This window comes from Ursus americanus, chromosome 13 (genome assembly GCF_024610735.1).
Source record: "Ursus americanus isolate L20-20 chromosome 13, mUrsAme1.1.p, whole genome shotgun sequence".
NCBI lineage: Eukaryota > Metazoa > Chordata > Mammalia > Carnivora > Ursidae > Ursus > Ursus americanus.
Genome location: NC_142139.1, coordinates 20,359,791 through 20,481,686, shown reverse-complemented (window position 1 = coordinate 20,481,686; position 121,896 = coordinate 20,359,791). Strand labels below are relative to the sequence as shown.

Sequence of the window (121,896 nt, the reverse complement as noted above, 5' to 3'; positions counted from 1 at the left end):
ATTCACATTAGCCAGATTTTATTTATTTTAAAAATAAAAGCAGACACACCATTCTACATCTTTTCCATCTACATGTTTATAGTGTTATAAAGTCATCAATTTTTTATGATCAGATCTAGAATCTGTGCTTATAACAGGTATATGATAACATAAACTATACATAGTAATATCTGAGCTGTCTTCATAGAGATGTTGTAGAAGAAAGTTTACTTCTGCCCATAAATATGATGACATCTCCTGATAAGCTTTTAAGAAATTATTTGTCATATCATATGATTTTAAAAGATGAGAAGGCAGTTATATTAAAAGAATAGCATTTAAAAAGAATATACTTTCATTTCTTAGATTTAGTATTATACATTTTAATTTTCCATCACAAAAGAAAAGGATTTTAAACTAATAGAAATAACACATACTACTTCTAAGTCAAATGTCTCATTAAAGTAAGTTTGAGTCCAAATGGGAAAGAAACCCACATTTATCTGATTTTTAGCATTTAAAATCCTTGAAAAAGCATATGCTTTATTACAGAATTAGGATTCCAAAAAATACTGACAGTAATAACACTCTATCAAATTGTATACAAATGGCAGCTATATAATTCGTATGTTTAACAAGTTAAATACATTTCTTAATTTAATCTCCTGATGAACTACCTCCAATATCAATATTAAGGAATTCTTTAATTTTATCATATAGTACCAACACCAAAGCACCCCCTGTACCACGAAGGATATTGGAGAAGGCACCACGAAAAAAGGCATTGATTCCCTCATGTTGGTATATCTTCACAAAGCAGTCTAAAGTTCCTTTATATTGCCGTTCAGCCTCACCACTCTATACAAAGGAAGACAAATAGTTTGTCATTATTTTAATATCTTTCATTCTAAGATAGATTTTTTTCAGCACTAAGGACAGATAAAATTAATACTGTGTTGAATAAGTATGTTGCATTAATAGGCATATATTGAATATTGTACCTCGTGGTTGAAGAATACTCATACTTCTCTGGCCCACTTGAAAACTGATCATATATTAGGTTTAACAAATTTCAAAAGATGGTCATCACATACTATGATTTACCCTCTCACTACATTGCAATTAAGTGAGAAACTGACAGCAAAAAAGATAACTAGAAAACTATCAACTGTTTGGATATTAAGAAAAACACGTCTTAGAAGATATTTAAAACCTAATAATAACCATGAAACTCCTTAACTAAATTTGTAAGATGCAACTTGAGTGGTAACTTATAAGGAAATTAATGACTTTGAAATATTAGAAAGGAAAAGCTGAAAATTAATGAGCAACCTAAACATTTTTAGAAAAGGAATAAACCTAAAAAAAGTAGAAATAAGAAAGTAGCCAGAAGAAATTATGGAATTAAGAAGTAGAAAATAAATACAACAGAAAGCATACAAAGTCAAAGTTAGTTATTTGAAATACTTTACTGACAAATTCCTAGAAACACTGTTTGAGGAAAAACAAGAAAAGGCCCCCAAATTATTAGAAACATCAAAGGTATTAATCATCACTGCAGATGATTCAGAGATTAAGAAAAAGCAAGGGGATATTACAAACAACTTCATGATACCTATTTTGAAAACTTAGAAGAAATGGAAAAATTCCTAAAAAAGTATAATTTACCAACAGAATAAAAAATAAAACATTAGAATAATATATGAAATTCACTAAAGCAATCTAATCAGTTGTTGAAAAATCTTTTATAGAAAACCATGTGTCCAGATGGCTTTATATGTGAGTCCTACTAAATATTCAATGAACATTTAATTCCAATCTTACAGAAGTTTTTCTAAAGAAGAGAAAAAGCAGAAGATTCCCCCATATATTTTACAAGGCTTACATAACCTTGATACCTAAATTAGACTAAGACAATTCAGGAAGGAAAAATTACAAACCAAAAGTCACTGAAACAATGCAAAACCCCTGAACAAAAACTAGCAAATCAAACTCAGCTAAAAACATAAAATACAATACATAATGACTAAGCTGCGTTCATACTAGACATACACGGTTGGTTTAGCTCTGGAAGACAGCTTAATGTAATATGTTAACATATGAAAAAAGAAAAATGAAATCATCTCAACAGATAGAGAAAAAACATGACCACCATTCATGATTAAAAACTGTTGTAACCCAAAACAGAAAGGAACAGCCATAATATGATAAAGGATTAACTATAAAAACCCCACGGCTAACATTAATTTATGTAACTTTGAAGTCATTCCTATAAGATTAGCAAAAAAGGTTGCCAGTTTTTACTTCTTTAATACAACACTGAATCAGAGGTCTCAGCCAGTGCTGAGGCAAGAAAAGGAAATAAAAGGTATAAGAACTGATAGGAAAGGGAAAGAAACCTAGTATTATTCACAGATTATATACCTTTCTGTGTAAAAAAAAAAAAAAAACCCACACAACTTCAGAGTGTACATATAGATTAGCGTTTGTAATAGGGTTTAACAAAGTTGTTGGATATAAAATGAAAATACAAAAATTAAAGTACTATTATGGGTTTGCACTGTGTCCCCCCAGAATTCATATATTGAAGTCCCAATCCCCAGTACCTCAGAATGTTACTATATTTGGAGACAGGGTGTGTATGTACGTATGTATGTATTTATGATGTTTTATTTGTTTCAGGGGTACAGGTCTGTGATTCATCAGTCTTACATAATACCCAGTATTCATTACAACACATACCCTCCCCAACGTCCATCACCCAGTTACCCTATCCCTGCACCCCCCTCCCCTCCAGCAACCCTCAGTTTGTTTCCTGTGATTAAGTGTCTCTTATGGTTTGTCTCCCTCTCTGGTTTCATCTAGTTTCATTTTTCCCTCTCTTCCATTATGATCCTCTGCCTTGTTTCTTAAATTCTCATAAATATCAGTGAGATCATATGATCATTGTCTTTCTCTGATTGACTTCTTTCACTTAGCAAAATACCCTCTAGTTCCATCCACATCGTTGCAAATGGCAAGATTTCATTTTTTTGATGATTGCATTATATTCCATTGTGTGTGTGTGTGTGTGTATATATATATATATATATATATATATACACACACACACATCTTCTTTATCCATTCATCAGACAGGGTCTTTATAAAGGTAATTAAGATTAAATGAGCTTGTTAGGGTAGGCCCTAATCCAATTTGGCTATCTTTATAAGAAGAGAAACAGAAAAAGGACCGTGGGAGAAGGACAAGGAAAAAGACAGCTATCTACAAGCCAAGGAGAAAAGCCATCAGAAGAAATCAACCCTGCTGGACACCCTGACTCAGATTTCTAGCCTCCAGAACTGTGAGAAAAAAATTTCTGTTGCTGAAGCCACCCAGTCTCTGATGCTTTGTTATGGCAGTCCTAGCAATACACACATATATCTAAAACCCCATACACTCCCAATTTTTTTTCTGAATTATTTTGATTGTAAGTTGCAGATTATCATGTTCCTTATCTTTAAACACTTCCATGTGCATTTTCTAAAAATAAGAAAATTTTCTTGCAAACCCAAAGTAGTTAGCAAAATCAGAAAATGTATATCAATACAGTACCATTTACCTAAATCCACAGTCTGTATGCAAATTAATTTTCCATTTAAAAATGTTTTTCAATGTATTAGACTAGAGCTAGATATAGATCAAGAGGAAACACACATGTAAAAGGAGTAACTTTAAAAATAGTCTACGAGTGAAATAATAATAGGTATGCTTTACCTTTTCAGGTGGCCTACAGGGCTCTCCCAGGACCAATTTGTAGACATAAAATGAGGTTGAGGATAATGATAGTAACTATACCTCACAGCTTTGTTTTGAGAATTAAATGAGTTAAAGTGCAAAATGCTTAGGACAATATCTGGAACACAATAAGCATTATATTACTATTCTAGCTTTCTGGCCTCATTATTTTCAATTGCCCTCATGAAACCTATCATCTAGGTATACTGAACTACCACTCAAGCCATACCTCTATGTATGTTTTTTCCCCTCTGCTTAGAACGTTCTCTCACTGTCCAGAGAAAAAAATCTATTTACAGAGATTTAGCTCTCCAAGGGGCCACATTTGATCACTTTAAGCATTTAGGTATCCTTCTTCTATTGCATTTCTGGAACCTATGCACATTTCCATTTAAACCATTAACTGTATGCATTCAATGCTATGCTATGAATTTGGAAGCAGATTCTACCTTATTTTGTGTTGCCATAACTTAGCATAGATTAAGCACTCAAATATTTGCTGAATAAATGAATATAACAAGTAACATCAATGAAGACTGAATGTACCAAAATTTTGATTTGGAGATTTATGTTTGTTTATTTTGAAAGATTTTATTTATTTATTTGCCAGAGAGAGAGAGAGCAGGGAGGAGGGGCAGAGGGAGAAAGGAGAGACGTAAGCCCAACACAGAGCTCAAGCTCACAACCCTGAGATCATGACCTGAGCAGAAACAAAGAGTCAGACACTTAACCAACTGTGCCACCCAGGTGCCATGGAGATTTATATAATTTTAAACAAGTTTTCATCCTTGGAGTTAAAAATTACTTACTTTTATTAAAATATACTACAACAAATAATGACATATGTCAGTGGCTTGTAACACAGTTTATTCTACTTAGCCTAATATTCATTTAGGATAGACATACTCACCCAATCCCTGCCACCCCCCTTCAGTTTTCAAACAATATGTTACAGGAGTGGAAGGCATTTCTATTCTGATAACAGAAGAGGAAGAAACTTTTGCTGGATGATGGCTGTTTTGGGATGGGAAAGGATATAAGACAGAGCACATCATGTATTTATTATTGTAAGTAAAACAGATGACTTGCCTTTCAGCCAAAATTTCTCTAAAATTTGAATAAATTATACTTAAATATCAAAGATATTGGAAAATTCAATTAAACTCACAAATAATAATATAAGATACCTGCATCATCATGCGTCTTCTAACTGTGTCAAAGGGATAAGAAAGAATTCCAGAGCATGTGGTCACAACTTGAGCAATGAAAAAGGAGACAAGAAATGGGGTTTCCTTTGGTTTGGGTAATAAGCCCTAGAAAAGAAAAACATGTCAAGAAACGACCTAAATTTCCAAAATATCTTAAATTTTTAAGTCAAATGATAACTCCTATAATGAAAAGTGTTCAATTATACTTAAAATGCAATAAAACACAGTTGGTTTTAATGTGGAAAGATATAAAATAATATCAGATCAATAAGAAAGAAATATGCCACACATAGCTTTACTTTAAAAGCATATCTGAAAAAAGAAAGCATACTTGCTATTACCAGAGATTTTTTATTAATGGCAAACACTAGGGGAGATAGCTGTCAGTGACCAAAAAAGTTCTTAGCTCTTCTTCACAGAGTTAAAAAAATTAATGCCTGATCTTATTATCAACAGTTATTTGATAAGCATCTTTAAAGCTCTAAGCTAGTGAAGAAACACTCTTAAATTTCATAACTACTATGGAGGATAATAGAGGAAAACAGAGGGAGAGCATACATAAAATTTTCCATGACTAAATAAACATACATTAAAACTTCTTAATTTGCATTAACTTAAATCTGTCTAAAAAAACACAAAAGGAACTAAAAGTAACATGTCCAGACCACAATAAAAATGACCTTCAATTACATTTATACTAATGAGGGAAGGTAGAGACAATATATAAAACATATAATATTTCCCTCAAGTTTTTATCTTATTTAGTAAGTAACACTGATATTAATTTCACTGCTTCCTTTTGGAAGTAACTGAGAGCATGAGATTTTTGTTTACCACTTAACACAAATTACTTAACTATTCCTAGGTTGCTTTAATATGGGGATATTAAAAGCTATCCTATCCTAACTGAGAGCATGAGATTTTTGTTTACCACTTAACACAAATTACTTAACTATTCCTAGGTTGCTTTAATATGGGGATATTAAAAGCTATCCTAGGATACTGCAAGGAAGTACTTAACAAAGGTCCTAGAACTAAGTAATAACTCAAAATATGGCAGCCATTATAACAATCTTCCTCTTTCTTACTTTATGGAAATGCTGTTAAAATCTGAAATTAAAAGGCAAATTGCAGAACAACCTGGAGAATACAATATAGAATCTAAGAGTACCCAAAAGATAACTGAGCTGTAGTATCATTTATTACATTTTACTAATTAGTCATGCTTTGCCTACTTTCTAAAATGATGAGATAGTAAGCTGATTATCTGCATGTAAGAAAGTGATAATAAAGTGAATGTAATACCAGAAAAACTGTTAGAAGATGCCTTTCTATATGCTAAAGATTTGATTTGATGATGTAAGCCTAATTAGCATGTTTTCTATTTGCAACATGATGTATAGTGAGTCTTTCAGTTGCAAACAGCACAAAAACTTAATGTTTGGGTTTATGCTTTATATCTAAAGTCAGATCCATAATACAGTTATAATTCAATAAGGTTATGGCAAAGTCATGATTAAACAGGATTCTATAATGTCTCTTATTTCATCATTTATTTTGAGTTCTATAATTAAAGGCAAAAGTTCATATCTGCTGAACAAACTACTAATTAAAACAATAAAAAGAAACAAGCTATGTATTTAATATATACCAGTTAAAGCCCCAAATTACCTTAACTGTGTCATATGCTCCAAAATAGGAGGCTCGGTACACAATGATACCCTGAACTGAAACACCAAACCCTTGGTACAAACCAACAATTCCGTCTGATTTTGCTATTTTTATAATACAGTCACCTAAACCCTTGAATTGTCGCTCTTCAGGACCTAAAATAAAGCCATTTAAAATGTATTAGCAACATTATATATCAGATAAACACTTTAATCAAAGTAAATTAATCTTACAGATTTAAATATCTGAAACTGCCATTTAGAAATTTTTCTAATAAAAAAGGACACAAATCAAAATCCTCCCATTTCTTTAAAGAGAATTAAAGTTTCACAATAGATTTTAACTGAAAATATCAATCTCTTATAAAAACAATCTAATTCAAGCAATGTGACTGGCTTAAAACATTTCAATAAAATTACCAGAAGCTACTAATTGGGGTTCAGAAAATATTTGGGAATGAAAAATTCTATGACTTGCTTCAGTTGAAAGGCAGAAAGACAGATACAGTAAAAGGACCAAGTTAAAAACTAGCAACTTTAAGAATCATTAACACTTTAGATGAGTTATCATATTTTTCTAGTGTTTGCTGGTTTCGATTTTATTTCCCTTCACCTAGAACTCCTTGACAATATTTTTAAAATATTGTATATAGAATATAATCTTCAAAATGAACTAAATTCTTCCAATTCTGAGAGAAAAGAAAACTATAGAATGAAACTAAAAACAAGATACAGGAGTTTTTGTCACTTTCTTAACAATAACGAGAAAATTTGAACTGCCAGTTAAACATGTTAGATGGAATTCATTATTTTCGTCTTTGCTCAAACCGCTATCCCTTCTGATGCATTTTCTCTAATCACTTATCTAAAATTGATGTCACTCCCTGCTCCTAAATATTTTTTCATGTCATTTATTGCTAAATGGCAGTGTATTTTGGTCATTCATTTCTTTATTACTTGTGTCTTCCCCTAGACTATAAGGTACATGAGCCATGAGCTCCACGTTTTATATGGGGTGTCTATGTGTATGTCTCTCATCTTATATCTGAGGCAGAGCCTGGGTCCCAGCAGGCAATTAATAAGTATTTGTTGAATAAATCTCTGTTTTCTTAAGAAATTCTACTAAAATGATAATAAAAGAACAAAACAGGTTTAAAGCCATATAGGTAAGAACAGTACAAGGCAGAGAATGAAATCCAAAATTTTTAGCAAGATGGAAAGGAGTTGGAGGAGTGGTAACTCACTCAGAGCAGAAAAAGCTGAAACCTACATTCTTGCAGAGAGAAAAGCAAGCCGTTTTACCCCAATAACCTCAGAAAGACTTATAAATTAGAGGAACTAAGTATTGCTCTTATGGTGAAAGCAAAGTAGCATCTGGATGCTCAAAGCCTCATCCTTGAGCGGCCAAGTGACTTACTCCTCGGCCATACTCAGAACCGAACACAAGGCTCTAGACTGAAAGGGGCCAACTGAGTTACTTCCACAATTGATGAAAAAAGCCTCACACAAAGATACATTTTTTTGGTTTTATAAACTAGGTAAAATGTCAAGATCATCAGGGACATAAGGTAATTAAAAGAAAAAAAAAGTCACATACAAAAGGATTAGCAGTTAGGAGATCAGTTTCTTAAGAGCAATATTAGAAACAAGAATCCAGAGAAGTGCTTTCAAAATCGTGAAACAAAGTAACTTTAAAGTAGAAATTTACAACTGGCCAAATATTAGGTAAAAGGGTAAGACAGAGATATTTTTAGACAGATCTCAATATGTCTCCTATCCACTCTTCTCAAAAAGTTCAGAAAGCTATTAAAGAACATAATCTACCAAAACAAGAATAGAACAAAAACACAGGAAGATGTGATAAATAAAGTAAGTAAAGAGAGAGGCAAAGGGAATCTCTGGGATGAGAGCGGTGTACGTAACCTAGAGAGCAGCCATAGTTGAAACAGGAATAAATTCATGGAGGGATAGAAGAGGTAGCTCTCTAGGAAAAAACTGCAAGTAAGTTACAAGAAGTCTTTGTATTTGCTCTTTTGTTACTGCAGTGTTGGCCTTCCTCTTTCTTCTTTTGAGGGAAAAGAAAAAAGTAGTAATCTTTAGGCCCAATGCCTCTACCATTTGGTTGAGGGTAAGGTTTTTAGAATATTCCATGCTGTCTTTATAGCATAACTCTACAATAAATAATACTTCATTCAAAACACAAGGAAGGGAGAGTTAGTATTTTTGAAAATCCTCTACCTTTTCCAATATCAGCACCTAATCGGGTTCGGGCAAAGTCTAGCGGATAAACTACACATAAGGATGTTGCTCCAGCAGCTCCACCAGAAGCCAGGTTTGCCAAAAACCACCTCCAGAACTGAAACATATTAATTACAAAGTGGTTATTAAACTATAGAATCTGTTTAAAATTCTTATTTTTATAAAGGTTAAAAAGCCAGGTTTACAAACTGCTTTTATAAAGTAAGCTATACTTTACTATAAAAATGTGTATCATATTATCCAAAATATTTCCCTTATGTCCATGAAGCCTTTGTTTCTTTCCAGGCAGTCTGGGAGATACAGTTTAAATGCTATATACAGAAATTCCAAGATATTTTAATTGCCTCCAGCAAAAGTAGCCCAAATTAGCAAATGAGGCCACATATGATAATCATCTCTTTAGACTATACAATTTTTTTGTTTATACTCGTGTTAGTTATGGTTAAAATGTCAGGCATCTATAGAGGCTCTAGTTGTACCCTTTTTTTGGTATAGGGGGCAATAATACTTCATAATGCCATAAGTTCACTTTGCAATTTTAGTAGATATTTAAACAGCTCAAAATTTAACAGCTCAAAAATATATTATTTTCAACTGCTGACATGAAAATTGGCAGAAATAAATTATAATATAGTTGAGCAGCATGTAAGTTAGGCCTTACTCACGAACCTCACATGGACTGTTGAGGTTCTTTCTGATAAATATTTAAAATGTGCCCTGCTTAGGTCCAATAAACTGCTTTTCAACATCTAGAGCTTACTGGAGAAGAAAGGAATATTTGAATTGGAGTGGTTATAGAAAATCTAGGGTATGAGGCCACTGTAACCATTTAAAACACATTAAAATGAATAATATTCTAGTCAAGTTTAGTTTCTTGCTTTATTCTCTGGCTTTTATTTCTAACAATAGTTTTAAGTCTCAGATAGCTTTGGAACTCTCAATTTTCTCTTGGCCTAAAAGGACTTTCCTATTTTTTTTAAACAAAAAGTTACTGATTTATACTCTAATTCAAATTCTACTTCTTCTATGAAACCTCTGATCTCTAAACCTACCCAAAACTGTATATAATGATCTCTGTCCATAAATACTTCAGCTCCCAGAGAATTAAAGGTGAATCCTGTGACCAATATGTAAAATATGTCAACATGTTCCAGATTCTCATTTAAATAAAGTATTTATAATCACTTTCTACTTTCAATTTGTAACTATTTGTATAGTTTGATCTCTAGGTTAGGGGGCAGTGGCTGGAGTCTGAGTAGCTAAGGACAGTCACATTCCATGCCTACGTAACTAACTCCCAAAAGAATCCTGGACACCAATGTTCAAGTGAGCAACTCTGTTTGGTAACACATCATATGTATTCTCACACATCACTGCTGGGAGAATTAAGTGCTATCCATGTGACTCTACTAGGAGAACATAACTAGAAGCGTGCATCTAGTTTCTCCGGGACTCTGTCCCTATGTGCTTTTTCCCTTTGCTGATTTTAATATATAGCTTTTTTGCTGTAAAAACCGTGAGTGTAGTAGTTTTTCTGACTTCTTTGAGTCCTAGTGAATCACTCAACATGAAGGTGATCTTGGGGACCTCTGATGAAGGTTCTGAGTCAAGAAAAGTTGCAATTATTACAGTTGTCAGCTAAAAAATACAGGAATATTTTTCCCAGTGCCTACCATAAAGCATAGTACTGTGATAAACACTTTACAAGTAATCTCATCTAAACGTCAAAAGCTTTTTTCAGATAAGAAAACTAAGGATCACTGAGGTGACTTTTAAAAAACTCACACAGCTAAATAACAGAGCACTAGGATCTGTTGCTAAAAAAATCCAGATCTTCTAAGTCTAAAGAATTTTCCTCATTACCTTTATATCTCCCACTACATAAGAGACAGTGCAAATTACTCATTAAACATTTGTTAATGAAATATAAATTGTGAAAAAATGGGAATAAAGGATATGAAAAGAAATTTAAACAGGCAGCAACAAAGAAATGTTCCAAAGACAGCTGCTTTTATAAAGAACCTCCTAGGACACCTCAGTTGGTTGGTTGGCTGGTGGGGGGGGGGGGGAAGAGACAGAGAAAAGATAAAGGGGAAGAAAGACTTTGTAAGGGCAAAGGGAAGACTTTAAGAGTAACAGAGGTGGTATAATGTATATGGAAGCAACAAAACAAATAGAAACCAAAACAAATGACATATAGTTCATACAAACAGGAAATTTTGAAATCGAAATTCTGTAATCAAGGGAGTAATTACCTTGAAAAGAGAAAGTACTTTTTCAATAAAAAAAGAATCCTCCAACTTCAATTTACTGCTTTTCTGTTTTGTTTGATTTGATCTTCCTATGCACTTTCATCTCAGCTAAATGGAGCCTTAGTCATAAAAATGAAACCATGTACTTCTTTAGGAAATTAATTACCTCAGATATGTATGAATATAGATCCGTTAATTGCTTTTTTTGAACTTTCCTAGTGTAGTAGAATAGTGATTATAACATGTATTTGTTTAAATTATTATTTCTTCTACCACTTGGCACCTCCTCCCCAAATAAAATATCATAGGTGAAGGCAAATCCAACTATTTCTTAGAAAATAGTAGATATTAAAATGTACTTACCTGTTTTTCTTTATTAACTCCAGACATGAAAAGTTGTTTGTATTTGTCCTTAAAAGCAAAATTTAGAGCTTGTGTTGGAAAATATCGGATAACATTTGCCAAATTGCCACGCCAATAACTGAAAAAACCTACAGAAGAAAACATTAAATATAAACTTGTATTATTAAAAAATTCCTATAGTTTTAACAAACTTAGTTATTTGAGTTATCTAAAACTTACACCCTTTCTCATGAGAAAAAATTAAGTCTACATGTAAATCCACTGAAGAAAAAAGGCAGTGTTAACTTCATGTACCCCATTCCAATTTTGTTAATTTCCAGTAAAAAGCCTCAAATACCTTAAAATCTATGGAAAGTATCGTCATTTGAATATAAGGCTTTTTACTAGTAGAAAAACAGAGCTCCCTAATATTTGTCAGAGAAGCTAGTAACCCTTAGCCTCATTTACAAATCAGGATATGCAATTCCTATGGTTAGAACAAAACTGGTTTGTATATATACATATGCGAATGAGAAAGCGTTTAGTCTACAGTGGGGGCTCCTGGGTGGCTCAGTCGGTTCAGTGTCTGACTCTTGATTTTGGCTCAAGTCATGATCTCAGGGTTGTAAGATCGAGCTGTGTAGGGGGTTCTGTGCTTAAGAGCCTGCTTAAGATTCTCTCTCTCCCTCTGCCCCTTCCCTCAGCTCCCTCTCTTTAAAAAAAAAAAAAAAAAAAAAAAAAAAAAAAAAAAGAGTCTAAAGTATATTTAACTTCTGGGACCTAGCCAGAAAGGGATCAATTTACAATTCAAGGCATTCTACAGAGGCCTGATGGAGACACTGGAGAAAACTTTCAAGTCAATAATCTTTCCATTTCAAATCTCCATGGATTGACCAATCCTTAAAATTCAGTCATTGTGTTACCCCTATAATTCAGCTACCTTTATAATCGAGCTGCTCTAGAATACAATAAGCTCTCTCTTCAGCAGCCACAGTTGTTTCTACTAGATTGCAAATTGTCCAATGGTTTGATCTGGCTACTCTGAATAGGATACGTCTAGTCCCAGCTTGGAAAATACCCAGAATCAGTCTTCTAAAGATAAAGATTCAAATGAAAATAATCTCAGTTGACTGGGCTGATGCTCAGAAACTGAAAGTTATATTTATTTGTTAAATAAAGTCTGCTTTGTGGAAAAAAAAAACCACAGAATTTCGGTGAATCCCAAACTGGATGTAAAGCAATTGCACAAAGATAATTAAGAAGCATATTTAATAGCCAAGAAATAATCTCTGTACTCAAGTCTTTACTAGGACATGGAACATGGATGGAAATGCTACCATTTCCTGAGTGTTTAATATGTTCCAGGCACTGGCCGAAGACTATATTTCATTTAATCACCACATTATACTTATGATGTAGGTTCTTCTATAGTACCTATATTATCCATGCACAAACTGAAACTTTAAAAGTTTAAAAATTGTCTACAGACATGGTTAATAAATAGCCAACCAGGATTTAGTCAGGTCTTGTTGTGTTGGACTCCAAAACTCTATTCCAGGTTTGGGTTTCTGGAGAAATAAATCTTAAAAGTCCTAAAATTATTAAAGTGTGGTAAATAAAGCTCTTTTTTAAAAAGGAAACTGATTATTATAAAAAAAACTTTTGAGGCAATATTAACAAAAACAACAATACTAAATTCTAGGAACTTCTTATTCATTCAATCCTCATAATCACCCATGAGGAAGGTATTATTAGTCTCTCCATTTTAAAGATGAGGGAATGAGGTAAAAAAGAACTTCTAAGGCAGAGGGAAGTTAAGTAACTTGCCCAAGTTCACTTAGAAAATTGTAGTTGTGGAATTCAAACCCAAGCAATCTGGTTCAATAATTAAGTTCCTTATCTACAATACTTTTCCATATATACTTTAATCAAGTGAATATTTTCTATACTAAGAAAGGTCAATTGTTTTGCTTCAATGGAAGCAAAATAAAAATCTTAAAAACATAAGAAACATAAGCAAATTATACAGGGATATTTCTTGCTAGTTATGGCCACATTGAATTATTATGGGAGATTGGTAAATCTAATTTTTGGAGGTATTTTTAGGGATTTTTAAGTTCTTCATTGTAAATGAAAACATTTAAGAAAGCATTTGTATTTCCTTTTTTTTTCCTTTTTTTTTTTTTTAAAGATTTTATTTATTTACTTGACAGAGAAAGAGACAGCCAGCGAGAGAGGGAACACAAGCAGGGGGAGTGGGAGAGGAAGAAGCAGGCTCCTAGCAGAGGAGCCTGATGTGGGGCTCGATCCCAGAATGCTGGGATCACGCCCTGAGCCGAAGGCAGACGCTTAACGACTGAGCCACCCAGGCGCCCCGCATTTGTATTTTCTTAGAGGTTAGACCTCCGGAAGAGAAATATAGAGAATGAAATATGATTGCATCAATGATATTGAAGAATATGATTTGATTTTCTAGACTATGTTTTATAGTAACACAATGATGGGTTACTGGCAGAGGACAAAGTCAATTTTAAAAGGATGAAAAAGAACAAATTGGCTGGAAAATTGCCAATATGATCAAATGGGATTTAAGTTGCAAAAAATAATTTGTTTTAAAAAAATAAAGGGAGTAATTACCTTAAAAAATAAAGGAGGTCTAGAAAAAGTGCCATATATCAAAAGATATTAGAGGGGTGCCTAGGTGGGTCAGTCGTTAAGTGTTGGCCTTTGGCTCAGGTCATGATCCCATCGTCCTGGGATCGAGCTGGCACTGGGCTCCCTGCTCAGCGGGAAGCCTGCTTCTCCCTCTCCCCCTCCCCCTGCTTGTGTTCCCTCTCTTACTGCCAAATACATAAAATCTTAAAAAAAAATGATATTAGAATTTCCATTTTATACATAGCTCTTAAATATTAATAGTAGTTTTGGAAATGGCTTACTCAGCTGAATTGTACTGAGATATTATGGACTTAGATTATGAGTTATTAGTAATAATTCTGTAATTATGATTATAGTCCGAATCAATATTTATTTCGCAAAAGAGTGTCATAGAGGGGTGTGGGGATGGCTCCATCGGTTAAGCATCTGACTCTTGATTTCAGCTTAGGTCATATTCTTAGGGTTGTGAGATGCTCCATGCTCTGCAGGGAGTCTGCTTGAGATTTTCTCTCTCCCTCGCCACCCCCCCCAAGGAAGCTTGCTTTCTCTCTCTCTCTCTAATAAATATATAAATCTTAAAAAAAAAAAAAGAGTGTCATATATAAGAGCAGTATAAAGGTTTGTAATTTTGGCTAATTAATTAAGTATAAGGGAAGATTTTGATGACAAAAACATCTGGAAATTAACCTGAGACCGTGACAGAGTGCTGGATTTATGAGTCAAAGGGTTTGTGAGAGTTGGCTGAAGAATATATTCTTTTTAGCAAAAATACATTTGAATGATAAAAACCTAAAAAATTCACCAAAACAAATGTCAATGTCTCAATGAAAATCTAGAAATAAATAAATCCCTAGAAATATAACAGGAAAACTGACAGCTTTTAATGGGTTATGTCTGAAAAAATATAATCTCACATACACAAAATACTTTTGCATATATTTCACAGAATTCATGGATTTCCTGAAGCTACAGAGTCAGGTTAAGAACTCCTCTTTTGAGGGGTCTGGGTGGCTCAGTTGGTTAAGCCTCTGCCTTCTGCTCAGTTTGTGATCCCGGGGTCTTGGGATAAAGCCCAGTGATGGGCTTTCTGCTCAGTGGGTAGCCTGCATCTCCCTCTCTCTTTGCCCTTCCCACCGCCTCCCCCCACCCCACTGCCGCTTGTGCTCTCCCTCTCTCTCTCTCAAATAAATCTTTTAAAAAACCCATTTTAATCTTTTTCCATAGATCACCCTTAATAAATTTATTCTTATTCCTTTCTTTGCATCTCACTGCTATACCATGCTTTTAGGGGCTTCGAGGTCCCTGCTAAGAGTGCAAAGAGAAAGGAACCTCCAGGTGAAATTCTGAATGTATTTTCTACAGGAATATTATTTCTGGGGGCCAGGTTTCAGGGTTTTATTCAACTATACTTTAGGTACACTATGTATCTATGTAGGTTGCCTCAGACAGACTACAAAAACCTATTCTATGTGTAATGCAAGTTTATCCCAAATATATTCATTTACAAATGCATATCAGGAATATATGTCTGTAAATTTAGGAAAGCATACATACAGATTAAAGAGTTAAAATTTATTGAGCACTAATTGCAACAGACACATGGTTGAATATTTTACAGGTATGACTTTGTTTAACCCTCACAACTACCATATTGGGTAGGTACTATTACTATACCCAGTATACAACTGAGGTGATTGAGGCTGACAGAGGTTAAATAAAATTGCTGAAGGTCAGAAGGTGAGGAAAAGGCTGGGACTTGATTCCAGAATCTGACTCCAGACCTAGAACTATCGAATCTCTACTGCCTCTCTATAAAAATCCACTCTGGGTAAAAACAATAGTATTCTTTGGTCAGTATAATCCATTCTGGAGGTGTCTAGGAGCCTATTTAAAAAAAGCAAGTAAAATCCATTCTGGATAAAAACAGTAGTATTTTTGGTCAGAATAAAACAAGGGAAAAGAGTGATGCATATGTAGGAGTATTTTGACTCTCTCTAGTCCATATAGAATAAAGGACAGTTTCCTAAGATATACTCACAAAATTGGTAGAGAAAACCATAGTGATTGTGGTGTCTTTCTCTGTTAATAACAAAATATCTAAGTTTTTTACTTAATTGCTATGAAAAAAAATAATCTCTTCAAAATCTAAGGCTGAGAAAAACTATTATGAACTTAATTCTGAGAAAATAATTAAGAATGAAAATAGAACAAACAAATGAATATGGGGGGGGAAGAGAGAACGAGGTAAACCATAAAACAGACTCTTAAATATAGAGGAGGAGGAGAGGTGGGTGGGGGCATAGTTTAAATGGGTGATGGGTATTAAGGAGGGCACTTGTAGTGATGAGCACTGGGTGTTGTATGTAATTCTACACCTGAAACTAACATCACACTGTATGTTAACTAACTGGAATTTAAATAAAAAGTTGAAACTAAAAAAAAAAAAAAATTAAAATAGATCTAATGGGAAAATGAGAAAAAGTTACGGGGCCATTTACTGGTGAACTTATTTGCCAAGAATGAGAATGCTAAGCATTTCTGGGTATAAATATTCTAGACTGGTGGGGTACAACATGTTTTGACAATATGCCTATCTGTGAAAAATATGTAAGCATGACGTTCAAATACATATATATATATATTTATATATATGTGTACACATTAAAAAACTATATACTTTTTCACTATACTACTCTCTTATGCACATTTGTAAAATATACCCAAAATAGAAATTAAAGGATGAAATAAAGAGTTTTCATTTAAAAACCTCTTATTTGGTACCTAGTACATAGCAGACTTGCTGGGGATAGCATTAGGAACAAATTTCTTGGTCTTATAGAGCTTATATTTTGAGGGAGAGGTACCAGGGAGACAGACAATGAACTAATAAATATTTCAAGTGGCTATAAAAACAAAAATAGAGATGGAATGAGGAAGGGCTATTTAGATTGGGTGGTTGGGAAAAACTTCCGGCTAGAAATTAGAGTAAACTTAGCATTCATTTGAACAATTAAACAATATTTTTAGATATCTTGCTAATCATGATGTTCTCATACCATCATCTGCTATTATCTCAAGGCACCATTAGGGTAATGTTCATTCTTAAGAACAGTATACATGAATCTATATTTCAAATAGTCTTCTTCATAATTTCGAATATTCAAATAGTCTTCTTGCCTCTATAAATCCAACTGAACAAACATAAACTATGTTTATTCTATAATAATTGAGGAAGGGTGCCTGTCATCCCCTCTCCACTGTGTAATTCATACTTTTTTCAGAATACCTTAGTGTCCCGTGATATATAATTCACATTTGGCCCAAGCATAGGTGCCAGTGCCAACTCATATACCAAATATCATAAAGCTTATTTTCCCATTTTATTTAAAGTGAATGCCTAATATTTTCTTTCCATACCCCAAAACACTGTTTTTAAGATATAAAAAAACCTCATGGCCAGAAACTCCTAAAAGAAAAGAGTTCTGGTAGGTGCTTAAAAATGAGCTGCATAGATCAGATCTTTAAAAGATTAGGTTTCCAATATATTAAATAAAACAATTATTTTAATTTAAAATAGTCTTACATATATGCATACTGTGTCCAGTGAAAAATTACTGCATAGACACCAAAATGTTAACTGTGGTGATTTTAGCAGTGATTTGTTTTACTTTCTGCTTCTTTATATTTTCTAACTTTCTATAATAAACATGCATTATTTGTGTAATAAAAGTTTAAAGAGCATTAAATTAAATGCACACAAAGTTGGAAGGTCCTACAACCAACTAAAGAATAGAATAAGTCTTTAAGAATAGCATCAGCCAAGATAAATCTAGAAGTTTTTATAAGCCAAGGAAGGCTTACAGAAAGTATGAAAGGTACCCAAAGAGATGTTTAAAGCCAAGTTCAGAGCTTTAAAATGAAGAGATTTATCTTTGGGGTAGAAAGAAAGCAGAGATAAGGTAAGAAGATAGTGAGAGAGCATCTGCTTGTGCCTAATGAGTTCATGTCTCTCAGGTTCATTTCATGTTGCCTAAAGAAAAGTTATCAGAAAATTAGAACAAACATGAAACACAAAAGAAACTTCAGAACACTTGAGATGGGAATGTGTCTTGATTTTCAAAAAAGCAACAGAAGGTAAATTCCAGAAAATAACAATTTCAGAACTTGATTGCCTAGTAAAGTTCCAGAATGATCTACCACAGTGATTCTCAAACTTACCGGGCTCAAGTCTTCTATACAGAATAAATATTTTACACTACCTCCTTTACTATCTAGAAATAGAATTCAAAGACTGTGACCTCTTCAACAATTTTTTATAAATCCATACTATTCCCTCTCTACTATACAGGAAGAGAAAATAAAGACATTTTGAATAAAATAGGTATTTTAATTAGTAAATTGGTGAGTCATAAACACACCATAGACAAAATAGTCAGATGTTTGCTTCTACTTAATAATGAATGTTATACTTAAGCTACCACTAACATTTCTTTTAAAAGGGCCTAATAAATATATTTGTGTATATGTATGTCCAATCATCATGAATGCAATAGTTAAGTGGTGACCATATATCACAAGAAGAATTGGTGAGTTTTCCCAATGGTGAACAACTCTCAGTACAATTTTTTTTTGGGGGTGGGGGCAGAGGAAGTGGGAGAGAGAGCATCTTAAGCAGGCTCCACGCCCACCCAGTGCAGAGCCCAGACACAGAGCCTGAGGCGGGGCTCCATCTCACTGCCCTGAAATCATGACCTGAGCAAAAATCAAGAGTCTGACACTCAATAGACTGAGCCACCCAGGTGCCCCTTAGTACAATTCTTAACAAAACAAAGTACAATATTCCCTCTACTTACATGGTAGCTACATTTCTAGAATCAGCGTGAATGGAAACTATGTCCCAGATAGTTTGTGTTTATAACTAAATCAGAGTTAGGTTCTAGGCTTAGAAAATCATAATCAGGTTTTACTGCTAAAAGAGTGTCCAGTGGGAGAACTAAGTCATTCAGGTTGCAAGTAAGTATTTGTCATGTAGGACTGGCCATGTGCAGCAGCAGGATGTTTATCATCCCTGGCTCTTGCCTTTTACATCATTGCAATTCAGGATTATACCCTTCTATCTTTGTGCTAAACAAAAATTCCCTACAAGTTTGTAAGAAATGCCCCTAGATGGCAATATTATCCCTGTTGTGAATTCTAATCTCTTAGCACAGGATATGCCATGATGTGTGTATTCATAACAAAGCCCTGTATGTAAGAATAGAAAACATCTTAAAGTTCTGTTTATGATCATCTCATTGGAAGGTAAAGAAAACAGGGACTGGGATACTATTCAGAATGATCTCAATTTACAAGAGCCATATTGAATATGTTTAGGTTTAAATATCATTTAAAACACATAAAATATAAAATAAATTAGTGCTGATCAGCATAATCAGACCAGGATATTTAACTTTACCTAAGTATTTAAAGCAGATTAGCTAAGAGTCCTTTACTTCTCTGAAGAGGTCCTAGAATATCAGCCAAGAAGAGGTAGTTCCCACTTTTCCTTTAAAAACTCTGGGGGAAATGGGAAGCTTACTCTGATAAAACAAATGCGAATGGAGAAATGTGAAGCACTATGAAAGATCTGAGCTCAGCTCCCAGATGGGCATTCTAAATTTACAGCTTAGGTGATGCTTTAAGAGTTAACACTCAGGGGAGCCTGGGTGGCTCAGTAGGTTAAGCATCTGCCTTCAGCTCTGAGGCATAATCTTATAACCTCATAATCTGAGGGTCCTGGAATTGAGCCCCACATCGGGCTCCTGGCTCAGCAGGAAGTCTGTTTCTCCCTCTGCCTGCTGGTCCCTCTGCTTGTGCTCTCTCTCTCAAATTAATCTTAAAAAAAAAAAATGAGTTACACTCCACCCTAAATACTACACTCAACAGCTCAAGAGGAGTTGTAACTACATATCTAGGGAGAGAATACTTTTTTCATTAAATAGTAACCACAGCCATAGGAGTGGAAGAAAGGATGGCACTGGAGTTGAAGCCACTTCACGTCTTGTTCAGAATACACAATAAATAGGCCTATTTCCTTTTTTAAGTTCATATAGAGTTTTCAATTGAATACAACTACACGGGTGAATCATAGAAAATTATTGACAAATTTATCCTCTCATCCACTTAGCTAACTTAGGAGCAATTCTGCAACAGGAGGGTATTTAATGGTTAACAAAGCACTTTCATTATTTATTCCTTGAAATCATTTCAGTAATACTGGGAAAAAACCCTCCACGATGAAAAAAACCTCAAAATTTTAATTAAGGCAGGGCTGAAGCAAAATACTACTGTCTTTATTTAAAATTTTGATATTTTGCTCATCTTGGATTTTTCACATTTTCACTTGTATCATTTGCCTTTCCGAGTTTTGGGAGGCCCTCTACAAATTTGTATAGCGGTGAATGCCTCTTTAGTTTCAGCCCTGGTCTTCAGTAGTTCTCAAGAATAAACAGAACCTCTTTTCACCGAATAGAACTAGAGTACTGGGAGGCTCCGATGCTTTCATATTTGGAGTACTTCTCTTAAAAGTACTATTTCAACAAATATTTAAGCACCTTAAAGCACCTGTTAACATACAGCAAAGTACCTAACAGCAGTTCTCTCAATCCTGGGAAGTCAACCACTTTCCTTCTGAGCCAGGCACAAGTGCACCAAGGTGTAAATCCTGACGTTGAGGAGAAACTTAAGAGAAAGAGGATGTGGTGGTCTCTCCTACCCAGGACTGGTCACATAACAGGCCTTCTCGCCTCTAGGAAGCCTAGCCTCTTAAGACTGGTTAAGAAACTTGATTTCTCAACGGTGAAGAAACTCATCACCGACAGATGCGGCTGTGGTGCAGTCCATCCCCTCTCGCTCCACCCCCTTCTCTGGAAAGCTGACCTAGAACAGGAACGACTGGCACGGTGGCCTCCGGTACGCACCTTGCTCTCGGGGAATCCGCACCAGGCAGTCCACCATGCCTTTGTACTGCGCCTCGGCACTGATCTGCTTGGATGACGCCTGCACCTGCAGCAGCAGCTTCACCCGCTCAATGGGGGCCACCGCGGTCTTGGACACAGCCGCTGCGACCCCGCCTGCCAGCAGGTCCTTCCCGAAGGATGAGGGGTCAAAGAGCCGCTTTTCCGACTTCTTCTCTTGCTTCTTCTTCGGAGGTTCACGCTGCATCGTAGGACGATGGAGGTAAAAACAGGCAGTAGCCTGGGAAACACGCCTGAGAAGGACGACGAAGGGAAGTGGAAAACCGCTTCAGCGTCGTCCTGGCGGGGAAAGCGGCGCTCAGGATGCCGGGATATCAGCGTGCAGGGCCCGGGTTCCCCGGAGCTGCGCAGGCGCCTCCAACCGCCTCCCGCCTTCTGGCACCAGCCACGTGACTCCCGACACGTGGCTCCTACACGCTGAGTGCTGTCTTGATAAATCTCGTTGTAATTTTTCCTTGCTGCCTGCTGGGTCTGCAGCCGTGGGTAACTGGATCGCAGAGGTGCAGGAAGGGAGTCGGGAGGGCTAGTCCAGTATAAGGATATTTAGGAGCTAAAACGAACGGAATAGTAAGCCAACCACGTGGGTTAGCCAAGTTTAGTTTTAGTTACGAAGCCTATCTTTCCATTTTCTCTTTACAAATCGCCGCAACCTGTGCTCCTTTAATTTGTCAGAGATTGTTTATCTAGTCACGTTTTCAGTCTGCCTTTGTGGAGAGCACCCCAGTAGCTTAATTTAACATGTTCCTCTTTCTAATGTATTTTATTTAAATTGGTAGTTTTATCTGGAGCAGTGGTTCTCAATCCAGACTGACCGAAGAAGACAGGGCTATGCGGTTTTAACTAATGCTTGGGCTTAGAGATTCTAATGTGCAAGGCTGAGAACCAATGACCTGTTCTAGAACAGTACTTCATAACCTTTTTATTTTATGACCCCTTTTCACTCTTAAAAAATTAGGACCACAAGGAAGCTTCTGTTTTTGTGTTAAACATATTGATACTGTTTCAGAAACTGAAACCGAAAATTTAAAAATATTAATTCACTTAAAATAACCCCGGATATAAATAACATTTTAAATAAAAAGTAACTTTTTCAAAACAACAACAACAAAAAAAGAGAATAGCCTTGTTTTGTGTTTTTGAAAATCTCTTTAATGCCTGACAATAGAAGACAGCTGGATTAACACGACTGCTTTTGTCCCCACTCTACTGCGATACCACACACCGTGTAGCTGCTGGAAAACTCCACTGCACACTGAGAGAATGAGAGCAAAACAAAGAGGTCTCAGTATTATTAAGAAAAGTTTTTCTCATGGTGTCTTAGAAGAGGTCTTGGTGACATCTGTACTTGACATCTACACCCATACCACACTTTGACAATTTATCTGGAAGCTTATCAGATTCAGGTCTGACTCTGGGCAAAAATACACACACAGATGTACATCTATCCTGCACATAATGTCTTGCTCTGTTTTCTTTCACCTTGCAATTTTTCACTTTGTACATCCTGGAGATCCTTCTGTAGTAGCATATAATATATTCCTGATTTCTTTTTATAGCTTCTTTGATGGTTTCTAATAAACAGAGATTCAGTTTTATCATCTCTTACTCTGTAGGACATGCAGTGTTGAAACACATCTACAAAACATGAGATGAGTTCTGTTTTTGAACTTGAGGTTCTAGTTTTTTATTATCTTAAGTGTGTTTTTACACTTTTAATACTACCTGTCACTAGGACAAAACCACATATTTAGGCCAGGATTCCAGAACGGGAATTTTGTTTAAATTTTGATGACCTCCTATAAAACCAGTTAGCAAGTCCTACTGGTACCATGTTTAGTGCTATCTTCCTTTCCATAGCAGCTTATTTGACTCTTAACTGGTTTTTCAGCTAAATCTCTCTCCATTTTACATGCTGTTGCCAGATTAATCTTTCTGAAGCAATTGCATTAATCATTATTTTAGACTTAAAAGATTTAAAGTCTTCTCATTGCACGGACTTCAAAATCCTTTGTGAAATCCACTGCAAATTCAAGAAGTGATTGATGTTTTATCTGCAAAAATATGAATAATGAAAGGCTGCAGTCTCCTTTAAGGGAATTTGAAGTATTAACAAGCATACAGGGAGAAATTTAAGGGGACTGGGGGAATACTTGAGTCACGCTCCAGGCAAGACTCTTTTTAAGGTGCCAAAAGAGGTCAAAGGAACATCTCTGGTCACAGGGATCATGGACATCTCAGACAGAAAAAGCAAGTGTTCTGTTGCTCTCCAGGGAGATTTTCTCTTCCTTTCTTGCCTCCCTTTCCCCCCCAACCCCTTCTGACTATATAGTTGACAATGTTTATAGCATATTGCTTTATGATATCCTCAAGCTTATTTCTGACATATATTCATTCATAGAAGACAGCAAAAGTACTTAGAAATGTAGCTTTTTTTTTTTTTTTTTTTACCTTAAGAGCTATGAATCAGCTCTTTTCAATACACTGAGCTGAAAATGTTTAGCCACATTGCATTTTATTTACTGATTTAGGGAACAAAAAGAGTTCTGGTGATTTACATGTTGATATTAGAAGTACAGAGTCTCAGGGCCTTTGGGTTGTTCACTCTGCTTTCCTTAGAAATCAGCATGGTTAGTTTTCTTAGTTCAGGTCTAGAGTCATTTCAGCAACCCTTTTCCTGGCCACCTTATTTCTCACACTTCATATCCCATTTTCTGCCTTCACTTTTTTTTCCCTCTTAGCTTTTATCAATATATTTTACTTGTCTTATTTGTGGCCTGCCTCTCCCACGGGAACATCAGGTCCATGAAGGCAGGAATTTTTAGCTGTTTTGTTCACTGCTCTATCCCCGGCTTCCAGAACAGTGCTTGGCACAGAGTAGAAAGTCAATTATTTGTTGGATGAAAGCATGAAAAGACAACACAACTACAAATTAACCTCCAAACCGTCTTTATTAAAGACTATCAATATAAAAATAGCTTCAATTATATAGAATATAGAAACACAACTCTACAAAATTAAATTATTTTCACACAGTTTAGTGTATAAAGTTTTAGTAACATTTAATAATATATTTTAAAATATCCAAAGTATACATCCTTGTTCTCAAAAGTGTTTAGTGCTGAATATTTTTTCTCAGCTTCTTTCCAACATTTTGTACAGTAGCAGGTACGATTTAGCTGACACCTTGGTTTTTAGCCAATGGACATTTAATAATAATAAATGGTAGTAGTAGGAGTAGCTAACACTTTCAGAACACATAATATGTGCCAGGCACTATTTAGAGGGAACTTATAGGGACAACAATTATTCACAATATTATTTTCAAGAATGTTCAAAGCAGACAAACCTAGTAAACTGGTTTCACGACTTTTCCCATTTGTGTCAGAAATATTAAAAAAGCAGCCACTGCAAATTTACTATCTCGACAGTACGCATCATCATCAACAGTTCCTTGGCACAAATAAGAAACTCTCCCTTGCTAAGTACAGTTCTCAAACCTGACAAAAAGAAACAAGAGAACACTAAAGAAAGGGGAGGGAGGGAAAAGGGAGGAAGGTGTAGAATCTATAATGTAATTTTGGGGGACTAAAAGATATATGATGGTGATAAAACAGTACTTGGTATTTCCAAAAATGATAGTTCTATAATCTTTTGCATTAATAGTCCGGTAAAAGGGAATATGTGTAGAATGCTAATAAAATTCAACTTAAGAATGTTATCAGCCAAAGCACACCTCTGGGGTATCTGCACTGTCATGTTGTCCCCTTTTGTTTAATAAAGTGACAGGTAGGCACTCATTGGCCAATAATTAAATTGATCTTTCAGATGTGAATCTGAACATATTTGGAAAAATGGGCAGCGAGGTTTAATTACAATGCTTACTTCAATATCCATTTAGAGATGACAACCATGATGTTTGGTTTTATTTCTTAAAAATGCAATGTCTCAAAAAAATGCCATTTCTCTGCAACATGGACATTATAGTATACATCTACAATACAGCAAATGATTTTCCTCTAAGATAAGTAGTCTATTTTGTCTTTTTATTTTTGTTATTGAATGGTGGTCTGAAGATGCTTTGACACCAGGAAAGTAGTTCAAAAGACCAAAATTTCAGTAAATGAAACAAAAAAGTCCCCTATAATAAAACCCCAGGTTTCAGTTCAGTCTGTTTGAAAATCTGAGGTGACTAATAGCTACATTTATTAATAAATCTCAGTACGGAAATAGCTCATGGTGTTTTGGGGGACATATTAAGAAATTTAAGACATTTAATAAATACTTTTAAACAAAGTACCTTATTACCCATATAGGTACACAAGCAGAGCTAAGGCAGTGGTTAAAAGTCTACCATTCTGACCAATATTAAGGGGAGGAGGATATTTCAAGACATTTTGTACATTTCAAGAACCAAAGTTTCTTGCTCTGATTTAAATGTTAAATTTAAGGCCCACAAATTACTAACAGGACAAATACAGTGGTTCGCATTTTAAATACCTGGGTGAAAATCTCTTGAACTGATTATATAGAGGTAACACTGCTTCTTCTAAGACCAAATGTTTCAAACGGTGCACCCACTGTGTTTTACAGTTAGTTCTAACCTGGAGGGCTCATGTTGCAGGTGCTGGGGGGGGGGGGCGGGCAATAGAGACTGACTTTAGATGTGCTGGCATAATTCGCCTTCCAAAGCTTAAGTCCTGAAGGAGAAAAAACCCAGTATTGTAGTCTCGGGGGCATCTGAGACTTCAGGAGGATCCACTCGGCAAATGTTAATTAAAAATGCAGTATTTGTTACGTTTTTCCTTCCTTCTCAATCCACCAAATTCTCACAGCCAGAGAAAATTCTAACCCCATTAGTTCACTCTCTACTAAAGGTCAAGTAAACTATTGTTCATTAAGATACCTTCCTTTGGGAAAACCCAATACATAATAAACCATATTTATAAGGCAAAAGTTAGTATTTTAACAGAAGAAGTCACCACAGGATTTCTTTAACCCAACTTTTTCAGTGTTTTTAACACGATTAGGTTTTTAGAAAAGATTTACGTATAGTTGTCCTTAAATTCATGAACTATATAAAATATGTGTGCAGACCTGAATATATTTCACTAGAAGAAAAATAATAAAAGTTTATGCATAAATAGTTTAAAAACTATATCCTAGTCAAAATAGAGCTGACCTGAAAGAGTAAAGAAAATCAAATAAATAGAAAAATAAGTTTAATCTTCATTCCTCAGTTCTTCTACCCCATGGTGAGGTATTTATTAAAACAGTTAAACTAAAGAAAAGTATTTGATCTAATAAGGAATCAGTACTTGGACATTATAAATTTAGGTACCGAGCAGTAGGCAAGAAGAAAAAAAACCTGTACGTACATTTTACTTAAGAGGGACTTTAGAAGTCTCAATACAGTCATCTCACTTGTAATGAAAATTCTGAACTCAGAGAGGTACAAAAACTTGCTCATGGTCCCAGCACTAATTAGTTACAGGACCTGGTCACACCCTCCTGATTTTGTGATTCTTTTACCGGATATCATCTTGAGAACAATACACAGTTTATGAATTATGAATTTCAAGATAAATATGTCCTCTATTAATTTTATATAAAACATTTCACATTATTTCAAACTAGTCAATAAATTAACATTATATACCAAAATGGAAATAAATTAAAAATCCCTTCTTCATATTTTGATTATCTTTTCAAAAGTCTCACTGCATAAGATTTAGTGCATCAAATCCAAGAGCGTATCATCTCAATATTTAACAATATTATGTTCAAAATTGAACAGTTAAAAGAAGCTAACCCTTATCTTCTTGTGTGTGGGTTTCAGCAGTTCCAACACCGCGCAATGTTCCGTGCACAGCTGCTGTGCATCAAGAAAGCACAGCTACAAGGTTAATCCAAAGAACAATTTAAAAGCCATTTCTATGGCAATTTCTGTGACTGAATCATGAAAACAGACATAAAGTTCTTGAAGTTTGGGATGAAGAAAGAGTCTCCTGTAGAGGAAAAGAACACACTCATTTCAGAAATTCAAAAAACAAAAATCAAAGGGAAAAAACTCCAACCTTTCAATTCATTTTATTTTAGTTTCTGACAGGATTCACAGTGAATTAAAAACCACCAATCTAAATCTATAGTAGAGGGAAATACAGCTAGATTTATTTTTAAGTAAATAATATATGCCTTAGGTAAATTATTTTTATTTTTCCAGAGTCTAAAAAGCCTATTTTATCAATATATATTACCATATACCTCAGTTTCAAAATAATAAATTTAGTCATTATTATTTCAATAAAGCTAACTGTGTTACCATCATTAAGTACAATAGCTATTAAACATTACCATTTACTTTCTAAATGTCAATTATTATTAAAACATTATATGTGAGGGTGCCTGGGTGGCTCAGTTGGGTAAGTGTCTGCTTTCTGCTCAGGTCATGATCCTAGGGTCCCGGGATTGAGTCCTGCATTGGGCTCCCTGCTTATGGGGGAGCCTGCTTCTCCCTCTCCTCCCTGCTCATGCTCTCTGTCGCTATCTCTATCTCTCTCAAACAAATAAGTAAAATCTTAAAAAAAAAAAAAAACCAACAACAACAATACAACATTTTATGATTGCTCTTTTTGCAGACAGTATTGAATTGGAAATACCACTGAAACTTTGATTTTTTAAAGAGTTAAAATTTTTATATATTTAGTCAACACTAGTATACATAAATCAGACAATTTAAATCAGGGATATTTTGTCTGACTTCCTTAAATTTCTCTATCTGATATAGATCTGCATCATCATAATTCAATACCTCGATTCTTTCTAGTCCAATTGTCATGAATGCGGTTCAGGCTCCACTATACACCTGCATGTATCCCTAACTGTTTTTATCTTTATTTCCTCTGTGTCCACACCACAGACCCTTCGCTGCTCCTAGCTTAATCTTGTAATAGCACATCTCTGATCACACTACACTGAGTTGAGCTTATGCTGATGACCCTCCCAAGCTTGGTTGGTTACACATCACAATCACAAGGCGCTTACTAAAAACACAGAGTCCCACTACCCTAGATTCTGTTAGTAGGTCTGGGGTGGGCCATAGGCATTTCTGATTTTAACAAGTGACTCAGGTGATTCTAAATCTATTGGACTAACACACAAGATTACTGCTTTGGATAATGCTTGTCCTATAGTTCAGTACTGCATGGTAGGCGTCTAGCAACACTGGTCTCACTTAACTCTGTGTCCCTTCCTCCACCAATTCTTTACCCCAATTCAAAGAACCTTCTGTGCCTCAACATTTCACTCAAAATTAAATTCCTCAGTCAGAAATTGAAGGCTCTCTGCAGTGGTCCTAACTTAGCTTTCCAGCCTGATCTTTCATTTTATCTTCACATATATCACTCCCTTATCATCCTGGCAAATCAGTCTACTCAACTGCTATGCCTTATGATTTCCTTTTTTTCAGTTTTGTTCATCCCATTCTTTTCCTAGAATGTTCTATCCAAATCGAATTCATTTTCGAACTAGATCGAAGGGAATCTATACGCTTTTTTTTTGTAATCCCAATGTAGATTTCTGCCCCTTCCTCAGAAGTCCCGTGGCATTTGGTTGTATCAACTAATTTATTCTCTCTAAAAAAAACTCTCTATCATATATATTTGAGCATATTTCATATTTCTTCGGGGGGGTTTAAGACTGTTGATGCAATGACTATGACTTCATCTTTGTGTTTGCCATACTACCCTCCCACCACAACTCCATTTACTAAATTGTTACATATTTATCAAGTGACTATGTGCCAGCTGCTGTTGCAGTTGCCAGTGGTGGATAAGCCAGATACATTCCTGACCTCATACAGCTAACTTTCAAGTGAAGGGGAGAAAGACCATAAACAAACAAGAAAATAAATAACAACTGAGATCCTGGATTCTCTTTTTGAGGGTAGCACTGATCTGAATATCAAGGAGCCAGACATACAAAGGTTAAGAGGCAGAACATTTCACACAGAAGGAATTGCAGGAAGAAGATTCAATGGATGCCAATGTGGCTGTGCACAGTGGATGGAGAAGGAATGATAAAAGATGGAAAGAAGTGGGCAAGGGCTAGGTCAGGCAGGATCTTGTAGTTGGTGGGTGGGAGTGGAGGGAAGAAGGAAGGGGTAAAGAGAAAGGGAAGAAAAGAAGGAAGGAGAGATGGAAGGAAGGCAATAGCAGTAAATTTGTGTAATCGTTGTCTTTTAGTGTATTACTACCATAATTTTATAAGGTAACTGAATCAGCTTTGTATTTTAATAGAAAAAGCCTTGCCAGTCAGAGAAAGCCAAATACCATATGATTTCACTCACATGTAGACATTAAGAAGCAAAACAAACAAAGAAAAAGAGACAAACCAAAAACTAGACTCTTAAATACAGAGAACAAACTGGTGGTTACCAGAGGGGAAGTGGGTGGGGGGATGGGCGAAATATGTGATGGGGATTAAGGCGTGCACTTATCATGATGAGCACTGAGTAATATATAGAATTGCGGAATCATTATATTGTATAACTGACACTATTATAACACTGTATGTTAATTATACGTGACTTTAAAAATAAATAAAAAAAAGAAAAAGTAAGAAGAGAAAGACTTGAGAAGAATTTAAAGGAGATACTTAGTAAATAAGACAAAATTCTAAAATGTATTAAAATATTGTAGTAGTTAGAGGGGCTCCTGGCTGGCTCAGTTGGACGAGCATGCAACTCTTGATCTCGGGGTCATAAGTTCAAGCTCCACATTGTGGGTAGAGATTACTTAAATAAATAAATAAAAGCCTTAAAATATACATTGTAGTTAGATTAATAATTCCATGCCTAATTAAAATGCTTATCTCGTTTACTTTTCTTTCACTTTTCTAACATTTTACTTCACTTTCAAATACTTTTTTTTCCCACTTACCCCACTACCCAGTAAGCCATAACTGGTGGTGCTTTTCTCTGATCCGTCCACTTTTCAGGTGAGCATTCAAACAGCACACCATGTTCTTTCACAGGGTTAAGAGAAGATACACAATTTGTAGAACCTGAATGATCCCCACGATTTAGTGCTTTCTTTTTCTGTAAATTAATATGTATTATTAGTTTTAATTGGTATTAATACTGTTACTTTAAAGTGTTTTCACATACAGATTTGAATTGGCTGATCCTAATACTTAAGTGCCTGGAATGACACTCTTCTTAACTGGGAAAATTTCTATTCTTCCCATACTTAGTTTAAATATCACCTCCTAAAAGAGACTTCATGGATAAAGCGTCCTTGAAATCTCCCGGAAAACATTTTGTTCATAGCCCTATATTATTAGTATTTACGTTAATTATATTAGCAGTTTTATAGGTCTGTCTTCTCCAATAGATTATATTCATCTTTGTATGTTTTGAAGCAGCAAGGCCTGGTACATAGGAGGTGCTTAACAAATAATTACTAATGAGTAGGTTACTAAATTCATAGATGATTTTGTAATAAAATTAAAACACATATACTTAAAACAGTATTGACTCTTCCTTTCATGCATACTCTCTAAATTACCCATTGATTAAACTACTAGCAAAACAATGACTCATTTGGAATAAAAAGACTTTTTGTAGGCTCAGGCTAAAACTTGGTGGAGTGATCCTTGATTCTTTTCTCTCTCTCAAAATCCTTATCTAATCCATCAACAAATCCTTTTTGCTCACCCTCCAAAATATATCTAGAACCCAGAAGCCACTATCATTTTTTGCTCTGAGAATTTCCACAGCCTCCTAACTGGTCCCTGCCTCCACCCTCGCTACCCTACAGAGGTTGTTCTTCACACAGTCGTAGCCTGAGTGATCCTTTCAAAAATGTAGGATCCTGTCCTTCCTCTGCTCAGAACCGTCCCAAGAGCTTCCCATCTACTTCAGAACAAACCCCCAATCTTTAAATCTATCAGGCCACGTGGTATCTGGCCCTGCCAACTTTCGCCACCTCAACTCCTAGCACTCTCCTCCCGCTGGCTGCGGCATTCTCAGTCACACTTCTGTGCTTTGCAGTTGAATTTGCTTTCCTGTCTGGAAGCCCTGCCTCCAGACTGCCACTTAATGTGCTTCCTTGCTTCATTCAGGTCCCTGTTCCAATATTATCCTATCTTATTATTCCTCTTGAAACTTACCTACCAGACATATTATAGTACTAGCCAGTTCATTAGTCTTCCCCGATAGAACATAGGCTTGATAGAGTACCCAGGTAGTTAGACATTGGCTGGAGGCAAAGGTGGTGATAAATAGGTGATACATTAGAAGCCTGAGGGCACAACATCCCGACTTGGTGACTTTTAACATCCTGGCCTACATTAAGGCTTCCAACAGCTCCGGGCTGACAGACCACGAGCCACAGGTGGAGAAGTGTGCTTTCCTCTTCAACCACTGCCCCAGGGTAACCAATAGCTTCATTATAATATATTTACATTGTGGTTTCAACCCTCTCCCCTCCATGGGGGAAAATGACCATGACAGTTCTGTCAAGAACCATGTAGGGCCAGTAGTTGGGAGTAGGACCTACTCCTAACTAGGAGTTCCTTAGATGACTGGAAACCACGGCAGTGGGAGACTGTCCCAGCTGTGACCCATAACCTATGCAAATATAAAAAGAAAAGATACCCTTAACCCTGGTGCAGTTGCCATCTCTGGGCCTGCCCGCTCTCTTACTTTGAGAGTGTACCGTCCTTAAAAAACTGCTTTATGCCTGCTACCTTCCTTCTGGCTTTTTTATTTAAGCACGGATCCTCACGTAAGTCTTTCATGGGGGAATCCAAGAACCCAGACCTCCATTCACACAATGCAGACTCTCCCACTGGTAGTAGCTTCATGAAGAAAGGGACTCTGTTCACTGCTATATTCCCAGCATCACAGTAGTGTCTGGTCCTTAGTGGATACCTCAATAGTTCAATAATATGGGAAAGGCTAATTTACGTTACTATTACTGAATAATTACATTACTACTACTAAACTATTAATGAAAGATTCCCTTATAGAATCTATCAGTTATTTTAAAAGGAAAGGAGGAGCATAAGACCACAAAGCACATAGAGATATATGGTTAGACATAACATTTTGCTGAATACCAATTTCTGAGGGCTCAAAGAAGAAATCCTGTAAGGGGAGCCTGGGTGGCTCTGTCAGTTAAGTGCCTGATTCTTGATTTTGGCTCAGGTCATGATCTAAGGGTGGTGAGATCTACCCCTGCGTCAGGTTCCACACTGAGCATGGAGCCTGCTTGGGATCCTCTCTCCCTCTCCCAATGCCCCTCCACCTGCTTGCGAGCACACTCTCTCAAAAAATAAAAAGAAAAGAAAAAAAAATAATCCTACAAGACACAGATTTTTATTGCTGAATGAGTTCTAAGATATTATTCAGCCCACTTACTTTATAGCTGAGGAAATAGGAAGAGTCGAGGTTCAGTCCAGGATTCCTTATTCCCAGCCCAATGTTCTTCTACCTTTAAACCCAAGTTCTTCACAATTTTAGCATTCTTAACACACATATTGCTATAAACATTACAGTCATCTTCAGAGAGGGGTTTTGTTTTTTTTGGTTTTGGCTGTCTGATGTTTGACCACTGACAAGTAAACGTCTGCATGTTTATGCTTTTCAAGAAATCAACACATACTTTTCCCTGCCATTAAGATAATCTAATTGATTTTTAAATTATATACAACATTACTACTAACCAGAGGTACAATATTAAATGCAACTTCATCCTGGATTAAAAAGCAAGCAAGCAAGAAATGAACTAAGTGGCTAAAAACATTTGCAACAGTATTGTGTCTATTTACCCTATTATTTACAAAATACCTTATCTTACTGACAGAACACTTAAAGAATTATCAGACTTAACAACTGGTAGATACTACTGTCCAAGTAATGGCTGACTCATAGATATCAAACATGGAGGCTAATTTACACCATAAACTGCCCATATTCTACTTTGCTATAGAAAAACACAGATCCATCATTTTCTGGAATAGCATTCCAGGAAATCAAAATCAGTATTATGAAACAAAGCTTTTAAGTTAAATATTGTGAGTATAATCCTTTTGGCACTCAAGTTAGATTGTATGCTCTAGCTGGATTGAACTGCTAAAAAAAATTTAAAGAAAAACTGTCATTGTTGGACATACTGATTAAAGAGCTTTTAGAGACAATATTTAGAAATCTGGAAACAAAACTGACAAAACTGTATTTATACCTCTTCTACCAATGTCTGTTGGAAAATTGCACGAATGGAGAGACAACACTGATGGAAATTTTTTATTAGTTGAGGGTGGATAGAGCCACTTAGCTGTGCCACCTCTTCATGGGTAGGAGTAATAAAGATCCCTTGCACAGTTTCTAAGGCAACATAGTGGAAAAGTGTGTTCTCAGGACCAGATGTCAACCTTGAAAAGAAGAAAAAAAGAAAAGATATTTAAGTAAACTTAAACATACTGCTTCACTTTGAATGGTGTAGACAAGCTTTTATCTCTAATATGATATCAGGAGTGTAATGAGGGCAGGGAAACTAGGTCAAACATTTAAGTCCCATTTCCTCCTTAACTAGAGTACAGGTTAGAGTTATCAATTTCTTAATACAGGCAATTATCACATGGTATGTAAGGATAAATATACACCAACTGCAGATAACTTTGCTAAACAACCCAAATTGGCTAAATCCTGCTTTTTCCATGGTTGGTAATAAATAACTCAGCTCCTAGCTGGCCCAGATACCTACAAGTCATAAATAAGGTATCAGCGTAGAGTTGACCACATACAAGAACATCTTCCAACAAAATAAGCACATTTAAATTAGTAGCCTAACAGTCAAACTGATGATCCTGAAGAAAAATAAGATTATTATTACTAACTGCAAAGCAGGTCAACATTCTGGAATATTATGGCAATTCTTTGTATTCTACTATTCATCATTACAGTCTTCCTTCCCTTCCATGTTCTCTTACTATTTTCATTTCTCTATTCTTCTTCTCCATCTTTTCTTCCCTTATTTAGGTCTCAGACAGGCCAGCACAATCTATAAATACTGCTTATTTCTACCAGTGATAAGAAGAACTAAAGAACAACAATAACAGCAACAACAAAATAATAATAGTTATCATATACGGACTGCCCTCTATGTGCTAGGGTAATGCTTTAACATACCTTGATCTTAATTCTCAATAATGACCCTGTGAGATGTTCAATAGTATTACTACCCTCATTTTAACCATGAGGGAATCAATCGTCAGAGATCTCAGATTAACTTGCTTGACTGAGGTCACACAGCTAAGCGGCAGAGTTTAGCTAACTCTGAAGCTTCTTCCACTAAACCTTGCTTTTTCCTCTCCATTGATGACTTCTGATTGGCAATCGTTAAACATATGACAACAATCCATTTGCATCTCAAACACTCAAGCTGCCCCCATTCTAATTCTAATATCTATTTAAAAGAAATCCCTCTGATTTTTTCCGCCGAAGCCTTAAGCACAGGGGCAAAGAAAATGCGTATTTCAGCTCTTACCCTAGAGACTGCCTCCATCATCCATGCTAGTTAAACTCCTGTTAAACTGTTAATTAGGCTGTATGATCAGAATAATTTCTCCTTATTAGTGACTTAAGGCCTGGTTCTCCTTTGAGACCAGGGTTAGACAGGGAAGGAGATCATCTACAAATTTTTCTCATACTTTTCCAGAAGGTAACTGGCTCATTAACAACTGGTGGCTGATATTTTTCAATTAATAAAAACTCAAATATTTATCAAGATAAAAGGAATTACTATTATTCAAAAAGGAAAATAATTTAAAACACATTTTAATCCAGAGGACTTCAAATTCAAGAAAACGTACAGAACAGAAATGATTCTTTAAAAAGAGCTATTAATAAGATTTCTTTTTAGGGAGGTTTAGAATGAACATTTTTGTTTTCTTTTTTTAACTTTCTCTCAAAAACAAAAAACCAAAAAAACAAAAAATGAAAAAAACCCACAACACAATGAGCAAAACCAGCTCCTGAAAATCATAAACTCAGAGTATATTATCTCAGTGTATACACCGGAAGTTTACAAATCATCAAATAAGCAATTACTCATTGGAAAGACACAATATATGTAAAAGTACAGATTAAGACAGATTTATTCTTTGGAAAGGTCATTCCTGCAGCAGAAAATGGATTCAGGGTAGGTTGGGAGTTGGGAGACTACTGTAGTCAAACCATGTTAGAGAATGGGAGCCTGATCTACGGTAGGAACAGTAAGGGTTAAATGGATTAAAGAATTATGAGAACGTAGATTAGACAGGATTCGGTCACTAAATGAACTGTTTTGTGGGTACTATTATTTTTAACATGTTATATGTTTTTATTTTACAAAAATATGTACATACAAATTAGGATAATATATACCGGTTTATGTCTCACTTTTAAAATTAACAACATAGTATGAACATCTTTCCATGTCAATAAAGAAAATAAATATGTATCAGTAGCATCTTTTTAAATAAATAGACTATGATTGACATCAGAAATGTATTTATGTTTAAGCCACTGAACTTGGCTTTTACTTTCCTTTTACTAGAGATAAGGCCAAAAATAACATACATATAAAAAAATAAGATGTGGGGGTAATAAAATTTCAGAGCAGTAGTTTTTGTTAAATGGGAGACTAGGGTTTTGGGTGGTGCCGCAAAGCTCCAGAAAAGGTTTGATTTAGATTTGCTTAAAAAACATTTTTAACTATTAAAAAATTAACCATGATATTTGAAGGCATTAAATAATAAATTTAACACCTTAGACAAGTTACCTTGTTTTTGCCTTAACTTCCGGAAAAAAAAGCTGTTTCTGACAACTCTGTGACATATATATTTGAACTTATTTTAAAATGTTTCAATGATTAAGGAAGTCATAGTGCCGAACTTTTTTGTGTGATTTCTATTCGTACATGTCTGCTTGTTCAAATAAGTGTGCAACTGAGTTTGTTACACACTAATTGACCCCACATGATATAATTAAACATCATGTAAAGCTCAGACAGATCTGCTTGTCACCACATAATAGCTACACAGGAAGTGAATATGTAACATTCTATATTTTAATAACTATAAACAATTTAAGTTGCTGAAAATGCTCCTCTCACTCAGTTCCTTTTACTTTAGAATTCCCTACTTAATGTAAGTTTGAGGTTTCATCTCTTTCCTCAAATGAGAGACTCTGAAAGACATGCAGTGAGCAAGTTTATTAGGGAGAAAGAACTTTGGGGAACAACACCTGTGGAGGGAGGCGTGAAGGAAGCAGGATTGAGCAAAGGAGAAGCTGAACCACACTGCAGTCAAAACAAAGGTCAGCAGATAGTCTCAGCTTGGATGGCCTTTTAGAGTTGTCAAGTCTTTGTACTCACTATCTATTAGTTACTAGATGTGGGCGATTCCCAGGGAGATACTGTAATCTTGGCTGAGTCAAGAAACTTCCAAACAAAGCAAGGCCAGGGAGAGACTTAGTTGTGAGTACTTAATACTCGTTATCCCACCACCCCCAATACTGGGAAGGAGTACTCTGGGCTATGGAGTATCTGGGCAGCAGACCACAGAATCCACCAAAGTCTAAAAATAGTAAATACTGTAATTTAAAAATTAGACATACCAAAGGGAGGTTACCTGTGGAAAAGAGATAAAGGGGGGCTTTCAAATTTTGAAACATTACTGTTTTTTTAATCTTCTGTAATAGGAGTACATGTTCCCTATACGTGTAATGAACATCATCAGTGAATTAGCATAAACACTACCTTTAATAATGTTAAGATATATCATAACTACATTTTTTAATTAAATCTCTATATGGTATGGATTTGTACTTTCTAATTGTAAAATTTTCTCAAAGGCATGACATTTAAGTGAAAAAGAATATTATAAGGAAGTTTCTTACTTCATTGTGTTATATATTTCCAGTTCTTTTTCTGAAAGGTCCTTTTTCAAGTTCCCCAAATGAAATGGATTTGGAAGAGCAGCCTTCTTTTTAGTGACCTGAAAAATACAATTAAGTAGATCAATTTGTATCTAACAATGGAATCAAACAGCAGAAATAGTGTAAAAACCGAAAATCCTTCTTAGAGAACTACTTACTATTTTGCAATGTTTCCTTTAAATATTTTTGATGCTAATCTGTACCTCTTGGCTTATCCTTTCCAACAGTGATCTCACGGCCATGTCTTAGGACGTGATAGTTCTTGCTGAAAACCTACCAGAGCCATTATCGAGTTTTGTTACATTTTATATGTATATGTACTTGTCTCCCTCTCTAGACTTTGTGCTTCCCAAAGGCATGCGCTGTGTCTTATCCATCTTTGTATCTTCTCTATGTAGCATGGCCCCTGGCACAGAGTAGGTGTTCAATCAAATTTGTTGAATGGTTCAATCACAGAAATTAATTCAATTTCTCTTAGAAGCTATTCATGGCTCTTTAAATCTATTAACTCCTAAATTATGTCTCCTACCAATTTCACTGACTGGGATAATGAATATGGTAAGAATGTACTTCCTAAATACACCCACTTAGGGCTCCAAGAGTGCTGTATTGTTTAGAATTAGAAGATGGAATCTATGGCTATTTATGCCATGATACACAGAATCTCATATCTTATTTGTTCCCCTTCTCAGGTTCCTCCTTCTTCCTGCCTTGTCTGGCATTACCTCCCTCAACCCAAATGACAGTTTCAAAAATGTTTTGAAAGAGAAGCATCATTAGAATAAGTATAAGATCCCCCAGAGTGATTACTTTGATGACCCTTTGGATACATTATGCATGGTATTTTCATGGAGAAATTACATGGAAAAATGAAAAAAACAATCTGAAAAATGAACATTCTCTTTGCTTCATAATCACATTTTAAATTCTTGAGTATGGAGACCAGACCATCACAGATGCAGATAAAAACAAAACAAAATAAAACAAAAAACCCCTATAAAAACCTATGGAGTGACACATACACACACAAATATTTACACATACATACTTATATATACATTTTACATTTATATACTTATATGTATATACATTTTACATTTATATATTTATATATAAGTTTCTGATTTTCTTTCTGTTTCTGCTGAATATTTTATTGGTTATTTAGTCAGATCAGCCCTCTAAAATCCCCCACAACTAAGACGTTTTCGGTTAACACTGTGAATACAGAAGGAGATGAACAGGGAAAGCAGGATTAAGCAATTTCCCTACTTGTAAGTAGTGTCAAGCAGCTGATCTGGATGCTACTATTTTATTACTTGATATTTCTTTCTCTTTTTGGTTCTAAATCACTGGCTTGCCAATAGTAACCAAAAGAACCACGAGTTCAAATGAAGAATGATTTGCCATTAAAAACTTTCTTGCATTTATAAAATAAGAACTGGAAAGACAGCTTAGCTTCCAGAATGCACACACTTGAATGAACACACACCTTAAGCAAGGCCCCACTTTCTTCTGAACCATCAGAGCCCTGAGATTCTCTTTGTTTCCATAAGGCATCCGGTGTAGTGTGGGGGCTCAGGCCAACACGTTCTCCACCTTCACAGCCATTGTCAGCTCCTCCACTGCTTCGGGAAGGACTGGGCTTACGTGTCTTTAAGGAATAGTCACCAAAAAGAATTCTTCTGCATGTTGGAGAGGTTACTACCTTGGAAGTACCTGGTAGCCTACTGAGGATAGGTGAGGTTGTCAAACTATCTAATTTTTCATGTGATCCAGTAAGGAACCAGTCAGCACAAGACAAACAGGGGCTTGGAGAAGATGTTAGTTGTTCACTGATGCGACAATCTATTCCCTCCAGTTGCTGAAGGGTTGTTTTGACCTGATCCACATAGATACAGTCTGGGCCGGGATTCCCAATAGCTTTGGATGCACAGCCTCCAGCTTCTAACAGCACACACAACATATAATGCTTCTATAAGAAAAAGATAGTAAAATTGGTTTAGCTACCTGAAAATGTTTATATGTAGCGTGCATGTATAAATTTATGAGTACTAAAAACATATGACATAATCATATGATTATTAAAAACTCCTGCCTCCCTTTCTTTGTTAACTATTCTCAATGCTTCTTGATCATCCTTGAAAACAGATCTTCATTCATACTGCCTTCTCCTCGTATACCATCAACTACCACTTTCTGGCACATGGCACAAGGTAGCTTTCAAAGAGCCACAACTATTGGAAGTCTTTTCATTTACAATCACATGTTTATTCTTATTCTATATCCTTTTCATGTCTCTATTTCCCAAGACAAACCAGAGGATAAAACCACTATAGAAATGAGAACAAAAGATCTTAAGAACCTGATAAAATCTTATTCTGGGTTTCATTAATATTTCTCCATGAGTATTAAATGGATGCAAAAGGAATAAGGGACATATAACATTTTCTTGAATACCGGTATCTAACATGCTCAGAATTTTAAATTATTATGTTTGTTTATGTATATATTTAGATAGTAAATGGCCAAAAAAACCCAACCCTAAAACACCGACACACACATGGACACATAGACACACAGACACACACAGAGAAACCAAGGTAAACTTACCAAGCCAACAATTAGCAAAAAATATCTCCCTTCAGGTTCCTGAAAGACTTCAGTGTTTGAGTCTGCAGAAGGTTGGAGGTGATGTCGAGGAAACACTTCTCTCCATATAACCAACTGACCAATTCTTTGTTTGGCTGCTAAAGGCAGTAGGCAGTAGTGGCGACAGTACACAGCGATATCAATAAGATCATCCTTTGGCAAATGACTGCATATCAAATAACCCTTGGATTTAACCACAAAGAACAAAAGTCAACTAGTGATATAAAGCAATAATGCCATAATATATTTCTAAGAGTTTCATAGGTACTTCAGTTGTCTTAAAATATTCCAGTTTCAAATGGAATAAAGACATAGTAAAAATAAATGGTTTTTTTTTTTTCCTGAGGTCAATTAGAGAGCCAAGATTTATGACAGGTTCAGTCTACAACAGGTAGACTTTAGCACAAAGCAAGATCACCTGAGTAGTATAAGCCTGAGTGTTTGGCAACATTAGAAAAGAACTGAATTCTGAGGATGAAAAGTGGAGAAAAGAAGCAAGAGGTAAGGTGAGGAAAGACTTACTTTTTACTGTGTACCACTCTGTACTGTCGGATTCTTTTTTACATATGTTTTAAATTGTGTTTAAAAATCTTCTTGAAATATGAAAACACTTAAATTCATTTGATGCTTAATTTGCTGTACATGGAAGTCAACTAAATGTTAGATTTATTAAAAAGATACATGGTTATGCCTGAAGATAAGGAAAAAAGTGCACTGCTGCAAAAATAAATCAAGAAAGTATCACTTTTCTCTCTTATGCTTTTGGTTCCTTGAGTATTGTTTCTCCTTTACACGTTAGCGAATGCTTTAGAATGTAATAAAATCAGAAATACTGTATTTGTAAAATGTAGGTACCAGGTGTTTTTTTTAAGACCTTAATTTAATGGTAACTACATTCAAAGAAAAGGGATAAATGTATTTTTCATGTTTGTAGAAGTTTGAGAAAATTCACTTTAGGTCTATTCATATAGCAATTGGACATTTATAAAAATTTCAAGCTTCAACTTACCTTGTAAAATAGAGAAGACCCTAAAATTGTATACAGCCGCCTCATGTCATAGTAATCCTCAGACTGGGGAAGAAAAACCACAGTGGATTTACATTCTTTGTTTTTTCATGATTAAAAAAAATCTTAGGCTACAATGTTAATGTTAAAACGGCAATTATATTGTTTAGTAACTGAACTTTTCATAGTGCCTTCTTTAGAAATGAATATGCTAGGGTATTAGGGTGAAAGATAATGTGCATTATTTTTGACTGAAAACAATTTTATTTTTTAATCTTATAAGATACTGTTGATTAAAGACATCTAAGAATACAACATAAGATTAGTTACTGCAAGAGGGATTAAAACATGTCTATTGAGACAAAAAGCTTCTACTATACATCATCTAAAATATCCCATATTACCAAATATTTTGAACGATTTTTTTAAATTTCCAAATAATATTTTTGAAAGTAAAATTTGATACAACCTATTTGGGAGCAACTGATTAGATATATATAAAAAATTAAATACATACACCCTTTGAGTAATTCCAGTCTAAAAATCTATAGAAATGCTCAAACCGGAAAAATCAAGATTTTTATATAAAAAGTTAATAGCAAAACTATTTGTGATATGCAAAAATTCGAGATAAAGTCAAGTGCAACAATGGAGAATGGTTATCAAAAGTAGGTATGTTCATACGATACGCTATCATAGGTCTGTTAAAAAAATAAGGTTGAGCTATATGAGCAGGCAGAAAAGGTTTTAGGGTATACTGTTGAGCAAAGAATGCAAGCTACGGAACAAAATATTCACTGTGATCTAATTTTTTAAAAAGAATAGCACCCTCAATGATATACATTTCTATGTATGACAAGTGCTGGTGTGTATGTACCTATGTACCTATGTCTATAGAAAAAAGTCTGGAAGAATAGGTTTCAAATTGTAACAAACTGTAGGAACAGTTACAATTAGGGATAGAACTGGGAGAGGGGGATGAGGTGGAAGGACATTTGTTTTTAATAATCACGCTTGCATTTTACCCAATATGCATGTATTACTTTTGTAATCTAAAAAAAAGCAACGAGGGATGCCTGGGTGGCTCAGTCGGTTAAGCGTCTGCCTTCCGCTCAGGTCATGATCCCAGGGTCCTGGGTTTGAGTCCCACATCAAGATCCTTGTTCAGCAGAGAGTCCGCTTTTCCCTCTGCTTGTGCTCACTCTCTTTCTCTCTCTGACAAATAAATAAAATCTCTAAAAAAAAAGGCAATGAAACCTAAAGAAAACTAAAAAACCAGAAATAACCTAAATATTTCTCAGTTGGGAAATGGATAAACAGTGATACATTCATACAATGGAATACTACTCAGCAATAAAAAGGACGAACTACAGATGTATACAATGGCATGAATGAATCTCAAATGCATTATGCTAAGTGAACGAAGTCAGGCCCCCCAAAATTACTTGTTAACTAATTCAATTGATAGGACATTTTAGAAAAGGTAAAACCCATGGGGACAAAAAACAAATCAGTAGTTGCCAAGGGCTAGAGGTAGGGAGAGGGGTTGACTATAAAGGGGCACAGAAGACTTTATTACCAAATATAAATTATACCTTAATAATAATTTTTAAAACTAAAGAAAACAAAATTAGGATATAAGATTAAATCTTAAATCTAATTTCACAGGAAGTTTAGATCTTTATTTTCATTTTTTAAGGTAAAATTCACTGTGAATTGTTCTGCCAGTTTTTAAAAAAGATTTATTTGAGAGACAGAGTGGGGGAAGGGCAGAGAGAGAGAGGGAGAGAATCCTCAGGCAGACTCCATGATGAGCGTGGAGCCCAATGCAGGGATGGGCTCGTGGATCCCAGGGTCTTGGGATCAGGACCTGAGCCAAAACCCTGAGTTGGCCACTTCACCAGCTGAACCACCCAGGTGCCCCTGTTCTGTCAGTCTCGACAAATGTGTATAGCTCTGTTAAGTGTCACCAAAATCAAGATATGTAACAATTCCATCAACACCCCTGCCAAGTTTTTTGCTGGGTAGTATTTCTTTGCAAGTTCATACCACGATTTGTCTGTCTATTAACCCACTGATGGACACTTGTGGTACTTGATTTGTTTCTAGTTTTTGGCTATTACAAATGAAGCTGTTATGGATATTTGTGTACAGTTCTTGTATTGACATAGGCTTTCATTTCTCTGGGGTAATTAGAAGAAGAGAATGGCTGAATCATATGGTAGGTGTACATTTAGGTTATTAAGAAACTGCCAAACTGTTTTCCAAAGAGTACCATCTTACATTCTCAATTTATCAATTTTCTTTTTTCTTTATAGATTGTGTCCTGATACTGTATCCAAGGAATCCCAATAGCTCTGTGTCTAACCATTGAAAATATTGTTAGTTCCACTGCTCTTTAAAGTGATGTTATATAAACCAGGAATTGGGAGTTTTAATGAAATCTATCAGACATAAGTTCCTAAAACCTGGATATTTAAATACTTTAAACTGTTCCTAATGCTTAGTGTCTATCTAAACATTCTCCATCAGTGAAAAGATTTATGACCTATGAGGAGTTCACCACTTTTAAGTTTCAATTATTTTTACAAACAAAATATGCTTCCATTTGCCCAGGATCTTAGCTAAGAATAAGGCACTCTTAGGGCACCTGGGTGGCTTAGAGGGTTAAGTGTCTGCCCTTGGCTCAGGTCGTGATCCTGGGGTCCTGGGATGGAGTCTACTTCTCCCTCTCCCTCTCCCTCTGCTGCTCCCCCTTGCTTGTGCTCTCTTGCTCTCTCTGTCAAATAAAGAAATAAAATCTTAAAAAAAAAAAAAAAGACTAAGCTACTCTTTGAAGCAATCAAGATTTTACCAGCAAACTTCTTATGATCCAGCCCTCACTACTTCCACATCCTAATTTCTCATTTACTTTTTTTAAGGTTTATTTATTTATTTGAGAGAGAGAGAGAGAGAGAGAGAGAGCGCGTGCACAAACGGAGGGTGAGGTGCAGAAGAAGAGAGAGAGTCTTCAAGGAGACTCCCTGCTGAGTGCAGACCCTGAGGCAGGACTCCATCCCAGGACCCTGAGCTCAGGACCTGAGCTGAAATTAGGTCACGTAACCAAAATAACTTTTCTTCTTTTTGTAAAGTAGGCTCCATGCCCCACGTGGAGCCTAATGTGGGGCTTGAACTCACGACCCTGAGATCAAGACCTGAGCTGAGGCCAAGGGTTGGACGCTTAACTGACTGAGCCACCCAGGCGCCCCATAAAAGAACTTTTCTTACTGAAAATTTAGGCATATACAAAAATAGAATCATGTAATTAGCTCTTATCTACCCATGATCACCCAGCTTCAACTATGACCAGTACATGGCTAATCTTGTGGCATCAATATCCCTTTCTCCTTCTTCCCTCTCCCTGCTGAATTACTTCAAAACCAGGAACGGATGTTATATGATTTCATCTGTAAATACTTCAGGGTATATCTCTAAAACAGAAGGATTAAAAATATATATTTATGTGTGTGTGTGTGTGTATGTGTAATACCATTACCACATCTAAAGAATTATTCTCTCCAAATATCCAGTCTTCAGTGTTTGTATTTCCTTGAGTATCTCATAGATGTTTTTAAAAATTGTGTTTGTTTGAATCAGGATCCAAGTAAGGTCCATATATTAAAACTGGTTGGTATGTTTCTCAAGTCTCTTGTAACTGATAGGCTCTCTCAGTTTCTCCCTGCTCCCTTTTATTTGTTGAAGAAATTGTCTTACTGTGTTTCCCAGTTTGGACTTTGATGATTATAATTCCCCTCCCCCAAGTGGGGTCATCTAACATGTCCTTTTTTCCCTAGTATTTTCTATGTAGTCGTGGTTAGATCTCGAGACCTCATCAAGTATATTTTATAGGTAATTTGTATGCTTCCATCATGAACCACATACTACCCGGCTGTCTTTCTTTTTGTGATGGTAACAACTACTGATGATCTTTGCTTAGACCCATTAGTTCACTGCAAAAATTGCAATATGCTAATATTCCAGTTCTGTCATTCTTTCTTGGTATGTTAAGTAGAATACTTCCATAAAGAGAACTACCCCTCATCTCCATTTGGTAACCTTGAGGTATGGTTCAGATAGGAAGGGCAGATATGTGTTTGTTTCTTTCTCTTTGTTGCCAGTTTTTACAATAATGAATTGGTTCCCTGGCATCCTCCAAAGTTGACCAAGAAGTTTCTTTTTTTCTTTAGTGTAATTATGAACTCAAGGACTTCAACATATCTGATGCGTTTCAATCTGCTGCAGTTATTACACTTACAGAAGCTCAAGTGGGAGCCTCTTCAAGTTGTCTCCTAATTACTCGAACCCTACATTAACCTCAGCATTTTTTAAAGTTTACTGGATTTCTGAAATAACAAGATGTTGCCAGGCTCATCTTGCATATTTTCAGCCCCAAATTTGCAATCAGTCATTTCTCTTAGGAGGTTTTGTTCCTTTTAGTGAGAAGTATTATTTATATACTATAGCCTGGGTGCTAATGGCATTCATCACTATTGGGATGGATGACCGTTATCTGTAGGCCTTTTCACTGGACACAGCTAGGAAATACATTTTTTTAAAAATAGATAAAAAACCATACTGGTATTTCCAATTGAAATCCATAACTATAGGGTTTTTACTTATTTTAGTACTACAATTCAGTTATTTACTTTATTTATTTATTTTTTTAAAGATTTTATTTATTTATTCGACAGAGATAGAGGCAGCCAGCGAGAGAGGGAACACAAGCAGGGGGAGTGGGAGAGGAAGAAGCAGGCTCATAGCGGAGGAGCCTGATGTGGGGCTCGATCCCAGAACGCCGGGATCACGCCCTGAGCCGAAGGCAGAAGCTTAACCGCTGTGCCACCCAGGCGCCCCTACTTTACTTTAATATTAATGTTCATACTTTCTCTCAAAGCCCAGTTCTTAATGATTCTAAATGCAATTAATCATTGTGTATACATTATGTAACAAATATTTTTAACTGAGTAAAAAATTTAAAGGCAAGCAAAAGAGATTCTGTTCATATCGAAATAGAGACCCAATGCTACATATTTCAAGATTACATGCCCACTTGAAAAATATTTAGAATAATGGCTGATTTATAAAATATAAAATCAACATTGAGCCTTTCCCCAAATCCATTGGTTCTCTTACCAGTTCTGCAAAATCTGCAGCCTCCAAGTCACTCAGTGCTGTGTCTAGTTCCATCTACGTGAAAAGAAAAAAAAGTAACACGAACCATTTAACTCCTATTAGTTATTGTTTAGTAATGGCCTCATAAAAGTGCTTAATAATTAGTTGAAGAATTGAGTAAGCATCTTTCTCCTTTATGATACTTAAGAAATGTCCCAAAATAGAACATGTTGCATTTAAGCTTTGGAATTACAGAAAAAAATTTATTTAACATATAGTTATTTTTCAATTAAATCTTGATTATTGCAAAATGAGCTTCACTCTGTATTCAATACAAAATAATTTATGAGGTTAAAAAAATTGCTTTCCAGTTCTGAGTCAGAAAATTTTTGAACCTATTAAAATTCTTAAGAAGAAAATAATCAATCTTAATGTACCCAATCTATTTTGAGGTTTTTTTCCTTCCCTCTATTTCCTGTGTATTTCTCAACAGATTCTTTGAAAATATCAACATTCTTCCCTGTGTCTTTCATGAAAACGTTCTATATAAAAGGACTCTTAATCTTTATTTATGGATTAAAACATGAAGGCAAGTGTTCCCCTGGAATCTGGCACAGTTTAGCTTCCCTACGGAGTTATTAGAAAAATCTTACTTAGGATTTAGCTTTCGTTTCTATGGAAATTGCCTGAACTCTTTCATGTATTTGTTCCTTCATGAAGCATTCAAAATTTTATAACAGAATAAATTTAATCTGTAGTTTAATCTGTAATGCATATATATAAATTGAAAACTATTGGCAATTAAAGCTTGTAGCATAGACGCGATTTGTGGAAAAGAACCCTTTTTTTTTCTTTTCCTTTTTCTTTTAAAGGTCAAGGCACTCTGCAGGACTGTTTCACAAACTGTGTCTTACTGAGATGACTAAAGCTTTGGAAACATTAGTCATGCCTTTCAATGCTTTTCACACAGTATGACTTATTACTCATTTGTAACCTACATTTTTCTGCATCTAGCAAATATTTCACGAACTCCTTTTGGGGGCTATGGTTTCTCTTGTGAAAAACTAAAGGACAAAAAGAAAATTACCCGCTTGTGAATTTTGATCTCACAAATGTTAATGTTTACAGGTTGCTATTCCCACTCCTGAACTCTATAGGCTAATGTACAAGTTTACTGTAATTGTTTCTTCACATTCCTTAAGACAACAGACAAAGTATCTCTTAAATTACTCCAGTGTACCTTAGGAAAAATGACATTTAAAAAAAAGAACAACTGACAAAAAAAAAGCAAGACACACCACATAAGTATGATTTCTGAAAAGTATTATAAGTTTGGAAAAGGCTTAAATGTTAAAGTAAGATGAGACAGCTAATTTCTATTTAGAAAGAAATATTTATCTTTCTAAGTTCACTGTACTGGATCTCCTACTTCATTAACCAATGGCTTCCTTTAACTCTTACCCACAATCCTGAAAATAACAGAAAGTCTTTTGTAGGAGGCAACTGGTTATAAGGCAACTGGTTCTGATTTTTATGTATGACACCTGAGAGTACCTTGATTTCCCGTGGAAGTGTGAGCCATCGAACTCCAGGGAGACTGTCTAAAAGCACTGCACTGGAAGCATCATACTGTTGTGTGCTCGGACTGGCACTGGAGTGTAGTTTAGCAGGCTGAAGTGCTCTTTGAAAGAACAAGTTGAAAAAATGATCCAGACGGGGAACATTCTCAACCTGGCAAAAGGCACTGAAGAAACAAGAGCTGTAAGTCAGAACAATACGTGAAAATGGTGGTTATCTTTTGTATGCTCCTAAGGACACTAGATCTTTCCCAACTACATAGGCTCTCTTCCTTCCTCCTCTCTCTTACAAAGAATTACTGCTATAATATTACTGATGGAATGTGTTAAGAAATTCATCCTGTCAATATTTTTTTACCCAAAAACCTACTTTCAAATGTACTGAGTAGATGGTATTATGGAAGAACCACAGGGCTAACACAAATGGTAGGTATATCTATGACAGAATGGGCTGAAGTAACCTTCTTGTGCTTTTACCTTATCTCTTAACCATTTAAACTCCCAATATATTTCAGGCACTATAGAATAATAAAGAGATTTTGAGTTTTATAATAGAACATATCTGGCTTTGTATCTTATCACTGCTTTTACTAGGTAGATATCTCAGGAAGATCATCTAACCTTTCTCTGAACTTTTGTTTCCATCTCTAAAAACGGGGATAATACAACCTGACTCACATATGAAGTACCTAGTACATAATAAGTACTTATTATGCTTATTACTTACTGAACACAGAAAGCACATAATTAGCCTAAGTAATTTCCCCCTCTTCACTAATGAAGGCAACACTATTAACGAACTCAGAGAGAGAGAGAGAGGAAGGAGAGACAGACTAAACATTTGGTTTTAGCCATGTAAGAATAATAGAGCATTGCCTGCAACCATTCATGATAACTAGTAATATATACACCATTAATACATCAGAATAGTATTCATGGATTGGATTCATTCAAAAAATAGCTTGAGTGCCACCTATGTTCTAGGCACTATTCTCACTGTTGGAGGTACAGTAGTAAAAATATCAAGACAAAAGACAAGGTCTTTACTTCCATGGAGTTCACATTCTAATGGAGAAAGACAGCAAATGAACAAACAGTAAAAACATGAACTCGTACAAAGGGCCATACAGAGAATAGGATCATGTGAATGGGTGATATGACTGGTTGGCTGATTTAGATCAAAAATTGGCGAAGAGTTTTTGAGAATGGGCATTTAAACTCAGATCCCAATGTCAAGAAGATCAAGTAAGAGGAAAAAGCACAAAAGCCCTCCGGTGGGAACAAGTGGCCAGGATACCTGCAGAACAGCACAGAGGGGTGGCTGTGGTTTGAGATCTGAAATCAGAAAGGTATGTCGGAGCCAGATTATAATGTAAAAATATCACTTTAATTGCATTTGGAAATTTATTAAAGTGTCAAGAACGGAGGCAAGGAAACCAGTTAGACTGTTTTAGTAGTGAGAGATGCTGGTGGCTGGGCAGGGTAACTGTAAAGATGGAGAGAAATGAGTGGATTTGAGATATGTTTTAGAGACAGACTTTAGAATTTGCTAATAGTCTGGCTGGGAATAGTGAAGGAAACATATCTTTGATCAGAACACTAAACTTTGTCAATATTTCTATGCTTCACAGGGAACTAACCAGCTTACAACTTTAAAAAAATTAGTCTTCTTAGTCTTATCATAATTTTTCACAATGTGCCTTCAATATCTTCCATAATTAGAAAAAACTGCTATAAAATGACTACTAATAACATCTCGGATCCCTACTGCTTCTTGGTCTTAAGAACTCAATGGATCTTCACATTTACTCTCCTAGTTTGCCTTTCAAATTCTCACTAGAACAAGAAGAAACTAAAATTTGCTGCCAATTTGGCAGTACTTCCAAGTAAATGGAAGCTAAATTTCAGAATAAAATTCACAGAAATTAAGAGTCCCTCTGTCCCTAACCTAGTCCATTGCAATTTACAGAACAACCTCAATTGACTGTCTTCAATTGCAGGTATTTAATCTTTAATTATCTCTGGTTTTATGAAAACAGAAAGCTTTAATTAAGGTAAAACAGCAAGGTTTGCTTACACAGTGTAAATTTAAGAAGATAGTTTACAACCATATCCTTATTCTTCATTGGTTAAACACTTCCTTATTTAACAGAAGGTAAAAGCACTGTTTGTGGCTGCCTGGACTTTTGTAGTTCACACGTTTGGAAAATGCTAATTAATAATTGGGTTTGAGAGGGATATGTCTCCTCAGAGGCTCTTGGAGAATTCTACAGACTAGACAATCCCGATGGCACAGTCACTGAAAATTCTTTCGAGGCTGCTTTGAGAACAGCGATAACGAAGATCCACGATAGATAAACAGAGCTGACACCACTATGGTTTGGAAAAATGTATAAACGTTTTTGGATTTTTATACTGATATACTTTTAAGGCTTTGAAAGCAAAGGTATCATTTTAGCTCTCTGAAGTACTGGGACTTAGAAAAATCCCACAAACAGAAAAATCTATTTTTCATCTGTAATTTTATGGGTTCAAGTGTTGAAGTTACCTCAAATTGCCTCCTTCAGATCAAGAAAGATTCATCATATTTTACTGTAAGGTTAAAAAAGCAAGAAGCAGGAAAATATGCATAATATGCACCCACATATATTAAAAAAAGGAGTATGTAGACTGTATTCATGCTGCATAGAAAATATATAAAATGATACCCATGAAACTAGTCAATACCTTTTTTACTGTGTCATTTATTTATTTTGATAGTGCATTTTTTTTTAACTAAAATTTTTTAAGTAAGAAGAATCACATTTTAGGATATTAAATTTGACAGTCCCTTTAAAAAAATCAGAGAAAAACACAAACAACTTATTTAAAATCTTCTTACTCTCTTCCATATCTGTTTGAAATGCTCTTACATTTGCTTCTACAGAAATATATCAAATCAGAATATAATTGTGGTTGCATCACTATTTCACATTATTTCACTAAACTAACATGAGACCAAAAAAGAAAATGCAATGGATCAAGTGAAAAGCTGCCTAGAACTGTAAAGTAAAGCCAGTAATAAAGGATGACAAGTTAGACGAAGAAGAAAAAAGCCCAAATAACTAACTTGCCAACCAAGGAAAAGGATAAAGTACAAAAGGGATTTAGAATCATATACTTAAAACCTAAGATTCATTTGTACGAGCACTGATATCAATAATGAGCATTCGTTATTTTTAATATTATTTTTAATTAACTTTTAATTCCAGTATAGTTCGCATACAGTGTTATGTTAGTTTCAGGTGTACAATATGTAGTGACTCAACACTTCCACACATCACCCGGGGCTCATCACATCAAGTGCACTCCTTGATCCCCGTCACCTATTCCCCCATCCCCTCACCTACCTCCCCTCTGGTAACCATCAATTCACTCTCTGTGACGAAAAGTTTTTTTTAAACAAACAAACAAACAACTTGAGATTCAATTCACAGAGGTACTTACCTATCTAAAGAACCATACATAAATTTTAAGGTTTGGGCAACATCTTCTATCATATTCCTTAGCTGAGGAAGAGGAACTCTAAAAAAAAAAGCAACAACGCATTTATAACATAACTAAGTGACACATATCTAAAAGAAGCAGAACATCTTTATATTTTATACGTAACGAATGTGAAAAGTCTGTGTGTCAGCTGCTAGCATGGCTGGGTAAAATGGTTGTTCGCTGCATTAGCAACTGAGACTCTGATGTCTAGATCTAGAGTTCTAGCATGGGTCTAGCAGGGACTTTTGGATCACCACATATACAGAAATTATGTCAGCCTCTTTAGGGTTTAGTTTCCTCATGTGCAAAGTGGGGCAATAATCACTAAGCCCTTCCCAGGTTCATTTTGAGGATTACATAAAATCAATGCATATAAAGTAGAACAGTAGTACTGGTCCCATAGGAAAAAAAGTCCTAAATTCTTGACACTTTTCAGTATTACCCCGATCTCAAGTGAACCTCCAACTCCTGTGACAAAAGACACCCCTAAAGCCTGATAAAAATTCTACAAAGTAGGTCTTATTATTCCTATTACACGATAGGTAACCTGAGGCCCAAGAAATTAAACAACTTGTGCAAAGACACAAAGGGAGTAGAACCTGCCTGTGGGCATCCACCTTCTCAGCTCTGAAGTTATTCTCTCTACTAGTTCACAAGGACTTCCTGTTTGGGTTCCCACTATTCACTGCAGCCATCACAGGAAGATGATCTCCCCCACCCCCACCCCGGAAAACACATGTTCCTGCATTATACACCCCACCCAATTCTCTGTGGGGTAGCACTTTTCTCATTTTGCTTATAAAAGGCATAGTGACAAACAGGGAGATGCACAGGTTGTGGCATTAAGACAAATGAGAGAAAAATCTCAGGGCTGCCACTTCAATTACAAACCACATGCACAGCACTGGAGGCACAAAGACCTATTAGTTGGCAATGAGGGGGTGCTTGTGCACGATCTCTCAATACTCTATTCCACAGTTTGAACAAATTAGAATAATAATTCCTATCTTTCACGGTTATGTGAAACAAGATGGAATGAGGAAAAGAATCTGGTACAGAGTGGAATAAAGGGGATCTTCAAATCCATTCCAATTTATCAAGCCATATTCTCCAGGATAGGAATGACTAATATTTAGGGACACCCTCTATGCCCACCACCCAGTAATAAAGATTGGGAAATTGGCTAGAGCATCCCCTATATAGCATAACCTGGATCCAGAGCTCAGCTGTGACAACCTGTTTTTGGCTTCAGGGTAAAACTCCTCCTGGAAACTGTCTCTATCTGCATACTTAATTTGGCTCGTAGCATGCGAATGTGGCGGAGCGGTCTCTGCTCAGTTCCTTAGCTGGGCCTTCCTTTCCCTAGTCTGTCTATACCACGTTTAGCATACCACTGCATTATCTGTTTTATTTCTTCCACCTTTTGGGCTACTATAAAAGTTGAAAGACAAATGTTTTACCCTGCCATTACATCCTAAAGTAACTTATAATGGGTTTTCTCCAATTCTTGTAAACCCATATTTTCAAAACAACTCAATTTTTATAATCCAACCCACTGGCATAAGGCAGTACCCTAGCAGGGTTCATCAGAGTCTCTTTTTAGACAGAAAAATACAAATTAGCTAGTTAAACAGAGATATCATGTAGTATACGTCACAGCACCATTATCCCTCACGTTAAACATTCTGAACCATAGAGGAAACACAGCAGACAAATGAAAATGAAAACACAATGGTCCAAAATCTTGGGGATGCAGCAAAAGCTGTTCTAAAAGGGAAGTTTATAGCAATACAGGCCTACCTCGATAAATTAAAAAGAGTATCAAATAAACAATCTAACCTTACCCTAAAGGAGCTAGAAAAAGAACAAAGCCCAAAGGCAATAGAAGGAAAAAAATAATAAAGATGAGAACAGAAACAAATAAAATTTAAAAAAATTTTGAACCACACATTCATGGTAGATCATCTCTCTTTCTGTCCAAAATTAGACACCTTTAAAACACAATTGTTTTGACATTTTTCACTGCAGCCTCCTTTGGAGTTCCTGTTAGTGGTATACAAATATGTCCACAAATTGTTCAGTACTCTCCCCCTCAAGAGGTACAGCTTAATTTCCCTACCCCTGAGTGTGGGCTGGGCTTAGTTAATTCACTTGTAACAAACAGTATATGGTGGAAATGTGTGCATTATTTCTAAGACTAAGTCAGCTTTCCCTCTTTCTCTGTTTTGAAGAAATCTATTTTTCTACTACTTGCTTTGGGGGAAGTTGGCCGACATGTGGTGAAGACACTCAAGCAGCTCTATGGAGAGATCCATGTGGCAAGGAATTAAGGCCTCCTGACAATGGCCATGTGTGTAAGTCACCTTGGAAGCAGATGCTCTGGCTCCAGTTAAGCCTTCAGATAACTGTATTCCTGGCCAACATTTTGACTGCAATGTTAAGACAGATCCTGAGCCAGGATCACCCAGCGAAGTTGCTCATGAATTCCTGACACACAAAAACACCTATGAGATAATAAATGTCTACTGTTTGAAGTCCCTAAGTTTTGGCGTAATTTGTTATCCAAGAATAGACAACTAATACACTGCTATATAATGAAAGAAATTTGGTTAACAAAATTAGCAATAGAAAATAGTCATATTTGTGTTCAGATTGGCTGTATAATGCATTTTATAATACTTTTTTCTTCCTTGGGAAGCTTAAAGCAACACCAAAAGAAAAGTTGTCTAAACAGGTATTCTCTAAAGTTGTGTCATTCACATACTCTAGTATTTATTTGGATATTTGATTATTATTTGGTAGACAATGTATGATTCTATGGACCAAAAGGTTAAAATTAAAATGCGTTTATAGGTTAACAGAAGTTGCCCAATTTTTTTTAAAGCAGGGAAGAGTCTAAATGACAAGTTTTAAAAAATCATTGAACAGGGACATAAGACTAGTGTAACATTAGCTAAATCCCTCTCCTTGGGGCTGTTCTCCATATTCCTATCCCATTTCCCCACCGCTTTTAATGTCTAATGACATTAGGGAAGCAATGTAGTAGAAAGAATTCAGAAAGACTCTCCTTCAATTTGCAATTCTGCTTCTTGCCAATTATGTGACCTTTGGCAAGTTATTTAATCTTCTCTTAGTTTTACTTTCCTCATTTATAAAATGGCTCCAGAGATCATGAAGTACATCTGGAGCTGATTTTGAAGATTAAATGAGATTAATGAATGTAAAGTACCTAATGCAGTCCCTGGGTTCACAGTCTGCTCATTATAAATGTCAACCCCGCTCTTACCTCCAACCATAAAAATAAGATATATTTCAAAATACTTATGAAAAGTTGAGAAGAAGAAAATGATATTATAAGACATATCATTGGAGAAGTCACTTTAAAGTTAAATATTCATTACAGCTGACCCTTGAACAATGCAGGGGCCAGGGGTCCCAATACCCCAGGCAGTCTGAAATCCAAGTATAACTTTTTAACTCCCCAAAACTTAAATACTAATATAGCCTACTGTTGACTGAAAGCCTTACTGATAACATAAACAGTTGCTTGACATATATTTTGTATGTTATGTGTATTATATACTATATTCTTACGATACAGTAAGTTAGAGGAAAGAAAATGTTAAGAAAATCATAAGAAGAGAAATCGATACCATAAGTATGTATCATCTGTTTACAAGATGAATCCTCTATTTGTTAGTACCTATGTCAACACTGTCTTATACAATACAAAACACTATGGATGTTACACGTGTTACTAACACTAAACATTCAAAATGAAAAGATAATGTTAAAAAGAAATTCATATTTATTTACAGACAATTCATGCATTGATAATGAAGAAGCAGCAATATGATGGCTTTTGGTAGCCGAGTGTAACTGACAGTATTGCTTCATGGTAGCCTAACTCATATACTAGAGAATGAATCACTGCAACATTTTTAGGGCATGCCATATTATGTTGATAATACAGTACTGGAAACACAGCTACTTTTTTAAAAAAATCACTTACCTGTGATGGCAGACTGATATGCAGTTTTCCCCCATTACAAGAAGGAGAGGCATATTGCATGATAATATAATTTTTTGAAAGTAAAGTTATAAACAGAAAACTAACACATTATTAGTTTTATATTAAATATCAATCACCTTATGTCTAGGTAAGGATAGACTATCTCCTTCCACAAGAGTCTTGCACATGGTGTTCTACACAATCAATACTTAAGATGATGTTGATGATGACGATGACACGGTTCTTGCTGTACAATTACCAGATTTTCACATGAAGACACACATACACACAAGACATAAGTTTATTAGCGATATGGCACGATGATTATTTACTATTCATTAAGTGGAAGTGGGTCATCATAAAGATCTTCATCCCCATCATCTTCGTGTTGACTAGGCTGAGGACGAGCAGGGGTTGGTCTTGCTGTTTCATGGGTGGCAGAGGCAGAAGATGTGGAGGTGGAAAGAGAAGGAAGAGAGGCGGGCACACTTGGTGTAACTTTACAGAAATATATGGTAATTTCTCTGCTTTTTCGTTTCTCTAAAAACATTCTTATATGGTATCAAACCTTCTTCCACCGTTTGTTTTATTATCAGTGCCCATATCATAGAAGGGTCCACGTCGTAAAAGTCAAAAGCAGTCCTGAATAATCAGGACCCTTCTTCCAGATTATCTAGTATCAATTTGTTTTCTGGTACTGCTTCTTCCTTATCATTTAGCACCGGTTCATCTTCCGTTCATCCCTCTGGTGTGGTATCTATTAGGTCTTGAATTTCTCCAAGATCTCTATCTTGAAACCCTTCACTTCCCCTGCCCTGCCACCTTTCCGCCATATCCATGATTTGGCATGATTTCCTTGATTGGCTCTTTCACGATTTCTTTGATCGGCTCTGTCATAAATCCTGTGAAGTCATGCACAACATCTGGACACCATTTTCTCCAGCATTGTTTCAGGCTTGATGGCTTTCATGGCCTTTTCTATAACAACAATGGCATCTTTAGTGGTGTAATCCTTCCAGACTTTCATGAGGTTCTATCGGGGTTCTCTTCTATAGTGTTGATAATCTTTCCATAGAGTACCATGTATAATGAGCCTTAGAGTCTGAATTAGAGATGCTGTGTTTGGGGGCAAGTAGACTGCCATCTTTGGTGTTGAACTCATGGGGTTCCGGGTGGCCAGGTGCATTGTCCAGTATCAAAAGAATTTTCAAAGGGACAAAGCATCAATGGAACCAATCCAGAAAAAGGGTTTTCAATGTCCAAGCCTTCTTGTTGTACAATCAAAAGATTGACAGCTGGTATTTATCTTTTTCCTTCAAGGTTTGGGGTTTATGAGCTTTATAGATAAGGGCAGTCCTGATCAAAAACCCAAATGCATTGGCACAAAACAGTAGAGTTAGCCTATTCCTTCCTGCCTTAAAACCTGGTGCTCACTTTTCTTCTTTACTAATGTCCTATGCAACATTTTCCCCCCCAGAATAGGGCACTTTTGTCTGTATTAAAAACCTTGAGGCAAATATCCTTTCTCCTCACTGATTTTCTTAACGGCATCTGGGAACTCATCTGCTGTCTCTTAGCTGAATCTGCTTCTCCTGTTATCTTGACATTTTTTAAGCTAAACCTCCTTGTAAAATTGTCAAGCCATCCTTTGCTGGCATTAAATTCTCCCGCTTTAGATCCTTCACCTTCTTTTTGCCTTAAGTTGTCATATAATGACTGCTTTTTCTCAAATCATATTAGAGTCTATGGGTATGCCTTTCTTACAGCAATCCTACACCTACCTAAAATCTGGATTTCCAATACATGATAAAAGGATATTTCACGAAAAGTGCAGTGTTTTTGCACCTGCTGGCAGAACTGCAGTGACAACCTCATGAATTTCCTTTTCTTTTTTACAATGGCCTGTATGCTGGATTTATTTATCTTGAAATGGCGGGCAACCGCAGTTGCAGACTTCAATCTATAGTACGTATCAAGCAATTCAATTTTTTCTTGTAATGTCATAACTTTTCTCTGCTTTTTGGGAACACTTCCAGCATTACCAGTGCCACTTCATATGGGTCTCCTGGTGTTATTCAAGGTTTACAGTGTTGCACTAAACACAATGAAAAATATGCAAGAACTGTAAGAAATCACTTTTTACTGCAATATACATTTTACTGGAAAGACAAACTGCTCACACAGAGATGATTAATGTCACAGGGAGTTTTAAGCAGATAATCATAACATTTGAGCTCACTGCAATGGCAATAGGAGGTGGCTATGAATTAGTACAATAGTACAGTATGCACTATAGTTAATTTTATGCAGTTATTTTAAAACTGCATCTTTACATTTGTTTACATCTCTCTCAACTATGAATTGCTCCATCCAAGTGTTTGTACGAGTTTTAATAAATTTTAACTCTTAATAAGACTTGTGTATATTTTATGGTAGTAATGATAAACCAGACTAGTATCTACATATATTTTATACATTCATGATATACCAAACTTTTTCTCATTTTTTCAATATTTCTAGGCTACACAGTTCATCTGCAAGTTTTTCATATTGTCAAAAATCTCCAAAAAATTTTCCAACATATTTATTGAAAAAAACCCACATTTATGTGGATCAATGCAATTCGAATCCATGTTGTTCAAGGGTCAACTGTATTTTGTCAAAGGTGCTCAACATCAGGGCCAAACACCTTTCTGCTTGACTTTAATTCTCTAAAATTTCCAACACTAAAAAAACTGTGAACACAATCCAAACCATGAGCTTGTTAAAAGTTTGAGCAGAGAAGGTCAGCTCTCAGACATCTCTGTATTGGCCACATTTCAGAAGGAAGTATATTGAAAATCTTGCCCTTAACTAATTGTTCCCAGCACATTTCTGTTTTAGTTTCTCTAATTAATTAATTATTTATTTTGAGAGAGAGAGAGAGTCAGGGGAAAGGCTCAGCGCAGAGCCCAATGCAGGGATCAATTCCAGGGCCCTGAGATCATGACCTGAGAGAAATCAAGAGTTGGACGCTTAACCAACTGAGCCACCCAGGTGCCCCTTTTCTGTATTATTTTTTTTTTAAGATTTTATTTATTTATTTGACAGACAGAGAGAGACACTGAGAAAGGGAACACAAGCAGGGGGAGTGGGAGAAGGAGAAGCAGAAGCAGGCTTCCCGCTGAGCAGGGAGCCCGACGCAGGGCTCGAACCCAGGACAATGGGATCATGACTGAACCAAGGGCAGACGGTTAACAACTGAGCCACCCAGGCGCCCCCCCTTTTCTGTATTTTTAATACCAAATTAACACGGTAACTATTACACCAGTGCAACAGATCTTTAAACTGTAAAACTGTTTGAAGGAGCTTGCTTTTGACAAAAATGTCATAATTTTTAATGAAACAGACTTTGTTAGCAGTATTTTAGAAATGATTTTAAGGTAAAAAAAAGATCTCAACTTACTCTTCAGCAGGCAGGCCAATTAGTAACAACTTATCAGATTCTTTCCAATAAGCCACATGGATTTGTTTTCCATTTAAAAGAAGGGATGAGCTAAGAAAAAGTAGAGTGAAAATAAAGTTAGAATATCTTTAAATGTCATAAAATTATAAACAGTCACTCATAAAAGATTACACATGGTATGATTTAAGAACTGCATGCTTAATAAGCAAATTTCTTGGCATATAACTTATTGCCACACAGAAAGGGCAAGTAATTATATAACAACAAAAATATATTCTGAAATATTTTTTCAAAACCTACAAAAAGCTCTAGGTCAAACAAAAGTAGACCTATTACAGCAAAAAGTATTGAAATTCTTTCACTAACGTTAAATGACTACATGCTTATTTTTTTCAAAAGAAAGCTTCCATTAGTATGCTAATTTAACAATCTTTTTCTCACTGCCTATTTATGAACATGATTTATTAAGAGAAATTACAAAAAAGGAAGACATGGTCCCAGCTCACAAGATAATAATTCAATATAGGACATAGGTACATAAGCAAGTAACCAAAATCTAAGTCAGATTTAAACATGTTCTCAAGGAAACGTTTAGAATAATGTATATATTCATTGTGGTGATGGTTTCAGGGTCTATACATCTCTGTTGAAACTGATCAGATTGTATATTTTACATATATGCAGTTACTATACTTTAATCAACTTGGAAAACAAATTAAGTGTCATCTAAAAAGAGATATAACAATGAACTATGAAAACACAGAGAGCATAATGAGTCTATCCTGTAGTGTGGGTAAGTTGTGGGAAGAAAATAAAATGAATATATATATTCAGTGGTTTTTTTCCTTTAAACCAGAATACAGATATCAGTCTTTAACTGTTGAGTCCTTAGGATTTAATGTACCTTCTATACTGTAATAGATAAGTGTGTGGGATTTTAAACATGAATTGCTAAACAGATTTTTTTCAAAAAGAGTATTACTTTTGCCTTAATAAAGTTTAAAAATACATATGCTTTTTGACAAATATTAGATTCTTTTTATAGTCATACATTAATATCACTATAGTTTTAAAACAGTGTATACAGGACACACGTACTGCTAAAGAATATCTAAAATAATAATACCTTTCATATTTATTGTTTCACAAAAAAGTTTTTCTACCTACATTTACTGTTTTCCACATGTTTAACCCATATCTTATCATTAATAACAAGATCTAAATATCAAGTAAAATAATATCTATTCTTTAAAAAGAAAAAGATCAAATCCATATGGAGAAACTTAAAACAAATTTTCTTTCCAATAAGATTAAAAGGGAGGCCTGCACCTTGAAAACATTATGCTAAGAAGCATCACAAATAACCACATATTATGATTTCATTCACATGAAATGCCCAGTACAGGTGTTTGGTTTTTTTGGGGGGGGGATGTGATGAAAATCTTCCAAAATTGACTCTGGTGATGGTTGCACATATGTGCAAATATACGCTCACTGAACTGCACACTTTAAATGGGCAAACTGTATGATAAACTATATATCAATAAAGCTCTTTAAAAAAAATAAAGGAGGGGGCGCCTGGGTGGCACAGTGGTTAAGCGTCTGCCTTCGGCTCAGGGCGTGATCCTGGCATTATGGGATCGAGCCCCACATCAGGCTCCTCCGCTATGAGCCTGCTTCTTCCTCTCCCACTCCCCCTGCTTGTGTTCCCTCTCTTGCTGGCTGTCTCTATCTCTGTTAAATAAATAAATAAAATCTTTTAAAAAAATAAATAAATAAATAAAGGAGGCCCACAACATGCTTTTTCCCCCACATCATTTAAATTATTTCCTTTAATGCTTAATATGTATTATTTGTTATTGTTATTATTGTTATTTTTATTATAATCAAATGCACACTATTTGCTAGACATGATATTTTTAAAACTTTCTAACATCCTCTTCGGGCATTACCATCACTGTTTTTTAAAAATTGTTGTTAAGTTTTTACTTAAATTTCAGTTATTTAACATACAGTATAATATTAGTGTCAGGTGTACAATAGAGTGATTCAATACTTCCATACAACCCAGTGCTCATCACAAGTGTACTCCGTGATCCCCCATCACCTATTTAGCTCATGCCCCTAACCACCTTCCCCCTGGTAACCAGCAGTTTGTTCTCTATAGTTAAGAATCTGTTTCTTCATGGACGGCACTGGAGGAGATAATGCTAAATGAAATAAGTCAAGCAGAGAAAGACAATTATCATATGATTTCTCTCATCTATGGAACATAAGAACTAGGAAGATTGGTAGGGGAAGAAAGGGATAAAGAAAGGGGGGGTAATCAGAAGGGGGGAATGAAACATGAGAGACTATGGACTATGAGAAACAAACTGAGGGCCTCAGAGGGGAGGGGGTGGGGGAATGGGATAGACTGGTGATGGGTAGTAAGGAGGGCACATATTGCATGGTGCACTGGGTGTTATACGCAACTAATGAATCATCGAACTTTACGTCGGAAACCGGGGATGTACTGTATGGTGACTAACATAATATAATAAAAAAACATTAAAATTAAATAAAAAAAGAATCTGTTTCTTTGTTTGCCTCCCTCTATCTTCCCTTTGCTCGCTTGCTTTGTTTCTTAAATTTCACATGTGAGTGAAATCACCTAGTGTTTGGCTTTCTCTGATTTATTTTGCTTAGCATAGTACTCTCTAGCTCCATCCATGTCATTGCAAAGATAAAGACTTCACTAAAAAAAGAGACATACAGGCCATTATCCCTGATGAACATAGACGCAAACATTTTCAATAAACTACTAGCAAATCAAATCCAACAATACATTAAAAAAATCATTCACCACGATTAAGAGGGATTTATTCCTGGGTTGCAAGGGTGGTTCAATATTTGCAAATCAATCAACGTGATGCATCACATTAAGAAAAGAAAGAATAAGAGCCATATTTCAATAGAAGCAGAGAATGAATTTGACAAAGTTTAACATTCACTCATGACAAAAATCCTCAACAAAGTAGGTTTATTTTATTTATTTATTTTTAAAGACTTTATTTATTTATTTGAAGGGGGGGATCACATCACGAATAGGGGGTAAGGGTAGAGGGAGAAGCACACTCTGTGCTGAGCAGGGAGCTTGATGCAGGATTCGATCCCAGGATCTTGGGATCATGACCTGAGCCAAAGGCAGACGCTTACCTGACTGAGCCACCCAGGCACCCAACAAAGTAGGTTTAGAGGGAACATACCTCAACATAATAAAGTCCATATATGAAAAACTCACAGCTAATATCATCATCAAAGGGGAAAAACTGAGAGCTTTTCCTGTATGGTCAGGAACAAGACAGGGATGTCCACTCTCATCACTGTTATTTAACACAGTACTGGAAGTCTTAGCCTCAGCAATCAGACAACGAAAAGAAATAAAAGGCATCCAAATTGACAAGCAAGAAGAAAACTTCCACTATTTGCAGATAACATCATACTCTGCACAGAAAATCCAAAAAACTCTACCAAAAAACTGCTACAACTGATATACAAATTCAGTAAAGTCAGAGGATACAAAATCACCTTACAAAAATCTGTTGCATTTCTCTACACCAATAATGAAGCAGAAGGAGAAATAAAGGAATCAATCCCGTTTACAACTGAACAAAAACCCATAAGATACCTAGGAATAAACCTAAACAAAAAGGTAAAAGACCTGTACTCTGAAAACTATAAAACACTGATGAAAGAAACTGAAGGGAACACAAAGAAATGGGAAGACATTCCATACTCATGGATGGAAAGAACAAATATTGTTAAAATGTCTATACTACCCAATGCAATGTACACATTTAATACAATCCCTATCAAAATACCACCAGCATTTTTCAAGAGCAATCAATCTTAAAATTTGTATGGAACCACAAAAGACCCTGCAATCTCGAAAAAGAAAGGCAAAGCTGGTGACATCACAATTCTGGACTTCAAGTTATATTACAAAGCTTTAGTGATCAAGGCAGTTTGATACTGCACAAAACAGACACATAGATCAGTGGAACAGAACAGAAAACACAGAAATGAACCCATAGCTATATGGTCAATTAATCTTCAACAAAGAGGAAAGAATATCCAAAAGGTAAAAGACAGTCTCTTCAACAAATGGTGTTGGCAAAACTGGTCAGCTACATGCAAAAGAATGAAACTAGACAACTTTCTTACACCATACACAAAAATAAACTCAAACTGGATTAAAGACCTAAATGTGAGACATGAAATCATTAAAATCCTAGAGGAGAACACAGGCAGTAACTTCTTTGACATTGCCCATAGCAACTTCCTTTCAGATATGTCTCCTGAGGCAAGGGAAACAAAACCAAAAATAAACTATTGGGACATCATCAAAATAAAAAGCTGCACAGCAAAGGAAACCATCAACAAAACTAAAAGGCAACATATGGAATGGGAGAAGATATTTGTAAATGACATATCGGATAAAGGGTTAGTCTCCAAAATCTATTAGGAACTCAAAATATTCAATGTTTAAAAACTGAATAATACAATTAAAAAATGAGCAGAAGACATGAATAGACATTTTCCCAAAGATGGCCAATAGCCACATAAAAAGATGCTTAACATCAATCACCAACAGGGAAATGCAAATCAAAACTACAAGGAGGTATCACCTCACACCTGTCAGAATGGCTAAAATCAACAATACAAGAACAATAGACACTGGTGGAGAAAGAGGAACCCTCTTACACTGTTGGTGGGAATGCAAACTGGTGCTGCCACTTTGGAAAACAGTATGGAGGTTCCTCAAAAAGTTGAAAATAGAGCTACCCTACGACCCAGGAATTGAACTACTAGGTATTTACCTGAAGAATACAAAAACACTAATTCAAAGGGGTACATACACCTTGATGTTTATAAGCTGCATTATCTATAATAGGTAAGTTCTGGAAAGAGCCCAAATGTCCATTGTCTGATGAATGGATAGAAAAGATGTGGGGTGTGTGTGTGTGTGTGTGCATGCGTGTGTGTGTGTATGTATATATGTATGTACGTATGTATAAATAAGTAAATAATTACATAAATAGAATATTACTCAGCCATAAAATCTTGCCATTTGCAATGATGTAGATAGAGCTAGAGAGCATTATGCTAAGTGAAGTAAGTCAGAGAAAGACAAATACCATATGATTTCATTCAACACGTTTTTTTGAATGCAATTTTATACACAAAATGTAGCCTTAGTTACTAATGTTTTGAAAATGAGCTCCACAGTTAAATATAACTTCCGTTTAGAAAAACAAGGAAATTCTTCTTCCTATTGTCTTGCATATCTTATCTTTTAAAATCATAGAAGTGTCATTTTTACCAGAAAATGGGAAAAGTTAAAGCCTTAGAAAATCCAACTTTGTATTTTATATATTATGGGGCTCTTAAAATTTGAGATAAATGCTTTTTATAAAGTCTAAAATTGTTGAATTAAGGAAGAAAAATGGTTTGTAATCCCAAGATTTATTTTATTACAAAAAAAACCTCAAAAGTTTTGCGTATTCTTCTCCCATAAGTTAACTGTGGCATTTCGAAGTCAGGATTTAATAAATCAATGTGGAATGGGGTATGCGGCTCTATAACTGACTATATGGTGTATTTTGTTTTTAAAAAAATTATTTCACATAAGGCTTGCTTATCCATCATTGAATGAACTTGCACAGATGATACTGCATTCTGACTCCTTAAAGTGTATGTGTTTTCTATATTTTTCTGTCATAGTTGGAGAACACGAAAAATTCAGTGTTCATTCTTACCAACCACAGAAGTATTGCCTAGCAAGTTAATAATCAAAACAAAAACATGAAAAAGCCCAGACTCAACATAATGCCATGCTTAAGAGATACCACCTTCATGAATAAATAAAATTCTAAAAAGGTCATTAGTCCAACTCTGTTATTTTAAGTGCCAAAACACCCAGATCTACAGCTGTATTGAGAACCTACACCTGTACAGAGTGACTAGAAATAACTTGGGTGAGAAACAAAATACCTGCAGATATCATATCTGCTGTATTGATACGTACATTACAGAGACAAACATTTATTTAATAGATACTTGTATTAGTATTTTGTCAGAACCGAGGTACAGAACTTGAAAGAAATAGAATTAAAGCTAAATAAAAATCAATTCTTACCTAGTGACTTGTGTCCCAGTCACATTTTCCAACATGTCACAGAGTGTGAGAAATATCCCTCTCACACTTTTAAGTTTCTGAGATGCAGCAGATACTGGACAATGATACAGAATTTCCTGCTGTTAAATGAAAAGAAACAGAAATGATCAACCTCCCATATTTTCCAATCATTATTTGGTCATGGAAAGTTCAGAATTTACTTGTTAAGAAAAGAACAAAAAATGAGTCCTTTCAGCTGCAGAGGAAGTTTTACTCAAACACAAGGAGGGAAGTATGTCTGGAATTTTAATACATTACCTAGTATTTAAAGCACTGTACTTGAGAGTGAGTTACAGACTCTCAAAACTGGTCATAATACCAAAATACATAGAGTAGGACACTGAGTAGTTAGAGTAATTACGATTAATTTCACTGCTTTAAACTTTAATCCCTTTACAACAAATTCTAATAATGATATTTTATTATTTTTCATTATACAAATTTTCTTATCTCCTATAGTAGTATTTCTACACAGATACCACATGTAACTTGGAAGGGTCTTTAAATTTAATTACTTTCATTACTGACATTTAAAAGATAACCCCCATCATCTTTGGCAAAATCATCATTAAATCTTTATTTAAACCCAAGACAATAACTGCAATTAAATTTACAAAGTAAAAATACAAAATTATAGTAGCGCAGATAGAAAGAAAGCAGTATTACGATGTTATAAAATCTTATCTGTCTTAAATTTAAAAGGGTTTGCCCACCACAAATTAATCTGAATTCAAACTTTAAAACAAAGCACATTTTAAATCATGGGGAAAAAACCTAGATCTATAAGATAATTCACAAAATGCTTAATATTTTTTTTGTTTTCAAGAAGAGCATGTTCCCAGGAAACAGTTTTACAAAATAAATAAATTTCAAAACAGGATGTGCATTGTGCTAGAACTTTTACACAAAGGGATGAACCATTCCGTATCTCACTTTTTTATTGTGACTTAAAATAATATGCTATTTTTCTCACAAGGCAAATTAAAAATTTCTAGATAGAAACCCATAGAGAATTCAGAGGAGCTCCCAGTTATGCTATTTAATATTTAACATCCCTAAATATTAATATAGCTACTACTGAAAGCCCAAATTCCTAAAATATATCTTTTCCTTGGTTCTCTCTCTCTCCCCATCTTGTTTTGGTCTCTCTTCACAAGAAATAATTATGTGACTTAGTGTCCATGTCTCGGCAACTTCTACATTAGGTCATATATAAATAATGATAAACTGGACACATCTTTTTTTATACTTATTAAGCACATTCAGTATATGCAAATTGCTATAGAATATGTTAGCCAAATACACTTTGCCTAACACTCAAATTTTCTTGCAGTATTTCTAGTGTAAAAACACTTACAAAAATTTTATCCTTAGAAATTAAGTCAAACATCAGTTAAGCTCTGTTGTGCTTACTTAATAAATTTAAACCTTGACTAGTAAATACACATTGCATTTAGCTGAATACCCAACAACACTTGAAACAAATAACCATACAGTCTTTGATTAGGTGTTCGAAATTTCCAAATCTTATAACTTGAAGAAGACAAGTTTTTATTAAATATGTAACTTTCATGAAAACAAAGTAACCCTATGACATTTTATTGTAAAATAAGTCACACCAGTAAAACAGGTCATTTGAGAAGGTCTCTTTTTTCCAAATTTTGAAGCAAGCAGCCCAGAAAGCCTCACTATTAAGGACCTGGCAAACTCTCCAGTTCCTAACCAGTTTAATTAGCTGTATTTTAGGCACTTGTTCGTAGCATGCATTTGCAGCAGCTTCCACTCTGTTCGGTAAGAATAAAAAGCTTCTCCTAATTATAATGCTGATATAGGGCCGTCAATAGACAGAAACCTGTTCACTTGAGAAACATCTACACACTTTCCCATGGAAAGAAAGGCAATGATGACAAAAGGCCTCAGCCGGGATTCTACTCCAAGATGACCTAGAAAGTTTCAGGGTGCTACCATCCCAGAATTTTGTTGTGTGTTTTATATAATAAACAGTTAATTTTCTCATTTGCTTTAAGGTATAAAAGACTAGTAATACATACAAGAAGTCAGAATAATTAACTTTATGTCTCATGTTTTCAGAACAGAGAAGATTATAAAAAATACATATAAGTAAATCCCTTCTTTCCCATTTCAATTATTGACTAAATCTTGATCTATGAAGATGCAACACAAGGAAAATGCACCCCTTGGATAAAATGGCTTTGGCAAGCAGAATATAGCCTGCAAGGATTTCAACAGCAAAGAAATGTAAATTAGGTAACAACCTTTTAGATGGCACTTCTGCTTGAAGCACTGTGGTAAACTAGATGCTGTGAGAGACCCTTCTGCTGTAAAACAAGTAGAGCTACGGCTAGAACATAACTTGTTGAACTGCTGGATACATAAGGAGTAGAGAGGTTTCTAAGGACATCTTCTCCATACCCTTTCAATCCTCTCCCCCAGAACTGCAAAGCAAGCCAGGGCCTCAGCTGGCAGTGATGAGTGGTGGGCAGAAAGACAGAGGTAGGGCTGTCTCGAGGGCTGATGCCCACAAGACTGTCAATCGGGACACTGAGTGCTGGGCTAATGGCTAGCTAGGTAAGCTGAACCCAGGACCACTGCGTTAAACCCGGACTCCTGAGAAAGCCTGGTGTACCTGAGGTCAGTGGCAGAAGCAGAAGCAAATTCTCTCTGGAGGAAGGCATTCCCACTTTCACACCACAGGACTCCCAGAGATAAAATCAAGCAGTAAGTCTAGTCAGTGACCACCAAGGACACAAGCAGGCAAACCACCACATGTCAGAGCTCCCTTAGGACTTAGAGATGGTAGAATGGGCAGATACAAAATAGAGAACACAGAATATGTATGAAATACTTAGAGAAATAAAGTATAGAATCACTAAGACAAGCAAGAGACTACCAGGAATATCATGGCAGATTTGAAATGTAGATTAAAGATTTTTCAGGAACTCCTGAAAATAAAAATATGATTGTTTAAATAGAAAACACAAGACAGAGGTTAGGAACAGTTTGGACATAGCAGAAGCAAGAAATTAAACAAAGAAGGGGCGCCTGGGTGGCGCAGTCGTTAGGCGTCTGCCTTCAGCTCAGGGCGTGATCCCAGCGTTCTGGGATCGAGCCCCACATCAGGCTCCTCTGCTATGAGCCTGCTTCTTCCTCTCCCACTCCCCCTGCTTGTGTTCCCTCTCTCTCTGGCTGTCTCTATCTCTGTCGAATAAATAAATAAAATCTTTAAAAAAAAAAAGAAATTAAACAAAGAAAATAAAAGATTCCTTACAAAGGAATGACTGACAGTAGACTTAACAGCAATTACCGAAGTCAGAAGACAAAGGAATACTATCTTCAAACAGATTAGAGAAAATAACTTTCTACCTGAATGACATAGGCAATACCACGTGTTTTCAAGAAAACTGCATTTTCTTACCTCCTTGCATTGGGAGAGACCATATAACTAACTAGTTCTAGGCACTGGAACATGGGCAGTTAGGAGTCTGAACTGTCTCGTGGGATATTAGATGCCTTCTCTCATCTCTCATTGATGAACTAGATGCAAATGACCCAGCAGAGGACTCTGAAGCCTTTGGAAATCATGGAACCATTAGATGAAGGGCTCCAACCACTGAGCCACGTGAGCAGGAACATTTATATTGAAATGAGAAGTAAACTTCTATTATGTTAAGCCACTGAGACATCAGGGTTGTTAGAGTGATTGGCCTATTCTGACTAATACAATGTAGAATTATAAAGCACCTTTCGAGAAAAGGTGAAAAAAACACCATCAGATAAATAACAACAAAAAGAATTTACCATCAAGAGACTTTCACTATAAAGAAATGCCTAAAATATATGTCTTAAGACAATTGTTTTGAAAAAAAAGAGTTAAAGTAGTGTTATAGAATCTGCAAAGATATATACCATGATAAAATTTTAAGAGCAATCACTAAAAAAACAGAGTATACAGAAACCAATGATAGGTAAGAAAAATATTATGGAAAAAGTAGTTCAAATAGAAATCTTTAAAGAAGATGGCAGAAACAAATTCAAATATTTCAGTAATCTATACAAATGGACTCATTAGGCTTGTCAGTTAGAAGACTGCTGTGTGTAAGAGACACACCAAAACCATAAAGACACAGAATGACTGAAAAAAATGCTTATTATTCATTTGAAAGACTATAAAAGGGCCTTATTCTTTTCCCTTGCGCTTTCAAGAAGGCACTCACCTCTTCCTTGGATGTTTCCGAGTCGAGCTGCAGTGTGAGATACATAACGATGTGAGGAGTGTCTAGGATATTTTGCTGGATAACTTCAACCTCTTCTCCCCACAGGAGTTTGACTAAATCATTTGTGTTCGACTGTGCCTTTTTCTGTCTTGGTTGAGTTGTTTCCTTTTTCACAGCATATGCATTTTCAAATGTCAGTTTTACCTTTAACAAAACAATGTGTTGATTTTTCAACAAGGAAAGGTCGGCTGCAGTTTTCACAAAGAAGGGCCTGTACATGCACAGACATTTAGGTACACAGAGTATATCTAAAAATCATCCTAGAATATGAGCTCTTTGATGTCGAGGACTGTGTATTCTATTTACATTTGTATCTCCAGCTCCTAGCCTAGTTTTTGGAACATATTATTATAAATATTTATTGAGTAAGAATTTAGAATTCTCTGTACAAAAATTCATTTATTTAAACTTATTCACTGTATTCTAAGTTACTGATAACAAAGAAATACCATGGAAAAACAAAAATTCATATAATCTTATAATTTCAAAAAGAGCAACACCATAGTATGAATGCCGATAGCTCATCTGGGGAAGGGAAAAGGAGGAGACACAGGATTAAGAGGAACTGCATACAGGTTAGCTCTCCTTTCAAGTGTGGTGATATTCAAATATTTTTCTCTGAGACATTCTTTGTGGTCCTTTAAAATAAAGACCAAGGAGACAAAAAACTATTAACATGGTAGATCTGGGACCATGAGCCTGAGAAGATTATCTATCAGTTTTATCAAGATAGTTTTATTCTCACGGCCTGATGTCAGACAAGATTGGTAAGAATCCAGAATGTGGCCATTTTCCAGTCGTTGAAAGGTAGCCTCCACGTCTCAATTACTTTTACTTGAAAAAGGAGGTATGTGTCTAGATGCCACCTGGCCAAAGAGAACTTGTTCACTTTAAAGAAGCTCCACTGTGTATCTTGACCAAAAGAAGTTTTCACTAGCTATAGCTAATTTGGTGTAGTAAGAACATCATCATAAGCTGTATAACTACAAAGTATTCCTAATGTTTAAAATCTTATCAGAAGACGGATGAATAAAACTGGATATTCTAACTGTAATAATCCATAAAGTTTCAAATTTAAACATTAAAATGTAATGACTCTTCTAAAAATTAGATTGTTTTAAGTCAAAAAATAAATTCATGTTTGATCAAAAGTCTTCTCAATGTATGTATATTAAATCATCATACTGTACACTTTAAAAAAGTCATGTACAACCTAAATATATAAAATTTTTATTTGTCAATCATACCTCAATAAAGCTGGGGGTGGGAAATGTCTAGCCAATATTTAAAAGCAGATAAAATTATACACATTAAGTTGCATTTGGGAGGAAAATCTTTTTTAAAAGTTATTATGAAGATAGGGGCACCTGGGTGGCTCAGTTGGTCAAGCATCTGATTCTTGATTTCGGCTCAGGCTCAAATAAATAAATAAATAAATCTTTTTTAAAAAGTTATCAAGATAGTAATAAATAACCCCTAATTTTTTTTTTTAAAGATTTTATTTATTTATTCGACAGAGAGAGACAGCCAGCGAGAGAGGGAACACAAGCAGGGGGAGTGGGCGAGGAAGAAGCAGGCTCATAGCGGAAGAGCCTGATGTGGGACTCGATCCTTTAACACCGGGATCACGCCCTGAGCCGAAGGCAGACGATTAACCGCTGTGCCACCCAGGCGCCCCAATAACCCCTAATTTTTAATAATTATAAGAGATACCATTTTTTTTAAAGATTTTATTTATTGGACAGTGAAAGAGAGCATACATGCAGGGGGAGAGGCAGGTAGAGGGAGAAGCAGGCTTTCCGCTGAGCAGGGAGCCTGATGCAGGACTTGATCCCAGGGACCCTGGGATCATGACCTGAGCCAAAGGCAGCCGCTTAACCGACTGAACCACCCAGGTGCCCAAGAAGTACCATTTTTAAGGACAACTTTAAATGTGATAAATACTAACACATAGAGTCGCTCTTTTTAAAAATGAACTTTATATATTTATATTTTTTCATGAAAAAATATTAAACATATTATTTTTAAAAAATTCATTCATGATTCTATCAGCCCGTCCAACTGTTGTTAGTATTATACTATAAAATAAATTTGTCCTGATGAATAAAACCTCCCAAAAGACAAATATCTAAATATTCTCTTTTGTTCACAAGGGGTGACTATTTATGGTTGTATTCAATTTTGCTTATCTGTAACTGTCTGTGGCATCTTAAGGGAACTAAATCATCTCTGTCGACCTAAAGTGAATTAAGTTAAACATCTTTTCTAAAATAAGTCTCAGATTTATTTTATTAACAAGTAGAAAAGAGACATGAGGGTTAAATTCATTAATATGTATATATTCGGAGTAAAGATAAACCAGGTCTAGATCAGCAGTAATCCGTATAGAAAGGAGGGGAGAAATTCTTCATAAAATTTTCCTGAGGCCTGATGATCATGTTTCCTTACAAAACATGTAATATTCAAATGGAAAAGTCAACCTTTACCGAATTTTTTATGTTTGCTATAAACCTATTGAAAAATGGGCCCTTAATATTACATCAAAAAAGACTGAGTAGAAAATTAGTGTATTTACGGGGGGAAATAAGCAAACTAAACAAAAATATAAAGAAGTAGAAATCCTATATGAGAACAATCAAGCATGATCTGATGAAACTTAAAATATAAGATTAAGGTGAGAGACAGCTGAAAAGACACTGTTTTAGAAATGATCTTAGAAGGATGTGAAAAAGAATATTTTGGTGTGAGGTTTTGACCCAATCAAAAAACAGGTAAGCATTAGATGGCCTGAAAGACTACGTTCTGAGAGTTGCATCTGTTTTAGTGGGCAATGTTCAAAATATGTATACATAAATAGAAATACAAACACATAAGCAAAAGCATATAAAATCCTTGTACAAGGGTCTCATGAAGTGAATGGCTTGGTGGTTGAGGGCCCTTTTATCTAAGGATGAGAATTTAAAAGTGTTTAAAAGAAAACACATGGGTGGCATTCCTTGGTGGTGTTCCTTGAAAACATGAGAAATCTAAGAATTTGGGGAAATCTTGAACTCAGAGCTTATGACAGGTTAGATGGGAGCTCTGAGATTGTCCCCAGCATTGGGCTTTGGCGAGGAGCTATATATATGAGTGGAGGGGAGGGGGAGAAACATGACTGCAGGGAGCGTGAGATGAGTGATCCTAGGGAAGCAGACGTCACAGAGCCAGGCTGGGTCTGTTGCAGCGTCAGTTGAGAGCTGTGCATACCAGTGATGAACAAGGAGAAAGGTGGTCTTTGGAGAAAGAAATGTGTCTCAGAACAGGGAGGGCACTTTTTCAGCTGAGATTCCTGTGGGTAGAGAGGTCAAAAGACCGGCTGTGACTCACCAAAAATGACAAAAGGAAATGAGGTGGTAAACTCAAAATAAAAACTCACTAATTTTACTTTAGGCAGCAACAACAACCTAAAATTTAAGACTAGTTTGTTATGCTTAGTGAAAAATGACATACTTGAAAACTAACTAATGTTACACTTGGCAAACAACTGCACTTCTTTTCTGTGGTGTAAGGACATTTTCCCCTCACCATGTCAAAAACTCAAATACACATACCACAGAACCATCCATTAAAATTCTTTTAAGGACTATTTTAGCCACCATTCTTCTGATTTAAGTAAAGTTAGCTCCATTACGCAAAGATAATTACACTTTAGTAAGACATTTTGAAAAGCTTACATGTTAAGTAGCTATAAATTTCAGGATATCTGGTTGCCTTGATAAAATGATAATGGACGAGACAAATAACTAAATTAAGACTTATGTGCTATTTTTAAAAAGGGGTTGATATACATAAATATTAAGGATATACTTCATAGAAAAATTTTATTAAGAAACATCTAAGGGGCAGTGCCTGGGTGGTTCAGTCAGTTGAGCATCTGACTCTTTGATTTTAGCTCAGGTCATGATCTCAGGGTCATGGGGTGGAGGCCCATATCGGGCTCCATGCCCAGCACAGAGTCTGCTTGGGGTCTCTCTCTCCCTCTCCCTCTGCCCCTCCCCCAACTTATGCTCTCTAAATAAATAAATAAACAAACAAACAAATAAATACATAAAATCTGGAAAAAAAAACCATCTAATACAAAATAGCTTACATGAAACTTCTTATAAAAGGGCTTTCTGTTCCCCCATGGACATTAACTTGTGACATGTTTCATCATTTCTCATTGCCTGTCTCTCTCAAAATATTTGTGTGTGTGTGTGTGTATGTGTGTGTACGTGCAATTTGCCCATCCTTTCTTCCCTTCCTTCCAGTTCAGGAGATGATGTGCCTTTCCTCAGGTCCAAAGACACACTCTCCATAACTCATCACTTCCGAAATCTTGTTTAATTACCCTCTACTTCTGTCTTCAACCCTTCCACTTAACAAGCAACATCTCTTCAGCCTCTGTCAAACAAACAAGCAAATTCTTTCTTTCCGTCTCTTCGCAGATAAGAACCAGAGAATCTGAAGCAGTTCCGAGAGCTGACCAGTCTCTCACTGCTGCCTCACGGCCCTCCTGGGGCTCTCTCACAACACCTGTACTGCTATCTGCCTGTCTGATCCTTTCTCCGTTGCCTGGCAGATGCTTTGAATATTCCTCAGTCAAAATTCTGAAGAAAATGAGTCTATCTGACTCAACAGATTCTCTCTCCTTAATCCTCTTCTCTTTTAGGCAATCTCACTGAGTTACTCAGGATGAAGCCTGGAAGGCACCTTGGACTTCTCTTTATCCTGCAGGAAGTATGGTCCTCTTTGCTTCACATTATCTTAAATCTAATCGATTCCTTCCTCCATATCCACAGGCCTTTATCAGCTCTCTTCTGGACTGCTGTGAAGCCAATCACCTGGTTTCCCTACCTCCAGTCCCATTCCGAGTGAAATATTCCTAAAATGCAAATCTAATCAAGTCGGTCCTCCACTTTAAAATACCCAAACAGATGGTACTTCTGGGTTCTGAAAATAGAGAAGATTTACAATTTTTTAAAATTTTGCCAGTCTATTTCCTAATTTTTCCATGGCATATATATGACTTTTGTGTAACAAGGAAATAATAAAAGTTAAAACATTCCACCCAACCATCATCACCTTTAAAAAGACTTTTCCCCTCTCTTAGACCTAAGAAATACTTGAGAGGTAAGAGTCCAGGACTACTGTTCTACAGGCTAATCTCCTATAAAAGGAGTTGGCTTCCTCCAAAACTCCAGGAAAATGAGCTATGGTCCAGTACTTCATGCAATCAAACCTGGTCAATTGCAAAATTTGGACCCAAGCTCCCCGATCAAGCCAGAAAAGGGTGGCATTTACTATAATATATATGATTATGTGCTTATTGAATAAATGAGTGCATAGAGCTCCAGCAGTAAAGGTCACAAAGTCAGTAATTAGATGGATACTTGCACCTTTGTTCTTGTCATTTTAAATACCGAAAACCTCTTTTTCTCAAACCCACAACTTATTTTTAAAAATTTCAAACCTACAAAAAAGTTGCAATAACCTAATAACCACCCATGCATTATTCCTCACCCAGTTTCACCAATTGTTAACATTTTGTCACATTTGCTTTCTCCTTCTCTTCTCTGTCTCATTCCCCTTGGCTTCCATCCTCACCCCCACTTTATGTATTCAAAGAAACATTTGGCTGAATCACTTCAGAATTATCTGCTGACATCTTAATGCTTCATTGCTAAAAACCTGAGCACGTATCTCCTAAGGATAGGGGCTTTCTCCTACACAACCAAATATAATTATCACACTTAGGAATTTGAATATTAAATAGAATACTGTTCTCCAAGTCTTTTCCCAAATTTCCCCAATTGTCCCAATACAGCTGTTCCCCCACTGCAATCCAGGATCAATTAAGGATTAGCCACTACATTTAGTTATATGTCACTTCATTCTTCCTCAGTCTAGAACAATTCTCCAGCCTTTTTTTTTCTTTCACGACAGAACATTTTTGGAGACTCTAAGACAACTATTTTTGCAGAATGTTAAAACCTGGCTTTAAAAGAAATGATCTGGGCTTTTTGTACCTCACCTAGCATATAGGCTTCAACTCTGGATTTCATTCTGAATCTATTTATAACAACTTATTTAAAAATCAAGCACAGAACTGCAGAATTGGAACTGGGCTCAGATATATTTGCTCAAATCTCCTCTGATTATAGATGAGAAAACTGAAACCCAGAACAGTCTGGCAATTTGCTCAGAGCAAGGTTTAAAATGGGAGCTCTGACCTCATTCCACCACATTACCACATCGTAGACAGCTCCCAGGCCATCTTCTGTCAGATGACAAGAAGCGTTCAGACCACTTTTACACACCGAGTAGAAGTTTAGAATATTGCCGTTAGATAGTTCCAAATTTCAATGTTAAAAAGTCTCCTATGGTATTCTTTATAAATCAGCATTCCTCTTCTCTTACTGCTTGAATAACTATTTCAGCTGCCATAGACACAAATCAGGTAAAACAACCTTTTCTGGGACAAGTCCGCCTCAGCGAGTTTTGGCCCAGCGAGAACAAAGCCCCACCCAGGTTGTGTGAGAGACGGAAGGATCATCTCTGGAGTCAGTTTCAGTTCCTTGAGTTATTAATTCTGCAACCTTGGAGAAATCATTAAATCTCTCTTAGATTCTTTTTCGTCACGTACAAAACAGAAACACAATTATAGGTATCAGACTGTTAGGAGGAATAAACGAAATTACTAAAGGAAATGATACCAGCAAAGCACCAACATACTGCCTGGTACGTACCAACACTAGTTCCCTTCCCACTGCTACCCCGGTCCTCCCTGAGCCTCCTATGAGCCTCCTAGTTTACACGGCTGGTAGTGAGAAGCTTACACTTTACCCCCCTTTCAACACTAATGAGGTAAGAAAAATGTGGTTTACTGATAAAACATTACTTCTAGTTAAAGGAATTTTAACTATGTTCTAAACCATTATTAAAGATACATCATGCTAAACGCTGGTGCTTGCTTTTGAGTATGACACAGCTGTAATACTAAGTCTGCTAGTAAGACAAACAAATGCATACATGTTTATACTCAAGGGGTTAAACTAGAATAAAATATTCTGAAATATTAATCATGATTTTCCTCAGGTGATGGGATTTTAAAAGATTTTGTCCCTTACTTCTTCATATTTTCCAACTCTTACAATGAAACTTTATAATAAGAAAGCTCATTTTCTTAAATTAAAGGTTTTAATAATATACATCTTATGATGGAGTTACATTCTCAAATTACATACTGTCAAAATCACTCTGAGCTTACGTTAGGAAGGAGAATGTGCTGGAGTATAACATACTCTCTCAATACGATAAATTCAAACAACTCAAAACAGTTTTTCTTCCATTTTCAAAACAAACTGCTGTTTCTTCATTTAGGCACAAGATGTACATATTGGCACATAAAAGCTGTGTGCTGTGTGTGTATTTAAATACAGAACCACACTTAATGTAGCAAGATGCTCGTGCCATAAAAGGCAAACTGGGCCAACAGCAGATACACGACTCCTACTTCATACTTAACAAGGACATGTAAATGGTGGGTGGATTTGGACCAAAATATTTAAATCATTATTTCTTCCTCTTTTTTTTTTTTACTTCTGAGTGTGCATAGCTGTATTTGCAAATGTTAACTAAACGTAAATATAATGTGCCTCCACTATAAACACAGTATTTTTGGAAGACAGAAGAGCCGTGGTTGAACTCTAGCTACACTGGCAGACACCTGCAACTGACAGAGGCAGGAGGGAGGAGCCCTGACCCGGGGCTGTTGTGCAGCCAGTTTGCTTGGGTGAAGCTGTTTCAGTTGTTAAAATACTGTAATTCTTCATTACTGATTGGTAAGTAGCTGCTGTCTGAGCCCCCTGAGGTGCCCTAATACCCTGGCTCACCCTACGACCTCTCTACACCTGACAACCAAAGGGGACAACAGTATACCCTATTTCAGCATTACAGCTGGTGTCTGCCCAACTGTTAATATTTCGAACATCACCCTGCCTCCATCGACATCTCCCTATCCATTCATAGGCACTGCTGGTCACTGGCTGCCATAGTTATTCTAGCACTTTCATTTTGCATTTGCACAAAGATAGCACTTTTACAGAGCATCCATGTGTGTCGTTGGGGAGTGTGTGTGCGTGTGTGTGTGTGTGTTTTAAGAGAAAGAAGTGAACATAAGAAATGTTATTTCTTAGAAAATAAAGAATTTCATCATGGGTCCTATTATTTTGGAATCTCAAATCAGACGCAGGAAGATTCTGTTTTATCAGGGATTCTGTTCTTCATCCTGATCAATCCAGAAAGTGGTTCATCCTTTCATAGTCTGATGGAATATCTAACCTACCTAAAGCATATCATCCTCCCTACCCCTCAAAAGAGAGAAAGCTAATTCCTGATACTAACAAGAGCAGAGCATTCCTAAATAGAAAGTACAGCACTTTCAAAACACATCTAATGACCTAAAAATGTCACCTATGACACAAAATGTCAATGCTTAGACTATCAAAATAACTATTATGAAAGAGATTTATTTTTACCTACAAGGAATGAAAAATAATTCACTAAGTAGCTCCATAAAGGCTCAGGAATAAGGCTAAATTAGATAACAGAAAAAAAATCAAGAAAATAGTATAACTAATTTTTAATATAAATAAAACCACACTAAAAAAACTTTATAGGAATTGTGATTTGAGTAAATCACAGAAAAGAAAATTTCATGACTGTTTAAAATGACTTCTCTAGGAACTGGATCTTTATCAACATTATAGTAATCATAATGGCATGATAGTCATTATATATATTTTTTAAATTACTGTCATTATTCCTGCTTTACATAGGAGGAGTTTTATTTATAGATATTTCTCTCTCTTTTTAGAATAATCTCCAAAAGCTAAAAATGTTAGCAGGAGCTAAAATTTTTTAAATAGTTAAGTATGTAAGTGTAACTCACCTTATACATGATGATTTTCAGAATCTTAAAAAAGAGAACAGTACATGTAGGATGTCTTTATTTTCTGTAGTTCATCATAAAATACAAAGAACACTGTTCATACCTGCATAGGTCCAGGAATGCAAGACAGAACTCTCTCTATGTTCTCAGAGGTCACATCAACATCATTCACAGCAACAAGGACATCACCTGAAAACAAAATAACAAAGGTCGTTTTATGAATATCCAAAAACAAAAAGACCTAGAATTAGAACATTAAAAAGCATCTATTCCAACCTCTTCAAAGTACTATGGAACTCATTATGTGTTATTATACAGGCCATAGCAGCAGAGCTAAGCTCCCACTCCACTCCTTTCTTATACTATAATACAGCCCAACGTTACGCCAGAACTAAGAGATGAATATTCTCATTTTGGATACAATTGGTAGAATTATGTAAACTCAAAGGACAAATAAAAAATTTGTAGCATAAACCAAGAACGGCACTTAGCAAAATTAAATCTAATCAGTTAAACCCACAGTAAAAAAAATTTGGCTGAAATTTAAATTAAATCCATGTGGTACATCATAACTCAATATGCTGTGGCATTCACCGCTATTATTGATCTGTGTCTACACACAGCTCTTTGTTTCAAAGGCCCCAACCATAACAAAACCCACATGTTTTGGTAAAAGCTCCATTTCCATGGCTTTTCTTTAAATGTGTATGTTTATCAAATTTGGTGGCTTTCATAAAATAAAGATCAGTGTTAAAATGGAAATTTACTTTTATAACATAGAGGTAATATCAAAATACTGTGAGTTTTACTAATAGAAATATATACATACCAAGGTTATTTTTTGTCATTCCTAAATATATCATTAGGAAATGGACCAAATAATGAATATTCATCTAACAGATATTCACTGAGCACCTACTGTGTGCCATGCACTGTTCTAGGCACTATAGATAGAGAATTGAACAAAACAGACAAAAATCTCTACCGTCACGGAGCTTCATACTCTGGGGAAGACAGATTATAAACATGTATATAGATATCAGTGTTGGTAGACGATTCTCCATCAGTCTCTCGTGTTTTCGTACATCTTGCAAGGCAAAGTACTAAAAGTCCTTGTTCTGGATTACTTTTTCAAGGATGTTTGTGAACAGCCTTGGACAACAGAGGTAGTAACCATCTGTAGTACTACTGTAGGAAGTAACCATCTGAAAACATGTCTAACAAAGCTCTAAAAGTAAGAGACATACATGTATTGTCATAACAGATAAGAAAATGGATTTTAGAGCGAGTGTAGTATACATATTTTAAAATGTTTAGTGGAAAATTTTCTCTTTCTATAACAGAAGTGTTATATTTACTTCTCATTCTCCCACATATTTGTTTTCCTCAAGTTCTTGTCAGCAACTCTGTGACTCAGAAATGGCAGGCTTCCTGGACATCCTATCACTGCAGTGGGCAGAGTTCCTTCTCAGCAAGCACACAGGGGTCATTAGGATGCCCTGTCAAAGGCTGAAAGGAAATGAACTGCATGAAATTGTTTGAACTGTTAGGTAAGAAATGTGAATTACTGATGGAAAATTTTATCAAGGTACATTCAGGGTGGCCTGGATGGCTCAGTCATTAAGCGTCTGCCTTCGGCCCAGGGCGTGATCCCAGGGTCCCGGGATCGAGCCCCGCATCAGGCTCCCTGCTCCACTGGGAGCCTGCTTCTTCCTCTCCCACTCCCCCTGCCTGTGTTCCTTCTCTCGCTGGCTGTCTCTCTCTGACAAATAAATAAATAAATAATCTTAAAAAAAAAAAAAGATACATTCAAAAGTCAAATGAAATAGAAAAAGGTGAAATCAGTTTATTACAGTACTCAATTCCTCAATGTAAAATTAATCATTTGAGAAAATCCATCAATGCATTCCTCAGCATCTGCTTAATATCAAATGTGTAACTGCAGGGCACCGAGGGCTATGAAAATATATGTCAAAGTTCGTTTACTACTCTATTAATACTATATACAAAATGAATATACAGTTCAAGAAATTATTTTTAAAACAAAACTATTACATATAAATGTAGAAAAAAGAAAAGACATCTATATCTGTATCTACGTAAAATGTTGCCTCTGGGTGTATGGGCTTTTTCTTTTTTTGCTTTATTTTCTAAACTGTCTACATTAAACAAATACTACTATTATAAAAACAAATTAAAACTCATTATTTTACAAAAAAAAAAAAAAAAAACCCACTGTGGTAGGCAGATTAATGGTCCCCTAAAGTTGTCCACATCCTAATCAGTGAAATCTGTGAATGTTACCTTACATGGCAAAAGGGACTTGGCAGAAGTAATTAAGTTAAGGATGTTGAGATCGGGAGATTATCTAAGTGGCCCAATATAATCACAGGGTATTTATAAGGAAGGAGGCAGGAGGTTCAGAGTCAGAGAAAAACTTAAAAATGCTACGCTGTTGGCTTTGAAGATACAGGAAGGGACCACAAGACAAGGAATTCAGGTGGTCTCTGAAAAGCTGGCCGAGGAAAGGGATTTCTACCCTAGAGAATCCATAAGGAATGCAGCCCTGTGGATACTTCGATTTTAGTGCAAGAGGGCACATTTTAGACTTCTAACTTCCAGAACTGCAAGATGATAAATTTCTGTCATTCTAAACCACTAAGTTTGGGGTAATTTGTCACAGCGGCTATAGAAAACGAATACACCTGCCTAACAATACAAAACGGTTTTGGCTAAGCGCCAAATGAGAATCAGGGACCATGAATGAAAAAGAACAGATCTGGATGTACAAGGTACAGAGAAGAAGTCACTGGAGAAAAAAAAAAGTCCATCTTGTTAGAAGAAGGGATTTATGCACAGAAGGACTGGGAAATATGTACGTGCCAGTGGGGTGGGAGCGGACTGTGAGTTTAAACTGGTCTTTTAAATTAAGCTGAATTTGACTTCAGGGGGAAGAAAATCTGGCTTTGAAACATAGTTACCATATTGCCATTTTATACCTTCAAGTTAATGCATTTACTGTCAAGGCATTTACTGAAAAATTCTTAAATTTTGAGAGAATTAACTTTATTATATATTTTTTGAATTCCAATTATCAATCCCTCATTTATAATATGCAGGCATAAGCAGAAAATTAAGGTCTCTCCTAACCTATCATTCTAGAAATCCTTGAATAATGGTGGCTCATATATTATAACTATCATTCAAAACATTTCATTAAGTAAAAGATCACATTCCCTGGTGATGCCGGATAAGAAACTGGTGCAAGGTTTTTATTTCTCATTAAAATAGAAAATAATACTACAGAAATGTTTGAAAAATTACTGATGACCCCGGCAGTTATAGCCATAATTATTTTCGCAAATTATTTTTAGTCTTTACTTACATTGACACAAGTGAGGTATAAAGGAATTTCATCCTTTTAAACTTCTCAAGCAATAAGAATTTTTATGTTGGTACATAGTGTTTAGATGACAATTTTAATAGTCAAATAACAAATACATTTATCAAATTATAATTCAAATAACCATACTTCAGTTTGACATTGTCATGCTTTTTATTTTTTATCCTTACTTAAAAAATGCTTAAATAAATGTTTTCATGCACATAGTTTTCTTTCTTTTACATCTGGGGTCAGCAAGCTTTCTGTAAAGGGCCAGATAAGTAAATATTTCAGGCTCTGCAGGCCATATGGTTTTTGTTGCAGCAACTACTCAACTCTGCAACTGCAGCTCGAAAGCAGCCATAGACAATAAACACATGAATGTGGCTGTGCTCCAGTCCAGGTTTATTTCTGAACACTAACATGTGAATCTCACATAACTTTCATATGTAATAAAATATTAGTGTTTTGATTTTTTTTTTTTAAATCACTGAAAAGGTAAAAATCATTCTCCGTTTTCAGACTACAAAAACGAGTGGTAGGCCTGATCTGACATACAGGTCATGGTTTACAGATCTGTTTTAGATGATTTCTTTTGGATAAGTGTCTCAAAATGGATTAAATGGGTGAAGTGGTACATTGTTGTATCCTAATCCTTATTTCCAAATTACATTTTGAAAGGATTAAATAATTTCTTTTCTTTTTGGCTTCAAAGAGAAATCCTTTGGCACTTTCCCCGCCCATTCAAGTGAGCACCACAGCAAGTGAAAGAGTTTTGTGAATAGAAATGAGAACTTGTAGGTCCCAGCTTTATCACCGACTGCCCTCTGTTCTTCAGTAAATCACATAATCCTTCTGGTACTCATCTGTAGAAGGAAGTAACTGCACCAGAAGCTCTCTAGGAAGGCCTAAAAACTCTAATTCTATCTTTCCAATGAAGTCACTGCTGGTTTCTTTCCTTTACTACTGGGTCAAGTACCACAGGTTAAATGTGGGAAAGAAATGATGTGAGGGAGGAGAGACAGACAAATACAGTAGAGTTACTTTCGTTAACAAAACTGAAATGTTGGGGCGCCTGGGTGGCTCAGTTGGGTAAGTGTGTGACTCTTGGTTTCAACTCAGGTCATGATCCTGGGTTGTGAGATCGAGCCCCACATCAGGTTCCATGCTCAGCTTGGAGTCTGCTTGAGATTCTCTCTGTCCCTCTCCCTCAGACCCTCCCCCAACTTGCTCTCACTCTCTCGCTCTAAAACTCTAGGAGAAGAAAACTGAAATGTTTTAAGTATTACAGAAAGTGAAAATAAAAATGTGTATCAAATAGCAACATGCAAAATTTTAGAGAATAAAACCATTCATTAGGTGCTCACAAAAAACCAAACCTATCTTTCTAAAAAAGTACTTCAAATGTTTTAACTGGAAACAACCAGAATGTCCATCAACAGTGAAATGGAGAAATGAATATACAGTGGAATACTACATAGAAACAGCCTGGATATTTTTCACAGATTATAAAATAAAGAAAATAAACGCAAGAGAATTCACACTATATACTTCTATTAAAGGAAGTTTAAGAAGAGGTGAAATTAAAAAAAAAAAGAAGAGGAGGAGGAAAAGTCACTCTGTTGATAGAAAACTTGACTTTCAGAGGGGAGAGGGTATTAACCGGGAGGAGGCACAATGGAGCCTTCTGGGTATTGGAAATGTTCTTTATCTTGATCTGGGTGGTAGTTACACAGGTATATACATACGTCAAAATTCGTTGAATGTACACTTAAGATTTGTTCATGCTTTGAATGTATGTTATACCTCAAAAAGATTTTTTAAAGGATTAAAAAAAACTTCAAAAAACTTAAAAAGAGAAATAGCACAAGTGTGTCATATAAAACAAAGTTATTCAGTTATCACAGGTGAGAACATTAGAAGTTACACAAAAAGCACTCAAAATAAAAACTTCGTTTTATTGTTGAGAAGAAACATTCTGCAGGGGTACGTTGTCTAGAACGTTGTGTGATTTCTTTAACCCTATCCTTTCCAATCCTTAAAAAACACCTAGTTAAAATGAGGAAAAATGGGTCATTGTGATGAAAAAAAAAAAATCACCAAGGCGATAGGCAGTTTCTAGGATGCAGGTCAAAAGAGGATTTGCTTTGGTCTAGGGATGGAGGCTGGCTATGGGTAGTCAGGGAGCAAATAGCTGACACTTTTTTTTTTTTTAAAGATTTATTTATTTGAGAGAGAGAGAGCACATGTGCTCACGTGCATGGGGGTGGGCAGGGGCAGGCAGGGGCATAGGGAGAGGGAAAGAGAGAATCTTAAGCAGACTCCAGGCCCAGTAAGGAGCCCAACACGGGGCTGAACTCCCGACCCTAAGATCATGACCTGAGCCGAAATCAAGAGTCAGCCACTTAACTGACTGAGCCACCCTGGCGCCCCTAACGGTCAAACTTTAAGAAAAACTCAGAAATAAAAAATAAAGATGCAAGTCAGCAGCAAGAACAGCAAAAATGGCACCAGAAAATGCAGCAAAACCCCCCAAATCCCAGCAAAGAAGAATCAGAATAGAATGGAGTTCTACCGCCGTGAAAGGAAAGAATGGGAAGAGTCCCCAGTCTCACTGTGTTGGCCAACGCACTTTAGTCAAAGGACGGCCATTCTCCAGCGAGAGGATGGCAGAAGTCACCCCAGCAAAGTGCATTACCAGGACAAAGTTTTCAAGATCCTCCTGCCTATGGGGTTACCTCACGGTTCAACTACAGACTTCAGTGTAAAATGGAACTATGAAAGAAACAAATGAGAAAATTCCATGCTGTGGGATTAGCAAAGTCACCATGACATTAAAATTGTCCATTATTTATTCCCAAAGTACGTAACTTTAAAAATATACATCACCATAAAATTAAAAATACGAAAAAAGATAAAACAAACCACCTATAATGTCTCTACACAAACCCAGCACTATTAGCATTTTGCTGTATTTGTGTTTACTTCCAATTGTTTTCCCTGTACATATTTTTCTACAGTTTGTGCATTTATTCAATAAATGCTTCTGAGGGCTTATTTATCAACCAAGCATTTTGCTATGCACCAAAGATGAAATAATCATTTTATTCTGACAAATCTTTTTTTTTTTTTTTTACTTACTGGTAAATCATAAACTCTTCCATTATGAAACTGAAATCATGCACTTCATTTTTCTGCCTTTTCACTGCTATTCATACACATGCAGAAAAGTGCACAAACTGTAGTAGTACAACAATAGATTATCAAAAAGTGAACATTCCCATGTAACCACACTCAGGTCAAAAAGTATACTACCAGCATCCTGTGTATCTTTAAATCATTTTAAAGATAAACAGGACTACATAGCAGTTTCTTCTTCTCTGTAGTTTATTCTCTTTCCTCCTATACAGATGGTGCAGAAAGAAGAGGTCTAGAGGTAAGTGGCGTTCCTAGAAGGCTCAGCAGACTGGAGTGAGGATCAGGGGAAAGGAAGCATGGAATAGGACACTCCTGATCATAACCACCTCTCCATTAGGTTTCAAGAGAAATGGGTAAAAAGAATTTAGAGATTTGTCTACAAATTAGTCCAATTAGGTTCTGAGCAGAGGCCCCAGATAAATACAGGAGTCTCCCATCATGTTGTATCCTAAAATTATGGTGGGTGGCAACAACCAGGCAAGATTTCATAAGCATGAATTCTGGCATCTTCCGACAGAACGAAAAGAATAAGCCTGAGACATTTTACAAAAAAGGAAGTTGAGCGCCTGAGAAAACGTACGCATGCATTAGCTTCTGTTCCAGCTATCCATTGCTGCATAACGAATGACCCCAAACCTTCAAAACAACAACCACCATTTTTTATCTTTCCTGGTTCTGGGGTTGACTGGGCTTAGCTGAGGTTCTCACTCGGGGTTTCCCACATGGTTGCAGCCAGATGTGGTTGGGGCTGGAATTTTCTGGAAGGCTTCTTCACTCATGTGTGGTAGCTGATGCTGCAGGGTGGCTGAAGCCTCAGCTGGGGTGATCAGGCAGAATAATACTCACAGCCTCTTCATGTGGACCGGCCTCGCTCACACAATGGCAACTGGGTTCCAAGAACACCAGGCAGAAACTGTATCATCTTTTATGATCCCACCTCTGAAATCACATAGCACTACTTAAACTGTAGCCCAGGCCCGCAGGGGTAGGGAAGGGAGGACACAAAAACTAAACTCTCCATAGGAGGAGTATCAACATTACATTGTAAGAAGGGAGTGCGGAGATCTTGCCGCAACCATTTGGAACACACACTGCATAGATGCTCTTCCTACGTGATGCGTTCTTGTAAACCCGATCACGGCACTTACCACACTATGTGAAACTGTCTGCCTATTTCTGACCCACCTCTCGCACCACAGTAGGAGCTTCTGAAGAGGAGTGAGTGCATCCTTAAGAGTAATCTTTGTATTCCTGACACTTAGCAGATGCTCCACAATTTTGTGGAATCGATGAATAAACAACTGCAATTCAGACTTAAAGAAGTGTTTTTAAATATTTCTAAGCAGTTATAAAAGTTCCTGTATCTAAATCTTGTAGGCTGAGTCAACTTAAAGGATTGCCAGCTTTTAGATTCGCTAATAACTTTTACATTTCACGAATAATATATTCTCACATTTGACTGATACAGCTTTTACCTAAGTAATAAAGTTGCTACTAACTCAAGCATTATACCAAACAGCTGAAAAAGTATCAGCAATACAAAATGCTCGCCTTAATATATATTCAGAATAACTTTTGGATTTATTTTTTTCCCTTCAAATTGATGAGATATTTTGTGACAAGCGCCCTTACAAGGAAATTTATGTATAACATCACCATTGCTAAATATGCCAAATTCTACTCTGAAACAGTTTAAAACCACTCCAAGAACTTAGTGTCCTCAAGTGCAAACATACAATTTAAAAGTATTTTTATTCATAAATTACATATTTTTATATCATGCTAGTGGATATAGGTCATTCAAATCTAAATTATCACTGTAAAATTAACTTATTTTCTTTTCTTGTCAGCAAATATAACCAAGATGAAATAAAATGATATAACTCAAAACTCAAAAATTAGTTAAGCTACTCCTTGGCCCAAATGAGGCAAACACATATTCCACTCCCCAAAGTACTTATTTTAAGAACATCATGCCTTGTAGTACACCACGCTTACCAATTTCACTACTGCCCCAAATACCATCAAGCAGTCCTTAATCTGTTGAGACTTTGGATATAATTCTGTTTTGATCATGTCTCACAAGGCATCACTAATCATGAATCTCTGCAAACAAGAACTGATGTTCACCAGCAACACTTACCAATTAATATCTGACCACTCTTCATAGCAGAGCCTCCTGGCAGCAGGCCATGGACCACAAGTCTCTCTCCACTGCCCTGTTTTCCACTTCTTTTCCAGCTCCACTTGGTCTGATGGATAATCCCAACCAGGACTTCCAGAAGCTTGAGCTGCTCTTTGGCTTTGATCACAGTTAACTTTTTGGGGTTTACATAAACATTCACATCCTTGTACCGCTGTTGGACAACAACTCCTGTTTTCTGGTTGGACTGATGCTTTAGAATGGACACTGGCTCATTGTCATTACTGTTTTTTTTATTGTAGCGCTTGGGTAGAAGACTTTTACTTTTTAAAATTTTGGTAAACCGCTTGAGTTTAGGTTCATACTTTTTTCCTTCTTTGTAATCATCCTCTTCAATTATAATCTCATTTTCACTGAACCTGACATGGTTCACAGTAGGAGTCTCAGGAAGGAGGCTTTCTTCTTCATCCTCACTCAATTCCAAATAAAATAATTCTCCATTTTTCTGCACACTGTCCAGCCATTCAGGTTCAACATCACTGCGAAAAATAGAAAAGATACTCTGAATAGCAGCCAAACATAAGAAAAATAGTTATGTCTTTTGGCACCAGGGGTGCAGGGAGGTGGGAGGAGGTGAAAGTTCGTTGATTCTTTCAAAGTCTCCTTACTATTTCTGATTTATTATAAGCATCGACATTATTTTCTACGACACTTTTTAGGAGTCTTGAAGAAATGGGGTTGGAGGACAGGGTATGAAAAAACCATAGTGACAGAAAACAAATAAAAAAAGGAGATGGCTTCCTTCTAGAATCTAAGTTTTGTTGGTTTTTTTTTTTTTTTCATTTTAATTCAGTCCTTGTAAGGTTATTACTCACTTTAGAAAATTTCATTGGACAATAATTTACATTAATAGTTGATTGTGCAATTATATCCAGACATAAGCTATTTGGAAACTGAACATAAAAACATCCTCTTTGCATAGAAACTATTCAGCATAGCTATCATGTTAAAATGAAAGCTAAAGCCTACCATTATTAATAAGATTTGTTTATATAATAAATTTTCAAAAAAGAAATATTCACTTCACCATAAACTAAAATCTTCGCTGAAAGCAACTAGTTTATAATCACAGTTAATAATGATTGCTTCTATAGCTTATAATTTCCATAAAACTCCTTTATATGAATAATTGTAGTAAGAAAAGTAAACCACATATTACATAATTCATCGTGTGATTGTTAAAAAAAACTTTTAACTGGGAAGTAGGCTACTGAAAAAAAAACAATATTGTTATTAAAATGACTGAAACAGCATTAAAAAACAAAATGCTCATCTTAGGTAACAAACCTAATCACAAACTCCACCCTGCCTGTTCAATGTTGTGAACACTTTACCTTTCAAACCACTATTTTCTAAAGCAAAACTGGTTACAGTGGAAAATATAATATGTTAAAAGAGTCTTTCAGAAACACCAGCTGTAATATTCTGACGTAAAAGGGTATAATTTGTGTTCTAATCATTCCATCAAATAGAAGACATTTCTGTTTTCTGCAGTGTTTATTAGCAACTCTGGTTCTTCTAACTTAAAAGTCAACTGTGTCTCTAGGGGTGCATGGGTGGCTCAGTCAGTTAAGTGTCTGATGCTTGAAGTCAGCTCAGGTCGTGAGATCCAGCCCCATGTTGGGCTCTGCACCAGGCTTGGAGCCTGCTTAAGATTCTCCCCCTCCCTCCATCCCATCTCTCCACCACATGTGCACATGTGCTCTCTCTCTCTCCCTCAAAAAAAAAAAAAAAAAAAATCAACTGTCTCTCTAAAAACTGTGAGAATTTTTAAAAATGCACTATTCTATTACTCAACTCTGAAATTAACCACTGATCTCATCTGTGGTTGGCAATTAATACAGAATTTTCAACTACATATTAATGGTTAAAAAGGCATACCTAGCCCCAAATATCAAAACTATTATTTCTTGGGCACTTGTTGGTTCCCAATATGTGGTATCATTTTAGCACCTCTTAGCACCAGGTATTACCATTTATCAGATGTTTCAACCACACTCATCTGTACCCACAGAAATTAGCATTTAATAACTCTGTAATCCTACTCTGAAGAATCTAAATAGCTGTCTCCAGTCATAAGAAATCTAGGTAACTATGTACCATAATTTAAAATGGCACAATGTACATATCATGATTATACACGATTACTTATGAAGATATCCATCAATTTAAACAATGAATGAAATTATTTGCTTTATAATCTGTCTTTTAATCTAGTATGTTATTTGTATTAGATACGTGACCCCAAAGAAATACTTTTCCCCCTATGCTAAACATAAAGATGTTTCATCTTAATCTCTAAAATTTGAATGAGAAGCCACTTTTTTTTTTTTAAAGATTTTATTTATTTATGTGACAGAGAGACAGCCAGCGAGAGAGGGAACACAAGCAGGGGGAGTGGGAGAGGAAGAAGCAGGCTCCCAGCGGAGGAGCCCGATGTGGGACTCGATCCCGGAACGCCGGGATCACGCCCTGAGCCGAAGGCAGACGCTTAACGACTGCGCCACCCAGGCGCCCCGAGAAGCCACTTTTTGGCTATGACTTAAAGAACTTTGAAGGTGGGGGGGGGGGCACAGGATATTCAATCATGGAGGAAATGAACAGTACCAGGTGCTTGGAAGGTACCAGAATTGTAATGATAAAAACATCAGTCCTTCCCTTGTCTAGGGGGGAAGAGAAAGTGAGAAAGAATTCACAATAATACACATGGTAAATGCAGGATAGAGGTCACCTAGTTTAGCCTGGGATTGAGGGTGAGGGCAGGGAGAATTTCTAGTAGAGGATACACAGAAGTAAGTTTTTAAAGAGTAAGTGGTTGGTGATGGGGATACGGAAGTGGAAGAGGAAAAGACAATTCCAAGCAGAAATAACCGCATAAGCAGAGGCCCTGAGGGAAGGTCTCTATGCCTATGTGGACAACTAAAACCAGTCTGGCCTACGTAGACAACTAAGGAAGGAACATACCTCAACACCATAAAGGCCATATATAAAAACCCACAGCTGATATCATCCTCAAAAGGGAAAAACAGAGTTTTTCCTCTAAGGTCAGGCACAAGACAGGGGTATCCACTCTCACCACTGTTATTTAACATAGTACTAGAAGTCCTAGCCTCAGCAATCAGACAACGAAAAGAAATAAAAGGCAATTGGCAAAGAAGTAAAACTTTCACCATGTGCAGACAACATGTATGTAGAAAACCCGAAAGACTCCACCAAAAAATTGCTACAACTGATAGACAAATTCAGTAAAGTCGCAGGACACAAAATCAACATACAATAATCTGTTGCATTCCTCTACACCAATAATGAAGCAGCAGAAAGAGAAATTAAGGAGTCGATCCCATTTACAATTACACCAAAAGCCATGAGATACTTAGGAATAAACCTAACCACAGAGGTGAAAGATCTGTACTCTGAAAACTATAAAACGCTGATGAAAGAAATTGAAGATGACACAAAGAAACGGAAAAACATTCCATACTCATAGATGGAAAGAAGAGATATTGTTAAAATGTCTGTACTACCCAAAGCAATCTACACATTTAATGTAATCCCTATCAAAATACCACCAGCAGTTTTCACAGAGCTAAACAATCAATCCTAAAATGTGTATGGAACCATAAAAGACCCCAAATAGTCAAAGCAATCTTGAAAAAGAAAGGCAAGGCTGGTGACATCACAATTCCAGACTTCAAACTATATTACAAAGCGGTAGTGATCAAGACAGTATGGTATTGATGGAAAAACAGACACATAGATCAACGGAACATTTTTATCCAAAGACTATACCAATTCACATTTCCATCAGCAATGAATTAGACCCATTTTCCTCACCTCTAAATTTAAAAAATACTTCATCTTAAGAGGAAGAAGAAATTAAAAGAAGGGAGATAAGGGGAACAGGAATAAAGACAGAGAAATGAATGTACGAGACTCATGAAAGAAGGAAACATGTATGGTAAAGAAAAAAAAAAAAGAAGAAGAAGAAGAAATGAGAAGTCACAAAGACCTGGGTTTGAATTCTGTTCTATTGACATTTTTACTTTTCTAAGCTTTAGTTTTTCTCTTCTAGAAAACAGATTATAGGGGCGCCTGGGTGACACAGCGGTTAAGCGTCTGCCTTCGGCTCAGGGCGTGATCCTGGCGTTGTGGGATCGAGCCCCACATCAGGCTCTTCCGCTATGAGCCTGCTTCTTCCTCTCCCACTCCCCCTACTTGTGTTCCCTCTCTCGCTGGCTGTCTCTATCTCTGTCGAATAAATAAATAAAATCTTTAAAAAAAAAAAAAAAAGAAAGAAAACATTATAGCTACCTCACATGGCTTTTAGCAACAGTAAATTAAAAAATGCGCTCGGTATGGTAAGTGTCAAATGTCAGTTCCTTTCCTCTTGCCCAAGAGTCAAAAATGTAGAGAAACTTAAAACTTTTTTAGATATAGCACTCAAATTTTTATATTCTTCCAATCCCTGGCAATCAATGAAGATGTCTCCAATTACCTCTACTTGCTAGGTTCCAGTGCTATTAACATAAGCAGCAAACTAGATGCGGCCTCTAAGGCTCCCACAGTATCCCTGGAAGGTTCCTTATTCCTACTCCAGATGATTAATTCCTATTTAGATAAGCATCAACAGCATAACTGATTAAGGTGTTAGAAAGTTTAACAGAGTTGTAAAGACTGTGGTCTCAAACTAGTTCTACTAGAAGGCGGCGTATTAAAGACAACTACGAAAAAACCAACCTTTCAGTGCAACTATTATTAATAACAAAATTAAATAAATTAATATTATATGTGGATACTACCTATTCCAGGAGATGGAGCTTAATCCTTCCTCCCCTTTAATGTGAACTGGACTTAGTGATGTGCTCCCAAAGAACAGAGTATGGAAAATGAGAAACAGTAACTTCACAGTGAAGAAACCGTGCAGACATTACCTTAACCAAGCGACCCAGGTTATGAAAAACAAGAAACAACTAAGAAACTATCACAGACCACAGGAAACTAGGGATACTTAATGACTAAATGCAATATGATATCCTGGATTAGATCCTAGAATAGAAAAAGGACATAAGTAGATAAATGGTAAAATTCAAATAAAGTCTGGAGTTTATTTAATAGTACTGTACTAATGTTAATTTCTCAGTTCTGGCAAACATACCATAGTTGTGTAAGATGTTAACATCAGGGGAAACTGGGTGAAGGATATACGGGAATTCTCTGTACTATGTTTGCAACTTTTCTGTAAATCTAAACTTATTCCAAAAGAAAATGTTTATTTTTAAAAAGGAATTAACTCTAGCAGCTTTAATTCGGATTTTTATAATACAGATTTTTGTAAGTGTTCTTTAATCTCTTTCCTGAGATCCTATGGTACAAACTGCAAAGTTGTCATTGTGTAAATGTCTTTCAATGAGATTATTTTGTTTATTCCACTTTTCTCTGAACAGAAATAATGGTATATTCATTGTCTACTTGCAAAGTTTGAGGACACTTTAATTGGTTTTCAAGGCTCTAACTGATGTAGTAAACATGAGCAGAGTTCTTCCCAAAGAAAGATTTGCTAATTTGCAAATAACCAAGTTCACTTACATAAACAGTAACATAACTATATTAAGGAAAATGAACTTCACATAATGCTAATAAGTTTCTTAATTCATATTCAAGAATTCTATGCTGAGGGGTGCCTGGGTGGCTCAGTAGGTTAAGCATCTGCCTTAGGCTGAGGTCATGATCCCCGGGTCCTGGGACTGACCCTTTATCAGTCCGCCTGCTCAGTGGGGAGCCTGCTTTTCTCTCACCCTCTCCCTCTGCCACTCCCCCCTGCTTGTTCTCTCTCACTCTGCCAAATAAATAAATAAAATCTTTAAAAAAAAGAATTCTACACTGATACTAATTTTTTTCTTCTAAATTATTGAATCTCTCAGGTCTTAGTTGACATTGTCAACATGTTTTATCAATTTAAATGGTATTAGGATCTTCTTGGCTACCACAAGAAAAGTTATGAATAGCCAGACCTACTGGTTCATTTCCTTAAGGAAAACATAATTTTGCTACTACTCCAAACCTGTTACAGTATACTTTGCTTTCCTTTTTAGTGGGCAAAAGCACCAAAGTGGCCAACACACATAGTTACATGGGGCGAATATGTACAACAGAACAATTCTAGGGACAGAGAAAACCACACAATAAAAACATCATAACAAATAAATGTCTGGTGTTTGTTCAGTACTGGTCTGTCCAATGCTTTTCTGTGTTTGCTTTTCTGTGTTCTGTATACCAGCAATATCTAATTTTCATTCTTGAAATCTTTGGATTGTTTTCTAGAAGAAAGCCAGAGTTTTAATGGTTAAAAAAATCTATGCTAGATGTTATGGCAGCTTGAGGGGTCGGGAACCTGGGATGGGCTGGTGTTCTTTCTAGCCTAGCCACAGTCACCACCGGAACAAATGTGAAGCATGTTAGAGAAAAGGAAGGGATCAGCCAGTAAACTACTGTGTACTCACTGCATGAAATAAAATTTTACATCAGGAACATGTTTCCATTGGAACTATGCTAATAATGACCCCAACCCCAGGACCACATTCCCTACCTCCACCCCCTTCAGTTAAATGGACCATGCTTAGATATAACTAAGTTCGGGATAAGATCTGACCCTAGCAAAACTGAAATCAGAGACCAGCAAAATATTTTGTGATAGGACATTTTTGTACTTCTAAAAATGTCAGATGGACAGAGGGCTCATCACCTAGCTAAAATGCAAGTTCTGAAAGTGAAGAACAAAAACTGCTATAGGAGAGCCAAGTTTGGAGAAAGTAAGTCTAAGAAGTGTCAAAAAAGGCTGTAGGAGAAGGTGTAGGAGAAGCACATAAGTGGGACATTGAATAATTTTGACAAGATAGGAAGAAAGGGTGTTTCAGAGAGAACAAAGTACATACGAGTGTAGGTGTGAAACTACATGAGAGGTATGAGAATGGGTGTATATTTCAGTGTCATAATGAATGTTAAGCACTAAATGTTTATGTCTCCCCAAAATGTGTATGTTGAAACCCTACCACTCAATCTGATGGTATTAGGAGATGGGACCTTTGGGAAGCAATTAGGATTAGATGCGGCCACGAGGGTGCTGCCCTGGTGAATGGGATTAGTGCCCTCATGAGAAAGCTTGCTTGTTCTCTCCACTCTCTGCCATGTAAGGATACAAAGAGAAGTCAGTAATCTACAACTTGGAGGAGGGTCTTCACCAGAGCCTGACCATGCTGGTACAGTGATCTTGAACTACCAGCCTTCAGAATTGTGAGAAATAAATTTCTGTTGTCTATAAGCTACTCGGTCTATGCTATTTTTTTATTTTATTTTATTTATTTTATTTATTGTTTTGAGAGAGAAAGTGTGTGTGAGCAAGCAGGAGTGAGGGCGCATAGGGAGAAGGCGGGCGAGAGAGAGAGAAAATCTTTTTTTTTTTTTTTTTAAAGATTTTATTTATTTATTTAACAGAGATAGAGACAGCCAGCGAGAGAGGGAACACAGCAGGGGGAGTGGGAGAGGAAGAAGCAGGCTCATAGTGGAGGAGCCTGATGTGGGGCTCGATCCCATAATGCCGGGATCACGCCCTGAGCCGAAGGCAGACGCTTAACCGCTGTGCCACCCAGGCGCCCCGAGAGAGAGAGAAAATCTTAAGCAGGCTTCATGCCCAGTGCAGAGCCCGATGTGGGGCTCGATCCCAGGACCCTGCAATCATTACCCGAGCTGAAATCAAGAGTCAGATGCTTAATCAACTGAGCCACCCAGGCATCCTATACAATTTTAAATAGCACCCCGAGGTAGGACAAGTGGGAATAAAGAAGGCTTTAAAGAAGCAAGATCATCAAAGATGAGATCAGAGAGACTAGGGACAGATCTGAAACAGATTTAATATCATCCTAAGGAATCTGGAATTTATTTGGGAGTACTTTTGAGTACCAAGCTTTTGAGTACTATAGAAAAATGATTTACTACACCTTTTCTTTTTTTAGAACAATTTTAGGTTCAAAGCAAAATTGAGCTGAAGGTACAGAGATTTCCAATATACTCCCTTCCTCCCACATGCAAATACATGTTACCTCTACCGTCACCTCCTTTTTGTCCTCTTGTCAATCCCTCACCATCAACTGTTCACAATTTTCCTGTTCCTGGGATTTAACAAACCTTCTCACAGTCAACAAAATTCAGAGTTAAGTAAATATTCTCATTCCCATTTTAACACGTGAAAACAGAAGAAGTCATGTGACTCATGTAAGGCCATATCGTTTGTGGCTGGGATAAAGAGAACACAGGTTGTCTGACCCCTACTCTTAATCCAATACTCATTACTCTGCACCAGGATGATTATTTCAGGCAACATTATAAAGAAATTCCATTGTAACTGAAGTGGCTGAATTCTTTCCAATACAACCATCAGCGATCAAGCCTGACATATTAGCTGTTTTTTAAATCTTAGCTTTCTCTTCCAGATCACAGGGATGACCTAGTTAAGTCCACGGATATTTGCTTCATTTTATTTAGCTTCACTGGTAATATTCCTTTTCGTAGTAGGTTCTCTAAGAGAAAAATGATTCAGAACTGTGCTCTAGAAAGCAAATTCTGGCAGCTGTATGGAAAAAAGGCTGGAGATAAAGAAGAGGCATCCAGATCAGTTAGAAGGCTACTCTACTCTTACATGGGAGAGGCCAATGCTTTAAGTCAGGCAGTACCTCTGAAAGAAAAAAAAAAGAAGGAGGGGTGGGTATCAGAACAGGAAGTCAACAAGACTGGAGACTTATTAGATCTGAAGACATGAGCAAGGAGAGAGTGATGTCAGTAAGTAAGATGAGCAATGCTAGAGGAGAAACAAAGAAGATAATGAATTATCTTCAAATATGCTGATTTGGAAGTAGAGAGAAAGGGTAGCAAAGAATTGCCATTTCTCATCATAAACTACTTAGAGATACACAGTTTGAATTTTTAATCTATGTAATTTGATAAAAGAGAAATCAAATTAAAAGAAAAAAGTAGTCAGGGTTCAGAGCAGGAAAAGAAAAAAAAAAAAAGTACTTTTGTCCAAACTGGGAAGACCACTTCTGCGGTGGTGACTCGCAGGTTAGAGAGGTAAACAGGAACAGACCAGAACCTACCTGGTCAGATCAGCAAATCAATTCTCATGTCCTACACATGAAGAAGGGACAAACATAAAATCTGAATCTTGACAGGACTTGAAAATACAGACCAGCAGAACATTTTACAATAGAGATTTACTGTACTTTTACTATTAGGAGGATAAAGACACTGGGATATCTAGAGTAATGACTGAACGACTAATGTGGAAAGCTTAATGCCCTTTAAAAAAAAATATATATATATATACATATAAAATATATAGAAATGTTGGTATATATGTATATATAAAATCCATATTTACATGTATTTTGAATCACAAAATGTTTTGAGGTAACAAGTTTTCCTAACATAAGATTGCTCATTTCCTAGGAAACTGGGCCAGTTCATTTACTTTCATTCCATTAAAATCAGGACATTCCATTTGCAGTCTGGCGTCCTAAATTCCTACACGGAAACACTCAGCTGTGTGACCATTGGTAAATTACAGATTCTCTCTGAGCTAAAAGTGTGTGTTTCTAAGATGCAGAGAAACCAAGTGCTTGAGTCTCACAAAGTCCATGACTCCCACAGCAAGACCAAATCAGGTTTCCTGTAACCCATACTCCATCCAGTGCCTCACTTGATAACCATAATTTTGTAATTATTTTTTAAATGACCACAGCAGCAGATTACACAAAATACTTGATAGTCTCTTCAAGAACGTAATCTGTCCTTATTGAGCCTCTAGAGTATATTAAGCTGTCATTAGTTTTCCCTTACCCTTTTAAAGATAATGGTAAAATTTTTTTACATACCCAAAGGTGAAAAGAATTGCCAAGTAATTTTTACTCCTAAACACATCAAATACTTGTAATCATTATTCCTAAATAATACACTTAAAATGTCATCCTAAAACTGACTATGCATAGCAGTCTATTATGGGATTGGTTGACCTTTCAGCACCTAAATCTTTTCACTGTTAGTCATTCATTTCAAACTAGGACTAATATACTTTTCAAAAAGGGTCTTAATTCATAGCAGTAAGAAATAGATTCCTTCAAAGTTGAAATAGCATTGGGTCCTATGAATCAAAATAACTATTTCAATATTATTAAGGATTAAAAAGTGAAAAATAAAACTTAGATATTTTGTATTTTAAAAATTACATTATTGGGACACCTGGGTGGCTCAGTCAGTTAAGCATCTGCCCTCAGCTCCTGGTCATGATCCCAGGGTCCTGGAATCGAGTCCCACATCGGGCTCCTTGCTCAGCACAAGTCTACTTCTCCCTCTGCCTGTTCTGCCTGCTGCTCCCCCCTGCTTGTGCTCTCTCTCTCTGACAAATAAATAAAAATCTTTTAAAAAAATAAAAATTACATATAACACTAAGTAGAAAATAAGAAAACCATGAGAACGTATAGGAAAATACAGTAGAAATACCCCCAAATGTTGAGAAGTTGTTCTTGAAGGTGAAGACTATGGGTGGATTTTCTTTTATATACCCATTTTTATAACAGGAAAAAAAATATCTGTATAATTTAAATAGTTCATTTATAAAACGTTTAGGCTATCCTTCCACTAAAATCACAAAGATCGTAACAGCAGAGAAGACACTGCGATAGGATCAAAGAGTTTTGTGAACATCCTAACAGACATACCCATAAATATTACGGAACCCGCCACAAAGAGGAGAACCTCCTCATCTGACAATCATAAAAAGCCCACAATAGCGAAGAATGGCACGTCATTGCGGCTCACAATACCGCACAACTGGAACGTGGCTCAAATAAAACCCACTGATTATAGAACCTCAAACACTCAATCCCAGCTACGCCAACACTCTAGCAAGACACCCCCTCCCCCCCCAGCCCACGTGTACACTCTCTGGCTTGAACGGATGGATTTAATTGTCCCTCTTCAAGACTCTTACTCATCATCGCTACTCGCTGAGGAGTATGAACCCGAGTAGCTGACCCGATCTTCATAATCGCAATCCTCATCTTCTTGTGAAAAGAGGTCCCCAGGGAGCTCATCTGGGCTATGACGCGAGCCGCACGAAACTAGAGACGCCATCATCAGGAATGCAATAGCTACAGGTCGTGTAATTCAAATCTCGAAACTACGGCTCGCCGTAACCGCCATGTTGTCTCCGCTAGGGAAGGGGCAAAGGCCACGTGACCGCCAATCCTTGGCTGCAATTGGTGGCGGTTTGGGTTGCCAGGGAGACGAGGAAGCTTTCCCGAGAGCGCTAGAACTACTGAAAGAAGCCAATGAGGTGAAATTTGCAGTGGGGCGTCTCAGTTGGAGGAATTTAAGTAGCTCAAGCTTCACCGGTTAGACTCTCCTAAACGCACTCTTTTGGAGCAGCACAATTTATTAACAGCGGAGACCCTCTGTTTTTCCCCCGTCCCCCTTTCTTCCAGTTTGCACTTTGCCCTGTGTTTCTACGCGGAACAGCTGCCCGAAACCTTAGAGGCACTCAGTCTGGGGTTCCCTTTTGAGATTAAGGAAACTCCTCTCTACTTTTCCTCAGGGCCTCTGCCTCTGGGGCTGGGAAAGGATGCTTTTAAGCAACGCCCTCTAGGTGCCAATGTAAATACGATTCATTGTTTCTTTGGTTTTCATAATTGTTTTCGCAATTGCAAACATTTTATAGTTTTCCCAAGCAGATATTGTAGAATGCTTCAAATGGGTGGCAGTGTTGTGAAATGAACTGCATGTTCATTTTGTAACGCAAACTTATAATTTGTTCTCATCACTGAGTTGAAAGTGTAAACTGATAAATTTTATCAGTAATTTACGAATACCTCCATCAAGTATTTTTTCTAAGTATAAATTAATAGCACTAATTGAGAATCAGCCATTTCTCAAATTGCTTGTTCTATTAGTATACTATGCTAAGTATTCACATACTATGAAGTAACTATCCTTATACTAAAATAAAGAAACTGAAGCTTAGGTTATTCATCTTAATGGTCAATTGGTTAGAAGGCAACAAAGTCAAACAAAAATTGAACCTAAGTCATTAACTACTAGATTATAGTTCTTTCTTAGGACTCAGTAATTCATTATTACGATCTATTCTAAGAAAATAAAGGATGCAAAAATGTATAAAATTTGTGAAAGTAGAAAGCTGAAAGCAATCTAAATGTTCAACAATAGGGGAAAAGTTAATAACATGTGAAATACGAATATTATGAGAATAGAAATGTTTTCAAAGAGTAATGCATGGGGGAATATTCATGTTATAGCAAGTAAAAAAAGGATATAAAATTTTATGATCTCAGTGGATGGGTGCTGGAGATTCAACTTAAACTACATGGGCAGATGGTGGAGACTGAAAGACAAATAGGCAATTTACAATATACAGTGATAAGTATCTTGATAAATGCGGAGTTCTAAGGAATACCCAACGGAAAACAGACTGGGGGTGTGGAGGGCCACAGCAAATTTCTTCGAGGAAGTCTAAACTTCTCTTATTATAATGGAGTATTACAATCCAAAAAGAGAAGAGTAGTGGGAAATGAATCCTCCCATGGCCCAAGGTGGTTATATGCATGGAGAATTTTTAAAAATCTGAGCAGGGGGCACCTGGGTGGCTTAGTTGGTTAAGCTTCTGTCTTTGGCTCAGGAAGCTATCCCAGGGTCCTGGGATCCAGAACCCCCCCCTGCTCAGCAGGGAGCCTGCTTGCTTCTCTTTCTCCCTCTGCCCCCCTTACACCCCTTGCTCTCTCTCTCTCAGATAAATAAATAAAAGAAAAAAAAAAAAACCCTAAGCAGTAGCAGGCTAACAGTATTTAAACTTTAAAGATGCAATTTAGTTTCATTTGTCACATTAAACTATGTACATTTGAATATCCCAAGTTTTCTTGTTGTATAATTAATTTTTTTTAAGAATTTTTATTTATTTGACACAGAGAGAAAGAGCTCAAGCAGGCAGAGTAGCAGGTAGAGGGAGAAGCAGGTTCCCTGCCAAACTCGATCCTAGGACCCTAGGATCATGACCTGAGCCGAAGGCAGTTGCTTAACCAATTGAGCCACTCAGGCACCCCTTGTTGTGTAATTTCTGAATGTGCTTTTTCAGAGTTGTATACCAGCTATTGAATATTGTTTTGCAGTTTACTTTGAATTAATTTATAAAATTGTTTTTATCTTATATAAGAGCTATAGAGCACAGAGCTTATACTTGTTTATTTAAAATTATAATTTGAAAAAGTTTAAGTCATCCCTGGAAGTCCACAACAGTTTTTCCTTAAAAAAGATCTATATATCACTCAGATTAGAAAACAGGGGACTAGGGACGCCTGGGTGGCACAGCGGTTAAGCGTCTGCCTTCGGCTCAGGGCGTGATCCCAGCGTTGTGGGATCGAGCCCCACGTCAGGCTCCTCCGCTATGAGCCTGCTTCTTCCTCTCCCACTCCCCCTGCTTGTGTTCCCTCTCTCACTGGCTGTCTCTATCTCTGTCGAATAAATAAATAAATAAATAAATAAATAAATAAATAAATAAATAAAATCTTTGAAAAAAAAAAAAAAAGAAAGAAAACAGGGGACTAGTTCCTAAAAGGATAATGGGGCAAAGAAGTTTCTTGAAGTAGCAGGAGAAGACGGCATCTTACACACAGATGGAGGGATGTGACCTTGCTGACATGTCTTCCTTAAAACTGGTTCCTAGGGGTGCCTGGGTGGCTTAGTCGGTTAAGCAGCTGCCTTTGGCTCAGGTCATGATCCCAGGGTCCTAGGATGGAGCCCCATATTGGGCTCCTTACTCAGCGGGGAGTCTGCTTCTTCCTCTGCCTGCCGCTCCCCCTGCTTGTGCACGCACTTTCTCTCTCTGACCAAAAAAAAAAAAAAAAACCCACAACAAAAAAACCTTAAAAAAAAAAACCAAAACTGGTTCCTAGAGGAAGGTGCAGGTGTGGATTCTGACTTGCCGGTTTTGGTCAGGGAGCCGAAATACTCTCCATGTGATGGTGTTTATTTTCTCAGGTAAGTAGAAGGCAAACTTGCTAGCTGAAAATGATGAAGGAAGTAATGGGGTTAGAAGTTTGAAGAGAATGAATCCAGGAAGGAAGGGAAACAAGTATTGGCATCAGCACTGAGGTCCAAAAAAATGTATTACTTTTAAAATCAGAGGAACATTATTATAAAAAAAAAAGTTGGAACCACTATAACAGTTATATTATATGGGTTAAAACACACATACTTATTCTCACCACAATCTCAAATATTAAAAATTACTTAAGATTTCATTCCAAAGTAAAAAATGCTTGGGGTGCCTGGCTGGCTCAATTGGAAGAGCATGTGACTTTTGATCTCGGGGTCCTCAGTTAGAGCCCCACATTGGGGGTAGACATTACTTAAGTAAATAAACTTTTAAAAAAATGGCTTTCAGCACCTCTTTAAAAAGTTACACTTTTCTTATTTTAAAAGCATCTTACTGGAAGTAAAAAAAAAAAAAAGTTTAAATTTTAACAAAAAACACTTTTTCTTCAGATAAATAACACTCTGGAAATTAAGAAACAAAACAAATGAACATACGGGAAGGGAAGGAAAGATAAAATAAAAGAAAAACAGAGGCAAACCATAAGAGACTCTTAACTATAGGAAACAAACTGAGGGTTGCTGGAGGGGAGGTGGGTGGGGGATTATTTGCATGATGGGCATTGAGGAGGGCAGTTGATATCATGAGTACTGGGTGTTATAATCACTAAATTCTACCTCTGAAACTAATACTACACTCCATGTTAACTAAATTGAATTTAAAGAAAAATTTAAAAAAATCAAAAAAAGAACACTATTTTTCTCTATAAACGTCTAATAATTTCATACCCTACTCATAAACCCTCAATGCCACCCCATTAGAGAATAAACTCCAACTGTGTAGTCTCTTGACTACAAAAAAAAAAAAATTCCAATTCTACAAACAATTGAGCACCAATTAAGAATTAGATGCCTTATTTCCTGCATTAATCAAGTTAATCAAATGTGCCCAACTTGTCAGATCAAAATATCCCCTGGGGTTCTTGTTAAACAGATTTTAAGGCCTGCCCCACTTCAACAGGATCACAATCTCCAGAGAAGTTGTCCCGGAAATCTCTATTTTAAGAAGTGTCCCTGCCCCTCAGTGATCCCTAGGTTAAGGTAAACTTGGGAAACACTGCCCTAAGCCTCCACTCATTCTAACGCTTCATACCTGCGGGCCCACTGACCATTTCCCCAGTAGGCTAGAATCCACTTCCACCTCCTGAATTTGAGCCTGGCAGACAGACTTCGCCCTGCTCCAGAACCTACCATCTATATAATCTTGAGCAAATCAACCTCTCCAAGCTGCATTTCTTTATCTATGAATTTAGATATTGGTACAAACCTCACAGGGCTATTTAGAGTCCAGTAAGTTAATGCATGTACAATACCTAGCACATAAAGTGTCAATAAAACTTAAGCTATTTTATAAATCATTTACTCATGTAGTTCTTTCATTGAGGAATGCTACTTATCCAAAACAATCACATTTTATTCAAAACCTAATTCTAATAGTACCCTTTTTAAGAAGCCTTCCACATCTTTTCCTATCTCAGTAACAATTCCTCTTTCCACCTTCCCCTCATAATCTATTCAATAAAGTTCTGTTATAACAAGTATCAGTCTGTGTGTATCTAAATTATTTAGGAATGTGTCTATCTTTGTTACCAAATGACAAATTCCTGGAAGATATGATTGGGTCTTTTTTGTTGTTTTTTTAATCTTTCATCTCATACAAGGTTGAACAGGAGAGGGAAGTGCCACATAAAAGTGTCTTTTAAGAAATGTTCTTTACAATAGCTATGTTTCTGAGGAATGTTAACTTCCTTGGCTAGTCTTTTTTTCTTTTTTTTTTTAAGATTTTATTTATTTATTTGACAGAGAGACAGCCAGTGAGAGAGGGAACACAGCAGGGGGAGTGTGAGAGGAAGAAGCAGGCTCCTAGCAGAGGAGCCTGATGTGGGGCTCGATCCCAGAATGCCGGGATCACGCTGAGCCGAAGGCAGACGCTTAACGACTGCGCCACCCAGGCGCCCCTCGGTTAGTCTATTTCTATATGTTAGTTTAATAGACAAAATCTGCCCCACCCAAAAGGTTACCACTTTGCTTGATCTTTCGCAAAAGAAGAAATAATAGCAATTATTTTATATTCTTACATAAATTTTCAGGGTGATATTAACTAATCAGATTTCTAATTTTATATATCATATTTGTACTAACTAAATCAGTATCTAACAACTTTAGGTATACTAGAGGGGATGAAGAACAGAAAAGAATAACATGCTATTTTCAGGGCCTTTTAAAACATACTGACTGTTTTGGGGTACCTGGATGGCTTAGTCGGTTAAGCAGCTACCTTAGGCTTGGGTCATGATCGGGGGTCCTGGGACTGAGCCCTGCATTAGCCTCCCTGCTCGGCCGGGAGCCTGCTTCTTCCTCTCCCTCTGCCTGCTGCTCCCCCTGCTTGTGCTCTCTCTCTCTCTGTCAAATAAATAAATAAAATCTTAAAAAAAAATAGTTTCATAATTAGTAATTTCAGGAAGACTTAAAAGAAACTGGGGTATATTCTCAATTTCTATTTTCCACTACACAGATGGCCAGCCATCTTCCGGGACTAAATATGTTTGGTTTAATATATATGACATAGAGTCCTTACTTTTCATAGATTGCCATCTCAATTAGGCAAACAATACAATTCTGACATAAAATACACCAGATAAGAACATAATTAAATATTTAGTGTCTTTAGCAGGTTTAAGAGCTCTCTGCTTAGTAGTAATGGAAGCTAGCAATGAGAAGTAAGTGAAAACAGGGCCACATGAGGTCACGTCCATGAAACAATTTTAATCTGCAAGGAAAAGTGCATGGAACTTGGCATTGTTAGAAACTAATTAATATTGTCTTAATTGTGAACAATGAAATAATTCATGAGCTATGTGGTAATACTGATAACCCCAATCATTTTAAACATCATGAATAAATAACTTGGTAGACCAGCAAAACAGCATTATAAAAACTGAGGCTTCACAATGTGAGATTCCTAAAATTTGGGATAGAGTCATATAAGAATAACGTTTCAGCAATCCTATGTTTATAGAATTGCATTATGATCGAAAATTCTAATTTTTCTATATAAAAATTGAATTACCTGTAAAAATGTATGGAACTTATTCCATAGAGATCATACATTCTTCATTTCAATAATAATGAAATACAGTTAAGGATACAGAGGTAAACATAAAAGTAATTGAAGCAGACAGCACCACACTCAAGCCCCAAAACCTTCATTTACTCCTACTTGTCCTTATTTTATATTCTCATCTACAGATTATAAAAAATGTGGTGAGACATTCTACTGCCGTAGATCAGTAGCTGCCCACCAGAAGGAAGGGAGGCCTCCTTAAAACAGAAATACAGCGGCAGAAATTGTCGGTGGCTAACAATCTGCCAATGAAGAGGAAAGTAGGAAACAAAAGCAGACACAAGAATTAAAAAAAAAAAATCATAGCTTAAAAGTGAAATGCCAAGTGGCCTCAATAGCCCCTAAAAAAAGAAAAGAAAATTACTGCATCGTTGAACCCTACAGTCATTTGATAAGACTGTGAAAATGCTGGATCATTCCTAAGTGCCACGCATTCTCCAGTCAGAGAAGCCACATTCTCATCCTGATTCTGGCACTAATAACTGAGTGAATGTGGACAAAGTCAGTTTCATCATCTGAAGTCAGTAATAATAATCCCTCCCTACTGTACGGGGCTGCTAAGAACCAAATGAGATAACCCTTGGAATCTAAAGCCCTACACCTGAAGAAACAGATGAGTATGTGCTATGTTCAAATTTTTTTTTATTTTATTATCTTTTTTTAGTACTTTTCCAGTTTAAAGGATATTTTATTCATTAGGAATATTATCTAATGGGGTACACCTTCATCCCCGAGACTTCTGGATATTCGAGGTATTTTAAGTATGCACATTTTTGCATTGGCAAAAGTATGAAGTTTAGGTCATCAAACATTCTCAGAGACTCACCTCTCACTCATTTTCTTTGCTGGCTTAGATGTCAGAACACACTACCTCTCTGGCCTGGACCAGCCCCATATATTAGCCATTAGGCTTTGGGCAAAAGTCACTTAGCCGAATTTTCTGAATCTTTAGGAATAGCTATCGTTCTGTGTTTTGTTTCAATTTTTTAGGACACTTGTTAATATCATTCTTTATATTTGACAGAACTTTAATTTTATTAAGCGCTTACTTATCTGAAATTCACACCACGACCCTGTGAGATGGGTATTATCCCTTTCTATTACAGAAAGAACAGGAAAATACAGATGTTAAAAATCTTGCAAATGACACAACTAATATGCAACAGAAATAGGACTCCAAGGGAATGATTAAACTGCAATAGCCTTGTGCATAGATTTTTTTTAAAAAGTCTTGCAAAATACTATTGAGGCCTAATATAATTATTTGGGTACTTCTTATAATCAAGATGACACAAATATGTGTTAATTTACTTAAGTAAAAGTAACTGAGAAACAACATTGAAGCTTTTCCATGACTCAGACAACCATATACAACTTCTAATCAAAAAGCAGGACAGCATTTTTGCCCCAGCTACTGTTATTCTTGTCTTGACCGTATTTTGTAGCTAACACCTCATGCAGAGAAAAGTTTGCAACTTTGCTCCAATTTTGGTTTGGCTGAAGTATCTTTTTCAAAAGCACAGCAATTTAATGCTTTACAGTTTTGAAAACCATATTCACAAGAGAAAATATACAAGTAATTAAAAAAACAGAAGACTTACCCTTTAAAATAAGATGAAAAGATAAAATAGAATAGTCTGCTATTTTCTCTTATCCATTAATTTTCTATAGCTCAAGACTATTGGTCTCTTTAATGAAATTGTCAAAGTTTTGTGGATATCTGACAAAGGATGTTTTAAAAGAAAAACATAAAAATTTTGTAAAACTGATACAAAAAAATAGCCTATGCTCTGGATTAGTCAGTGAGAGCTACAGTGAGTAGATGACTATGGTTTAAAAGTAATCTGGTTTCTCTAATTTCTATTATATTATATCTAAATTTATGTATACAAGTAAAAGACATTTGATAGGGGCGCCTGGGTGGCTCAGTTGGTTAAGTGTCTGACTTCGGCTCAGGTCATGATCTTGGGGTCCTGAGATCAAGCCCTTCATCAGGCTTCCTGCTCAGCAGGGGTCTGCTTCTCCCTCTCCCTCTAATCACCCTCTCCCCAGAACTCATGCTGTCTCTCTCTCTCTCAATAAATAAATAAAATATTAAAAAAAAAAGACATTTGATGAAATAGGAACTTGTGTGAAAATATAGCTTCATTAAATGAAAGAGAAACCTCTATAGATGTCTCAATTTTTAATAAGTATGTTTGAAAACATTAAATAATAACCGCTAATATAAATGATACCTTGCCAAAGCAAAAAGACTTTCATATAATGTTAAAACCAAAACACTGTTAGCCATGATACTGACAAACACATTTATAGTTTCAGATTCCGTTGGTTCTTATAGCATGTGGGAGCAGTTATTTGTAATTCAGATAGAGTAGTTTTTCATATACCGAACAGGTTTATTCCAGAAACACTCCACTACTTACTTCCGAAATAATCATTTCAGTCTTGATGACTATAGATTAAACATATTATTTTGCCCTGGTTCACTCATACACATTTGTGCTTTGGATACGAAACCCTGCAGTGTTGATCAGTTTGGAATTTTTTGGCACCTGACATTTAAAATATGAAATTCTGTTGTAACAGGGTCATAAACTTAAAACCCCTCCCAACTTCATCAAATCATGCTGTGAATGGTTTTTAGTTAATGTTTTGGGGGATTATTTCTGGACTGTAATTTTATCAAATGCAGGGGGATTTGTCTTTGGAAAGTTAGAACCCCCTTTAGCTACTTGTTTGACAATATTTTATTGTATATGGCAGGGGCTCTCTTGGGGGGAGGGGAAAAGGAAACCAACTGTGGAAAATTGCAGGTTTCAGAAGACAGCTTTTAAATCAGAGACCCACGTTCTTCCTTGCACAATGTCTTTTTATTTTACTCACACTTCCAACAGAACAGGGTTTCTATAGCTCATATGGTTTTGTACAAAGACTTAAAAGGGTCACTTGAAACGTTTACAGATGAGAGAACTCACATAAACCTCCCCGGACAGATATTTACTAAGGGCCACTTACTCTTTCTCACCACAAATGTATTCAAGACATACTTTTGATATATTTCTAAAAGTTTTTCCCATATTATGTCTTAAGAAGGCTGGGCTTTCCTAGACTTAAAGCAGCATTAACTGCCTGACATTTCATCCATCCCTTCTTAACTTAAAATGGAAAGAGAATTTGCTATCCATGTGGATTCTTATTTTTTTATTTTCTATAAACTCATAGTTACCATAGAATTTAATATTCGTAGGTCTATTTTGCATAAAATATAAGGTTGGATGAAGGTACCAGAAGTAAATTAATCACCAGCAGTTTACGGAAAGTTGGGGTTTTCAACCTTCTTAGAGGAACTCTTAAATTTCTTTTGTGTAGTTATGCGTGTAGACCCGCGTGCGTGTGTTGTAGTGGGTGTGTGTGTGGCCTAGGTGTTTGTGTGTGTGTGTGTGTGTTAGAATTTAGATTTGTTAAAAAGTGGCTCATTCTAACTCCAATCACAACCAAAGTTCGAACAAAACTCTCAGCTATTTTTTCCTGGAGAAAGTCCAGAGGTGTTTAAAGAACAGCTTTACTTAATCGTTTTTAGCCTCTTTAGAAAGTGGTGTTCTCTGGAGGAGGGTGGATAACCCGGTCCCGCTAGGGGCCAGAGTCCCAGCGGCGAGACCGGGTGGATCCCGAGCATCCAACTCTGGAAAGGGTGGGGTGCAGGTCCCAACGCCCTCCCGCGGCGAGCACTACGCGGAGAATTCCAAGTAAGACTCTTCACGCAGGACCCCCGAAGGAAAGTTGCCCCTCCCCTCCCCATCATCCCCGGGAACAGAGGGCGGTCTTTCCCGGGACCCCGGCCCAGCACTGACCTGTGTAAGAGGACGCGCTGCACAGAGTCCAGGTCCTCCAGGTTCCGGGGGGCAGGTTTGGGGATGCTGGACCTGCCCACCTGAAACATGCCCACTTGAGACTGGCTGCAAAAGCGTACAACAGGTCACAGGCGGAAGGCCGAGGGGGCGCCGAGGGCTCTGCCGCAGCACTCGCAGCGCCGCCTGCCTCGGGCACAGATGGGGCCGCGGCTGGGGAACCCAGAGCTGAAAGAAAAGGCTGCCAGCTTTGGACACTCAAAAACCTGAGACTGAGGGCGGCGGTGTGCAGCGACGGCTGTCCCTGTCCTTCGCCCGCTTGCTAACCCGCGCGGATGTTGGAACCCCGAGGCGGGCAGCACGGCCACACCGGCGCGGGAGACGCCGGGGCAGGTGGGTGCTCTGTTGGCCGCCACCTCCGCCGGGGCTGGCCAAGCCCACAGTTCCCCTCTTCCACGTCCTGGTTCCCTCACCCCTCCAACTAGTCCGAACACGCTTCGAGGTCCCTTGCCCGCGAGATGAGCCGGCCAGTGCCTCCGGCCGGGCTGTCCGAGGCTGCGCTCTTTCGCCGCCTAGTGCTCCTCACTTTCCCTTCCTGGGCAGTACGGCTGTCCCGGGCAAGGGACACCGGTGTCCAGGCACCGCCCCCAGCGAAGGAAGCTTCCACCTGCAGCTTGGAGGGCCTCGAACAAGGGAGGAGTGGTGATGGCAATGAGGAGGCTCTGCGGGCCCTAGCTGCCCCAGGAAGGATAGGAGAGTGAGTCGGGAAGAGAGGACAGTTAGGTTTCAGTTCTTGGTGGGAATTTAAATTCTGCCTAAAGAAGCCATACACATTCATCAGTCTTATATTGATTACCTGTGATGTGCCAGGCTGAGTTCTAGTCTTCAAAGATAAAAGGATGACTAAAGGTGGTGGCTGACCAGTCTCATGTGGACATCACATTCTCTTTTGGGATCTATGTAGTTTAAAAATATACTTCACCCTAGAAGAGAACATAGGAGAAAAATCTAGATGACCTTGGGTATGGTAATTTTTAAATGCAGCACCAAAAGCCCGAGCCATGAAAAAAAGATTGATAAAGTGGACTGAATTAAAATTAAAAACTCTGCGAAAGATGCTGTCAAGATAATGAGAAGACAAGCCATGGACTGGGAGGAAATATTTGCTTAAGACATATCAGAAACAGGACTGTTATTCACAATACACAAAGAACTCTTAGAATACAACAAGAAGAAAAGGAACAACTTGATTTAAAAAATGGCGCAAGACCTGACATACACTCACCAGACAAGATATACAGACAGCAAAGAAGCATATGAAAAGATGCTCCACATCATATGTCATTAGAAAATTGCAAATTAACACAATAGTGAGATACCACTACACACCTGTTAGAATGGCTAAAATCCGAAACACTGGCGACACCATGCTGGTGAGGCTGTGTAGAAACAGGAGCACTCATTGGTGATGGGAATATGAAATGGTACAGCCACTTTGGAAGACAGTTTTGAAGTTTCTTACAAAATGAAATATATTTTTACCATAAAATCCAGAAATTACAATCTTCAGCATTTACCCAAATGAATTAAAAACTTATGTTCACACAAAAACTTGCACATGGATGTTTGTAGCAGCTTTATTACTAATTGCCCAAACTGGGAAGTAACCAAAATGTCCTTCAGTAGATGAATGGATAAACCATGGTTTATCTAGACAATAGAATATTATTCATTGCTAAAACGAAATGAAGTATCAAGCCATGAAAAGACATGGCGGAATCTTAAATACATATTACTATATGAAAAAAGCCAATTTGAAAAGGCAACATACTGTATGATTCCAGCTGTATGACATTCTGGAAAAGGCAAAGCTAAGAAGAAAGTAAAAAGATCAGTGATGTTTATAGCAGCTTAATTCATAATTGCCCAAACTGAGAATCAGTGATTTCGATGGGGGCTGGAGGAAGATGAATAGGCAGAGCAAAGAGGATTTTTAGGGCAGTGAAACTATTCTGTCTGATACTATAATGGTGGATAAGAGACTGGACAATGTTGTTTTAATTATAAGGTACTACTGAATATAGATTACAGATTAATTACAAGTAGTGATAGATTAATTTTAAGATGTATGGTTATTAGCTGGGACTTGGCTATTCATTGTAGGATTTCTAAATGTCATTATATGTAGAACTTTTCTCTGGTTAGTTTCTTGAATCTTGGCTGCCAGTGTTCTGGGAACCAAGTGGGTAAAGAGAATAAGCAATGGGGATCTCATCTCTTAATATATGTAGACTTCCACTTAATCCTTTTGTCTTAAATAAATCCTTCTGTCTTGCTTCACCTCTGCCCTATGCTCTGCCTGGTCTGAAAATGTTCATGTCTTTCAATTCAGAAATTAATCTCAAAGAAATGATAAAAAATGAAGCTCATAATGTTCATTATGGTATGCTATCATAACAAATATATAAAAAGTGTAAAATTAGTGTAATACTTACATAGGTTAAAGTCCACTCATACAATGAACTGTTATGTATTTACTAAAATGAAATTTAAATAGAATGCTTACTGGCATGATAAAATATTTATGATTTAAACTTTAGCAAATATTCAGAAGACAAAATGGTACATTCAGACTTTGTTATCTATGTAAAAATTAGGGAGTCTGTTGAATGGATATCCATCAAATCTTAAAAATGATTGCATCTGGAAGTGGCGTTGTGAGTGATTTTTATTTTCTCCTTTATGCTTTTCTGTATTTTTCAAAATTTTAAACAATAAATATATATTACTTTTAGAATCAGGATGTATTCACATATAAATATGTGAAAGAATGATTTGAACAAAAGTTGGCAGCTGAATTCTACAGGTGAAAATTTCCAATGATCTATTTTAGATTTCTATTCTCATATACATAAGTGATTTTGCAAAATATTATACAATTTCAGGATACATGGATAGCCTGCTTTTTTAAAAGGCCCATTACAAATTTTTTATATAGGGAATAGTTATTGTGTAACTATTTTGGATAATTACTAAGTTATCTTAAGTTTTTAGTAATTTATCTTTTGTTTGTAACTATTAGATAACTTTTCCTTCTGACTTCAAATTTTGTGAGAAATCTATGGTATTATAAATCACTGTTCAGTTATGTTTTTACAATCTGAGTTTATGAATGTCATACTATCTTAAAGTGATATATATATATATATATATATATATATATATATATATATACCCTTAAAAGCAAAGAGCTTTCTCTAGCTGATGGCAGAAGAGGAAGTTAGAGGGTTAGAGTTCTTCCACATGAGAAGAACTGTATAAGACATTGCTGGTTTAGAGATGGAGAGGACTATTTGAGAAGGTAAGTGGGGGGCCTCTAGAAGCAGGAAGTGGCCTGGCTGACTGCCAGCGAGGACATGGGGAGCTCAGTCTTAGAACTACAAAGAACTAATTTTGCCAAATAACCTGAATGAACTTGGAACAGAGTTTTTCCCCAGACCCTTCAGATAGCATCTTAATCCAGATGAAGCCCTGATTTTGCCTTTGTGAGACCACAGGCAGACAACCTACTTGAGCCCTCCTGGACTTCTGACCTAATAAATGCGTGTTGTTGAAGGATACTAAGTTTGTGGTTGTTTTTTAATGCAGGAACTGTTTGCATAATAGAAAACTAATGCAGAGCATTTTCAAGGTTGGTTATAGGAAATTGTCTATGGAACCGCTGGGTCCTGTAGGTGAAGATATTTCTAGCAGTGCTTGGCAGGTCCAATGCAGGCATGGTTTCCAAGACACTACACTCTCCCAGCTTTAGTCTTATTGTTATCAGCTGGTTCCTCTGCCTTCTCACAAACGCCAGAGGTTGGAGTGCTCCCCTCACAACACATAATAACTGTCTTCAAATATCTGAAAGGCCATCATGTGGAACAGATTGTTTTATCTAGTATAGCTTTTGAAGTTAGAATTAGGACAAGTAGACTTTTTTTTATATAAAGGCAGATTCATACTGAATGTATACTGCAAATTGGAATCCTTGGGAGGCTGACCCTGAGATGGAGATTTCCATGTAGGAAGTTTACCAGGAAGTGCTGCTGGAATCAACAACTGTGGGGAGAGTGTAGGGAGCAGGACTGGGCAGAGTGAAAAGCTGAACTGCAGTGTGGTCTCCAAAAGGCCATAGCCAATCCTATGGGCTCGATATGGGATTATCCTGCAGAGTTGTCCTGAGTTTACACAAGAGGGACAGGCTTTTGTATTTTCTTATCATTTCAGAAAAGAGCTATGATGTTGGACAAAGTTATTCTCTTCAGCTGAAGGCACTTTCTCTTTCCTCCTCCCCCTCCCCTTCCCCCCTCCTCCCCCTCCTCCCCTCCCCTTCCCTCCTCCTCCTCCTCTCCTCCTTCTCCTCTCCTCCTCCTCTTCCTTCCTTCCTTCCTTCCTTCCTTCCTCCCTCCCTCCCTCCCTCCCTCCCTCCCTCCCTCCCTCCCTCCCTCTCCTCCTCCTCCTCCTCCTCCTCCTCCTCCTCCTTCTTCTTCTTCTTCTTCTTCTTCTTCTTCTTCTTCTTCTTCTTCTTCTTCTTCTCCTCCTTCTTTAAGGGGCAGAGGAAGAGAGAGAAGGCTCCACGTAACCTAACACAGAGCTCATTCTCACCACCCGGAGATCATGACCCGAGCTGGAGTTAAGAGTCAGGTGCTCAACCGACTGAGCCACCCAGGCACCCTGGCTGAAGGCAGTTTCTGGAGAGGGACTCAGCTGAGAGCCTCACCTGTCAACATTCCTAGCAGGGTAGGGAATGGATGCCTCCCTCCTAAAAGGGGCAGAGAGGGTGCAGAGAGAGGATTGTGGTGGTGCATCACAGTATCAAATACAATAATATCTAGACTCACTAGGGTGACAGGACTGTCCGTCACTGAAGGAGTTGATTAACAGAGGTTGCAGGACCCTGGCAAGGATGTGCACAGTGGAATCTGATACTGAACAGAAAAATGAAGTGGAGTATGAGTGCTTGGAGAGTTTCTGAATTCCTTTTTCTTTTCTCATTTTTCTGGTTGCTTCAGTTGTCCATGCCAACACTGCCTCACTCTTGCGGCTTTGAGGTGGTCATCATTTGCGTACTCTCTGACTTAGGAAAAAGACATAATATGGGCGAAATCATGAAATGGAGTCCTACTTCTACCTCCCAGGACAATATATACATAGGATGTCTAGATTTTTAAAATTATAGAACTATCTTGATCTTCACCTAAAGAGATTAGCTTTCTTCAGCTTTTACAATTGGCAGAACAGGTTTCTCTTCTTTCATTTACACCTCCTTATTTAGGAGGGGTATTTTAGCTTAAAGACAGATTGAAATTATTTTCAGTTATCAGGACAGTTTTATTAGTTGAGTAGGTGCTCCTTTATGAAGATCTTGATAATCTACTATTGCACTAGAAAATAGAACAAAAAATAGACAGCAGAAGACCTTGGCCACAAAATATACCAGAAGGTTGGGTCCCCTGGCAGGGAAAGGATGGAACAAGTGGGAGGTGAGGGGGAAGCTGGGTAGGAATAAGGAAGAGAAATAGGGCTTCTGGATACGCATCAGCCTATGTGCTATAGATAGTAAAAAAAAAGGTTTTGTACCCTTTGGACTCTATGTGTGTCTATGATTAAATTATAAGACTGTGTTCTTTCCGCTAATGATCTATACTTGTTTGTATGCCCTTCTAGACTTTGAGGGGGCAGAATGGCAAAGTTATAACAATGTAGCATTTCTTATTTATTTAACAAATACTTAATGAGTACTCTTATATAAATATTACTGTGTCGTCATTTTAGAATGCTTTATCACTTAGTTCCTCTTCCATCTTCCTAACTAGTGAAGGCGTGTTGTTCGATGCTCAGCCTCCCCGAGGGCCAGGGATCCCAGCCACTTGTTCAGGAATTGGCTCTCAGCTCTGACCTACTGTGCTGTGCCTTGTCTCGGGCTGGTCCCACCGCTCTCCTACTGGGACTTAGTAGAAGCTTTTATACCTCCATTATATGAGGTGCCGTTGATACACACTTGCCATTCCCCAGAACACTGAAGCCACATTTAGGCTTTTTTATTCTAAACATTTAATAAATGTATGGAGATAGATAGAATGATAGGCAGGTGGGTCAATTTTATTTGCCTGGATCCAAATCCTTTCAGTGTGCAAATTCTTAGAACAAAGTAGGAGGGAAGCGCTCCTTCTTTCACCTACTCCTCTCCCTGGGGGCTGGCGTATGCCTCCCTCTTCAGGAGCTGGGGAGCGATTGAGTAGGTATAAAAACTGCTAGTGACACCCTTAACTTCTTAAGTTGGAAGATACAACTCAGTCTTAGGATATAGACACGCGTTTTGAACATGCTCTGGGGTCTGTGCGTTCGTGGGAGCTGCTGACAGTAACGTTATTTAATAATGGACCGAGGCTAACCTAAGTTTGTGTAAGAGCCTGTGAGGAAGGGAGAACAGACAAGGAAGTGCTGTGTGGACTACCTTTGAGTCACCCGTGGTCCAAACATAAATAAGGACAACGTAAAGTGGTAACAATAAAGATGGTGTGTCCACATAATGGAGAATTAAGAAAATGAAATGAAACCTAAAGGGAAATGAGGCAATGGCTTCACAGAAAGTCAGTGGTTATCACCTCTGGCTCATGTTTATTTTGGGGACACATTTATGAATGAAGACACATGAAAACAATACATTGAGTTGAGGAGATAGAGAATTTGGGGAGGGGAGTCGGGGCAGAGTAGCCGAGAGGAGAAAGATGCATGGAGAGGAGAGGGCTGCACAGCTATTACCAGTTCAGACCCTCCTCGTCCTCTGTGTGTGGGGGCCAGCTTATAAACCAAGAGGCATTCATCGATGATTCATATTTATTTTCTCATCCTCTCATTGCTTCTTCACTTATTAGCCGGCATTATTTTGTAAAGAGGAGCTCCCTCCACCACCCTTTCAAAGTATTACTATGGCCTCCTGGATATCCAAAAAAATATTTAATGTGTAATGATCTATTCCGTAATTACTCTTTTCCATGCTCAACTTGTTCTAGCCCTGTGTTCCTTTGAATGTCTTCATCAGTTTTTCAAGCTTCCCTTACTTTCTGACACAACAAGACATTCCAGACTCATCTGTGCTTTTCCTGCCCCAAAGTTATAATCAGCTATTTATCAAAGGAGATTGTGGCTTTTTTTGTTTGTTTGTTTGTTTGTTTTTTTAGTGGGGAATGACATTTGGACAGCAAGATCCAGGTGTTGAGAGACAATTTTCCATCGTTCTCTCACATTCTGGACATTTTGTGAGTGATGCACTAACTGCCCTTTGTCCTAGACTGTTTTTTTCAAGGATGTTTGTGTAGTGAACAGCCTTAGAAGATAGTCTCCCACCAGAGCAAAAGACAAGTTTGTTTATAGTCTGATATAATAAAGATAATGTCTTCCTCTGGGGTGAATCATGGAGAATGGGAAGGCTGTTCCCATTCTACAAGACAGGGTCCTCTTGTAAAAGAACCCGTGGCATGTGCAGACATCACCTCACCCTTTTCATGTTGCCCTGTGGGAATTGGGGCTGGGGAGCTGGCGGAGATACTGATACTCTGGCGATTGCTATTTCTGTAACAAAGTCCTTGGTGCTAACCCAGGAGTTCCTCGTGTTCTGCTAGCATTCATGACACTATGGCAGGCTAGCTTATCAGGTTCTAAGTAGGATAAAGTCTCAGACCCTGAACAGCTCTGGACACTGGGGAATTGGTGTATTTGCAGTCACTAGTATGTCATTACTTCTAATGCCTTTTCAAGGGGAGAACAAGGAAATACACTGGAAAAAAAAAGTTGATGTACTAATACTTTCTATTCTGAAACAATGCCACAAGTCTCTTGCTCTCCTTCCCCTGACCCGTATTTACATTTTTCTTCTTCCAGAGAGAGAACCTCAGTTCCCAAAATATCAATATATTCACTCCTTTGTTCTCTCCTACGATTAGGATATAATATGAATTCAGATTAGTATTAGTATGCCAACCAAAGCCAAATCTTCTAAGCAGCTCTTTTTGTCCTTGGCATATGTCTACTAAGGATACACTCTGATTACTATATTTTAAAGAAACTTTTATTTTATTACCATTTTTTGTTTTAGAGAGGGAGAAAGAAAGTTTCGGGGGAAGGGCAGAGGGAGCAGGAGAGAGAGAGAGAGAGAGAATCTAAAGCAGGCTCCACACCCAGCACAGAGACTGATGTGGGGCTCCATCTCACAAGCCTGAGATCATGACCTGAGCCGAAATCAAGAGGGGGACACAACCCAAGGAGTCACCCAGGCGCCTGTATATTAAAGATACTTTAATTAATTCTGCGATTTTTTTCTGTTATTATGTTATCGATTCAATATATAGCTACGTTCAGTTGTTTTTATTAAAATTCAACTTTGGAGCTACATAAATACTTAGCTGTATGGATGGTCAATAGTTTATTCAACCAGGCTGCTATGGGCGTTTAGATTGTTCCAAATATTTTGCTATTACCAGTAATGAGGGGCTGTATCTTCAGGATAATTGCTAGGAGTGAGAATGCTGGAACAGAGAATAAATGCGTATACAGTTTTGGTAGACATTGCCAATCCCCACCCAATGGATTCCGTACAATATTGTACTACCACCTGGAAAGTTTGAGAATGCTTGCTTCTTCATAGCTTCAAGTGTGCATTGAAAAGCTCCAGAATTTTTCCCAATATGAAAGGTAAAAAGTGGTATCAGTATTTTGCATTTCTTTTATTATAGGTGAAATTATGCATTTTTAAATATATTTAAGGTATTTATCTTTTTTTATTTTGGGTTTTCTCTTCCACTTTAATTTTAAAAGCTTACTTCCCTCATGGTTTTATTGAGGTATAATCGATGTACAATAAAATCGCACACATTTAAAATATCGACTTTGTTGAGTTTTAGCATATGTATATGTATAGCGAATATACTAATTACCCCCAAGAGTTTCCTACTTGCAATCCACCTCTTTTTCACCCCTCACTCCCATCCCTGGGCAAGCACTGACCTCCCTTCTGTAACTTACAGATTCTTGGTCTCCAAGATTTCCCATTTATTTTTCCCACTCAGGCTAGTGGGGACATGAGCTAGTCCCAGTGCTGTGAAAGCTCTGAGGATTGTTCTATCTGCTTCTTTCCAGTGCTTCTTTCTTTGGCCTCAGGAGTTTCCCTCACATGCGTGTTTTTCCCAGTACTTAGCCGAAGACTGAAGGGGAATCCTCTTCAGATCCCTGGAGTTCTCTAGCTACACAGCCCTCTCTTCTCAGGGCATCTTTCTCCTCTCTGGTACCCTCCCCCACCCCCACTTCCCCAACTCTCTTCTAACTCTATCTCCGCAACTCAGTGGAGTAGCTTGCCTTTTTTGGCCTCCCCCTTCCTTTGTTGTGGCCCGGAAACTCTCTTCAGGCAGTAAGCTGGGGCCGTCAGAAGGCCTTCAGAGGCGCGACTTCATTCATTTTGCTTCCCTCAGGGATGATGCCTTCTGCTGCTTGTGGTCCAGTGTCTGAAAACCATTCTTTCCTATGTTTTGTCTGGTTTTTTAGTTGTTTCATAAGTGAGAGTAATCTAGTCTCTGCTACTCCATTATGGCCATGGTCAGAAGGTTCCCCTTATTTTTTATGAATTTTTTACATATTGGAGAGATCAGCCCTTTATATATTCTATCTGTTTGAATATTTTTACCTAGTTTGTCATTTATCCTTTGACTTCATGGTGGTTTATTTTTCATGGAAAAGCCTTTTTTTTTTTCCATGCAGTCACATTTATTTAACATTTTCTTTTGTTGCATCTGGATTTTAGGTCACTTTTCAAAATTTTATTTTATTTAAATTCAATTAATTAACATATGGTGTATTAGTAGTTTCAGATGTAGAGGTCAGTGATTCATCAGTTGTATATAAAACCCAGTTCTCATCACTCTCCTTAATGCCCATTGCCCAGTTACCCCATCCCCCCCACCCCGCTCTCCTCTAGCAACCCTCAGTTTGTTTCCTATGATTAAGAGTCTTTCATGGTTTGTCTCTCAGGTCACTTTTAGAAAACTGTCCCCACACTTAGATTATAAAAGAATTTCCCTTATTTTTCTACTGCTTGTATGGTTTCTTTTCTTTTCCTTTTCTTTTTATACATGATTTGATCTTTTATCTATTTGGAGTTTATTCTTGTGTGTGGTGAGAAGTGTGTATCTAATGTTATCTTCTTCCAAATGACTATACAAGACAGCATTTATTAAAAATTTTACCCTTCCTTATTGATTTGAGATGCTACCTTTGTGACAGTAACAAAGTAACTTTCATGTATATTGGGTCTATTTCTCTAATTTCTGTTCTGTTCCACTGGTCTACTTCTCACTAGCACCATGCTCTTTTCATTCTAGAGCTTTTTGTTATATTTCAGTTTCTGGAGGGCAATTCTTTCCTTATTGCTGTTACTTTTCAGGGTTTCTTAGATTTTCTTCCATTTTTATTTTTACACGTGAGCTTGGCATCACATTTTCTAGCTTAAGAAACAAAAAGAAAATAAAAAATAAAAAATCTGGCATTTTTACTGGGATCCCATTACATTCAAATATTAACTTAGGGAGAATTGATATCTTTATTACAATGAATCATCTTATTCATCTTATTAATAGAAAGATAGGTCTTTCTATTAGTTTGGGCCTATTTTTGTGTTCTTTAGGAGGGTTTAAAGGTTTTTTAAATATATACGTTTATTCCTGGGTATTTTACTTATTTTTTAACTGAAATTTCCCATTATGCTAAAAAAGCCTTTGAAAAGATTTTACACTCACTCCTGGTCTCTCCCCAAAATAAATAAATATATTACACACTTGAAGCCAGCACTGTACTTACTACAGGAACACCAGAACCATCCCCGCAAGGCCTGGAGCAAAGCAAAGGTGCTCTTTTCTTTCTTTCTTTTTTTTTTTTAAGATTTTATTTATTTATTTGACAGAGACAGAGACAGCCACCGAGAGAGGGAACACAAGCAGGGGGAGTGGGAGAGGAAGAAGCAGGCTCCCATGGGAAGAGCCTGACGTGGGGCTCGATCCCAGAACTCAAGGATCAGGCCCTGAGCGTAAGGCAGACACTTAACGACTGAGCCACACAGGCGCCCTGCAAAGATGCTCTTTTAACTGGTTCTTGTTTGACCACATCAAGGCTATTGATTTTTGTATGTTAATTTATATCTTGCTATATTATTGAGTACTTTTTTTGTTTGAGTTACCTTTATTAGTGATTCTCCCTAGCGAGCAGGTATACTGTTATATTATCTACGTATAGAAATTGTTTTACTACTGCTTTCCTGAGTAGTATGTTTGCTTGTTTTTTATTGCCAAATTTCAGCATAATATGATGTTAAGTAGTAGTGGAGATTGTGGGCATCCTTGCTTTGTTCTTGTTTCTTTGTGGGAATGCCTTCAGTGTTGCCTTATTAAGTAAGGTGCTGGCTTTAAGACTGGGTTGTGTAAAATCATATCGTATTTAGTTTTGGGGGGTTAGCATAGGGTATATTAGTTTGTTAGAGCTCTTATAATAGAATACCAGAGATTGGATGGCTTAAACAACAGAAATTTATTTTCTCACAGTTCTGGAAGCTGGAAGCTGAGATCAGGGTTCCATTTCTTTTGAGGCCTCTCTCCTCTGCTTGCTGATGTCCACCTTCTCACCGTGTCCTCCATGGTTCATCCTTCTGTCTGTGTCCTAAACCTAATAAGGACATAGTGGATTAGGACGTACCCTACTGATCCATTTTAACTTAATTATATCTTTAAAAGCCCTATTTCCACATACACTCTTGGGGGGTTAGGCTTCAACATATGAATTTGGGGAGGGACACAGTTCAGCCCATAACAGACCATATCAGGAATGGATATAAAATTTTGTCAGGCTTTTTAGCATTAATGAAGATAATCATCATTTTTGTCCTAACTTATATTACTATAATAAATTTTAACAGTGAGTTTCCTAATACTGAATTATTTTTACATTACTAGAGTAAATCTCATTTGATCACGTGTATTATTTCCTTGATGTTTCAGATTCTGTTTGCTAATATTTTATTAAGGATTTTTGCATTAAAATTCCTAAGCAAGGGGCGCCTGGGTGGCACAGCGGTTAAGCGTCTGCCTTCGGCTCAGGGCGTGATCCTGGCGTTATGGGATCGAGCCCCACATCAGGCTCCTCCGCTGGGAGCCTGCTTCTTCCTCTCCCACTCCCCCTGCTTGTGTTCCCTCTCTCGCTTGCTGTCTCTCTCTGTCAAATAAATAAATAAAAATCTTTAAAAAAAAAATTCCTAAGATTGGTAATATTTTTGTCTTATGTTTATCATGTGTACATATCAATGCTATAGTTGCTTTGCAAAAGAATTTGGGAGTTTTGTTTCTTTCCCTACACACTAGAATAATATACATGCCTTTGGGATTATCTGATTTTTGCTGTTTTCATGAGAATTTCCCTGTGAAATCATCTACACTGGGTGTTTTCATGTGTGGTGGTTCCTTAATAACTTTTACTGTTTTTTTTTTATATATATATCTTTTTTAACTTTCTCCTTTACTGGGATCAATTGGATAAATTGCATTTTCCTAGGAAATTTTTCAGTTCATCTAGTTCACATTCATTTACAAAGTAATCTCTTATGGCTTTAAAATTATCCTGTTTTCATGGTTATTTCCTGGTCATAATCTCTTATTTTGTGGAAGCCTAGTTACAGTTATTGACATGTCTTAAGCATTTGGTTTCAACTCTTTCCTTTGATGAATACCTATTCCTTGATTGGTGATATTATTCCATTCCTGAAATCCATACCATAAATTTAAAAATATTTGTGAATTTTAATGAGAAAATTATAATGTATTCCATCTCCATCAAAGATAACCAAGCCACTTTTCATAGATTGAAAAAGTATATATCAATTAAATAATGTAAATGTAAGTAATAAATAATAACATGAAAGTAAATAGATTCAAATTGTGCATAAAATGTAACATCATGAAGATTTCTTATGTTCTCCAAAGGAGAAAGAGGTGATTTGATAGTGGGTGGTGGAGGAGGGTGCAAAGTCATTCCTGAAAGGTGCATTCTTTCCACATGCTCTATCAGTTTTACCTTAAGAAGGCTCATGATTATTTTGCACTTAAAGATAAAGTTACAGCAATTGAAAATACCTTCAGGGCAAAATAAAACATCAGAGAGCTTTGAAACACATGGAACACTTTGCAACAAACTGCAGAGTACAGATCTGTTGGCATAGGTAGGTCTGCTTAGCAAAATATTGGATCACTTGATCATGGAGCTCAATTCAAACGTGCTCCATTTGAAATGTTCTTACCAGAAATGTATTGTGTAAATTAATGACTATCTTTTTCTTTTCTTTTTTCTTTTCTTTTTCTTTTTGTTTCTTAAGATTTATTTGTTTATTTTAGAGAGAGAGTGAAAGAGAGTGCCTGCAAGCCGGGGAGAGGGGCAGAAGGAGAAGGAGAGAGAGAATCTCAAGCAGACTCCCCACTGAGCATGGAGGTGACTTGGGCTCGATCTCAGGATCCTGAGATCATGACCTGAGCTGAAATCAGTAGTTGGTCACTTAACTGACTGAGCCACCCAGGCACCCCAGTGACTGTCTTTTTCTAAAACTGCAACATTGAAATATCTTTTTAAAAAATGATTTTATTTATTTATTTGAGAAACAGAGAGTGCATGGTATTGAGAGGAGCAGAGGGAGAGGGACAAGCAGACTCCGTGTGCAGCATGGAGCCCAACTTCAGGCTCAATCCCCCCACCTGGACATCATGACCTGAGTCAAAATCAGGAGTTGGACACTTAACTGACTCAGCCACTCAGGTGCCCCCAATTATTACTTTTTTACAGTGAATTTAATTAGTATGCTATGGGAATAAA

At 36.7% G+C, this 121,896-nt stretch overlaps 2 protein-coding genes across 3 annotated transcripts; both read right to left on the bottom strand.

The window, feature by feature from the left end:
• Positions 1-375: 375 nt before the first annotated feature.
• On the bottom strand, positions 376-21,455 carry SLC25A31 (solute carrier family 25 member 31). Its single transcript, XM_045799023.2, has 6 exons — positions 21,103-21,455; positions 11,510-11,637; positions 8,874-8,991; positions 6,637-6,791; positions 4,945-5,070; positions 376-837 (listed from the first exon to the last, which is right to left on the bottom strand). The coding sequence occupies exons 1-6, from the start codon at positions 21,344-21,346 to the stop codon at positions 637-639; spliced, it is 972 nt and encodes a 323-aa protein (XP_045654979.1). The 5' UTR covers positions 21,347-21,455; the 3' UTR covers positions 376-636.
• A 2,643-nt stretch (positions 21,456-24,098) lies between these two features.
• INTU (inturned planar cell polarity protein) lies at positions 24,099-98,042 on the bottom strand. 2 transcript variants are annotated; one of them, XM_045799020.2, is made up of 16 exons: positions 97,814-98,042; positions 86,716-87,254; positions 78,096-78,181; positions 68,962-69,165; positions 64,688-64,806; positions 58,507-58,596; positions 51,008-51,085; positions 47,499-47,688; positions 45,966-46,019; positions 40,797-40,859; positions 39,749-39,970; positions 38,628-39,110; positions 37,100-37,197; positions 33,402-33,591; positions 30,096-30,253; positions 24,099-27,164 (listed from the first exon to the last, which is right to left on the bottom strand). In XM_045799020.2, exons 1-16 carry the CDS (start codon positions 97,957-97,959, stop codon positions 27,053-27,055), a joined length of 2,832 nt encoding a protein of 943 aa, XP_045654976.2. In that variant the 5' UTR covers positions 97,960-98,042; the 3' UTR covers positions 24,099-27,052. The 2 variants fall into 2 exon arrangements, with proteins under 2 accessions (XP_045654976.2, XP_045654977.2); XM_045799021.2 differs by lacking the exon at positions 38,628-39,110.
• Between the last annotated feature and the right edge of the window lie 23,854 nt (positions 98,043-121,896).

What these genes read in the sequence shown, in the direction of transcription:
- SLC25A31 (XM_045799023.2), bottom strand. Translation starts at nt 21,346, where the DNA reads ATGCAGCGTGAACCTCCGAAGAAGAAGCAAGAGAAGAAGTCGGAAAAG. An exon ending in GCGGATTCCCCGAGAGCAAG is followed by an intron (nt 11,638 to 21,102) that starts GTGCGTACCGGA and finishes TTTCTTCTGTAG; the next exon opens with GTTTTTTCAGTTATTGGCGT. An exon ending in AGGTGCTGATATTGGAAAAG is followed by an intron (nt 6,792 to 8,873) that starts GTAGAGGATTTT and finishes GCTTTATTTTAG; the next exon opens with GTCCTGAAGAGCGACAATTC.
- INTU (XM_045799020.2), bottom strand. Translation starts at nt 97,959, where the DNA reads ATGATGGCGTCTCTAGTTTCGTGCGGCTCGCGTCATAGCCCAGATGAG. An exon ending in GAGTGGTCAGATATTAATTG is followed by an intron (nt 78,182 to 86,715) that starts GTAAGTGTTGCT and finishes TTTTGTTTTCAG; the next exon opens with GTGATGTCCTTGTTGCTGTG. An exon ending in AAAGTGGGGCCTTGCTTAAG is followed by an intron (nt 37,198 to 38,627) that starts GTGTGTGTTCAT and finishes TGTATTTTTCAG; the next exon opens with GTCACTAAAAAGAAGGCTGC.